At 38.4% G+C, this 144,179-nt stretch overlaps 4 protein-coding genes across 10 annotated transcripts in view; 1 reads left to right on the forward strand and 3 right to left on the reverse strand.

Annotated features, from left to right (window-relative positions):
- Positions 1 to 9,177: 9,177 nt before the first annotated feature.
- On the reverse strand, positions 9,178 to 23,970 carry DDX24 (DEAD-box helicase 24). Of its 6 annotated transcripts, none has more exons than XM_066998289.1 (9): positions 23,849 to 23,970; positions 22,861 to 23,604; positions 19,570 to 19,947; positions 17,949 to 18,102; positions 17,051 to 17,566; positions 14,820 to 14,895; positions 14,038 to 14,226; positions 12,086 to 12,215; positions 9,178 to 10,347 (listed from the first exon to the last, which is right to left on the reverse strand). In XM_066998289.1, the coding sequence occupies exons 2-9, from the start codon at positions 23,585 to 23,587 to the stop codon at positions 10,304 to 10,306; spliced, it is 2,214 nt and encodes a 737-aa protein (XP_066854390.1). In that variant the 5' UTR covers positions 23,588 to 23,604; positions 23,849 to 23,970; the 3' UTR covers positions 9,178 to 10,303. The 6 variants fall into 6 exon arrangements, with proteins under 6 accessions (XP_066854390.1, XP_047926446.1, XP_066854388.1 ...); XM_048070489.2 differs by having other exon boundaries at positions 9,178 to 10,351; XM_066998287.1 differs by having other exon boundaries at positions 12,082 to 12,215.
- A 9,488-nt stretch (positions 23,971 to 33,458) lies between these two features.
- On the forward strand, positions 33,459 to 105,644 carry PPP4R4 (protein phosphatase 4 regulatory subunit 4). The gene is given in 26 exon segments (XM_013181821.3): positions 33,459 to 33,818; positions 34,309 to 34,382; positions 57,474 to 57,576; positions 65,063 to 65,210; positions 66,486 to 66,559; positions 68,619 to 68,725; positions 72,182 to 72,289; positions 76,744 to 76,865; positions 79,448 to 79,570; positions 82,137 to 82,264; positions 82,266 to 82,307; positions 83,340 to 83,459; positions 85,355 to 85,432; positions 86,874 to 86,960; positions 88,223 to 88,405; positions 90,961 to 91,066; positions 91,842 to 91,989; positions 93,953 to 94,097; positions 94,964 to 95,005; positions 95,097 to 95,171; positions 97,662 to 97,737; positions 98,160 to 98,240; positions 98,572 to 98,665; positions 99,084 to 99,154; positions 99,761 to 99,908; positions 104,517 to 105,644. Coding segments are annotated over 26 exon segments (2,616 nt in total). The 5' UTR covers positions 33,459 to 33,710; the 3' UTR covers positions 104,542 to 105,644.
- On the reverse strand, positions 105,389 to 113,832 carry SERPINA10 (serpin family A member 10). Its single transcript, XM_048070428.2, has 5 exons — positions 112,342 to 113,832; positions 110,781 to 111,054; positions 109,851 to 109,998; positions 108,267 to 108,464; positions 105,389 to 107,164 (listed from the first exon to the last, which is right to left on the reverse strand). The coding sequence occupies exons 1-4, from the start codon at positions 113,045 to 113,047 to the stop codon at positions 108,273 to 108,275; spliced, it is 1,320 nt and encodes a 439-aa protein (XP_047926385.1). The 5' UTR covers positions 113,048 to 113,832; the 3' UTR covers positions 105,389 to 107,164; positions 108,267 to 108,272.
- Positions 113,833 to 136,184: 22,352 nt separating this feature from the next.
- Positions 136,185 to 144,179, reverse strand: part of LOC106033766 (alpha-1-antiproteinase 2-like) — a 10,637-nt gene continuing 2,642 nt past the window's right edge. For both annotated transcript variants that reach the window (XM_013177500.3, XM_066998290.1), the window contains exons 2-5: positions 140,882 to 141,538; positions 139,677 to 139,947; positions 137,612 to 137,759; positions 136,185 to 136,433 (exon numbers count right to left, since the gene is read on the reverse strand). In XM_013177500.3, coding sequence (XP_013032954.2) covers positions 136,239 to 136,433; positions 137,612 to 137,759; positions 139,677 to 139,947; positions 140,882 to 141,521 — 1,254 coding nt within the window. In that variant the 5' untranslated portion in view covers positions 141,522 to 141,538 and the 3' untranslated portion in view covers positions 136,185 to 136,238. The remainder of the gene's footprint in view (positions 136,434 to 137,611; positions 137,760 to 139,676; positions 139,948 to 140,881; positions 141,539 to 144,179) is intronic.

Here is a 144,179-nt window from a genome sequence, read left to right on the forward strand (position 1 = left end):
GGCTGATTACAAACCCCTGGTCCCTGCTGTCAAGACCCACATCCGTCCGCTCGCTTCACACCAGCACTTTGCCAAGAACCCCTCCAGTTGCCTTTGCCCTGCCTCATGAGGGAAGACATGAAGGACAGCTGTGATCATCCTTATCGCCGGGGCTGAAGGTGCACAGGGCATCAACATGAGTGCACAAGAAGGAAACGCTGAGAATTTAAGCGAGCCTAAAGTCTAACCACTTCTGTCTTTTGTCTCAGACAAACAAACAACCCCCCAAACAACAACAAAACGCCCTTTTGGTAGGTAAAAGGGGCAATGCCAATGTGCAAGGCTTTCGCCCACCACCCTCTCGAGGAGCACTGACAGGGGTACACTCGCTCTTTGTGAGTGGTGACTGTGAGGGGGACTGCGACACTCTCCAGACCCCTCAGCACCCCCTTGAACCTCCCCAGCCCCCCTAATTCCCTCAGCCCGCCAAATCCCCCCAGTCCCCTCAGCCCCCTCAGGCCCCCAGGGCCGAGCAGCCGAGCCGCTGTGCCGGGCCCTGCCTGCCATCTAGCGGCTGCTGGGCGCCATCATTTCACCAGGGCCGAGGTGAGGCCTGTGTGTTAAGCAGCCGGCAGGCCCGGTGCTGGCACCCCGAGCCGGGTAGAGACCGACTTGTGAGAGAAGTGGCACGGGCTGTGAGGCTTTCACACACACACCAACACCAGGTCATTAAGCACCAGGCAGAGATGGGCACGGGGGGGTTGTTCCTTCTGCCCGTCGCTTTTCCTGTTACCCATGAAAAATAAAGTGCTGCAATTTTGCCCTCTAGGAGCTATGCAATGAAGTTCAGCTCGGAAGGCGTTCAAATAGCATCTCAATGTCTTTTTAAGTGCCTATTTCTCTCTGGAGAGAAAACACAAAGATCCATTAAAATGGATGCCGGTTGTTATTTCGGAGTTAAATTGAGCATCAAGTGCCTTGATATTGTCTTTATGTTGTTTCCTGTTTCTCTAACTAATAAGCCCCTACATAATCACAGCTTCTGTAAGCCTCTAGTCAGACAGGTCTGCAAAAAGCAAAATGGTCTGTGCTTATCAGAGGCCACAAAACCCTTCCTCACACTTTTACAGCAAGCTTAAGATCTTCAGCACAAGATGCCAAAACGCATTGGAGTGGAGGAGAGCAAACCAGAAACGTATCGCCACTGTCAGTGGTTTCTGCTGTAGAAGAGCATTCTGTACAGATCTTCTAGATGTTTTCATCTATAAAGTCATGTCCTGCAGGACACTGGTGTAGGCAGGCTGGCTGTCTGGTCATTCAAGTTGTCCTTGGGCTCTGTGTAACAAATGCAAAGCAGAAGAGTCACTTGCTAAGTAAAATACCCGGAAATGGCACAAACATTTTGATAGTAACCTAACAAGTATATCAAAGCTCCTACCCTGTAACATCTTTAATGTCACTTTGGTGTGGCTAAACAGCCAAGCTCCTGGGTTTAGAAAGAGAGCAGCTGGATGCACCTTTGTTGCAGTGAGTAGCTACACAGATGAGATGCTGAGGCTGAACACTCCTGCTGGATTTGCCTGCAGGTATTGCTGCAGTGTGCCCCAGAGCTGCAGCTCTTGACCAAAACACTGGCAGCTCAGTCCAGCTTCATCCTGTAGAGACACAAGCCAATGAACAACAATGCTGCAGAAATTGGGACAAAATGCAGGCAAAGGTAATGCTCTGAGGAACCAGCAAGAAGCCAGAGAACTTTACTGCTTGTACTACATTTGTGGCCAGCGGGGCATGATGTTAAGCTGAGCTGAGACAAAACCAATTGCCCCAGAAAAGACTCTCCTCCTTTTTTTTTTTTTTTTTTGGTCCAATGTTTTGGTCTGTCCCAAGCCTTCGTCCAGTCCTCTCCCACAAGTGACTCAGACACGGCAGTGCTGTGGAGGAGGCTCCACTGCCATCAGAGGCAGCATTTTGCTCCTGTAAGCAGCAAGGTACCCCAGCTGTCCAGCAGATGAAGCGTGCCTTTTTCCATCAATGTAAACAGCTAATATGTTAGCTCTGGATTAACAGGGGGAAAGGCCAAGCTTATGGCCTCTGCTAGTTTACCTCCGTGTGCTCTAAGTGCTTGGGAAAAGGGTATTGAAGGGTTTGGAATGGAATGGAATGGAATGGAATGGAATGGAATGGAATGGAATGGAATGGAATGGAATGGAATGGAATGGAATGGAATGGAATGGAATGGTGACCTACAAAGATCAAGTCCAACTGCCTGACCAGTGCAGAGCTAACCAAAAGTTAAAGCAGATTATTGAGGGGATTGTCCAAATGCCTCTGGAACAAAGGCAGTCTCTTTCTATGGAGAAGTTGGCAGGCAGGTACAGAGGATTTTGCTTGGAATAGGACACTGAAAGGAAATGCATTACCTGGACTGGGAAAATCCTGGCACTAGTGGCTTAAATTCAAACAGCACTGTGCTATTTCAATTAAAAAAAGAATATCATGTTAACACAAGACATTTTAACTACTTCAATGTTGACTCCATTATGATTTCTATGAAATGGATTATCAGCAATATAATTACTGTGAGTGCTCATCATCTTTTAGAAACAGTTCTTTGCAATAACTGAAATGCAACTACAGCTGGCAAGAGTTCGTTTTGGTGCAATAGCTGAATAAATAAATATGGGGAAAGATGCAAATATAAAAGGAACAGAGGGATTGTTAGGGATTTATATTCAACCATGATGAGAACCACACAGAGACACAGTAACAACTCATGCTCTATAATTGCAATACTGCCTAGAGAAGTGGGACAGCACAGTGGGGTGCTAACTATAGCCAGAGGTGAAGGACTTTGAGATACAAGAAGCACATGTCTGAGGATAGCAAGACTCTTCCTTTCTTATTGCTGTACTTCATTTTCCTCTTGCAAGAAGAAGGCAGGACTCCACAAGAACAACCACTGCTTGTGCAGCACCACTGCTCCGGGTTAGGTTTTGAGCATGGAAGAGAAACGTGCCTCTGTGAGGCCACTGTGTGAAATGAACACCCAAGCTGATCACCATAATCAGCTTATCCCTCAGTTTATCAACTGCTGCAATGTGCTATGCACTTTGTAATCTGACAGCAAAGTGAATTTGTTTACTTAAAACTCAGTGCTGGCTAGGGAAAATGTACTGTCAGATTTGCCAGGATGGATAAAGCCAGTGGATAAAGCAGAGAGACCTGTTTACTTCTCACAGCAAGAGCAAGCTTTTGAATTTGAAGGTTTCTTTCCAGAACCTGAGGAAAGTTTTTGAACAATCATGGCATTTTCCTGCACAATGCACATAACACGATGCCTGAAATTCACCATTCACCAGATAAAGACAGGATCTTTTAAGGTTTTAATTGGGCGAGCTGACTGCCTGTCCCACGGCCACCAACCATGCAGTCAGCAGAAGTCCCAGTGATTTCGAATGACAATTGACTTGACACCCAAACGGGCCCAGGCCTGCGGGACTTGGCCCATCTTCTGCTCAATGCTTGTAAGGCAGCGAGCACGCAGGAGCTGCAGCTGGCAGCTCTAGTTGGGCTCGTGGTACAGACTGACTAACAAGAGCTGCCAGGGATTGGCAGGCTCCACTTGTCAAGCTGTCACTTGAATCCAGTCTCCCCCAGCGCTCTAAGGTATTTAATCAATTTTTTAAAACGAGTGTTTACTTTTCACATTGACTCCCGTGAAGAGTTATGCTGAGAGGGAGAACATGTAGTTCTGGCAATTACTAGGTCACAGAAAGATATTTTTTTCTTGAACTCTCTCTCTCCCTCCTACCTCCTCCACTTTGGCCATTTGCTACAGCAAAGCACATCCACCATCCCTGCTTATCTGTGCATTGGGCCTCTGCTGGGAAACGATGCTATAAATCAAGAGCCTGACTTGCTATTCAGAGCATATAGAAAGGTTATAAATATAAGTATGCTAAAGAGCAGGAATGTTTATTTACAACATTACTTGCCCCAGCAGGGAACTGGTGCATCACAGTTGGTTCTTCTTACACCTTAACCCAGCTCTAGTGTCTGGAATTCATTGCAAAATGAGTTTTGGTCTCATCCCTCGCATGCGAGGAAGTTTAGTTTAAATGCAGGAACAATAAAGACAGCTTTTGCTGACAAAATGTAGACAAACCCTTCTCAGTCAAACCGGTGCCTTGTAAGTGTCAGTTTTTCCTTTTTTTTTTTTTTTTTAAATAATAAGGCATTGCGAGAAAATGGAAAATGCAAACATTTTCTTAATTGCAAGCAGAGAGCTGCCCCTGGCTGTTGGTGACAACCAGGCTTTTGTGTACAGAAAAGTGCAGGGGTAATGATGGTACCATTTTCTAATTAAACAGCTTCTGATAAACATTACTCAATGTTTGTTTGGTGCTGTCATATTTTAAATAGAGGAAAACAATGTGAAATTTCTGCTCACTAAAGCTGTATTGGTTTTTATGCTCTAAATTTCAGGTCTTCATTTCCTTTTTTTTTTTTTTTGAGATTTAGTTGGGACTGAACATTGAGATTTTCTTGTTTCTTTTGAAATGCACGATGACATATTTTCTAGTTAGCATTTATTGTTTAGGAAATTCATACTTCGTTCCTTTAATGAAGAAGACAAAGTTCCCTGTATGTTTCCCTGCTGCTCTTTGCTGCTCGAAGGCTCCAGCAGCAGACAAACAGCAGTGGGAATAGTGCTTCAGTGCCTGCTCTGATGGGTCTAGTTCTTGGGGAGCGCCTATACGTTTGAAACATACCAAGGAAAGCCAAGAGGTGAGCTGAGCATGGACTTCACAGCACTGGGCTGGATCTCCGCACACCTCTGCGTATCAGCTCTACTGCCACCCTAGCAAGGAGCTGTGGGAAAGGCACAGTGAGCTGTTTTTCTGTTTATAAAGCAGACATAATGACACTTTCCTATGTTATTCCTTTGAGAAATGTTGAGGTTTTTACAAGTTCTTTTGAAATTCTAAATTTCTTCATATATATACATACACTTATACAATCAGTACCTATTTAGCTAATGTCAGTATTTTATCATAGAATCACAGAATGGTTTGGGCTGGAAAGGACCTTAAAGATTGTCCAGTTCCAGCCCCCTGCCATGGGCAGGGACACCTCCCACCACCAGGCTGCCCAAAGCCCCATCCAGCCTGGCCTTGAGCACCTCCAGGGACAGGGCATCCACAGCTTCTTTGGGCAGCTCGTGCCAGTGCCTCACCACCCTCTGAGTGAAGATTTTCTTCCTAATATTTAATCTAAATCTGCCCTCTTTTCGTTTAAAGCCATTCCCCCTTGTCCTATCACTACACCCCCTGACAAAGAGTCCCTCCCCAGCTTTCCTATACCCCCCTTTAGGTACTGGCAGGCCGCTGTAAGGTCTTGCTGGAGCCTTCTCTTCTCCAGGACTGAAAAACCCCAACTCTCTCAGCCTGTCTTCACAGGAGAGATGCTCCAGCCCGTTTTATTCTTGTATATAGTCATATTAGCTAAAAGCTAGGTCAAATTATTTGTGCACACACATCTATGATTGAATGATCTGCTAGAAAATGAACTTTGGAAAACTTCTATGAAGAAAGGCACATATTTTCCAGTCATGATGTAAGGATAAACTTTATTTGCATTTGGAATTCAAGAGATTTTAAGAACCTAGGTAAACAAAGAAAAAAATATCAAGAAGTATTTCAGCAAATTTAATTCTCACAATTTTTTTAACTTGCCAAGAAAACCATGCTGTGAGGTCATCTGAGAACTGAGAGGATTTGACTTCACTTGAGCTGGCTTAGAAACAACACTAACAGAAACAGTCTGAAATGGCTGGAAAATGGATCGACAGCGGCTGTCTCCTTACACCTTGCACCTTATAGCACCTTATAACCAATGCTGGTACAGAAATCTAATAGTTATATTCCAGTCAGTACTAAAATTGCTTATAGTTGCTTAGGTATTTCCACAAGGAAAGGAAAATAAACTCCACTGCTATAAGGGCATTCACACTACCAAGTAGGCCGGTACAATCACATGAGCAATAACAGGACACCATACCTCTAACCAAACTAGGGGTACCAAAGTCTATGTGTACTTTGCAGTGCTCTTTCTCCTTTTTGAACCTAGGATTTGGGGCTGTGTTCTGTAACTGCAGCCGTCACCTACAGAAATTTGGCAGTTTGTACCATCTTAAGTTGGTTGCTCTGGAAACAGGCCTCAATTTCTTCTCGCTTAACAGCAGGAGCTACTGAACTCCAAGACAAACAAGTGTAACAGCCCTGTTCGCTTGCTTTCAGAGGCCAATGAACTTGCCTCAGGAGTCATGGATTATTATTTTTCCTCTTTTGTCTCCATTCTGTGAGGCCAGCCCCATGAGGAGCTTTTGATTGACTTGAGGAAACACTGGAGCCCTTAAGTACCTTTCACAAAAGGAATCTGGAATAAGAAATCTCACGTGGGCCAGAAAAATATCAAACAATTGCCATAGCATCAGAAGGGGAGAGGGAGGAAAGATAGCTATAGAGGGTTACAAAATCAGCACCATTTCCTAAAGCAAAAAGTCCTTTTGTCTGTCATGTCCCTCCTCCTTCAATCCTATGACCTCTGACACCATCCTCTTTTTCTGCAAAGACCGCTGGCTGGATATTAAACATTGCTTGCTATGTTATCAGGCTTGCCGCTTAACTCACAGTCTTCTGAGCAACTTCCCTCACCAAGCCACTCATCAGACAACGTGGAATTACTCAGTCCCCCAAAGGCACCCTGCTAGCACAGGACAAAGCAGTGGGTATTTGAACACCCAGGAAAGCACAGTGTTTATTACCAGATTTTCCTCCTGGGATCAGACAGCGTAAAGTGAAATCACCATGAGCGCGCTTTCCTTCCTCCTTTCCTCCTTACGGATGTGAACACAGGCTTACAAGGGATGAGCAAGGACAGGAACTTGCTCTGCATCAGCTTCCTAATTGCTATTTCCTCCATGTGCACCCTTTCCCTGTGGCGAGCGTGGTGAACGTGAGGTACCTGTCCCTTTCCCGGCAAGGTGCAAATTACCTGCCATATGCCTCATGGCAAGAGGTGCGCCTGGGCTGCCGGCATATGCTAAGGCAGCTCTCCAATTTCTCCTTTGTTAACTTGCTGTTTCACTAACACACAGGGGAAGAGAGAAAGAAAAGGCTACGAATTTCGGGAAACTTTACTGTCCAAAGTATGAGAACCTGTCCAAACTATCTCCTCAGCAGATGTCTTAAACTACAGGGACTCTTCCTTCTTTTGGTAGTCAGATGACATACTGGGAGCTCTGTGGCAAGGATGAGTGGCCTCCCACACTCACAAAATAAAAACGTAGGTTCAGAAGCTAGAAGGGTTTCAATTTTCTGGCTCTGTATTGGCCGGGCCACTACCAACACTTTGCTGAACTCATGCCTTGATTAATCTACTTGGTAGTTGCTCTTACAGCCTAAACAGACCTAATTAGTCTATTAATTAATGAGTATTTTAGCAGACATAAGCTGCCACAAAACACAAGATTACTTGTTGGATGCTTTAGCATAACTGCTGTGCCAGTAGAGCATTATAGAAGTAATTCATTACTACACATTTCATTAAATACTGAAATTAAATCACCCATATGCACTCGATGTAAAACTCTTCATGTCTAATTTGCACCAGTGAAACATGCAAATAATCAGAGCTGGATAAAAACCTGCTCCTCTGCCCTCTTCTCCTCCAGCAGTAACCTAGTCCACACTGGAGAGGGACCGTTAAGCAGTAATATTTTCCAGTTACTGTTTAATAATTTGCTTAAATTAGCTAAAGCAAGCATAAGGTTCCTCCTACAGTTAGAAGACTCCATGTATTAGCAAGAGAAGGACAAGTGAAAGCAGGCAGTCAGAAGAGAGCTTGCAGAGTGCTAGACAAGTATTCTTTTTAAGACATGGATATTTTTAGGGTCCAAGCAATGGCTTGAGCTCCCATGGGGTACTTTATCAGTAGATTAAGCCCAGAGAACACGTGCTGAGTGCGTCAGGGGCTGTGGGAGAAAGCCAGCAGCATAGCATGCCATAGGCAAGCATGAAGAAGGCGAGGAGGAGGGCAGAGGTGTCGCGCTCCATCCTAGGGAGACTTAGCGAGACAGTGGGCTGAGGGCCAGACAGAGGGGTGGGTGTGTGAACTAGGCTGTTAAGCACAAGGAAACAGGAGTAGCTGAAAAACTTCACAGCAATGATGGAGAAGAAATAATACTCTCATCATCCTCCAGTTCAGTTCTTCCTGTCATCATGTGGAATTATAAATTGCCAAACTCTTCTACCTCATGCAGATTTTCAGACAAGGGAGGGGATACAGAGTGCTAGTGTCAGGAGTCGGCCTTGATTTCGTCTGATGAATCGCAGGCAAAAATCTATCACAAGATACATAGAAGGCCCACCTGTTCTTCAGTCCTTCAGGGATGCAAAAAGCAATGAAAGTTTTCTTTCCATAGCTTAAAAATATGATTAATATGGTACAGGAAAAAAAGAAGGAATGAGACAGGGCACGCTTGCCTTTGCTCAGTTTCATTTTCTCAGCTCTCCTTGCAAGAAGCATTGTTTAAATTTGTATTTTCTCAGATGTCACAGATACTGCAAAGATGTTTTGTCTTCTCACATGGATAAAGCCTTACAACTTCTCCCCCCCACCCACCCATACCACCCCAAAGGACAGGACATCAGATGAACAGTGTATTGCAAGAAAAGCTTCATAAATTTATAACCTCTGTACTGTTATGATTAAATTGTCACATCTCTTCTTCAGTAATGCAAGGCAGCAAGTGAGAGAAAAGCCCTTGTCAGAGATGGGGGAGCAGGAGAGTCAATTATTCATAAAGATGAAAGAGCAAAGAACTTGCTACTCTTCCAGAACCAGCAAGTGGTTGGTGGGGACACTTAACTCCATAGGTAAATTTCTCTTTGACTAGTTGAGTCAGTTGGTGCCTCCTAGCAGGGCAGTCACACTGATTCAATACAAGACACAAAAACTTTGCTCAGTCTAGAGCTGGAAGGTGAAGGTTTTCTGTGCTCCCACCAATATAAGTGTCGCTACTGTGCCTTACCTTTTGGGTGCTTCTCCCCTGAATTTCCTCTCCTTGACTGCTAAATGTACAGGGAAAGCTATAAGAAATTTAGAAATTCCAAGGAATTGAAAGCAGACACAGACTTTGCGTTTTATACCAAATATAATTTAACAAGAATTCAAAATACATTTTTCTGACATAGTTTAAAAAACATTTTTAACAAGTATTTGCCCAGGTCAGGCTAAAATGATTCAGAAGTACAATCATCAGGAAACACTCTTCATAAGTGACATTTCACATCATCATCTTTTCCAACAGAACAAAGGTCATGATTCAAACATGTTTTCAAACACAGACTTAATTCCAGATACTAATTAGTAACATGCTGAGTAGCAACACTCATTCCTGAAAAGTCTGCCTGGATTGCGTATCTCCCAAGGTCAGTCCTGGACTATTGCCACCTTGACTTTTTTTTTCCAACATTCTTAAACATATTAACAAAGGAGTAATGGAATTAGACACAGCAGATAACAGAACTGAGAAATAGTATCAGAGGGGAAAGGAAACTGGGAGAGATTCCCATAACTACAATTCTAGCCTGCCTGGTAACACTACCTGTATTTACTGCCTTTCTCACTGAACTAACTGCAGTAAAAGCCAAATCTGCCATTACCACCAGCTCAGATTGTCCCCTGCATAAAGCCTACTTTCCCCGTTAATAACATTAAAATTCAAATCAAGTTACATTAGAATATGTCCACAGCGAGTTTTACCCAGTACTTCCACCTGCTTTATAAAAAGAAGCAATGAACAGAACTATCTCAAAACTAATTAAATTCTATTAATATGGACAGTAAGGAAAAGGATGTCAGAAAATAAGATTGAAGACAGGATTCAAGAGTAACTAATCACATGTTAACAGTGCCCAGATTCAGATCAACATTTTGCTGTGTGCCTGCACAACCAAGACACAGAAATCATCCCTTGATACTACGTGTTTTCTAGCTGAGCTCCTGCATAAGAACTGTCAGCCTTGATAAGGTTAGTCCTTGATTCCATCACAGCAAGAGATCTTGCTTAGTTATCTAATTTTTTTTGATTTATTCTTCTTGGCGTGTTGTTTTGACACGGTACCCAGAGCAGATTCTGAATTGCCCGCTGAGGACTGAGGCAGGAGTAGTTTTCCAGACTGCGTTGGGTACTTGGTTTTCATAAAGACTTTGAACAGTGGCTGGGACAGCATATGTTTCAGTTGTTTCTTCATTCCCTTCAGCATCTTTTGCTTCTGGCTTTCTTCTTGCTCACTAGCTTTTCTTCCTTGGGAATGAAAATCAAAGATACAGAATGTTACAACAGAAGAACTTGCACTGGCCTGTTTCATCAGCCTTTAGCATCTGCCCCTACTGCTACAAATCTCCCTCCAACAAAACCGCTCAACTACAATGTAGTTTTCCGGTCATCTGTGACATTTCTAGATCACCTGAGGTTGTCCACAAGAAAAAAAAAGTAAGAATAAACATGACTGAGTAGCTCTATCCCAGGCTTCATTCTGCTAAATCGTTCACTTGACTTTCAACCCAGAGCATTCTCTCGGGAACAAAAAGAAAAGGGGTCCAGAAGACAAAATATTAACTGAGGGTTTCCAGCTCTGGCAGAACCTTCTCCTCTGTAAGTTGTTACCTTATGCAAGCCTCATTTCAGCACATGTTAAATGGGAAACTCTTTTCTTTCTTATACATAAAAAACCCAATGAGATGGCCAGATTTAATATCATAGAAGGAAGGGAACAAAAGAGACCTGAGATAGTTCACAGGATCAGAAGCCTGATCTGGAGGGAATAAATGAAATCAAGGTTATCTGTAATGTAAATTGAAAGGACATTACTACATCCATTGTAACAATATAAGAAGCATTTTATTTATGGGAGGTATGACTAAGACTTTCATTTGTTTCCAACAAGCTATGGAAGAATCGGAGACTGAATAACTGCATGAATCTGGCAAGATTCTGGGTGGCAATTACAAAGCGCTTCACTGAAGAACCGCAACTAACTTGCATTAGTTGTGCTGTTTTGAAACTTATCTCAAAGCACAGAATATTCAGATTATGTCAAAACAGACAGGCTGCTAATTATCTGAGAGCACTGCTGAACAGTTCGGACAGATCTGATTAGTCTTTGCTTGGAAAGTAGGAGAAAACGAGCTAGCCTATGGTCAAAGGAAAGGGGAAAAATATGTATCTGAACATTCAGGCATCTGTATATTAAGCAGCTACCAGGATAGAGGCAGCTTAAGCTGAAGTGACCCAGGCAGCAACTCCATTCAGTACGCCTTCTGGACTGGTAGGAAATTATACCTTCAGCTCCTAAAATTGGAGCACAGTGTGGCATTTAACAGTCCATCTAAGCAGTGCAAAGCTTCATGGCATTCAACTAATAGGCACCTGTAGCTGCACAGCCCTATACATTCCCCCAGGCACAGCCTGCAGAATATTTAATCTTAAAGTACAAGAAAATATTATAGTTTTAACACACCACCTGAAACCTCAACAACTTGCATACCACTATTCGACACTTAGCCCACACAATTCAACCCACATAAGGCTCACATAATTTTTGGTATTTGCCAGCATTTCCTGGGTGTTCCTCCACAGCGCTGCCTGGCTCCTGTCCTGCTGCTTGACTACAGGGGGATGGGAGAAATAAGCAGGAGTGGATAAATAGCTTTTTCTTTGACACAGAGGGGAAAAGATTCCCACAGGACATACTAGACTGTTAGATTACCTTAAAACGGTTGCTACAAGTTAAACTATCCTATGTTGCCTGGACTTGTCTGTGTCTTGCCACAATTGTCACAACTCACTCCCTCACTGCAGCACTAGGACACAACCATCCTGAAAACACTAGCAATGCCACGTACTAAGTAGTAACACTGCTTTACTTCCCCTTCTGCCCTGCAGGGTTTAAAAGTTCCTCTACCACAGTAGCACTCTTTTTGGACACCAGTACTGTAGGACCAACTGAGCACACCCATAACAAGCACTACTACTTGCCCATAAAGAGGTCATCATCGAGATCAACTTCAAGAGCCTCCGCAGCTTGCTGGAGCCAAGAATCGTGTTGCTTCGCTCGACTATTGAAAAATTCTGCCTTCTCAATCTGCCGTGCCAAATTCATCCGCTCCTGCAACAAAAGTGCATCTCAGACATTTCGATCAGATTTAAATGTGGGGCACTCTAGCAGAATCAGTGTTTGAAAGCATGCATTACAATGCAACCTAGGTGTCAGCCTTGCAGAGAGACAGATGCATTTGTTCCCTACTGCTGTCCCAGCAGACACCCTATGTAATACGGACACATCATTTACCAAAGCGTTTTCCTTCTTCAGATACCCATGATTGAATTTGACTCCTAAAATATCTCAACTTCTAAACATCGCTGAATGTTAGCACCTCATTCTTTAAAGGAATTGTCATAAACACTTCAGAGACATCAGGGACGCATCACCAATCATTTCCAAAGTACAGCTGGATCTTAAAAGTTACCAGTTTCAGCAATGGGGGACAGCCACTAAACTTCATGTTATTCTGAAGAACCAAAGTTCCTGCAGGCCACACACGTTTCAAAAATGCACCTGACTTTGTTTAGGCATAGGACAAAATGTTCCATCCTTCTTCCCAGCTGCTCATATGTGGAATGAAGATGTCCAGCAAACCTAACCTGACCTGCAGCTTTCCAGCTAGGCCAAGCTGTCTTAAATAGCTAATTTGTTACGGAAAGAAAATCTGCACTGACAGTAAATAATAAATCAACCTAGCAACAACTTCTGCTGTTTGGAATGTGCCTGCGGTTGCACAAAAACTGTGTGCAGGACTCCCTTACGAGCCCAAATGAATAGCTGGGTGCTGCACAGTTACAGCACCACCCGGAACTGCCAAGATAATTAAAACAGCAGAAACAAGAAATTAAACTTGTAATCAACTAATAAAACAAGTCAGTCACGTCTCCTTAGATCATTACACGGAATTTTAAATAGCTTTTCCGTCTTCGTAAAATTTGAGTCCTTTTTTAGTCTCTTCTCTACCATGGTTTGCCAATTCTATTCCTTTCAACTGTGAAATTCCTTCTGATTTTTCACAACTTGGATGAAGGCAGGCAGAACCAGGGAAGAGAGTAAAAAAGGGACAGACATAAAGAACTAGCAGCACTATGAGTCCTAACTACAAGGGCTTTGTGATTAAGTGCAGGGCAAAGTGTAAATGACACCTGACCATGTGAAGGGCCTAGGAGGCTAGAGTTCTGTAATTACAATTAGAAAGACACCTTACCTGGGGAAAGAAGTACTGTTATGGAGAGAAGAGAGTGAGATGGTAGCAGGAAAATTTAAGTGTGGGAACAATATTTACCTGCCCATTAATTGACAGAGCGTGATAACTGCCAAAAGCTACTCATGAAGAAATGTCAAAGGGACCTCTGCAGGAGCACTCTCAAAACAAGTTATTTTTTCAGAAAGCAGAAACATTTCTTTCTGAAATGTATTGTTTTGTAAATCCTAACCACTGTGAATCTTGGGAGTTACTGAATGACTGAATTGTCGGCTAAAAAAAGGAAACATAGCTGGTTCTGACCGGGTTCAGTGGCAGTCAAAGACCACTGAAGATCCTGCTCTGGTCTATTCCTAACGGATACTTTAAACATCCCAGCTTCCCAGCCACCAAGCATACACACCTCCCTGTACCATTTTTGGGAATCTAGTCATGAGAAGCTCTGTGCAATGACAGGCAAGAAAAATGTAAGTGTTGTTTACGTCTGAATACTTTTCTTGGGCCAGTTATTGAGGAGAAACCACAAATATTGGTTTAAAAAGATAAAGTGTGATTTTTCAAATCCAGGTCCTGAAGAGTAAATTTCATCCGAAACCTGGAAAGAACGTGATGGGCAATGCAGTAATGTAAGCAAGCAAGTAAGCAACTACTCAAGCTGCACAGAGATTGACGTTTCTTTACCTTGATAGAAGTCATATACTTGGTTTCAACTGGGAAAAATGGCAGCTCTTCACTCTTCTCCAAGGTTTTATAAATCTTCCTAAAATTGATCAAGTCATCAGGGCCGATCAACAATAAGCTAAGGCCTTCATTGGCAGCTCGGGCTGTTCTGCCGCTTCTGTGTACATACAACTCAGAAGTGCGAGGGACCTGCAAAAAGTCAGACAAATGATGAAACTGGCCACAGAAGCTTAGCAGCAGCTTGTCATTCTTTGGCCAAGAGATTGCCACATAGTACCAGGCCTAATGATAAATTGCTTTTTATATGCACATGGCAAATTGCATGTAACACAGCTGAAGGTAATGGTGAAAGACATTGCCTCAGGACAGTTTTTGTTCCCTGGTCTAGTATTTTTCCTGGCATAATCTGTTACAAGTCTTCTCCTAACTTCTGACCCTCTGACATTTCATTTGCAAAGCAGGAAAAAATTGTATGCATGTATGCGTTTTCAAAGAAGAATTATAAGGATGAGTCACGTGACACCTTTGGGTTTCAAAGTTAAGCAAAAAGCAAGGAGAATCATATCTGTTATGTCATTTCTTGTATATAATCACACACTTATAATGACAGTCACTGTAGCAGTGGTACAAAGCACTACAGGACAGTTTAATTAAAGATGATTAAATCCCTATACTCTTAAAACAGGACTGAGAATCAGAGCTTTATAGACTTTGGGTTGCTAGTAAAAGAAACTTACTTCAAAACCAAAATAGTAAAGGCAAAAACATCAAAGATATTTAACCTGGTAGTGGATGACATGCTGCACGTTGGGAATATCAAGACCACGAGCTGCAACATCTGTTGTCAGGAGGACACAGCTGAGAAAGTGATAATATTTAATGAACATAAAATTGAAGAGTAAACCATCTGCCAAGAAATGTAAAATACATGACCCTGAATTCTACCACAGAAATTTAAGGAACAAATTTGTACTATCATCTGCTAGAAATACGCTATTTGTTTGCCCTTACAGAAAACCATACCCAGTATTACCTCACAGGCAGTCTTGAAACAGAAACTCTTACAGTAAAAGAAATAACATAAATGTTACCTTCAGCAGGTTCATTCTGTTTCTAATAATGAAATTCCCTACCTTGCTGTATCCTGTTTTCCTAAGCTTTTATTCTCAGGAATTCACAGGAAATAGCATAAATCACTATTCAACAACCAAATCCAACCCCTTGACAGGGGGCTAAAAGGTCTCCCTCAGTACATTTTTCAGTGCTCTGCCCAGGCTGGGTTTAAAAATATCATTAGCTTGGTATGACAATAGCATCAACAACACAGTTGATCTTTTGGCAGGACAGAAAGGCTATTACACATTTCACCAGTCGAGAAAATCACATTATTATTAACATTATTGATTTAATTAACAATTCTGGGGGCTGAAGTGTCTTCTACCAAGTCGTACTCAAATAATTTCTCTACATAAATTAAAAACTAGAAATATAAGGTGGTTATTCTGTTCTGATTATTAGTATTTCCCCTCACCCCTAGAAATGAAGTACTACTCAGAAAAGTAATTCTTTTATAGAAAGACTCTGTTACAGAGACAGAAATCTGCCTAGGGTATGGAGCAATTTGTTCATAAAAAAACAAAAAACCTCCCAGCAGCTGAAAAGAGTTATTTGTAGGTAGCATGAATTTGTTAAGATTTTATGGCATCTGACTGCATACCCTATGGCTACAAGGTTCAAAGCAGAAATAAACAGAAAATTCCATGGTGTGCATTTTGCAAGAGGCTGTTGTAGATGGCCTCGTAGATTGCTTCTTGCCTTGAAAATCTGTGGAAATGCAGACTCTGAAAATGCTCGGTCTGGCCTATGGCAAGGCGACTGATACTACATTTTGCCAATGGATACTGCAGATCTATCATGACAATACAATCTGCTTCCACTGCCCGAGTCTATTACTGTGGTACACATTCCAGCACAATCAGACAGCACGCAGTACTTTGCACCAGTACTAAGTTGTGAGGCTTCTTGCTTACTGAAGTGTTGAGAACACACACCTGCCTCCCAAAGGCCGTTCCAAAGCCAGAAGGAAGCAATCATTCTTAAAATGACACAACAGGCATGCCTGGGTAAATCTGACAGCCCATTGCTGCTGAAAGGCACAACTGCCCCTTCTCTCACATTGCTCTATGATACTTTGACCCTCAGGAAGCTAATTCACCTAAGAAAACCTGCAAAAGCCTAATCCAGCAAGAAGTGATTTACTTTTTGATAGCTTGGTCAAAGGAACCAACCTACAGGAGCTGTAGAGCTAAGGTAGAGGGCCAGAGGGAATGTGCACGATGATTATAAAAGCATATAGATGAGAACAAGGTAAATGACGACTCCTTCAGCGATAAGGACCTGCTGGATCCCTGAGTAATTCAGACTCCAAGGGACCTCATGAGGTCTCCAGCCCAATCTTGTGTTCTAAGTTGGGTGAGCTACACGGCTGGGACCAGGTTGTCCAATCAAGCCCTTAAAACCCCCAAGAACGAAGTCTCCTCCAATGCCTGCCTGTTCTTACAGAGAAAGCTCTTTCTTGCAACCCAGTCTGAAGCTCTCTCATTTCAACTTGTGCCTGTTGTCTCTCATCCTCCCACCATGCACCGCTGTGAGAAGTCTGGCTGTGTCTCCTTGATTACCTTAAGACACTGGAGGGCTGCCATTAGGTCCACGCTAAGCCTCCTCTTTTCTAGGTGACACAAACCCAGTGCCCCCAGCCTCCCCTCACAGAGGAAGTGCTTCTCAGCCACCTTGGTGACCCCTCCACTGAACTGACTCCAGCTGAATGCCTCAGTCACCCTATGGACCCCATCCTTCATTGTCAGTAACTTTCGCTCAGAAACCAGGGACTTGCATCCCCAGCCAACTCTCCAAACCTTCTCCTCTTCTAACACGGTTGTTTCCTCTCTTCCCCTCCCCATTCTTTGCGTGATTTATTTTTCTTCTCTACTAGAAAGCAAAACAATCAACTTACCTCTCTCGCTCAGCAAACCTTTCCAGGTTTTTTAACCTTTGCTTCTGGTGCATATTGGCGTGCAAAGGAAGCGGATCACAATTTAAGATCGAGAGGAGAGAACTGAGGCGCTTTATACAGTCTATGCTGTTTGCAAAGACCATGGTTCTTCCTGGATACTGGAGAAGGAAGTAATAGAGATAATAGTCCTTCTCGTTTGTATCACAGTGGATTCTGGTCTCTGTCAGAGTTTCAACAGTAGCCTCTTTCCTTGTTAAGTCTATCACTTTTGGTTTGCCCTTTATTCCTACTTTTTCCATTAACATTTCTAGTTTGGTCTTCTTGTCCATCTTCTTAGCATTCTTCTTCTGTAAAACTCTTGTGGGAGTCTGATGGACTAATGTCAGGGTGGCAGAAAAAACAAAAGTCTGTCGTTTAGGGTTATACTGTGAATCATTTAAGAGTTCCAGCAACTGAGACAGCTCTAAGAAATGACCTCTTTCAACCATTCGGTCTGCTTCATCAATCACAAGGCACCTGTCAAATAGAAAACTTACCGTATAAATAGAGTTGTGTAGATAAATACAAATCTGATATACTTCAAAAGAATCTCTCTTGATAAACACATAAAAAAAAGATCTGTATGTAAAACTCTAAGGAACACTAGATATGCCAGGGTAGCTAAAACAGCCTTCCACATTTCTTTCTGAAAAAACGGGTTTCTAAAAGAAAAATAAGTTTTTTGTTACTGACTTTAACATTTCCCTCTCTCCACATAACCACTATGCACTAACCACTATACTCTGGCAATAAAGTAAGTTTATCTTACATAGCTTAAATTGCTTAATCAGTAAATGCAATCACTATATGCAGCAACACCCATTACAGCATTCAGCAGTTAGTCTAAAAGCACCTTTACCTGAGCTGCCGAAGATTGGAGAGATGTGGGTGTTTTGCTTTCACCAGTTCCCACAGACGGCCTGGGGTTGCAATTACAATTTCTGGCTTTCGATTCAGTACACGTTCTTGCTTCTGTGCGGCCATGCCTCCAACTAGAATTGCAGTCTTAATGCCTAGAAGATATAAATTATAGCCTTTGTTGAATTTATCAGTGAGTATCTTTACATACATCCACTCAGAGAAGTGAGTTTAAAATGTCTATACCACAACTAGCATCAAGCTTCTCTGCCAGGAAATTCGTGGGCTTTTATACAACACTGTCAACATTAAGGCAATGCTGTCAACTTTGCAGAGAAATTCTTGTTAAAGGAAGATGTCAAAAATAACGTAGCCCTTCTCCTAGTGCATATAATAGCCTTTCTTTTAGTGCACCTATCTTCCAAAAGTAGCAATAATCATGTATGTCCTCCACAGCCATTAGCTTTTTGTTTTACCTGTACTGCAGAAACTCCTGCTTTGTCAATTATATCTGCACGAGCAAGCAAGTTCCTGTTACGAATAACCAGCAGGTCCCTCTAAGACTAAGAAATGCCTGCCTTACCCATTTGCTATGGAACGAGGATGTTACTGCCTGATTAATGATTCTCTGGACTGCAGAGTAGCATGGAAACCCTAATTTAGTTTTAAGCAATTTGCTCAGGTACTAGAAATTTGGATCTGGAAGCAGAGACCCCACACGTGGCTTACTTCACCCTACTTCTTCAGGGGATACACCAGCACATGTGAGGAACTCAATGCTACTATGCAAGTACTGTGCACAGTTTTGTGTTGAGACAAAGCAAGCCCACATCAAAACATATTTTCTCTCCTGCTACAGCAACCGCACATCACTTGGGCAGCAGATTTGTATATACAAATAGCACCACTCCTGTCAGGGCTGTACTGACATAAATTGATTATTTTAGGCTAGGAGTTAAAATTAGCCTTGTAATCAGCTGCAGACTGATGAGCACAGCAGGATATGTAGACACCAAGGGAAGATGCTCTTAAACAGTTCACTGCACTCCATACCCTGTGGTTGATGCTGCAAATAAACAATTGCTGCTTTTGAGAAGGGGGGAGTTACTTCCCTATTCTCCCCATCTTTAGTAGTTTCACATCCTCACTCATTCCCTTAACAGATGTGCTGACCTCTGTTTGGATGAGAAAGGAGCAGGATGAAATTCCTCTCATCAACATACTACCCAGCAATATGCTGTGCTTGACTGCTGTTGCAGGTAAGTCAGACAATGTAACGAAGCCTTCTACCCTTAAATTTATTATTTTTTTTTAAATATATACACATATATATAAACTGTGTTTTTGTATCCAGTATTGATTCTGTTTCTAAAGCCCAGGTCAATAGCTATTTGTACAAAAATAAACATTTTAAAGCAAAGTATCCCACATTATTTACTTTCACGTGCATCTCTTTGAAGAATCTTGGTGCACTTCCCAAATATTAGTGACTGTGAGCCCTAACCCTTCAAAAGCCACCCAATTTTATGTTGTGAAAAACTGTGGCACACATTCTGGCTCAACACCTGTGCCAAGCCCCAAACCCAGTGTTACCTGGGACACAGCCCTTGGGGTCTACATACCTGTAAACTTTGTAACTGCATCAATGTGGTGTTTTACTTGCACAGCTAATTCTCTTGTGGGAGTAAGGACCAGTCCTAGAAGAGGTCTCTTTTTATGGAGGCCAACAGTATGTCCCTTGTCACTAGAATCAAATTCAGCATTTTCCAGCACCTTCACACAGCCTGTTGCAAACGACGCATCATCTTCATCTCCACTATCTTCAACCTGCTGATGGGTTAGTTTTTCTGCTTCATCCTCATTTTCCCATCTTGTTTCATCATGATGCTGATGGGATTCTTTAGAAACGCTGTCATTTCTGCTCATTGAGCTGTTTGATTTTTGCCATTCCAGCACAGAATGAATCATAGGAATTGCAAATGCAAGCGTTTTGCCACTTCCTAAGAAACAAACAAACAGAATTAATACAGACTGAGAAGACATGAAGGTTATTTGAAAAGATGAGAAGAGCCACAGCCAATCACACTGTTCTTAAAACACACAGTTGTAATCCACACAAACTCTTGATCTTCATAAGACCAGAAACTTGCAACAATAGCATCTTGTCTCCTGTTCCCTTCATACATCTTGAGGTCACCAATAACGTATTTCCTGGGGAATAGGTATTTTTTTTCTAGCAGGTCAGGCAGATTCATTTGTTCTGAAAGTAGTTTTAAAAAGCTGTGGTTGCAGCCAAGATCTTTTTAAAGAACTGTATGCCCGTAAGGAGAATACCATGCCCTAATTGACAGTTCTGATCAATGTTCTCCAAATAAAGGAATAACAAATGAGGCCAAGGACAAACTGGAAAGTACTTGAAGGATTCACTTCCATCTTCAATTCATAGTGTTTACCACTTTGTGAAAAACTGTATTTTGACATACTCCAGCCTCTAATTTCGTGATCCATCACAAGCTCAGATTTTTATAGTCAAAACACATACACCTGATTTAAACAGATAAGGCATCCAAGAGAGAAGGGGGTTGTCAAAGAAAAAGAGAGAGAAGGGGGTTGTCAAAGAAAAAGAAGTGCTCCCCTAGCTGTAATTTCTGGGGTTCACTGCACCAAACTGTGAGTCACATCCCTGACACACACTCCCTTCTGAACTATCTGCCACTAATAGAGATGTTAGGAGAACCCTGACGGTACAGCAACCTCAGCTAAGGTTCTCATAAACATCAGTTCATTGGTCATAAAAAAAGCACGCAGAGCACCATACACTATTACACCATTCCTGCAGCAGGCCACTGCTGGGAAGCAGTCCTCTGGAAATCTCATCTCAATTCCTTGAGCAGTATTTGTCCATATTACAAGCCCACCGTGGTTTGCCAAAGTCAGCAGCACAATATTTTGTCTACTTAGAGGAAAGTCTTAATATTAGTACCATTAGCCTGACATGATGCTGATCTTGAATCAAATACAACACGATCTGCCTGGTGCAAATGTCAGCCCTGCACCCGGCCAGATTATGGCAGTAAAACTCAGAACTAATCTGCAGACACCACATTCATTCAAATATTGAATAATTAACTCATAGGCCATGTTATCTTCACAACACACAGATCACATACCATATAGCCTGATCTGCAGCACCAGAACAGTGCATCTCGGTGGCCCCAGATCCTACAGCTCAAGCTGACAAATGCTCTTTTAAACAATTTTACATTGCAAGATTTTTTCAGACATTTCTTAGCTCAAAACCTCACTAGTGCTTCGCCGTGATTACATGGTAATGAACAGAACAGAAGTAGTTACCCTCACTGCAAAAAGCCTTGGAATTTCCTGTGTCTGATCCCCACACGAATCTACCACCATACCAAAATCTTGCTATCCTCTCCTATGGTGCTACCGAAAGGCGAAGAATAGTTCTTTCATCTGCCAGCATCCTCCCTCAGGCCCAACACTGAGGGCAGATGCATGATGTGGAAAACAGAACGGGAGAGTTTCAGATTCTCCCACCTGCAGCACTTTCTTAACAGACAATTGCTCACATCTCCTCTCAAGCTTCTGCAGGAACATCAAGACCCCTTGGGCTCTCTGGAGGGAACCAGGCATTCTCTCATAAAGGAGCAAAATAAATGAGCAAAACAGTCCTATTAGCTCAGGGTTATGCAAAATTAAGACAGCAAGAGCACAACCTGTTACTAACTGTGCTTTCTATTCTGCAACTAGGGAGGGATTTGTTTTCCAGCACTGCCAAAATGGCACCTTTCTGCAGCACAAATACAGCATTTAATTTTTCAGTTCCATTTTCAAAAATACTCCCTGAGGGGCTTTCTAATCTTATTAAAACCTAATAACACCATCCTGGCTTCTAATTAAAATAAAAATGCAAATGACTGCATATCTTATTAAATTAGTTACTATACCTTCATGCTCAAGAGCAGTAAATGGCTTTACAAGGCAAGTAGTGAGATAAGGCAACTGGAACAGATGAGAAGAATGAAAAAGAATCCTTTAAACCAACACAGCTTGCAATTGTGCTTCCTATTTTTAGCTTTTATGGGAAAAACATGTTGTAGTGCCAGAGAAGACAAAACTTCAAAGGTGTTCAGCAAAAAAGTTAGAGGGAAAGTAATGCTCGGAGACTTCATAGTATTGTTTAGGTAAGATAGAAGCTGTAACAGATTTCACTCAGGCTAGCAATGGCCAAAGATAAAAGACATGAGCCAGTCACAATCTGGACAAGAGATTGTTGCATTAACTTCAGCAGTACTATGTAATACTCACTTCAAGCACAAGCAGTTAGAATGGCTGCGGGTGGTAACAACATACAGCCCAAGTCCAGATTCAGGGCACCGTCTGGGCCTCTTTTGCTTCAATAATGCTCTGATATGCTGGGCCATACTCACAATGCTTAACACTCTCCACCTGGTCTTTCCTATTTGCTTCTCTAAGCCAGCACCAAATTATATCCAGAGGAGACTGGCTCTCTTGTCTCGACACAGGGACATTCATTAAATGTAGCCTGTTGGGTGTATGACCCTGTTTCTTTCCTTAATTCTGCTGTTTGTAATGTATCACTTCAGAGTTCTTAAAATAATAGAGAATTTGAGACAGAGCAGGAAAAGACCATTCTGTCAAAAGATAGAACCTCACTGAGACTTAAAAGTTATGCACATTCTACTTCGTAGAGCTTTAAAATTTAGTAACTGACAAACACAAAATATTCCATCTTTACCACAAATCATTACTAATACACTGGATATGCAGGATCCACATGCCCTTAACCTACATATAAAAATTGTAACAATAAGGAGAAGAGTGGAGATGGAAACTTCACTGCATGTACCACCAGTTTAACGGACTCGTACCTGTTTCTGCAGCACCAAGAACATCCATATTATCCCGGATTGCAGAAGGCAAGGCTAATGCTTGAATAGGCGTTGGAGCACTAAACCCCAGGTAACTCAAGGCCTTCAATACTGGTTTAGGTACAAACAGGTCTTTCCACGCAGACACATCAGCTTTGTGATCACTTGAGGCAGATAAAACTTCAGTTGACCAATTTTTGACTTTTTTAGAAGTGGTTACTGATGGAAGAGCTTCCTGATCTTGAGAGGTCTTATTTTTATCTACCTTCTTTTTCTTTTTCTTCACAGCACTTTTTGTGCTCGAAGTGCTCTCAGCTCTATGCCCATTGTCCTCACAATTCGCGCCTTCCGTTATTTCTTCACATTTTGTCTCTTCATCAACTGGCACATCAACTTCTGTGGCGTTAGTATCATCACTTTTATCTGTTCTGGTTTTCAAATCTTTGCTTTTCTTTTTCTTTTTGGGAGGGACAACAGGTTCTTCCTCCTCCCCACTCCCTTCTGAAAGACTCTGAGCCTTTCTCTTCTGCTCATTTACTTTTCCCACTTTATTAGAACTTACTAACTTGTACTCCGTAAGTTCCTCCAGGCATACTATATCTCGAAACTGTTCATCAGCAAAGAGATTGGGGTCGATTTCCACAGTTTTCCATTTCCCTATCACTTCGATACCCTTTCTTTTCAGTTTAACGGAAGATGTAAATCTCCTTCCTTTTTTGGCCTTCATTTTTACCTAAAAAGAAACTGCGGAGAGAAAAAAATAATCATTAGGGCGTCAGGTCAAAAGAATGAAAGTTACACTGACAATATTAAAAAAAAAAAAAAAGAGAGAAAGGGAAATGCGAGGCATAATTCGTTTACTTTTAGGGAACCGTCCCGGCAGCACGCACACGGGGCAGACGCGGCCCCGCCGCGGGGCCAGGCGCTCCCCTGGGGCCCGGGCCCTGCCCACGACGGGCGCCCGCAGGCCCGTCCCGGCCGCCGTTACCGTTAGTGCCGTTAGTGCCGTTACAGCCGTTCCCGTTAGTGCCGCTACCCGCCGCGTGCTCGCCCCGCGGGCGCCGCCATTACCCCGTGACGTCACTGCATGGCGCCCGCTGCGCCGTGCCGGGGGGGTGTGCGCATGCGCGCCGCGGGGCGGGAGCTGGCGCTGGGGCGGCCGGGCCTGGGGCCGGGGAGGCCCCGCCCTTTTCCCGTCAGGGGTTGGCTTCGTCTTTCCCCAGAGCGTTAGGGGCTGTGGTGGTGTTTGCTTAATTTCTGCTTGATGAGACGTGCTGGTGGAGTTCTGACAGAGGAGGGATAAGAAAATGTGTTTACCTTCCTGCCACTGAAAAATTTCCTTCAAAACATAATCATCATCTCCATAGATTATTTCAGCATCATTATGTGCCTAGTATGTCTCATTCATGAAATAATGCGTTGAGGCCGTCTTAAATTTCAACTCTGAAATTAGCACCTAAGGTTGAATGTCATCAGCGTTGCTCTTTCAATAAAAGCCTTGTTATTCATGCTTGGTTGTGCGTTACTGTGTTCTTTATTATTCCCTGTTCAGAATGTGGGTGAAGTAATGTGGTTGGGAGGAAAGCTGCAAACAGCTCCCGAAGCAAGCACACCGCTGAGGTCACGGCGTGATTCTTCCCTCCTCTGTCATCCAGCGCTCCTGGTGGCTTCAGCTTGGTGTAGGAAGAGGACATCATAAATTACAGACTATGATAATGGAAGATTTTTATTTCTGCTGAAAGATTGGCAGATGCTCTGAACGGCTTCTTTGCTGTGAGACATGGGGAAGAGAGAAAAAAATGGGAGATTTCAACGTAGGCAAGACTAGGGCGGTAGATTACAGTGCAATTACAGCAGCAATTACAATTATTTCTTCTCTGTGGTATCTGCAGGTGCTTCCTGGTTGTGTGACAAGATGGGAGAGTGGAAGTGTTTTTCTTTTTTCCCCTCTAATGTGTTAAGGCCAAGGACAGAAATAAGCACATTAAATGTTTTCAAGGACAGTTTCAGTTCCAAATAACCATTATTAACATATCAGCCAATGCATAACGTGAGGAGCTGTTTCCAATTCATATACTCATAAGCAATGCTAAAGAGCATATGAATTTTGCTGCTCTGTCCTCATATTCTGAAATAAAAGAGTTGAAACCAATGAGAGTCCTGAAGTGAGTTCAGGGAGCAGGATTTGATATAGTTTAACCTGCAAACCTTATTTATGTAGTACTGAACTGGAGATACTGATGACTGCTAGAGCTAGCGAGCTGGTAGAAGCTGTGACTGGATCTTCCCAGCTAAGTTTAATGGGGGTTTCAGCAGTCTTTATGCATTTCTTCGTGAAAAGTATTTTTCCATCCAAATTGTGTAGAATCAAATTTAACACTGAAAATTTCGCTAGTTTAGATTGTTTCCACTTTATCTCTTTTTATTTTACTGAATATTAGCAAAAGCAAATTCTCAGAAGCAAAAGAGACTAATTACTCTCAAATTTAGATGTGGTGGGCTTCTGAATAAACAAATGTGGACAGTAGAGTTCTTACCCATATATTGGCCTTAAATAGTTTCAGTTTGTAGATCTGTCCTGAAAGAAAGTTTTAACAGGATGATGACTTGACAAACTATGCTGAATTATGCTTTTTAATGTAGTTATGGACATATTTTTACAGAGGATAGGAGTATTCTGGTTATTCCTCAAAAATCCATTTGTGGATGCAGCTGACCTCTTAATCAGTATTTCTATGTACTATTTGTAGACAAAGAGACAGAATTACAGTCCCTAAATCTTAATTTGAAAGAAGGCATATGACAGTTTGTAATGAGGTTGGAGGTTCAGAACAGTCTGCATAAGAGGTGGCAACTCTTACTTACTACCATGGCATCAACTTGTGTAAGGCATTAATGTTCTGAGTTGCTTTGAAAAGGCATAACCAAAGGAAATAAACATTTTCTTAGTTTTCAAGTAACATTAATCTTCCTGAGTCTCTGTTACCTCAGTGACACAGCTTTGTTGTTTTGCGAGAAGCCTTTATCTACAAGAAGTGCACATTTCTGTCATAACTGGAAGTCAGATGTTAAGCAGTTGGTGAATACAATTCCATTACTGACAGTGCAAAGTGAGCTGTTGGTTAAAAGGCCATTGACAAACAAAGCTTCTCAAGGTCTGCTTTTCCTCCTAGGACTTCTTTAGATCAACAGTTATTTAAATACCAGGAAATTGTGAATTGAAGATAATAATGTGTATTAGTAATAGTTGCAAACCATACCAGCTGTATGTTTGTATAACTCATGTCGTTACGTACATATTTTATTATTTTATCAATAATTTCCAAATGATTTAGGCCAATATGTCTGAGGGTCCAAGAGAAAGTGAGAATATTGATGTCTTTATTACAAACCTTTAGCTGACAACAGATCCTTCTATCCATCCCAACTGTAAACTTGTAGATCAGTAGCCTTGAGATCATGGTTTAAGCCCTACTATGTGGTATTATATATTATACATTACATGTTTTGTGAATTAATATTTTGATGTTTTATAAAATACAGAAGACTTCTCTTAGGGTAGGTCAAGCCAGAGATCTTTTTAACCTTTAATTCTGGGATAAGTGATACGGTAACTACATTCAGTGCCAGGAACAGCTGAATCTGCATGTGAAAGACTGATGTAGGTTTTCATTTAGTAATCAAGTCTGTAATGCTTTTGCTTATTTCTTGATTTTTCCTTTTCTCTTGTGGGAACATCAGTATTGCGTAACTACGAATCTTAATAGCCCCTTCTGCTAATAAAAGAATGTCACCATGTAATGATTTATATTGGTACTGACCTTAAGGCACATTTTGCACATGAAGAATATGTGGCCACTGGCCACTGGGGTACTTGAAACCTCTTGTGCTTTGCAGGCTGTAGAATTTGGTCTTCTGTCTTTCTGTTATAGAATTTCAGATGAGGCTGTCGCCCTGGCCTTGAAGTGGGAAGGTAAACTCTTGGTTCTCTTGGGCTCAACACCTTTGTTCCCTTATTTAGTTCTTCAATATCTTTCTAGGACTGACAAGATCCATTAAGACAGAGCACCATAAAAATAATAATCTGAGAGATAGACTGTTAACTGGGAGAGAATTTTAGGATGGTTTCTTCTTTCTGTTTTCTACAGTATTCTGGAACATTTGTCCTATGTCTCTCCACTGTTGTTAAACCTCATTTGAAAACATATACTGCCTTGCCTACACTGCTTTTTTTTTTTTCTTTTTTTTTTCTTCTTTTTTTTCCTCTCTCTTTGTTCTTTCTTTTAACTTTGCAGCTGATTTGCTTACTAATCTGCGTGAAACATTTCTGCTATATAGGATGCTTTGTCAAAGACAGTGCTTCTTCTTCAGCTAATGCACTTATAAAAACAGGAGAGCAAGATAATCTCCAGGCGTGAGTTTTAAGAGTATTGGCACATTTAACAGTAGGAATAATAGCAAAGACTTTTTCAAGTACAGATATATCAAAGTGAAGATTTTTCTGTGTGGCTGAAGAATAGCAGAGAGGCCTTCATTTAAGACATGGGAAACGTTTGCAATAGTTGCAAGTATAGTCAGATGCAAGAGATACTTCAGAATGTATCTTAAAGGAAAGAATAACAAAGGAAGTGATGAAGATAGTAGGGAATAAAATAAAATCCTGTATTGGTGAGTCAAGAGGAGATGGGAAATCAGGCTATTTTACTTGACCTCTCTATTTTTATTTATTTATTTATTTTTATTTTTTTGGGAGGGAGGGTAGAAGGGAGAAAAGAGAAATGGTTTTATGGACAGAAATGTATAGTTCATCTAATCTATCTGGACACCATCAAAATGTCTGCTATATGAGAAATGGTTAATAATGAGGAATAGATGAGAATTTTGAGATGAAGGGAGTTGGCTAAAGATGGAAGGGAAATGCATATTTTATTTGTAGGAGCACATTGGTGTGTATATTGATAAATTAACCTATCAGGTATAGGGAGTTAACTCAAGGAGTTTCTTAAGGACTAATCTTATTTCATTAATAACTGTGATACAATACTAAATTTGCTGATGACACAAGGTTATTAATACAGAGCGGAATTATGATACCAGTCAGATTGAAAGGACTTTAAGGACCAGAATAATGGGATGAATTTACTCCCACGAAGTGCAGCACCATTCAGCTAAGGCTAATACTGAGAATTCAGACTTTAAGATAGGAGTTAATGAGTTTTAGAAGACTGTGGACAAGAATGACCTCATGCATTAATTGATCAAAAGATAGCTATGAGCTGCCAATGTGGTATATTTGGTAAGCTAATTCCTGTACAGAGTTCTTCATGGAAGGAATTACTTCCCTGAAATTCCTCTCTGCAATACCATTTGTCATTCTGGTCACATTTATTCAAGAGAGGTGAAGTCTAACTGCAGCAGATGCAGAGGACAGTAAGGGTAATGAGGCGAATGGAGAGCCTGTTTTAGGAGTTAAGACTAAATGCTCACCTTAGCTTGTTTTAACCCAGGATTAGAATAGATATGACTACAGTCTTTAAATAACAGGAAGGGAAGAATGATTTAAAGTACAGGACAACACTGGCACAAGAAGAAACCCGATAAACTGGCCAACAGTAATTTTAGGTAGGAAATCTGAAGTTTCTATGGCAACCAGAGAGTAAAGATTACTCAAAGACAAAAAAGTTGTTAGTTTTAATATAAAGTTTGACATGTTTATGACAGATCGTGTTCATGGTTGTCATAGCAAGGAACTGGACTCACTGGCTACCTCTGTGTTAGGAAATTAACAGTGCCAGTCTGGCTCTGAGGCTCTCTCACCATGTCCACACACACAAATCCACTTAACCTCCCGAGCTGGGGCACGGGCATCCTTACTGCCTGCAAAGAGTGTCTGGGCTGGGCTGAGCTCCAGCCCCTTTACTGCGCCCAGTATTGTTTAATCCACGTTACTAGTTCCAGGGATGTTTTCAGGTCCCTGCTCTTTGTAAAGGGTTGAGAAAACTGATACAATATCATATAGAACTCCCTAATGAAATCATAGAATCACTTAGGCTGGAAAAGACCTCTGAGATCATCAAGTCCAACCATTAACCTAGCACTGCCAAGTCCACCACTACACCCTGTCCCCAAGCACCTCATCTACACGTCTTTTAAGTAACTCCAGGGATGGCGACCCAACTACTTCCCTTGGCAGCCTGTTCCAATGCCTCTCAACCCTCTCAGTGAAGAATTTTTTTCTAATATCCAACCAACTTTATTGAGATTTTTACCATTTGTGTTCCTATTTTTTAAAATGTAAGCAAATTCTGCTTTATGTATCTATTCAAAAAAATAGTAAACCTGGGGGAAAAAAAAAGTGTTCTTTTTAAAATAGAAAATAATTCACTTAAATTTCATCAAGTAATATGCTATTAGATGCTAGTATTAGATCAGAAATCCTACAAATACCTGGAATGAGGACATACATAAATGTATTTTTTCTGTTCTTACTCTGTCTTCATGCAAGAGCAATTAACTACTTTTGGAGAGTGGATAGCGGATTCGACATTGTAGGGCATTGGTAGTTCTTCTTATGGAAAGATATGAAGAATGCAGCTTATAATCTTACAAATACATATTTATTATTATTTTATTTTATTTTTATATTATTGGAGGGCACTAAATTATAGGAGAGAGTATGGGGACCAGTGTACAGATGATGACAGCACAATGAGTACTTTCTAGTGTTTTCCTTTTTAATTATATAGCTGTTACAAAGAGTTGACCAAAGTGGCAAATGAACAATCAGAATTTTTCTGCAAATGGCAATAGGAAAATGAAGCAACAGTTTCTTAGCAACAAACTAGAAAATATGCTAAATAATATTTTTTCCTGCTGAGGTTTGTGTATGCTACGTTCCAAGCATTGTTCCAAAGTAGACACGGATTTTTGTGCGTGGTTCTTTTAGAGGAATGTTCTTACAGGTTTGCCTTGACATGGAGGTTTTCTGAAGAATAGCTGTTCATGGACACATTTTTTCTTAGAGTAAGAATGGAATAAGAAATCTTATTTTGCAAGGCAAAGGCATTAGGTTGAACATTAAAGCTGCATTTTTTAATTGTTTGTTGAACTGTAGAAATAAATATAATATAATACAATACAATACAATACAATATAATATAATATAATATAATATAATATAATATAAAATAAAATAAAATAAATAAAACCATTCCCATCAGAAGTTGTTCATTTGGACATGTTGGCAACAGTTGATACAGCTCTGGCTGTCTCTTGGTGGTAGTGAACAGATTGAATCAAATTTCTGCACACTCAGTTTAGGGGTTGAGTCCTGAACAGAACTGTGATTATGCAGTGCCTAATTTACATAGTGTACTGCATGAAAGGGCATTTATTATTACTTTTAATATTAAATTAACAGGAAAAAGGGGAAATGACAGAATGAAACATTTAATTTAATTTTGACCTTTAAGGAAAGTCTTCATTTTGAAAGGAAATATTCAGCTAAAAAATAGTCTAAATTAAAAATATGTTAAAAAAAGCCAAGAAAATGGGAAAAAGTGCTTTGTCCCATTTTTTTTTTCTTTTACAAAATAATCTAAATATATTCTACTGATTTTTTTTTCCTCCTTTATTGATTTGGCCCTTGCATATGGAAATACTAGCTTTTAATGTGGAGTACATACACTTTGTCTGAAAGCATTTCTTGGCATGTCCTTCTATATCCTCCAAACCAGTTCTTTCAAATTTCAGCAGACATGGGCATTGCAATGCATGTTGAGACCTCCTGAATTTTTGAATTTTGGGAATAATTTACTTACAGGTTAATTCTTCGGGAACATGTGACAGATAAAGTAAAGAATTGCAACTTTTTCAAGGCAGTTTCCAGAATGTCGACACCCAGCTGCTGGGCAGCAAAGGAGAACTGCACATGTATGAAACATGGTAAATCCATACACCCAAGGGTCTGTGGATTCAGCCAGCGTACTGGAGGAATAGCCACGTCCTCCCTACTATCTTGTCTTTGGTTTTAGTCATCATCCATATTGCACGTACAGTTTATTGCGGTAGAACACATAAATAACACTATTTCTCTTCCTTCAGTTAGGTATGCATGCCATTGTCCCGGGTGCTCTGCAATTTTCTCCGTCAATGAAGGATTATTTAAAATCAACCCTGTTTTGACTTCACAGGCTTACACAGCTCCTCTGTTAAAATGGAGGTCCCAATTCACTCTGGATTTCACAAAAGCAGTATGAAATAGCACTTCATACTATTACAATAGCTCTGACAAGGTTGAGAATGAAGCTGGAAGTAAAGCTTTATTTGCGAGAGCAGTGGAAAAGGGAGGAGCTGAAAGCAGCAGCAGTGGAAGTGAAATCATGCGTGACTTTCATCACAGATGAGAATGAAAGACCATTTGGGAAGAATATGCCTGCAGCTTTACTACTGGGGGGATTAACATATATATGTAATTTTGGAACAAAATATGAAAGCCTTTTTTTTTTTTTTTTTTTCCTATCTAACAAATTTGTGGGTCAAAAGGAGATAAGTATGTTGAATAGTGGCAAGTTAATTCCTTCTGTGATGTTCATTCTGGTCTGGTATTTAATTAACAGAAATCTCATCTTTATTCTGCTTTTCACATTTTCAGGATGTTACAAACATATCTACTATAAACATATTTCACATATCTATTGATTTTAAAATTGACAGGAGTTACGCATGTGTAATGTTGCCCGGACTGAGTTATAAGCACAGCTTTTTAAAGACATTAAGGGACTTGTTCGCACCTTTATAAAAAAGCCTTTTCTTTTGTGGCTTACAAAAATTATATAATGTATAATATGAAAAAACATCCTAATCATAAAGCTAAACTCAACATGCCTCAGTCTTTAAAACTGCCTTTTGAAATACCTGACTTGAAAACTGCAGTGAGCTCCTAATTCAAGGAACATGAAAGAAAATGTCTTTGCTCTCGGAAGACCTTTAAGATTCATGAGAACTATTTGCAAGGTGAAATAAATTACAAACTGGCTGTGAACAAACTTGTGAAAGGATTTTTCTGACTAAGATTAGGATTTGAAGATGTTTTCGTAATACTTTACCATTGGATGTCTTGGTTGTCGGAACTCTGAATTTGAGAACATTTTATTAAGCTCTCTTTTTTTTTTTTTTTTTTTTTTTAATTTCTGCCTAGTTAGTTAATGACTTTGAGAGGACATTGGTAGCTATCAATTTCCAGTCTGATAACTTTCCCTACTTAAAAGGATTATGCAAAAGAGATGTTCAAAATAGTGTTTTTGGTTGTACACATTGGCTCATCACAATGTCTTGAAAACACTGACTGTTTCAGTTTTCAGTTACATAACAATTAATTATTTAATTTTTGTATGTACTTTGGTTCAGATTTTTCTCTTGGCAATTTTGATGTACGTTTGAAATAATGGAGATGCTTTAATTCTTTACTGTTTTAGCGGCTTAACTGAGCACAGGTCTTGGCCTATCCAATACACAGAGAAATAACGCATAACGTTTATTTATTTATTTTTTTTGCTAAATAAAAGCTGAGATACCAATCATAAAAGTCAATCAAATTCTTGGCAATGGGCTACATAATATTGTCTAATCCTTACAATTTCTGGAGTTATCTTTACCAACAAAACTTGTTGGGTCACGGGTGCTTTTCAAAGCAGCAGTGAAATATTACGAAGTCCTCAGATAAGCTCTTGTAAAGTATCTACAGTTGTTTGTTTGTTATGAACGTGGTTGTTTGGTTGTTTCCTTTGCAGTAATTGCAAAGGCCACTGTCTCAAAGCCCGGAGAACTCCCTGGCTAGGTGAGCGCCAGGTGCGGTTGTGTTTGTTGATTCTCGCCCTGCATGCTTTCTGCTTTGGCAGCCCACCTCCAAAGACGTTGTCACATTAAGTTCTTCAGAAAGGTAGCGTTTCCATGCTTATTTGTCCATCCTTCAGGGGTGAAAGTGGCATACCTTTATTTTCAAACACTCTCCCTTGTACCCCCAATGCACCCTGTGAGGCAGTCCTAAGGCTCCCAAGTCATAACTGCGTGCCTCAGGAAGAGCTCCTGTACCAGGGCTGAGGAAAAGGACCGCAAAGATGAGGAATAAGAAGTTATGAAGAGTGGAAACGATGTCTTTGTTGCAGGTTCACAGTTCCCTGATAAGTATGTCAAAGGTTTCTTTTTATCTTCCTCCTTTAAATGAAATTAATTTGAAAGCATTCACTGGGGGAGGAATCTGCTTAGGGCATTTCACATTAAATGCTGAATTTTTACAGATTTACTCCCGTGTCATTCTCCTTCCGAGCACTGTGGAGGCGACGCACGGCCGAGCACACCTGGCCGGGGGCGGGCGGTGTGAGGGGGGCTCCCGGCCCACAGCCGCGGCGGGGGAGGCCGCGGTGGCGGCGGGGACCCCCCGGGGAGGGGACGGGGGACGGGGACAAGAACAAGCCCCCGGTGTCTGAGCGCTGAGGGGGCCGGGGCTGCCATCGAGCTACGCCCCCTCCTCGCGTTCAGATATTGCCGCGCTCGGCAGCAGTTTTGCCTCGCGGAGGCCGCTGTAGCGCCGCGTTGCCCCGGCGACCGGCTCGGCGGGGCTGTCCCGGCCCGGTGCCGGCCCGGCCGGGGAAAGTTTCCCGGCGGGGGCCGGGCCCGGCGGGGCACCGGGCGCTGCCGCAGTGTGCGCGCTGAGGCCGGGCTCCGGGCGGGCGGCGGCGGCGGGCGCGGCGCGGCCGCTCCTCGGGGGCGTTGCGCGGTGCCGGCCCTTCCTCCGCCAGCCTCCGGGGGAGCGGCGCCTCGCCAGAGGCTCTAGGTGGTGCGTGCACCCGATGGTCTTCTTCTCCAGGATGGATTTTAGCCAGGGCAGTCTGTTTGGATACATAGAAGACCTGCAGGAGCTAACTATTATAGAGAGGCCGGTCCGCAGGAGTCTGAAGGTATCTGCTCCGACGGGGAACGGTGCTTTACGAGCCGCGTGAAATTGTCTCTGCTGTGCCCGGCTACCTGACCGGGCGGGCTGCTTGCCCGGCACCCGGGTGTTAAAGCTTGCTTTCCTTCCTCCTGGAATAAACAGTCTTGAGTCCCATACAGCAGGGACTTAATATTTTCGGAATAAGCCTGTTAAGCTGCAAAAAAAAATAGACTAACTTAAGTCTTTAGATTAATTTACATGCGACTTGTTTATACTTTCCTTTCAGTGATTAATTGCGGTAGTGCCTGGCATGGAGCTGTACTTCCATTACCTCCCAGCTTTTCCCGGTGAACCATTTATTTGACTCAATTTGAAGCTGGAGATTTCAAGGATTAAATTTAAATTACTCTTGGAGCTGTCCCTGGATGTGGGGAGGAAGGGGTTGCTTTAAGAAGATTAAAATGAGGAAATAGTAAGGCATTGTAAACTCATAATCTCTATTTCACGCTTGACAGACACCAGAAGAAATAGAAAGACTGACAGTTGATGAAGAACTCAATGATATTGAAAGGGCTGTTTACCTACTCAGGTATTTCCTAAAATGTTACTGTCAAACATTACTGACCTTCATGGTTATGTATAGCTTTTATTTTTTTTCTTGTGTGTTTACTCCTCGCTCCTTTTATTTTCTGTCTTGCAGTAGTAGTTTTTACTTTCCTCTACGCTGATTGTATAAACAAGATAAAAATAGGTACTGTAGTTTTTTTCTCTCTCTCTCTTTTTTTTTTTATATTGCATAAATAGGCTGCCTGTGTAGATGTACCAACGTTTCTGAGTTTCTAATATGGCCCTCACCAACACTGACTAGTACTTCATCTTCTTTTCCCCTGCAGCTGATTTTGCAAGATACCCTGAGTGTTAACATCAATGATGCCAATCGTTCGATGCCTTCGTATTTGCTCTAAGGCATGAGCAGTTACCACACACTGGTAGCAGAGCTATTTGAGCATACTGTATAAATCTGGGCTTTCTGAGGAGAATACAAAACTGATCTCTCAAGTTGTCTTTAGGAAATACTGTGGAAGATACTATATTAATGCTTCCCTGTGTTCTGGTTTTTCATTTTACCTCCTCCTTGTTCTTTAAAGTATTTATCTGCAGTTACTGGAATAACTTAAACATTGATAGTTAAAATACAGATCTCTTTCAACTATTGTGTAAGTCATCGTTGAGAGTACAAGTATTCTGAAGGATTTTGATTTGCATATTCATTTTTAAACAATACCTAGTAATTGGAGAAACAGCTGCAGATTCCTCACAGTTTGCTTATTCTGCTATTTTAAGTGCTCTTCTAGTCTATTACTGTCCTCAGTGTTTAGAGTACGTATTCCCAGTGCCTTAATTTTCCCTTCTTGGGGTCTGTGCAATTATTTTTAGTTCAGTGTTTTTTGTCCACTAGTACTACTCTTGAAAAAAATATATATTTTTAATGCCAAACCTTATTAAATACTGGATTTAAAAACTTTTGTTTTGCAAGTAGTACTTGTAATCAAAGTAGTCTGTTGACTCTAGGGAAATTCAGAGGAAACAGTTCGCATGTGGTGCATATCGTTGGAAAGATGCACATCAATTTCATTTTTTTACCTCACAGCAGGAAGCATGGTTGACTTCCCCCTAGCCCCGTGGCAGCAAATTTCTTTGTTCTTTCTGCTCTTTTCTCAATTAAAGATCATGTTTCTAGCAATATATCATTACTGGATCATTGCCTTGTTAAAGGGTAAAAGGTTCTACTTCATGTCTTTCATCTTACTAATTGCTTTTCAACCTGGCCTTGAACTTCTCTTGACATCTTCATCTGCTTTCTCTCTACTTGAACAGCTGTTCTGGAGACATAATATTAATTTCCTTGTGTTGAAGTTTTCATTTTTACCTCTGCATAGTCTTTTATTGCTGAAAGGTAGCTTCATCTCTGCTTGGTAAGCTTTTCGTAAGGCAATCACTTGCTGTGATTGTCCAGGTATGTTAATACACTAATCCAGTGGAAGCTTTTGCTTTATATTGCCTTTCCCCCATCAAGTAGGGCATAAGCAGAGTTGAAAAGCTGCCTGTAACATGAGTAGTATCCTTTATGTAATGCACAAAGGTATATATTTTTGGCTTGTCTGGTATTTTTTTCATCTATTATAATACAATATCTCTGCCTGTTCCTGTTTGACAGTAATGACAGTCAGGTCTTTTCATGCCTCATTTTATCACACAGATGCATTATTTGCCTTCGTTCAGGTTGTCCCTTATGTGGGACTCTCCTTGATGTTATCCATAAAGCCACTGCCGTTTCTGAAAATCCCCCTGGAAAACTGCCTTTAGTGAGATTGAAATGAATTGTTAATGATTTATGTGTTGTGCTCCATTTGGAGAGGATGCCAAATCCATATACTTAACAAAACTCCAAAACAAATAAACAAAAATACCCTGCAAAAACAATAATAAAGTAAATCTATTACCTTCGGTATCTACAAGTAGTATTGAAATATTTAATGTTGTGGCACATTCATATTTATGTTGTCACTTATTTATATAACTCTGATCTGCGAGCTGGAGACGTTTAATTTACTGAGGGGGATATCTTTAAAGCAGTGTTTCTTGTACAGCACAGTGGAGCTGAATAATACTGAGTGAAGCCTTTGTATGATACAGCAAAGCTAATGCTTAGTAATTAATTTCTGTGAAAGTCCAAAAAGAGTCCTCATGTTGTAATGGCTCTCATTCTAAACAGGAAAAAAAACAGCAGCCACTTTCTGTACACTTACTAGCCTCTTTTCCCCCCAAAACCCACTCCCAGCCTTTCTTTCCCACCCTTAAACTTGGATGCTCTGGGCTGCTTGTACGCAGAGCTGTTTTATGTTTAGTAGAATCCCCACCCCCCGTTACATATCTGCTTCTGAAGCCTTACAATAGTAGTCTGAAAATAGATGTGTTGACATCCTAGTTGGAGAGAACAGCACAGCCTTTTACTCTCTGAGGTTTTTAGTACCTGAATAACGTGTGTTTGTGGTTTTTTGACTGATTCTTGCTCTACAGCGTATGTGAGGAGATGCTCGTTTCACAGCTCTCATATCAGTTTCAGCAGTTTGTTCTTTTTGTCTCTTCTGTTACTTCTCATTTGACAGTGGTACTATAGATTGCTCCTTGGTTTGGCTCATCGTGTAGCTACAGAAACAGTTGTGCAAGCAAAAGGAACGGGTTCAGTAGCTCTCTTGGTGGCCAGAGTCACTTCAATATGACCTAAGCATGGGTGAACTGCAGCTCCAGACTGTTGTTGCTGAGAGTACTCAATTTTAATTAGGTAACATTCTGCAGTGAGACTGATCAAGTTCTAACTAAGAATGTCACTCGTTGTAATCTCCATTAACCTTAATTCTGGTTGAGGAACTGGACTTCTTTAGACCAGGCTGTCAGATGTCTATGAACTTACCATTGAAATCAAATGGATTTGAGTGCCTATAGAGGGAGAGGCATCTAAATGTCTAGGAACTAGGTTTTAGCGCTTTAGCCTGAATGCTTGGTGTTCTGCTGGGTTACGCCAGAGTAGTATTCTGAATGAGTTTTCGATGTTGCTCCCCCTACAGAAGAGCCAAGAGGGCAGAACAGCCATGTTTATCTCATCCATGTCAGCATCAAGACTGATGGCTTATCATAGAAAAACATCAGCAGATTAAGACAAGCTGCTAGACTTTGCACTGAAGCCAACTGAATGCTGTGCATTGCGCTGACTCTTCAAGGCATTGTGACCTGTGCCAGGAGAGTGACAATAAGCGGCTCAGGGACATCAATTTTTATTTGTGCTATGAACCTTTGCCTGTAGCTTCCATGATTGCTGATGTTTAATGGCAGCACTTACTCTCAGTTGTCTTACTGTAACTTACGCTTTTAGGGCATAAAGCCAATAGCTAAGTATGCATTGTTTGTCTGATGTCAATTTGGTTTGGATTCAGGGATATTTACTAGCGTGCACGCTGTATAGTGGTTTGTTTTCTGAAGGCTTTTCTGATAGCTTTCCCTAGGGGGTTTTGCATTGTTGTGTGTATTGTATTATTTTGTTTTCAGCTACTTTTTGTTTATTTGTGCCTGCTTAGTGTTAAAGCTTACAGGCCTTGACATTTCTGTCATACTCAAAATAACAGGGTAATAATGAGTTATCAAGGTGGAAGACTGAATTATTCACCCTCTTGGGAACATACTGTACTTTGGTTTTGGAGGAAATCTATCTCCCAGTTCAGAAAACAATACAGTCCCCCTCCAAAACCTTTAGCACAGTTTTTGACAATACAATAGATACTCTATCTAGATTGGAAAGAATTCAATGCTTATAAACCTAGTACTTTTCTATTTAAAAAAAAAAAAAAAGTTGTACTTTATCATAGCCATCTTTGGTTAGCTAGAGTATTCTTAAATTCTAAATGTCTCTTTACACTTTATATTTTGTTAACTGTGAGCATCAAAACAACTAACTAGTACTTTAGAGTTTTTTTTAATTTTTTTTCCTTTAGTTTGTAGTCTTCATGGTATTAGTTTGAGATTTTTATTTGCTCTGTAGGGGCAAGCAACTCAGCTTTTGAATTAAATGAAAACTTTCCTTTAAATATAACTCTAGGAGTTAGTTCTCAAATATAAACATTGTTTAATATAAAAGATTATACAGCTTCTGAATTTATGGTCCTGTTGCCTAGATAGTGTACTGAAGGATCCAACTGTCACATTAAGCGTGTTGGAAAATAATTCTACCAACTATACCTGCAAGCTGTATTCTTCAGTCTTTATTGAATTATGCTCAGGGTAATAATGTCTTGTTTTTAATTACAATCTATATTATATAGAAATTTCACTCTTGATTCACTTAGTTGGATGGATAAATTAATTGCATGACCTTGACTCTGTTATGCAAATTAATTCATGCAAATTAATTCATGTATATGTAGTAGATATTTTTGCTTCCTTAAAGTGAAAAGTGTACATATATTCTTTTGAAACAATGTTAAGTCACATGCTTTTATTAAAACTTATATTTGTGCAAATACGTCTGTTGATCACACTTGCTGATTTGAAACTACAGCTAAAGAAGCAGCTGGAAATGTACACAGTATACCTTAGTAAGGTGTTCAGAGAAACCTCAAAAACAAACAAACAAAAAAAAAAACAAAAGAGGAAAATCTGTTTCATTTTTCTTGTATCTTTCAGGCCACAGTCAATGCAGGAAGATGTCATTGCCAGTTATCTCCCTGTTCTAGCCCTTGTGTTCTCCCTCACAAGACCACTGGGGAATTTTCCTGAGCTAAACCATGAAAGTAATGGTTAGGTTTAAAACAGATCACTTCAGTCATCCAGTACTTTGTGCAACAGAAAAAAAGACCCAAGAGAAGTGGATAGCAGAATGGGAGTAATGCTCTGGAGCAGATGAAATGGCTGTCAGACTTACCAGTAGATTTCATTAGTTTATGGTATTAATGAAGGTGAGGTTTCCTGGTATAGTTTCATGGTGAAGTTAAGTTGGATGAAGCTCTTGCTGTATCAGAAAGAGTGGTTCTTCTTTCCTTTCCTTGTGCAACTGCATGTTTGTGATGCTTTTTGTGTGCCAGCTCTCCTGCAACTGCAACCGTGCAGTCTCAATCCAATTAGGGAACTGACAGTAATTTTAGCATTTCCAGGTACTCCCTTCCAATAAAATGTGCAACTGCACAACTCCTAAATGCTAGTATAAGTGGGAGCACGAGTGGAGAGGGGGTCACACCTGGTAGATCATTCTTCCATCAATAGCAGAACAGATTTAGATCAGGTGACACTAATCTTGAGTCTATGCTCTGAGTCTTTGAAGCTAAGTACCAAGTGAAATGGTTGGAGAGTGTAAGGTATCAGCTATGGTGTATTTAATGAGCCCTTTGACATTAAATGGACTTCTAGAAGTCTGTGTGAGAGCTGTGATATGTCAGGGCAGTGGTAGCTCTTCCTTATTGCATTGACGACCTCTACTTTGGAGGTGTTAATTAAATTTGTTTCAGATCATCTTCAGGTGTGAGATAATAATGAGAAACTAGGTAGCTGTGTGGTTGCCCTTTTTCATAGTTGAAACAGTTGAAAGAACTGTGTTGTGTTTTTTTTTTTAATATCTAAAACCTGTTCTATTGTCTTCAGAGAACCTTGTCATGCTCTCCTAGAAAAGATCTACATAGGAATATCCAGCTAAGTATTTACAATTTTTTTTTGTCTTTTCTACATGATAAATCCTGTACGGGGATAGCATGTTGCCCAGCAGGAGACTGAGTTTGTTTTCCTTTTGTTTAGATGAACACTGTCACTTAATAAATAACTTCTTAACAGCTGCACAGCTCATTTTGAGATGGCACATAATTAATGTGCAAGTACAATAATTCTCCTTTGTATCACCTTCCTTAGAAAGCTCCAACTGTTCATAACAACATTGTGTACTTGTAAGGAGCTTTTATCCTCATGGTTGCTCAATATTACTAATTTGTTTTTGTATCCTTTGCCTGATTTGGCACCAGATAATAGCATTGTGCTAGTTTTTTCAGGACCTGAAGGTGCATCCAGTGGAAACTTCAAGAGGTGGCAAAATGTAGTGTTAGAATACACAACGTACAGACCCCTCAAAGAGTAGGTCATTTATGGTAAGTCTGAGAACACTGTCACAAGATGGTGCCCCGTAGTATAGTGACTGCAGTCTGCCAGTGACTCCTTCTGTTGTCTTGAGGGCTACTTGACTCTAGGTGTTGGGAGCCCTTCACACATCATGACGTGATGGTTTCATGGCCCTGCGCTCTGACTCAAATTCAGTTTCTGCTGACAGGTAGAAGCAGCAGAGAATAGTAGTCCAGCTACTCTTCCCCCAAAACCTGTAGTAGACGCTTGAGTTTTAAGAGAGTCAGGATAGTAGCATACACTGTTAGTGACAGGGATTTGACAGATGTTTGTCATTTGTGTGAGTACTTTAAGACTCTTCTGCATAGTGATTCTTAGTGCTGATACACCACTTCACATGTTTTTGCATTCAGAGCTCTTTGACATACTCCCAGTTTTCCACAAACCAAGGCAGGTAACACTCCATTGTGTCTTGGTTCACGTTTTCACACTCCATAAAGGTGAGGTTGTTTTAATGAGGTGAAAATCAGATTATAATTTAAGGACTTCAGGAACTAGGACTGCAAGCTTGGGTCTGTGTCTATGCCTGAGTTGATGTGCTATGACAGGAATGATTTGGAATGTGACAAGAAATCATTCTGTCAAGACTTAAAATTAATCCTTGTTGTCTGGGGTATACTTGTAGAACAGTTTTATTTACCTAATTTTAGGATAACTTTAGCAATGTTTTTGCCTTTGTTCCACCAGGTGGTGGTCTAAATGCCAACACGGTGGTAAGGTTATACACAGTGGTAAGGTTGTATTGACAGTCAAACTTCAGTCTGAAGCTTTGTGTTATACAGGAGAAACCAGCATTACTTCATCACTTAAGCAGAGACTTTTATACCGGGGTAAGCACGATGGGAATGTAGATGGTTCTTGAGATGAAGAAATTCAAGGAGATCTCATCTCCTTTGTTCATTTAGAAGTTTTAGTACTTTGGGAAGGGACATCTTATTTAATCTTCCAGAGGTAGCTTTTTGTATAAGAAAAGTTTTCTGTAGGTCTTGAAGATGAACTGAAAAGGAAAATGGAAGCAGTTTCTACAGTGAGGATGTCTAATGGCAAAGTCTGAAAAAAACCCAACATATTAAGGCTGAAGAACCAACTGTTTAGATTATACACAATTATAGGATTGTATGCCGTAAAAAGAAAGTAGCTTCAGATTCTGAAACCAAATAGCTCTGGGTTCGAAGACTGATGCTGTAAGTGGTATCTTTAGCCAAAGACAGAGGTATAGCCTCAGGGAAAGGTTTTTAAAGTTAGGCTAGCAATTCAAAAGTAGCAAGAATCTTTTCATTTGAACATGGTGGTGATACGGTTTGAAAATTAATAGCGTTGGCATCCTTAGGCTTTGATTTCCCTTCCCCTGTATAATTACTGTCCTAGATCAGTCTGTGCGGAGGTCTGACCAGTCTGAACAATAACATTAGCCTTTGCAGTCTGTGGATATAAGAGTTCCCTAAATCCTGTGCTTCAAGCTGTTAAAACTAATTTTACATGGCTATCACAGTCACTGCAGTTTTTGATGTTGCTACTCTTTCCATGAATAACCTTGCTGGACTCATGGAGGCACTTCTTGAAAAGCTAGTCTTTCCCACCGAATGCGAACTCCCTATAGCTATCAGATGAACGCCACTGTCTATGGAAAAAAATGGCTTTCTGCTTTATGAGTCATAATAAACCAGAATGGAAAAAAAAAGACAAAAGACTTGGAAACTTCTCCTAGATCACTTAGATACATCTGTCTGAGGCAAACCTTAGTGCCTCTGGCTGAGAGTTCTATACAAGCAGGGAAAGGTACCAGATATTTCATATTCACATTATTATTTTAATGGACTGTTGATGATGCAGTTTTTTTATTTAAATTCTATACTTTCAGTTTCTTTTGCATTGAACTCAATGTTTCTGCTTGTTTCTTTTTGCAAAGAATTGCCCTGGGAGGGGTTAATGTTGAGGAATAAAAGTATGAGGCTCTGGATATAATCGCCTGTATCTTGATAGCAGATGTTCCGGGAGCAGGTTTCTTTATTCCACGTTGTCGCATGGCTGTGGGTTCTGCGTATGTGTACTACTCCAATGTGCAGATTAGCTGAGTCACTCCTTGTCAGCCGTGTCAATTCACAGCAGGGCTGAGTGCAATTGCTGTGCTTTCTTGAACTTGTTAACTGCTGTTGAAAATATCTTGCCCATCTACCCTGTATGTACTAATGGATTTTTAGATACCTACCACTTTCTCTCTCCATAGAATGTGTTAGGAATATTTCTTAGTCACTGTATAATTTCAAAATCACACACTCTTTGCGTAGAGAAACATGCTGCAGTGTGATTTCAGTCCCAGTGTATCTCTGTAATGTCTGCTTTACTGTTCTTCCACTGTTCTTAAGTTTACTATAGCATAACAAATTTGGATTGAGGCTGTGTGGCAGCAGGGATAAATTAACTGATATGAATGCAGTTACATCATTCTAAGTGTGTATGAATCCAAGCTGAGGGCATTAACCAGGGGTATGGCTGTTGTTGACTGTTTACTTAGAGTAGCTAGGAAAGTATCTGTAGCACTTTAGACATGTTTTTTGTAAGTTTATATAAACAAAGGTGCCCAGCATCAATGAGTCAAAATAATGTGTAATGAAGAAAGACTGCAGCCTCAAAGAGCGTAATCTTACATTCTTGCTAATGTGGAGGAAAGTAATTTATCCATCCTTCTTGTCCTCATCCATTTTCCAGTAATTGTCTAGTTTGAGAATTCTTCTGGCTTTGCAAGTGGATCAATACAGTTTTACCTATGGCAATTTTCTGTAGATTTTTAAGGTTAAATCTTCCACTTAAACAAAATACATAGTTTTGTTTTTCAGTGGATTTTAAATCAGAATGATGCAATTTGTTTTTATTTTTTTGAACATCAATGTACTCTAACTTTGAATTAAATTGGAAAAGTTGCCACAGGGTTTTCCGTGAAAGTCCAGGGGCACAGGAAGGGTACAAGAAGAAATTCCTGGAGCATTTTTTTTTCTTTTTTTCCTCAGGACAGTTTTATGTACAGATTTGTCAGTTATGTCCCAAATAAAAAGACTTGAGTCCACACTTCTTGAAGTAAAAACAGTGAGTTAATTTGGGCAGGTATCAGTTAGCTTCTACCATCAATACCTGCTTCACCCCGCCAGCAGCCCCAGACAAGTGTTGGTGAACAATGAAGAAAACAGTTAAACACTGGAACAGTTTACGCTCAGATTAAAGAGCAGCTCTTCAAAGTTGCCTGTGTAGCTCCAGCTCGATTCTCTTTACCAGCTGGAGAAGAGCAGGAAGTTGGATTCAAGCAGGGTCGAAGCACTGGTAACTCAACTTGTATAAGCAGAGCTCTGCAGTAGGAGTGTTGTTGCACTCAGCAATACCATTATGTTCTGCTTGCGAGGTTAGGTCTGCAAAATGGGGTCTACTCTTTGCTTGTAATGCATGGAAAGTGCAGCTGACCAGCTTGTAGCATGACTTTCTGAAGCAGTATGTGCCCTTCTCCTGGAATTGCTTGGTAATGTCTATGGTTCAGTTTCCTTGCATGTCGAATGGGGATGAAACTAGCCAAAGACATTGACAACCTTAATGCTTCAGTGTTTTTAAATTAAGCTAGGCAAGGGGCCGTAAATACATACTTTAAAAATGCTAACCATGTTTTCCCTGTGAATATGAATTGATTGTATTGTCTCTGACAGAATAAGCATATGTAGAAGAGAAATGTGAAGGCTTCTGCTTTAATATGCATGTTTACATGGTAATATTACTTACATTATTGTGCAGGCCTGAAGATAAAAATGCTGGCTTTGAAGGGAGAAACAGAAAAGATGCCATTTTCACTGCTGAAATTGTAACAGAGCTTTCTGAGGAGGAGGATTTATGTCCATATTAAATAGCAAAACATGAGTCATTGCCTCATTGCTGTTTGCACCAAAATGCTTCTGTTACAAACAGTTAATCTCCCTTAAGTAATTTCATTTAAAAGCTCAGGATTAGAGTACCTATTTTTCTACCATTTTGGGAGCAAGACACGTAGAATACATTCTTCAGGTCAAGATTTATTTCTACTCTTGCCTTTTAAAATTGTAAAATACTAAATCAATGGAAATCAGAGTGATGACTACAAATTAACCTACTTCTTTAGTACAGGGTTTAGCCCAAGAGTATGTCTATTTCCTGTTCTTTTTAATCACCATGTAAGGCCAACTGCAGGTGCATTTTAAGGGTTGCTTGTATATTCTGAACCTTGTGTGCCTGTTGTATTATATGCAAATAAAATACTTGCACCATGACTTTGTTCTAAACGGTTAGGTGCATACTGGTATGGAAAAATTAGCTAGTAAGAGTAGATAAATCTACTTTCACTTTGATCACCTGAACTGTCCCACCTATTTTTAAGCAATGTTAGAGAGTACTTAGATCAATAAAATTGATAACAAAATCTTTGAATCTTATTTATTGCTAATTCTGAAGACTTTAAGTACTTACTTTTCTAGTACTTCATCCTACTTTCTGAATAAATGAGGATGTCTTTTAGTGAAGGACACAAATACTTAGTATTTTTATGTTTTGTTGCTCCCACTTTTTGAGTCCAACATGCAGAAAACTGATTATTCCCCCACAATGCTATTATTTCCCTTTCAAGTGCGTACATCTTATTATTCCTTTTCTTTGCCATCATCCCTATGATTGAAAGCTTGCCTTAAACTCATTGTCTCCGGGAGACTACGTACAGAATACCAGTTGAGATGGCCTTTGTGACACCAATAAAGACTGTGTGGGTCCTGTGGTACAGCAGTTTTGAGTTTTGAACACACTGAAATTACACTGAAATTCTAAGGCCTGTGTGCAGTTTTTAAAGTTAAATTCCACCTGTGGATATCCATCTGCAAGGATGCCATATCAGATACCTAATCAAAGTATTATTCATGGAAGAATAATACATTGCTATAACATCCCACAACGTGTTTCGACTAAGGGTTTATTGACCTATACCTTTGAGTGATCTCTTAGTACTGTTAAAAAAAAAAAAGAGGGGGGGGGAACAAGAACAAACCGAAAGAAAAAAACAGTATTGTATCAGTAGTTGCCTTTTACTGTAACTTTTTTCTTTTTCCATGTTACTTTTATTTCCATCGAAGGATATTGATACTAAGATAGTAAATAGACAATCCAAGTATTCTGGTGGTTAAAACTGATACCCTGTGAAGGAGCTATGCAACTGAGCAAATTTGAGATGCATTCAAAAGAAAGAGAGATTCTTTTCTTCCAGAAATGATTCTGAACTAATTTTAGTAAATGTGGGTGGAATTACTGGAAAATGCTTTATTTATTCTTTCCATTGCAGAATGTCAAACTCTTTTTGGGATAATTGTACCATTAGAAATAATTTAAAATATGAGTATGTGAGGGGAAAAAATAGTCTAACAAGAGGCTGTTTAAGATCATTGTAGTGATTTTGGAGGTAGGGAACATTATTAAGACAGGCCTGGGGTTATAATTACCTAAACCTAGTTGGGTAGGCAGGAGGATTCTTATGTTTTGCTCTTAATGGTTTTTATCGGGAATGTAAATACAGATGAATTATCTGTATATATAATATGTATTTACTGTTTGAAATTATTTTGCCAGAGAGGTGGAAATCTGCCAGACTTGTCATCGCTTCAATTTGTTCGTTCTGTTCACTGTGTTACCTGGTTTGATTATCGGTCCAGTCCAAACTGTACGCTGTCAATGGAAGAAATATTGTATATTTCTGAGGGAATGTGACTCTGACTCTTCATTTTAATTAAGAAGCTGATTTTCACCCTGCTTTCCAAAGTGAACATGAATCAAGTAAAGCACTTTCTTGTTTGACTGGATGTGAATCAGCAACAGCTTGAAATTGAAGTAATTTTTAGTTATTTGCATGTTTCTCTCAGAAAGCTGCCTTTGATCTGTGTCAGTTTCTGAGGGTTGAGAGAGCAACACTACAGTAAGCTGTATGACTTTGTATTGCTGATGCATGTAACTGTTTCAGCCTGATGTAGATGTCCATTACTTTTTGAAAATATCTGAATAATGAACAGAGGTAGAACAAGCAAGGCTTACTAATTCCAACCTGTCTAAAAGGTACCTTGTATGAGGGTTCATGGCTTTGTGTTTTCTAATTTTTTTTATTTCTTTTGAGTCACCAGGCCCTTTGAGTATGACAGAAGTAGTTTAATAACAATCTAGTGTTATTGGTTTGATGTCATTCTGAGTTCACTATCAGATTTCTTTGTTCGGGAAGAAAAAGAACTGCATCTATAGCAAAAGTTTTGAAAGAGTTTCTAAAATTTCAGATGCATTTTTTAATGCTCACAATTTTACTTCCATATTTTTCAAATTGAAACAGGAGCTCAGTTCATATTATTTTATCTACCTACAGTATCTCTATCTCTCTAGATATTATACAGGTAGACATATAGGTATATTTCTCTTGCATATGCATGAAAATGCTGTGAGCAATAGCTTCAAACCCTTGGGTTCAGTCTCCCCGTACCTTTTTTGTTTTTCTTGTTGCTTTTCATTCATTCACTGACTTTTCCTGTACTCAGCATTTCTTAAAATGTCTCTATTGGTCTCTTTTCTATTTCCTTTTGGTTCATTCTTCTGTGTCATTTTGGAAATGGACAGTCAAGTGAGTCAGTAACAAGTGTGTTTTATGTACAATTTGTCTAAGTGACAATGATTGATGCAGCAGCTTAGTTTGTTATTCTGGATCTTACGAATCTATTTTAAAAAGTTTAAATTTTTTTTTGGAAGATGGCTCAAAATTTGTACTTGTGTTTAAGCCTTAGAACATCATGGTTATTTTAGGCTTTTTCCATGGAATATCCTGAGTTGGAAGAGGCACCCAAGGATCATCGAGTCCGACTTCTGGCTCCACACAGGACCACCCTGAAAATCCAACCTTATGTCTGAGATCATCGTCCAAAGGCTTCTTGAACTCCGGCAGGCTCAGTGCCGTGACCACTGCCCTGGGGAGCCTGTTCCAGTGCTCAACCACCTTCTCAGACTTATCATCGTCTTTACCTTAAAACAAACTCTTACATAAAAAGCTTTTTAAATGAAGCAATGCAGATATAGACAAACAGACCAGTAACATTTGCTTTTCTAACCTGCGATGTGCATAATGGTATACCTGCATAATGGTTTCCTGATGGAATTAGTATAGCATAATTAGTTTTTAAATAAATGTTTGGAGAGACTCATTGCAAGGGATAAGGTGAAAGGGAGTGATATCTTCTGTTAGATCAGACAATATATCTTGAAAAAATAGAGAACTCTTGTTTAGAACTGCAAGTCCATTTTCTAAAGGGGAGGTTGAAATGTTCTTGATCTAGAAAAAAGTATCTTTATATTTAAATATTTATGAGAAGATTTTCATCAGCTTCCACAAGTGTTAGATTAGGGTTGCTATGAAAAAACAATGAGGAAGTGATAAAAGATGGAATATGTTATGTTCAGAAAGGATGAGTATGCATGATAAACAGACACGCAGATAAGTAATACAGCTTTTGGGTCTGTTGTGTATAATGCCCCTCAATTAAACGATTCATAAGTTGAAGACTAAGTAGACTTTAGTACTTGTTAGGTCACTTGAGGTGTTTATCCCTTTCATGCCACAAACAGCTATCTCTATGGATGAAATAGTGATACAACAAATAAGGTTGGAGAATGAAAAGACATCCTGTGCCTAAATTAGACTACAAGATAAATTTGGGTCAGCAGAAATAATTTACCCTTAGAAGGGTAAAATGCTTTGGTTAGCATGTGTAATTTTTTTCCCTACACTTCCTGTGCAGAAAAATTACAGACCTTGCACTTTTTCAGGAGAGTCTATATATCATATAGTACATAGTGTGGAATGGCAATTCTTGCTGAAAGTGAGAGTTGTAAATTATGAGTCAGTGGATGAAGACTGGGCAGAGGGAAGAATAGTATCAGCTACTACCTCGTTTTTGTTACATCATCTAGGGACTGGAAATTGCACTATCTTGATCTTGGAGTGAAGAGGCTGGTTTTATTTTTCAAATTTAGACTCAAAATAAAAACCACCAAGGTGGATGTTCTACCCAGAGACCATACAAAATGCAATATGTTATGAGTCACCTAAGAAGGAGGAAAACACCTCTTAGGAGATAGTATTATTGATATTAGGCTAATAGTTGGGACAGAAAACATGTTCTTTTGAGACACTTCTTATATTCTTGAAACTTTTCTTAAAGTTCAAGGCAGGAAAGCTTAATATATTCTCACTGTGAGTTTAGACACTGATTACTAAAAACTGGTAATATTAGGAAGAGTGAAGTTGTATCATTATACTACCTTTTTGTTGGCTTAGGAAGAGAAAAGACTGTATGAAATCCTTTCTTTCTTTGACAATTATTCAGCAAACAAATAAACTTCAGCTGACTAAACTGATCCTGGTAAACAGGGTTAGTATGAATACAAAACTACTGTGGAGCTAAATAGGGGATTTCTGTTCTTATTTTAATTGCTCTAGAAGTTTCATGTGTAGTGGTATATGTTCAGATAATGTATGAAGATCAGATTCAGATATGCTCTAAAATGACCAAAGGTACATAGTTCTGAAGTGGAAGATAATGAAAAAGTGGTTTTGAGAAATGTGATTTTTTGATAGAAAACTCTTAAGAATGCCAGCTATAAGGAGATGGTCATACTGGGATATTATCGGGACTTCCAAATTCATTTAAAATGAGTATTAATCAGGTGCTACATTTTTGGATTCATCTTGTTTTCAGCAAAGTTACAGAAGCATGAAAATACAAGTTTTTTTCTGTTTGACCTGGCAAGGCTGGTAATGAGACAGGAACAGTTGATGGGAAAAGCTGCTCGATGCTACTTTGCCCAATTCAGTCTTGGGCTTAGTTACAGCCTGGTTTATATCCCTATTCTAGAATCTTGCATAGTAGCCTAAATTTCATGTATATTGAAGGATGATGGGGTACACAAATTTTACCAGGTATAATTACACACAGAAAAAGGCCATTGGCTTCTAGGACAACTTAAATTAGTTTTGAGGTTGTTACGTGCTGTACCCAGCTAACTGTGACCCTGAAAAGTTGTTCTGACAGTGAAAAACATGCAACATATGGCTTAGGAGCCCCATTATTGTATTTTTATACATAAGATACATAATAAACATATAAAATAGTTAATGATACATAGATTTGGAATGAAGTATGTATGAGTGAGCAATGTGGTTTTTTTAATTCTTTTATGAGCATTTTTTCAAAAGGAAGCCTCTCTTTTAGCACCTGTACTGTGTCAGAAATGTAAACAATTTGATAAATCTGATAACTGTCTTTAAAAAAGGTATCCCAAATATCTTTATAGTTTCAAGTGATAAGATAAAAACTATTGATTCCGGATACTCTTATTTGTCACTTGCAACATGGTAGAGGATAATGTGCAAACAATTTTGCAGCATTTTTGTCTATAAAAATCTCCCTTGCAATATATATATATATATAAGTTCAAAACTGTTAATATTTCTACAACTCGTGCTTCTAAATCTTTATTCAGCCAAAGCTCTGAAAGAAAGTTATTTTAATAAAATGACAGATCCTTCTGTGGAACTGGGTCTGTTTATTATATACTTAACACAATATATGTCAGATAGATGTTTAGACACTCATAATTTATGCTTATAGAAGTATGCTTGAAATGTGAGTGTAGATAACGTGAATTAAAAAGAAAATTACTGCATTTCACATATGGTTTACACCAGTGTTGAGAAAGGATTACATAAAATACCAGAGTGTATGAGCATTCTTCTTGAAATAAAATCATTTGTTAATATTTGTGATTTCAGGACATTTTTCTGCTTTCTAGGATTTTTTCTTAAAAAACAAAACAAAAACGCAAACAAACCCCTGGAACTTAACAATCAAAGACAAAATTTTAAAATAAAAAACTTGTAGAAGTATTAGTTTTCAGTTAGCAAGAGTAGTCCCTAATAAATGTTAAGCCTGTCTCTCCCCTTCTGCATAGGAAAGACTGCTATATAAAAATCTTCACGTTACAAGTAGAGAAGATTCTCTAAGTAAATCTTATGCGCCAGGCACCTTTATGTTACTGACAAATATTTATCTGGATACCCAGTTTGCCTTGGCAGCCATTATATTCTGCAGGATGAAAGAAATTGTGGAGGAAGAAACGATGCTGAATGACTGTGAAAAGGGCTAGATCCTGTAAGAAATGTTGTAGTAGTAATCCATATCAAATCTAAGAAAAACTGAAATTTCTAGGTAGCTGAAGTCTGCGGGTGAATTTTAAGTTGCTAGATTTGTGCTTGCACAGTCCGCCAAAGCATATACATTTTGTGAAAACTAAGAATAAGATTTTGAAGAGTGTTTTCATATTATACTAATACCTCACTCACTGAAGTTGGCAAACTTTTATGTTTGTTTTCAACAAATGGAGATTTAGGCAAACAAAACATTCTGAAATCTTGAACTGAAAATAATGTCACTTGTGGGGTGATGGGTTAGCACTGTAATCCCATGTATCAGAACTTCTAGGTTTGTAAAAGTAAATTATACAAAACAGACTTCAGTGGTTGATTCAACGATGATTATTTAGCAAATCACTTTTGCTGAACGATACAGCTAGCTACAGCATTAAACAAAGTCAGTTCATAAAGACAGTGCTTTACTTTGAGCGTGGTTAAACCATTACTGTATCTCAGGCTTCCCTGCAATGCTGTGTTCTGCTCCTGTCATTGTGTTTTGCAGGCTAGAGCCAACAAATGAGAAAAAAAGAAAGATTTACATCTGTCTTCTCCTTTTGAAATTCCTTCGTGGTAACGTTCCTCTGGGGAACATTCAGTGGCTAATTTTTGTTCGTGCTGTAGAAGAAGCTGTAGTCTTTCATTTCCTTTCCAGATACAAATGTTCCTAATTGAGTACCTACAGACCTTTAATTTTTATATTATTTTGCAGAATATTTTTAAAATTAAACTCAAATTGGACTTTTTAAGCCTTTATTTTAAGTACCTATTTGAAAGATAAGAAATATTATCTGTCCTGAGCTTGACTAAGAGTTTGTAAATCTGGAAACACCTGTCCTGAATATAATGATAGAATCACAGGCCTGTGGTTGGAAGGGACCTGTGGAGATCATCTAGGCCACCTCCCTGCTCAAAGCAGGGTCAATTAAAACAATATATTCACTGTTTTGTCATGACCTCAGGATTTTGAGCATATCTAAGAACAGAGATTCCACTACATGTCCTGGCAACCCACTCCAATGTTTGAGCACTCTGATTTTATTTTTTTGTCCTATGTTTCAGTTTGTGCACATCGCCTCTTGTTGTGTCACTGGGCACCACCGAGAAGAACCTACCTCCGTCTCCTTTACTCCCTCACTTTAGATATTTATACGTGTTAAGTAGGATCCAAAGCTTTCTCAGCTGGAGATTAAAAATCCCTGCTCAGTTTTTCAGATATTAGATGCTGTAATCTCTTACTAATCATTTTATGGCCCCATCACTCTACTAGCTCCAGTCTGTCTCTGAGTTTTTGGTGAATAGAGAGGAATGAGCAGCTCCCTTGACCTGCAGGTGATGTTCTTCCTAACGCAGCCCAGGATGCTGTTAGCTTGCTTTGCTGGCTCCTGGTCAACTCATCATCCACTGAGACGTACACATCCTCTTCTGACAAACTGCTTTCCAGCCGATAGACCCCAGCCTGTACTGGTGCATGGGGGTTATTCCCACATGGCTGCCAGACTTGCATTTCCCATTGAAGAACTTGTAAGATCCCTGTTGGTCCATTTCTGCAGCACGTTGAGGTAGCGCAGCCATCTTGTGTGTCGTCCATTCCTCCTGGTTTTGTATCATCTTCCTACTACCTGAGGGTGCACTCAGTTGCATCCCAGTCATTATGGAAGATATTGAATGGTTTTGCCCCTAGTGTGGACTCCTGAGTTACACCACCAGTGGCTGGTGTACCCATTTAAGCTTGATAATTATCCAGTTTTCAGTCCACGTCACTTTCTGTTTATCTCACTTGTACTTCCATCAGTTTATCTGTGAACTGCTTATGGGAGTTGGTTTCAAAAACCTTGCTAAAATAAGATAGCATCCAGGCCAGTCATCTCATTGTAGAAGGCTGCCAGGCTGGTCAGGCATCATTTCCCCATCACAAATCCATGCTGACTACTCCCAGTCACCTTATTTTTTCCTTCATATGTTTGTAAATGGATTTCCAGGAGGATTTGCTCCAATCTCAAGGCAGTCTCATATAATGTAGGCCTTGTTTTATGAGGGTAGAAAAAGACAAGCAAAAGTGAAAGTAGGAGCTGGAGGGCGAGGCCTAGTGCTGCATTTGCTCTTGAGAAGTACCAGGTCTGTAACGAGCCTCGTGGTTAGAGGAGCTCTGGTACCGGCGGCTTGCAGCGAGCAGCTGGTATTGCAGAGACGGTGAGAATTAGGACAGGAGTGCTCAGGTGGCAGAGCTTTCCTCCTGGGCTGAGGATTCCCAGCATCGTAAAATCACTGGGATGTCATCTAGGATGAACTCAGAAGATGAGTCCTAAAGTTTTATCTTTAAATTATATGTATGGATGTTGCTTGCACAAAAGAGATCGAGCTAAATTGCTTCTAAGTATAGGGCTCTGTTGGAGTTCTATACTTAGCACTGTTAATAAGGGAATAGCACCTTCAGAGCATTAAGCATACTGTGACTGAAGAGAATAACTATTTAGTATTTATTTTCATGGATTTACTAGCACAAAAACATCTTAATCTGAGTGTTTAGCAATAATTCGCTTTAATCCCGAGGACTTTAATATTTAAAAGGAAGTGGAATGTATGGTGCAGCCTCTTTGGTGGAAACAAGAAAAATCTTCTGCAGTTGGAAAATTACAGGCTGTGTAGGTGTTGAAATGCCTCCTGCTTCACATCCTTAATTGGCAGCAAGCCAGATACTAAGCATTTCGGCTTTAAAGGGGAACACTGCCCTTTTCTTTACATTTCTGTCGGATGAAGTTGGTTGCATTTTTTTTAGTGGTTAGGATTTCTTTCACCTTGATACACAGTGAATAAATTGTGCAAAATAAAACAGCATAGCTTCTCCAAGTTACTATGACCTTTTGCATTATTACAACTGGATAATATGAAGGTATACATCTTTTCCTTGCAGAGATTGCAAGCTGTATTGTAAGAAGGTGTGGGCCTCATCTACCCTGGGACCCTTTTCCACTTTGGGGGCTCTAGATTTCCCAATTCTGCGTTAAAGCTTTGTTGGAATTAGTATGTAATACTCAGAGAAATTTGCCATAAGCATGAAAGGCTTTAATATTCATTGCATTAAATTAGATAATAAAATGGCTTTGAATAATGCAAAAATAGTGCAAGCTGTAAATAGATCAGTTATTAATTAAGTTAAATCCATTTTCAGTGGCTGGCACAATGTTGTTCTTTCATCGAGTTTAGATGTTACTGGGAGACATGTTTTTATGGGGAGAACTCATACATGTTTTCCAAATAAGATCGCAGGCATCCTAATATTAAAATTAGTCTAAAAATCTGTACTTTTATCCGTTATCACTGTTTTTGAATGGTGTTAAAAATGGCTTTGGTGTAGCTTTGCCCTGTCAAAACTTGTCAACAGTTTTGTGTTTACAGACAACATTTAAAAATATGTAGTGGCGTGTGTGGTAACCAGCCATTAAATTGACTCCTTCTGCTTCTCAAGAAAATCACATCAGCTTACATCAGTGGTAGTCTGAACAGAGCATTAAAAAACAGAAATGCTGAGGTTTTTTTTTTCAGTTAGAGTATGCACCATATTAAATAAAAAGTCAATATTAGAAAAAAATGCGTTATTGGAATAGTCATATTCTTTATTCCAAAAGGAAGGTAGATAGCAGGAGAAAAAGATAACCTCCTATTCAAAAATTTTTTTATTGTGCTCTGCTATGGTGAATTTCAGTGTACCTTTTAAGAATTGTAGTATAATTTTCTGAAAGTTCAGAAAGGTGAGAAACTTTGCATGACACTGAGTTGTAAAAAAAATATATTTTAAATTAACATTGTTGCTGCTTTCACAGCTACTGCTGTGAAGAAAATGGAAAACGAGGGAAGAGAAACTGAAGTCAAGATTCTTCAATTAAATGATCTGGTATTAGAACCACATGGAAAATCGGTGGTATAGACAGAACTGGAACTCAGGATCTTCTGACCCTGACTCTGTTAACCTTTCTTCGGATCGCGTTACCTCTGACAAAGAGAAGAAGTAATTTATGAAAATCTGAAATAGACATATTTATTGGAAAAGAGTATTTTTATGCTTCTGCTGATACAAACATAGTTCTCAGCGTTATGCTGTAACATACATAGTCAATTTTTCATCTGTGTTGACCTCTCTCCCCAGCTGCAATTTCTGCTTGCTTTTTATTATAAGACTACAGATACAATAAATGTGGAGTGTCTGCTCTGGGAATGATTCCCAAATTCTGCTCAGAAGGTCAGAATATTGCAACCCTGGTTACAGCATGTGTGATAACCGTAGTGCTGTGGTCGCAGCTTCCTGCTCACTTGTTACTCGTATTAGAATTCATGATAACTCTTCTATTTGGGTTTTTATCTTTGTAATATTTAAGATGTGTATGGTCCAAAAATAAAAGACAAGAATACTAATTCCAGGGATTCCTGGTGTGTAGCTCCCATTTAGAACACAGTTACTGCCATGACTGAGTTCATGAGAGATCCTTCTTGATTGCTCTTGGGCTTTTAGAGAAGTGGGAATGATCAGTCAATTAGCTGCTATAGCATCATGTTTGTTAGCTGCTATAGTCAGGCAAAGATTTCTGAAGGTGCTATATATTACTGTGTGAAAAGTCAATGGGACCTCTCACAATGGTGAAGCTCAGCACAAACATGAATACCTGTAGGACTAAGGTGTGTAATGGGTTTCTGTGCACAGGATCCATCATTTGCTCACCATGCAGGTGCACACAGGAGAGCTAGTGTTTGTGTCTGCCCTTATAGGTGGTAGAAGAAAACAGGTACACCAGGGGCATGGCCCATTTATTTAGGCTGAAATAAATTGCTCCTTATTCAGTCTTATTTCTCTTCATTGATTTTTAAGGGAAATTATCTCAGAAGTAGACATGCACAATCTAAAGTTAGATAATTCCATTGTGTATGCTTTAGACACATACTTTCAAGTTATTCTGTACAGAAAATAAGACATAAAGGCAATAGCCAGGTTTATGCTTTATGGAAGAGGAGGTTTTTGTTGGGGCAGAGGTTTTCACAGGTTAAGAACCTTACACAGTGTGATCGTTTGCAGGTGGTGAATTCAGTAATTACGCCTGTCTGCAGAATGGAAACCTAGCACAAAACTGAACTGTTGTGTGTGTGACTTTCAACCTTCCACAGACCAAATGAGGATTTGAGTTCTGGAATTCCTGCCTTCCAGCCTGTACTTAATCTTCCAAAACATACTTCCAGTCTTAGACAAAAAAACTGTCTTTGCAAGGACAGTGAAGAATACTCTTTCTTAATCTAAACACAATTAAGTTAATGTTGATGTTATCTAATTGTTAAATATTTTCAGTAGGAAATTATAGAATGCAAAGAAAAAAAATCTAGTAGGATGTGAAAATATTAATGTTAGGATATTCTAGTCTGTATTGATTTTAACCAAAGCTTCTTGCTTATTATACAAATATATTCTTGTTTGTAAAAGTACATTTATATGCATTTAACAAAATAGATTTAAATTGGCCTGCTTGACGGTACCTGTAAATAACTATAATTTCATCTGATCTTCTGAAAGACATAAATGTTGAGGATGATTTAGAGCATTAGTGGAATGTGTAAAGATCTTTTTAGCTCTAAATGCTGCACGAAGGTTTGCATCTTAACTGTGAATTGCCCAATGTACCTCAGTAGCAGAACAAAATTGGAAAGTTGTTCTGTAAATCTACTCTCTTGTGACCCATTTGTGTGCTTGTTCCCCTGTTGAGCTCATGCATTACACTAAGATACCTTGGAATGACCAGGGGATGCAGAGTGGTATATGGAAGTATTTAAATGCAGTTTTACTATGGATTTCTTTTTAAAAATGTATGTATGATCATACTGAACACTTAATTACAAACACTAAGAAAAATGCTTGCGTGTGTACAGTTGAGTGTAACATACTTATTTAAAAAAGAGCTTGGCTGTTGGAACAAACTTGATTTTGTTTAGAAAAACAGATTTTATGCATTTAAACAGGAAAAAATGTTTTGATATTTAGTTTTATTGTTAATTTTGGCACCTGGGAATACTTGATCCTTTCTCTTCTGATTCTGTTTTGGAAGTTTATCAACTTGGATAGTTTTTATTCTCATCTCATGCCTTTTCCTCGTTGTTACCTACCCATCCATCTCTCTCTTTTTTTTTCTTTTCTCTTTCAATTATGGGATACTATCAAGAGACAAAGGATAAGAAAAACAAAGGATCTATAATCTAATCAAGCTTTTGCATGCATCTTTAATCATGTTTGACAATATACAGCTGATTATTTTCCCTCAAAAAAGCAAAAATCATAGGTTCCTGTTATAACATTATATGTTGAGTAGTTTTTGTTTATTTCTTCCATCTGCTTTCTTCCTATGCTTTATCACTCGTATTTATATAATAGAAAAAGATTGCACAAAACCACTGCTTTGATTATCCAGTTTGAAATAAAAGTTTATTTTTTATATATTTTAGAACATTCCATATTAGAAATGATACATAACAGCTTTTTATGGTTGATATGCTTTTAATACTGTTTTCTACTGCTTATTATATAAAAGTTATGATGCTTCTTTTGACTTACTAACCTGTGTGTGGGGGCGAGCGAGGGGCTTTTTTTCGTTTTTTAGATGACAATTGTGATCTTGTAATCATCTTAGAGAGTAATGTGTTTGTATGTGTTTTTGTAAGTTCTGGCCAGGATATCCAAGGAACCAGTGTGGTGGCAAATCTTCCAGTTCTGATGCGACAGAACCCTGCAGAAACACTTCGTCGTGTTTTACCAAAAATACGAGTAAGTTTGTGTGTGATGAGGTTTGAATGCATCTTTTTCTGCCAGTCCATGTACTTTAAAAGGGTAAAAAAAACTTAAATATTTTTTATTGCAGACTTGCTCATTAGAAGAGGTATGTCCAACAGATCTTTGACGTTAATTGACTGAATTTATGTAGTTTTGAAAAATGTTACAACTGGAAAAGAAAGCAGAAGTAATACTGTTTACATATTCTAAAGAGTTACCAATGTTTTGACAGCTTTTTGAGAACTCTTTTTGAGGACCAGCCAGTCGTAATGGTTCATTTTGACATTCTCAATCTCCTCCCAGTCAAACATTTAAGATTTTCATGAAGCAATCCAGAAAACACACTTTGCTTTTAGCTGTCCCAAGATTCATTTACTGCCCTCCAAATTTTTAGTAAGCCACTTCTAGCTGTGATAAATGCATGCTGTCCATGCAATGTTAAAACAATATTTTTATGCATGTATTTATTTGGATAAAGGATATCTTAAACAAAAATATCTCTGTATTTATACTCCGCCCCAGGTGTGACCCATGGGTTAATATAGCCTAGAAGAAATGACAAAGTTAATTTAAGGTGTGATTTTAGGAGCAGCTTCAACCAAATAAAACTGCATGACGAAACAGATGTTAATTCCTTTTAGGTATATAAAGTCAAATGCAAAGCCTAATAAATCTAAAGGTATGTAAGGCTACGGCAGGAATTAAGATTTCAAATACGTTAGCATGCCTGATTTTCAGTGATTTTAAGACGATCAGCAAAGTGGGAAAATATATTATTTTTGGCTATCAAAATATCTGAAAATTTATTTTGATAACATTTGTGACATGGCTGAGTCACATGCTTACATTACAGTTTTCTGTCTATCGAGGAGATAATTAATAAATTGCAAAGTGGGCCCATGTGATAATGGTATTTGTTTGTTCCAGTAAATTCTCATTTATATTTCATTGTTTTCTTTGCTGAAATTTTGAAGAAATTAATTGCTTCTTCTATTGACAGGCTGTGTGGATATATATCTCTCAGGTTTTAAAAAATAAATTATTATTATTAAGCCAGCTACCTTATTATATTAATAAAATAATTTTAAAAATACTATGTAAAATAATTTGGTGTATTTCTGATTGCCTGTGGAATTAGTCTTAAGCTGTATCCTCTGTCTTGTAATAGAAATCATAGAAAAAAAATCATAGAATTGTTAAGGTTGGAAAAGACCTCCAAGATCATCTGGTCCAACCATCACCCTACCGCCAATGTCACCCACTAACCCATGTCCTGAAGTGCCACGTCCGACCTTTCCTTAAAACACCCTCAGGGATGGTGCCACCACCGCTTCCCTGGGCAACCTGTCCCAATGCCTGACTGCTCTTTCTGAGAAGAAATGTCTTCTCATTTCCAACCTAAGCCTCCCCTGGCACAACCTGAGGCCATTCCCTCTAGTCCTATCGCCAGTTATCTGCGAGAAGAGGCTGACCCCCAGCTGCCCACACCTTCCTTTCAGGTAGCTGTAGAGAGCAATGAGGTCTCCCCTGAGCCTCCTCTTCTCCGGACCAAACAACCTGAGTTCCCTCAGCTGCTCCTCATAGGACTTGTGTCTCAGGCCCTTCACCAGCTTCGTTGCCCTTCTCTGGACACGCTCCAGGACCTCAGTGTCCTTCTTGTAGTGAGGGGCCCAAAGCTGAACACAGCACTCGAGGTGTGGCCTCACCAGAGCTGAGTACAGGGGGACAATCATCTCCCTGGTCTTGCTGGCTACACTATCCCTGATACAAGCTAGGATGCTGTTGGCCTTCATGGACAAAGTGCAGGACCTGGCACTTGGCCATGTTGAATCTCATCCCACTGGCCTCTGCCCATCGACCTAACCTGTCCAGGTCCCTCTGCAGGGCCTTCCTACCCTCCGGCAGATCAACACTTCCCCCCAACTTGGTGTCATCTGCAAACTTACTGAGGGTGCCCTCAATTCCATCATCCAAATCATCAATAAAGGTATTAAAGAGGAGAGGCTGTTGGGAGACAGTTCAGTGTTTGTGAGAAATAAATGTAATGAAGTATATTTTGCTCATTTGTTAGGAATTGATAGAATGAGAGGTGATGAACAAATATGTATGTAGCCCTCAATATGATTATATAGCAAATACTTTTCCTTAGGATACTTAAATGGAAGCTCTACCACATACTTTTCAGCAGGAGGGTCTTAGCTTCTGCATGGTAGATGTACTCAGTAATATTCCATGCACCAATATATACTGGGGGCTACCCAGCTGGAAAGTAGCTTTGCAAAGGACCTGGTGGTCCTGATGGATACCATGTTGAACATGAGCCAGCAATGTGCCCCTGCTGCAAAAAAAGGCTAGTGATGTACTGGGCTGCATTAGGCAGGATATTGCCAGCAGGTTGTAGGTGATTCTGTGAATATCAGACATCACCTTTCAACTTTGTAGTATCTCCTGGGACTTCTGTGACTCCAGGAGACTTCTAATTCTTAAGAGGATCTGTTCCAACTTCAATGTGATTGCTTAAATTCAGCAAATGGCCAAGAAGAAGCTGTCCTCAGAACTGAGGACTGACAGATTGTTTAAAAACATTGAGTACTTCTATTTGACGTGTTCTGTGCTATAAAATGTAGGCCAATAGACACTATTTTAAAAAATATTTATATATATAATGCTTTGAGAAAAAGAGTGACTTGAAATTGCAAAGTAATTGAAAGCCTTTTAACTTACACCAAGTTTCTGCAGTTACTACAACATGTTATTCTGACATACCATAATGCATTCTTTCCTAAACCAACCTACTGGCTTCAAGAAAATCTTTTTTAAAATTTTCCATTTAAAATACTGAATCAGTTTTTGTCACTGGTCTTTCTACTTTGAGAGCAGAGTATTTCTGAAATGAGGGAGTAACAAGAAACAGAAGAAACTGTGGTGATTTTTTTTTTAACTTAATATGTCAGGTGTTACAGAGTTGATGTGTTTCCATCAAGGCCATTTTCAGGCTATGTTTCTTAAGTATTAGTAAACTCTGATGTTTTTATATATTAATATAAAGGAAAAAATATTTTTTGTTACAATTTAAGAGTCGAGGTAAATAAGCTGTTGGAAATGAAAATTCTGCTTTGATTCTGCAACAAAATAATTATGTATGAACAGGAAATAACTGTGGAGAAATGGTAGAATTTGCCTCTCTCTCTTTAATAAAATGTCTAACATAGGAATACAGTTTTTCCTTCTAGTCTTATTTTTTATGTAGGAACGGAGAAAAATTTTAAAAGGATGATTATTAGCATGATCGAGGCCTGGGGCCTGGAAAATATCTGGGAGTACACTGGGAGTTAGAGATTAGTTTATTCAGATCAGGAGGCACTTAATTACTTTGTAAAAATATCTTCCTGCATAATAATAAAAGCCATTTAACTGGAAACAGTATATGAAGAAACAAGTTAGGAACTGAAGACAGAAAAATTAGAATGAAGCAGACATTATTAATAATAAATATGATCAATCTTTAACAGACTAACTGAGAAAAGTGGTGGATTTTTCATCTTGCAGTGTCTTTTAAATCCAAACTGAATGCCTTTCTGGATGATAAATTAAATGAAATTTAAGTTAATGGGCTCAAGGCAGAGGTGAAAGAGTGAAATATAGTGGCTTCTGGTTTATAGACAGCCAGTCTATATCCAAATGTACATTTTAGCTTTAAACCTTGTAAATTAGAACTTTCATATGTCTATGTGATAAATTTATTTCTGCGGATATACTCTTACAAAGCTGGTCCTTCAATGGTGTTTTGTTGTCTAATATTTATTATTGGTAACAGAACAGTTATATGTACGTTTATTGTATTTTTAACATGTACTTCAGTGTCTTTGACTGCAAAATAGTATTTGGCATCCCTAGCCACTTGACTTTTTTGTTTTTTCTTATCCTAGTTTTTACTGGAGAAATAGTCCTGACCATTAAATGGAAACTGTATAGTTTACAATGGCATAGCCAACTACTCGACTGCAGTTACATTCCTGCAAATGTAGTCTGGCATTGCGAGGATCTAAGTTGACTTAAATTGCTGAAATTGGTTTCACAACTGTAGATTGGGAAAAATAATTTGTAAATTCAAATTTGCACGTGAAAAATGAGTTAAAAAGTAGTTTCAGGGTTGTATTTATCTGAAAGTATTGTCACCATGTAATTGGATAGGAAAACCAATGTACTTCTTTAGTGTATTTGCTGAAACACAAAAGCAAAAATACTGTTTTTATTAGAGCTGAGAATAAAACAGATTCAGGCAGAAATACATGCAACAAATTTTCTGGCTGTCTGGATTACAAATTTCAATTTCATTTGTGGGAAATTTATTAACCTGGTTACTTTTGTAAATAAATAAATAAAATAACATATATATGCAAATTGCTTATCTTTTTTCAATAAACAATTAAAATGATACCAAAGACTCTTTGTATATTTAACATAATTATTTTAGGTCTGAGATATGCAGAATAAAATAAGAATATATATGCAGAAGATAATATGAGATATGCAGAATAAAATAATAAAATAACACTGAATTAAACATAGAAGATCTAATGATTAAATTGAGTATCGGTAGTTTGGTTATGGCAATAAAACAAATATATCTCATTTAGATGCTAAAAAAGGAATGAGATTATGAAATATCTTTGAAATTGTATGGTTAAAATGAAGTGGCATCCTTGTATCAGTTCTTTTGCATAGAGGTCCCCACTCTGGGTTTCTCCGTGCACCTCCTCATGAATCTTGGAAGTCATTGGTTTAGCAATGAATCTTGGAAGTCACATGCAGGTTTATCATTTTCTGTTCATGGCTGCTGCCACCAGAAGCAGCGGAGGGAGATTTCAAGTGTCTGTCCGATTTTAGGTGTCTGTCTGATTTTTCCAAATTCTGTAACTGCATAAAACTGTGGCTACTCTTGTTGAAGTATATAAATCAAGCCTTATCCAAAGCTGTGTGATTAGTTCCAGACTTGTTTTCACTGTTACTGATTTTCCTGATATATCAGTCTCCCCTTGAAAGCTTTTCTTTTTTCCTCATTGATTTTATAGTTTAGGAAGAGTGGGGTGATTTTCACGCTGCCTTATACCTATTTTAAGGTCCATTCTCATTGTATCTTCTTTAATTCTCCTTTTTTGATGTGTATTTTGAGTCCTAAATGAAAACTTCTGTCACGTCACCACAGTTACTAAAATGACAGACTAAGTTTCTACTTACAGCTTTCTTTCAAGAGGATTCTGTTGCTGCAGGACATAAAACACACTAAACTAGTTAATTTTCTGTTTTCTGATTAAAGGAATAAGTCATGCTTTCCAAATTTTCCAAGTTTTGAAGCCTGAATTTAACTTCTAGACTTCAGGAAAATTCAAGAATACGTCAGTACCCTTAAATTCCTTTAAATGTGCTTGTCTGAATAGGAGAGACAGAAAAACCTTTTTTTTTTTCTCCAGAGTGGGAACCTTTGGAGATTCCATGTGTGGAAAAATACACTACTTTCTAAATATATACATTTATATTAAGTATATTTAGATCATCCAGCTTGAGTTCAGTCCTGCTGAAATAAGAAGGGGAGACCCATACATCTTTGTAGGTGGATCTGTACAGTTCTGAGTGCAAACATCAATGCAGGCAGATATGTAAGCAGTCTAGAAATTTACGATTTAATGTCTCCTGAGGTCTATGAGGAGACACATCCAAAGAATGTTTTCTTACGCATGATTATCCAGATCTGTGGAGGAGACTATTTGGAAACTTGATTTGATAGTAAGTAAGCCTGTTTGCATTGCATACAAAGCAAGTATGTCCATAACTGGAGTGCAGCTAGCTCCATTGTGGTCTGATCTGTGAAGTCTCAGCATCCACAGTGTGAGTGATAGTTCTTTTGGTTATTTTGGGGTTGTAAACCAAGTGTAAACCAAAATCCCAGAACAGTATGCACTGGTATTCGGATCCCAGCAACATTTTTTATTACAAAATTCATTGGTGGTCTTATTCTTGGCTATGGCTTTAGTAATAGCAGGAGAGGAGCAAGGACAGGCAGTCTGTGGAGATAAGAGGGTGGTTTCCATGGCTATTGAATGCAAACATTTTATCACACTTTGGTAAGCTGCACAATGCTGTTTCTATTTGTCATTTTTTGTGGTGGAAATGCTGTTATAAATATTCAGAAACATATATATATATATATATAATAATATAATATAATAATTATATATATTATATATTACATAATGAATACTATATAATAAATACATATTAAAAATAAAGAGTTAATGAGGTATAAATAAGGATTTTCTCTGAAATCAGATAAACTAAAAATTAGGCTTTGCTGCACATTTGCACACACAAACTGGTTGGCATTTCTGTAATGAAAACTTTGTTGTTCTACTCTGAAGTAAGCAAAGTCTAAATCATTTCTCAGGTGTTCTCTGTAAACTGTAAGTTCTCAGCATAATTCTATATAATGCTTAGGTGTATAATGGATATTTTCTTATTTGGTTTACATGTGTTTTTATTTACATAAGAATCAGTTTATCTTTGATTTTTAATATGTGATGTGAGAAAGCACTTTATTTCAAGCACATTAAAAAAAGCAGAAACGAAACATATAGAGTGCTGAATAGGAAATACAGGCTTTTAAGCTGATACAGAGTTTGGAATCACTTGTAAAATGATTGTAATGTTTTAGTAGAATGATACATTTAGAGAAGTAAACTGATGAAATTTTCATGTAGCTGATAGATGTGTACATACTTAAAATGAATACTATGTCCTAGATTGCATTCTGCAAGCTTTTTGGGATGTGAAAAAATCTGAAATTTAAAGTTGCTTTTTGCTTCATTCCAAAAATTCAGTAATATTTCATTTCCATATTCTGTATGTTTATTTTTTGAAGTGATGCTTTTAAAGACAATCTAATAGTTATATTTCTTATATGTTAAAACCAAGTGCTAGTAAATGCCAAGTTACCTCAGTAAATACTGTGGTACATCTTGCTCTGTTTTTAAGATGATCTCTATATTTACATTTTCATTTGTGTTTCGTGTGAGCTGGCAAGAAAGGAAATTCAAATTACCTTCCATTATTTTAGTATTGCTCACTGGATGAATGAAATATATATATATTTTAATTCATATGCACAAACAGAAGCAGAAGTGCAATTGTTATCTGGCCTGTTTTCTGCATCTCATTTTGTAAAGTAGAAACATCCACACTGATGAAATTGAAAGTCAGAGAAAATATGATTAACTTTATTTTTCTTTAAAAGTTCATTTTATAGTATCAGAGATCTGAATATCCCCAATTAATCACTGTTATGGGAAAATAATTTTACAACCAATTTTGTAGTTTACCCAGGTCCTTGCATACTCATTCTTAAAACTGAATAAAATTTTGAATGTTCTTTCAGTACAATTCTGCCTCATGTTCTAAACCGATATAATTTCTGATTATACAGGAGGTGCTGCATGTTGCAGGAGTGGAAATGCAGTTAACAGCTGCTGTTTCATTTTTGACTGTTCTGCAAGATGAGTCGGTGTCCATTCATACGTACTCCCACTCCTTCCTACACATCATTCTCCAGAACCTGGAACACAGAGATGCAGGTCAGGGCTGTACAGCTACACTGATGACTGAGTATTTCTGTTAATTTTGTTTCCTTAGTGACAGTACAGTACTGTGTAAAGCAGTTAAGTGACTTTTTATCTAGACTTGTATGAAATAAAAGATTTTTGCATGCTGATCATGTACGTACTGATTTTTAAAAGTAGTTCTTTATACTGATTGAAACAATCAAAAGCACTTACTCTGTTTGAAAGACTAAATCTAAAAGTTGTTACTGAGTCCACGCTTCTGTTGAAGCATCAGAATTCTGTGGCTGAGAAAATGAAGGGAGAAGAGTTGATATTTCTTCTTTAATGGTTAGTTTTTCTTAACTTCTGTTACACTATTTTTAGGATACAAAGGAAAAACAAAAAGGCCTCTTTTAACGCTAGAAAATTTCAGTGGGGACAAGAGAAGGTTATGCTCCTAAATGATAAAAATTGTCTTTTCAAAACAGGGTAATTATTTTCCTGTAGAAGAATTAATAAGGCAAAAGTAATGGGGACAGAATTTGGTTCTCATCTATCCTGCTTCTTAATCACAGAATCAGAATGGTTTGGGTTGGAAGGGACCTTAAAGATTGTCCAGTTCCACCCCCTGCCATGGGCAGGGACACCTCCCACCAGCCCAGGCTGCCCAAAGCCCCATCCAGCCTGGCCTTGAGCACCTCCAGGGATGGGGCATCCACAGCTTCTCTGGGCAGCCTGTGCCAGGGCCTCACCTCCCTCTGAGTGAAGAATTTCTTCCTGATATCTAATCTAAATCTACCCTCTTTCAGATAAAAACCATTACAGCTTGCCATATCACTACAAGCTCTCGTAAAAAGTCCGTCTTCAGCTTCCTTATAGGCCCCCTTTAGGTACTGGTAGGCCACTGTAAGGTTTCCCTGGAGCCTTCTCTTTTCCCCAGGACTGAACAACCCCAACTCCCTCAGTCTGTCCTCATAGGAGAGGTGCTCCAGCCCTCTGATTGTCCTCAAGACCCACCCCAACAGGGCCATACTGTGGACCCCAGAGCTGAGTACAGTACTCCAGGTGGGATCTCAAGAGAGCAGAGTAGGGGGGGGAGAATCACGTCCCTTGACCTGCCAGTCACACTTTTTTTGATGCAGCCCAGTTTTAATGAGTGTCTGAAATTTTGAATATTAATTTAATGTCTTTTAATTATATATCTCCTTGAAGAGGTAAATAGAAAAAGAGAGAAGTAATTTTGTAAAACTGATGGGTGTTTTGTTATTATATGTACAACGTAACATATAACCCATTTCTTTCTGACAGGTGTCAGCAATGCATGGCTAGAAACCCTTCTTGCTGTAATAGAAGCTTTACCCAAAGAGACTATCAGACACGAGGTAATAATATTCTCCCCACTTACGCTAGCAACAAATAAAAGATTGTAGTTTCCTGCCAGGCTCATTTCACATCAGTACGATTTGTTGCAGTTCTATGCCTGTGAAAGCAGTAATGTTTGTGGAACATACTGTAAGAGGGGAACGTGCTAAGGCGAGACAGGAAGGTCATCGTAGAAAGCTTTAGTATTCTTCAGCAAATGAATCCTCTATGTTTTCTAACACTTCCCTTACACTGAGTAACATGTTTTCACATATCCTGTTTTGAATTACAGGATAGTATCTCATTCTTTGTAGTGGACAAAAATTTTGTATTTCTGCTGAATAGGAATGAATGCTAGAGATGCATTTCATTGTGTGCTTCAGTTGTTCTTGATGTACCAAAAACCTAATGCCCTGCAAGCACTTGATTTTTTAGCATGTAGCTTTAGGAAGAGCAAGGAACTAGAAAATAATGTCTCCCTTTTTCTCAGCTAGTTTGTTTGGTTTTATTTTGAGAATTCATATTTTACTGTTAAGTTTAAAAGCTTTGAGACAGTGATATTTTGATGTCTAATGTAGAGATGCAAATATATAAACATTTCTGTGGTTTAAAAATACCGATTAAAATCAGTGGGTAACTGAAATCCAGCACTATTTAAAAAATAAACTTCTAAAAGGTGAAAATAAACTACCGTCAGCTCCAAAATCTAAATGTAATGTAATTTTACAGATGCCATTTAAACAGAATGTAGTTTTTACTCTGATCTCTCACTAGAACATAGTAACACATTTATATGCTTCCACAAAAATGTTTTGAGGAGATCACAGTTGATAGAGTGTTGATTCAGCAACTATACAGATACCGACTGAAACCAGCCTTTTATGTTACTTGAAGGATCTTTATGTCAGAAAATTAGGAATATTCTAGTAGTTAATTTTTTAGTAAATAAGTAAAAATCATAGTACAATCTTAGATTCCAAGGTTGTAAGGAAATGTGTGCTGGGTCAGACTAAAGGTCAGCCTAACCCAGTATCCTCTCTCTGGCAGTGGCCACTTCATGGGAGAGACTGTCTAGATCAGTAACTGGAGTTACTAGAAGTGGTGTGTTTGCTGTCATAGTTCAAAGACCAAGTAATATACAGTTTTATAGATAACTGATGAAATGTTTGTTTATGAAGTATTATAGTTAGAAGCATACCTTTTGTACTAATTCTAGTCTAGGTGAACTACTTGTCCTTACAATGGATAGATGCTCTCACCTCAAAATTTTGGTTAGTAAGAGGAGAGAAATGCTCTTAGAATACCATTAGGATAATATACAAGGCAGGAAAGTCTTTTTTGAGAGAGAAGTGAAGTTCTTCCTGAGTGAAAAACTGTAGCAGACTTCAGGAGAAACCTCTTTGTAATGTATTCCCTGGCCTGGGACCTGGATTTCTTTTATTATTTCTGGGCAAAAAATAGTGTATCTAAATGTGGAGTTCTGCAGGCCTTTCTCAGTTTGTTTCTGGCACCATAGAGGTGATCCAACAAATGACAGCACAGCTAAGATGCTGGTTTTCTGCATCTATATGGAAATGAATTTTTTTCCCTACAGATCCCCAAATTATGTTTAAATGAGAGGGATTGTTGCTTCAAAACTTCACATTAAAAGTGGTGTTTCCTGGGAAAACTCACAAGAAAGAACTTCTCTCTCTCTCTGTCTCTCTCTCTTTTTTTTTTTTACAAGAACATATTTAAAAACTTTTGTCAAAATTACCAGCTAATAGCTATAAATATTCATATACAACTTAGTCTCAAAATAAAGACACAAGCAGACAGATGTAAAACTGGCTGTGATGTGAATCACAAACTGCTATTTGGGCCAAGATATTGGTTCAATACACTATAATTAGCACTGAATATTAAATGCAGGTTTCCAGTAGACTATTAATGTACATATGCATTACTATTGTTAGTACTGTTTAATTCCATGAACGGGTTAGATGACATTTGGGTTATATGTTTTACTGGATTTTTTTTTTTTTAAGAAGGGGAATACATTATTTACTGCTGACATTTATTCTCTTTTCCTTCATATAGATACTGAATCCACTGGTTTCCAAGGCACAGATTTCTCAAACACTTCAGTCCCGCTTGGTTAGTTGTAAAATCATGGGAAAATTAGCTTACAAATTTGAAGCTCATATGTGAGTAGACTGTCCCTATATTTTATTTCCATGGTGTATATCAGTATTTCTTTTTCAGAGACAAAATTTAGCACAGGAATAGACTTCATTGCAAAACTTAAATGCTTTCCTCTTATAGACCCCTTTATCAGGGTAGTAAATTATAATAAAAGATGTTTGCTGTGTAACTAGCATATTCACAGTTGCTGATGTCCATCATGTTATAACTTCAGATTGTATGGTCTTCCACAGGTTCAAATGGATGCCATTTTCACATCATTCTTGCATATTGTTTTTCTTTCTAGGAATGGATGTCTCTGCAACATAGAGACAAAACACAACTCCATCATCTTAGATTTTCTTGTCATAAATACAAACCCTTAAGAACTCTTGTTCCTAATTTTTTATCTAACCAAGTTTCACATGTAGACACTATTTATTTTTTTTTTCTACATATAGCTATGTGGAGATGCATTAGAAACTATTGTTGTTCCCTGATGTTATCCAGCTATTAGATGCAGTGTCTGTGGGTTTGGACTGGTTCACAACAGGAAAAGTAAATCTGAATACCTTATTTGCCCCAAACAGTTGGTACAGTGCATTCTTTGGAGTTTATCCGGTCTTATGATAGTAGCACCTTTTCACCTAAAGCGTTTCCAGTCCAGGCAATTGGACATTTGTGGTCATATTTTTTTTTTTATTTTTTTTTTTGCTGTTACAAAAGAAATCCACTGAGGGTTACTGAATTCACAGCAGCCATGTCTAGCTCAGGAAGTCCACTCTGATAGTGACTTTTATCCACCACAAAATGCAAAAATTCAGCATAATAGAAAACATGAACAACAGGACTGTATGACAAGATGTTTAGGAATAAATTTATTTAAAATATGATTTTTTTTCTTTAATAAAAAAGAACTAGAGGCAACTAAAATGAAGCTATCTATACCTTCATTTGCTATGTCGATTACACATATCAGACATGAAAAAGTTGATGAGCATGGTAAAGTAAATTTTTTTGAGAATGTTACCAAAGACTTCAAAACTTTTTTTCTACAAAAGTTGTAGGACTCTAGCAGAATAACAATTTCTCTTATTTATTTGATGTTACTTTCTTGTGAAAAAGAAGCGGCTTTCCAGATTACAAGCAATCTTATGGGAAGTTAAAATAATGTTAGCCATAATGAGTTCAAGTAATGCTATTTTTTGGGTATGATTCCGTGCTGTTAGGAATATGAAACCCCTCATTTCAGTGAACGTAGTAGCACCATTTCTGTATAGAAGCTACATGTTAAGAAACTGGTTGAAAATTTTCTGAAAATTTTCTGGGACGTGTTGATCCTGTGGTAGAGTTCTCTGGGTGCAGTTTAGAGAGCTGAAAAGAGACCTTGATCCACGGGTTTAGAATGTGACAGGCCAAGTAAGATACAAAACACCCTATCATTCCCCTTACAGGATGGATTTTGGTATTGGCTAAGGAGATGTGTTTGGCCTCAGGAGAAGTCAATATATAAACATAACTTCATATTATTCTTCAGAATGGCACTGTTTTTCCTCATAAAATATGCACTATAATTAAAAACCTTTCTTTCATGTTTCGTATTTCACATGACTTCCAGGTTATGCTATAGATTTTGGACAAAGTCACAACTGTGGAATAGAGCATTACTTTATCTACCCTCTGTTCCAACAGCTAGCTAAAACCAAGTCTTTTTCTGGAAGTACTCCCAACAGCTAGCTAAAACCAAGTCTTTTTCTGGAAGTACTCCCTACTTTAGAGGAATCTGAAGTGCCAAGCTCCCAAGACTATGTATAATCTTTGAAACTTCTAGACAAATTTTGTTATAAGAAGTAAATTATTTTTCACTGTGATAAACGGAGGCTGTGCAAAGTGACTTAAAAATTTGCTTGGCTGTCTTCATATTCTTTCTTTTGAATTTTAAAACAATGTAAAGATTTGGATAGAGACACTTTATGAATACTCAAGACAGCATCTTGGGCAATGAAAGGAAACACAAAGGCCGAATCTGCCAAGTTGTAGTATGTGTTTTTACTTAAAGAGAATTCAAAATAGTTGTTTTGTATCTGCCATTGATTTAGTATGAATACTCGCATCTACTTGCTTAAAGGCATTGCAGTGCTGGAGCTTTTGATCTTAAATTCTTGTTCTACATTCTTCTTAAATATCTCTTTGGTTATGCGTGCATATCAAAGCTGAGGTATTAGAGACTGCCAAGTGGGCTGTCTCTCCTAATGCATTCTATTGTTTTTATTTCAGTAGGCCCCAAAGCTTCGATAAGGAGTGATATCTCATTGTATTAAATGCCACACAAATACACAAGATGGCAAAAATACACAGGCTAATTTTCATCCCACAGCATTACTAGTCACTACCTCAGTCATTGTGTTTTCTTTTTTTTCCTATGTGTGGATGTTTTTTGGTCTGTTGAATTCTGTAACATGTAGACAGTAGTATGCCAACCTCTTGACAGAAGGCCAAAGAGTGCGTTAGTTGAAATCCTTCGTTCATCTCACCCTCAAGGCTGAAAGATGTGGAAGAAATTACTGCCTTCACCTAGCTGTAGTGAAGCTTAAATTTAACTTTTCTCTGTATTTTATAATCCTACAATAGCCTAATGGCTTCTGAGATTATGGTAGTATATGGATCACAGTTTCAGTTCACAATTAGATAAATGTTCAATAGGTTCTGCAATTTGGACTGTTTAATGTGAAAATAGAGAAAAAAAGAAAAAAAAAGACACTGTTTTTCACCATGGAAGCTAAGATTCTACTTGGCATATGTACCAGGCTGGGCTTCAGGTCCTATGAAATCTTCACAAGCTGTAAGAATTAGGTTTATCTTCAGGAAAATGCTGACTAAGTTTTGTGGCAAAGTTTCAAAAGGCAACAGAAGACTGACCTACAGCAGTGTATAAGTGCTGATTTGGAGATCAGTCAAGTGCTGATTTGGAGCATCTTTGATATACACAGGAAAAGATTAATCCACATCTGAATCAGTAGAGCTGTCTTATTCCATGATGATTTCTGACTCAAAAAAAAAAAACAACAAAAAACTTTTATTAGGATTCCTATCTTTTCTGTTTTCAAAGTAAAGACAAGATTAATTGGGATTTGCACTTCCATTTATATTGTATTCTTACAGTGTTTGTTCAAAAATTGTACTGAAAATAGTTATGAAATGAGGACAGCATCTCTAAGCCTACCTGCTATTTTGTTAGTTTAAAAAACATAATAGATGAAATATGAGGAAATAATAATGACTATAAATAATCCTTTTTCTATTTCTTAATAACGTATAGTTTATAATTTCAAGTTTTCAGAAAAGTCATTTACCACGTTTGATAAGTTAGTTAAAAAAAATTGATCTTACAAGTCATATAGGGATATAATTTGAGTACTATAAAGTGGATTTTATATATTATTGTTTTATATATTAATAAAAAATGTTCATGTTTTTAGTATTAAAAGAGAGATTCTTCCATTGGTAAAATCACTGTGCCAGGATGTAGAGTATGAAGTAAGAACTTGCATGTGTCGGCAGCTGGAGCATATAGCTCAAGGAATAGGGTGAGTATAATTTGCATAACTGCTTTTAAATGCAAAATCTTCCTATGAAATGTTTAATGGTAACCTAAAAAGAGATTTTTTTTAACCCTTTTAAAATTTCTAACTTAATTTTTGCATACTTAATAATGAATTTGGAGTGTGCGGGTTTGTTCTTAGGAATTACAGTTGGCTGTTTTCCATTTTCAGTTTTTTACTTCTTTATGATAGTAGAATTGCTGAACCATAAAAACATATTTTTTTTTTTTTGTAAATAATGAGTTTATCAATAGCTTCTTGAGATCATTTCAATTTTATGTTGATGACACTAGGTGTATTTAAAAATATGAGGACTATGGCAAGTATTGTTTCTTATTATTATTATGCCATTTTTTGCAAAAGAATGTGTGTTTTGCAAGCAAATTTCAGTTCGTTGTCGACTCTAATTCTGAAGACCTTCATGATGCACATATAGTAATAGAAACAGTTCATGAAGATTTATTTTAACATAGCACAGAACATATTAACCACACATTCAGGGGTAGGCCCTAAGTGAACAGCTATTTTAAAATTCTTGGTCTGTCCACCTGTTCCAGCGCCAGGAAATAAAAACAAATAAATAAATAAATAAAGCAATACCTCGTCTTACAGACTTGAAGAAATAATCAAGTGATATTCCCTGTGCTGTTACCCAGGTGGATAGGTTAAATCTTAATAGTCCCTCTGGCCTTTAAAATTGTGAATTTATGAGCAGATTCAGGGATGAGGCTGAAACATAATTTGAAAGATACTGTAAAAATGCACTTCAGTTTGTTAGTACTGATGTTTGTGGAAGTTATGCCTGTGCCTGTGGTAGATATTTTTTTTTAATGAAGAGTTAGGTTGTTATTTAGATTCCGAGTTTTTAAAACAAACAAAAAGACCCAGAAATTCCTGCAAACAATGTTGTTAACCTGTGAGTCAGGGAATACTGAAGAAACGCATGTTCATGCTGTTTTTTAGCCTACTCAGATAGAGGGGAAATAATATTCACAGCAAGAACTAAGCATTGCTGTAACATACTTAATTTCACATTGTTTTGGTAATGTCATTCTGAACAGTAATTTCTAGATTCCCAGATAAACTTGCCCATATTGCATACAAAATAATTTTATATTTGTGCTTTAGATGGCTCTACTGCAAGGTCCTTGCAGTAGAAAATTCAAAGGATGGGAATAATGTTGAAAACATAATATTATTCATTGTTATTCATAACTAAGTAAAGTATTCACTTGTTTTTGTATTTATTTTCTGTTATAACAAAAGGGAGCTTAGCATGGTAAATCGTTTTAACATTTTTCATATTGAACAGTTTTTTATTTAAAAGAACCTGATTGCAGAAAACAAAGATAGTATTTGTTGATATTGTTGGTACTTATAGAACTGAAAAAATAATATACACTTTACTAAACTGACTGAATAATTTGAAAATGTATTTATTTTTATTGCTCTCACGTATCTCATGTATCTTTAAGTATCTTAAAATTGAATTCTGTTTAGTGGGAGATTAAAGATGAGTGAAAGAGAGGGTTCTGTTTTTCTTCAGGGACTGACCACTTAAAAACTCCTTTAAAGGGAGGGGTGGTTCTAACCCGTCATGTTAGTTTGAAGTCTTTAGATGCAACCAAAATGGAAAGCCACAAAACATGTCTGCAGAACATTTTTTTTTTAAATTTTTGCTTCCTGATTTCAGTCTTCACTTGGAATATAGTCCTTTACTTCTCTCCTCTGGCTCTTTCTACACTGTATGTTCTTGTGTTTTTCAATCATCTTCCTTCCTTCTTTCTTGTTTGTTTTTGTTCAATACTATGAGATTTTCTTGTTTTCATATGAGATACAATCTGCATTTCCATAGATTTCTCTAACCTTTTCAGTTAATCTCTTTTATAATCAAGAGCTGAGAAGCAATCATATGAATCTGTCTTTGAAAATGATTTACACGTAATACAGCAAAATAATTTTTTAGAAATAATCTATATGTTATTCTGAGTAAAATAACTCTTATCTAGTATATGGGTATAGTCACGGAATATTGGTTTCATATAAACCTGGAAACCTTTTATATATTTGAAAAAACGTACAGCTGCATAGATTCCCTTGCCCTGTAACTCAGTCTATTGAGAAGAATAAAGTGGTTTTGTGTAGCAGCTTTTAGAAAACACTTGTGTGAATCTGTGAATTTGCTTTCAGTAGTTTTGTTTCACATATAAGACAGGTATATATGGACAGGCAGGTGTTGAAATACACTTGAAATGTGTGCATTTATGTTGTTTTCTGTACTCCCCCTCCAAATGCTTTTTAATTTCAAGGTATGCTTGGTATGAAAGAAGAAACAATAAAATTATTTTCATGTGTAACAAGGGGGCAATACCTTATACTAATAAATGACCATTTTGGAAAGGAAATACCATTTTCCTCATTCTGGTGAGTGTCTATAAAATTAACTGAATTGGATGTATTATGCCTGGGAGATGAAAGTCTAAAAATGAGGTAGGTATTACTCAGTGGCAAATGGCAGTATTACAGTCAATTTACCCAGCATTAGTACGGTAGTTTAATAGAGCTAAATACATAGTTATCAATTAGTGGTCCATTTTGTATCATTTTCTTTAATTCTTTTCTCCCCAGCTTGTATTTTTAGCATTTATATACCCATACGCACTGCTTTCTGTCCGAGTTTTCTGCCTGGTCCCTCCCCAGTGATTTAGATGCTTTAGTTCATAGAAGTGGCAAACTGTCGGTATTTTCAAGGTGTAAGCTGTTGCTGTGTTCTGTGTTGGGGATGAATAGGTAATAGGAAAATAAAGACAATTAAATTAACAGAAATAAGCACATCTTCATGTAAATGATGAAAGCATAATGCTACAGTAGTTCCAAGATCTGTTGTTACTATTTAGTGATGTTATCTAATGGTATTGTGATTTTCTCATAATATTAAATAAATGATTAATCATCTGTTTGGAAGAATACTTTTAAGCTACAGCTTGATTTACTAGTAACAATAATAAACTTTGCAAGGTGCAAATCACTGATGCTGGTTATTTATAAAATTTGCAAGTGTTACTGTTCATATTGACTTACAAAAGGGATAGTTGTTACTTGTTTAGTCTAATTGTAAGGATGTTTTGGGCATTTATATTTCTGTAAAAGTCTGTCATCCTAGAGGTTGTGATTAGTTTTGCATTAAAAACTGTGAATGAAGTGTTAGAATATAAATTCTTTGTATACATTTGCATGAAGTGTCAAATGTAGTTTTGATTTTATCATCTCAGTTAATGCTCATGTAGTATAATTTTATCAGCATTTCCCTGCAGTTTTGTATTTTGCCCAGTATAAACATGGAGGGCCAGATCCCTGGCTGTTTTAAATTGCTGAGGTCCCATTCTTGAGATGTGCTGCTTACAACAGCTTTCACTAACTGATGTTCAGACCAAGAGCTTGTACATGACAGCAGAACAAAGTGAGCTTCTTCACTTGTATGCATACAAATTATCTTGACTTCTATTAAAAAGAAAAAAAAAAGAGCATGGCAGGGTCAATCAAGCAATTAAGAATTAGCTATTCACTGGGACATTGGAAAGTTATGCTGGTTGGCAGCTTTTACAGAAGCTGTGCTCTTGCTCCAGGAGATGAATCTTTTTTCATCTTACTTTGCAGTCACTTTACTGCGCAAATGATTCTGTGTCAAGAGTTTTTCATTCCTTCTTAGTCACCTCTCTGATGAAACTCTGATTTCTAATTCAGTCCCTAGTATAGCAGTTTGCTGCCAGTGTCGAGATTGAAGTTGTCAGGACCATCACACACGCAGACAATGATAGTCATTATCAAGGCAAAAACAGGCGAGCAGAACCTTTTCATTGCTACTTTAAAACAAGCCTAAAAGCTCGTGTTTGGACTAGTCAGGAAAATGTGTGTTCTCTGAGCAGTAGTTGCGTACCCTTTGTAAAGAAGGCTTGTCTTTGAAGCATAGTATTTCTGGATACTTCAATCCGACTCCAGATATTTTATGATTTCTATGACCCATATTTAATCATTTTGGCTTTGGAACATACTCTTCCATTGCATTAAGCAGTTTGTATTTTCTGAATATTTGATCAGAACAGTTTTCTTAGTGGCCTAGTGAAATAGCTGGACTCCTCTGAGCTTTTTCAGATTGCATTTTGTCTGATTTATTTTGAGTTCATTTGAATGATTTTATATAAATGAAGTTTCACATTTTAAACTTTTTTATTTCCATGGCTGATGAAGAATAAAGTCCTGAGATTGATTGCAGATTGTTATTTGATTTTCATTTTCTTACAACTTAGTCATTTTTTCCTTCTTGGCCACCCAATAAATGTCTAAATTGGTATTTCAGGAAATAATTATTATTATGATTTTTTGCTATGGCAACATTGTTTCATAGTGTTTTCTCTTTAAATGCTTGCCTCAATTTGCAGGACAGAACTAACCAAAACTGTAGTGCTTCCTGAATTGGTAGAGCTGGCAAGAGATGAGGGCAGCAGTGTACGCCTTGCAGCTTTTGAGACATTAGTGAATCTGCTTGATATGTTTGATGCAGGTAAGGACTTAATTTAGGTTTGGTAGCCCAGTTCTTAATGCATCTTATAAATGTAATTAAATCTATGTTTTCTCTGCAATCTTTTATTTTTTCATTTATCCTGTATGTATTTCATGTCCTGCAATGCTTTATGCATGAATTTATTTTAAGAAAGGTAAGCCAGTTGTTCACAAAGTAAGTTACTTTCTTATTCTAAGCATCTGTATAATGAAACTAAATTGAATGAGTAAAATTACTGTATAAGGATAGGAATATTGGGTTGTTAATATTTACTTACTACTATTAATATGCATAATACAAAAATGTTAGTTAAACATATGCAGATGCCTGTCTTTTTTTTGCTATTAACTTTTTTTGCCTCTTAATCTAAGTAAAGGTAGTCCTAGGCAGACTGGAGCCTGCTTCTGAGCTGAAGAAACCAGGCTGGGGCAATGACACGATATCTATGTGTGTATCAGTAAATGTTTCAATTTTCAACACTGAGTGTTGTATATCAAATGCACTTACATGTTTTGGAACAGAAAAAAAACTCTTCATGTCCCATAAACTGCAGTGTGCACAACTGATCTGTTTTAGAGGCACTAAGCATCAGCAATTGCCATTTTAATCCTTGTAAATTTGTGCATAAAAAGCACTGAAAGTTTTCTTCATTGCAATGAGAAAGTGTGTGTACTATATAAAGCTTTTCAATTTATTTATAATGGAAAATGTAAATTCTTGCAATTTTCCCAGAACTCTATATTGTTCCTGTAAACAGCATGAATATTTCATGCTTGTCCAGGTGTAGGGGTGAGTGTCTGCATCTTCATGGGAGGAAGAAGAAATTCTCTGTTGTATGTGGTTTATGTATGTGGTTGGCTTAGTGGTAGTGGGATGCCGACATTCATGGCGCTCAAGTTCCCATCGCAGGTTCAGTTCAACAGTGATTGGAGCAAACTTTAAGGAGAGCTACTGTAACTGCTCCCATATAGGGGAACATTCTGGATAACTGCAGTGCGCTGTCCTACAATCACCATTCCTGTCCCAAATTTTTCAGTGGTATGAAGGTAGACAATAGCAGGCAGCTTTGGCTCTATATCAGTTGTGTTCTCCACTGTTTGTGTACAACTGAGGCAGTACAAAGAAGTGAAATTCACAAAAGTTCCTTGATAATGTATGTGTAAAAAGTTTTCTATTATAAGCTCTGTTAGTGATTGTTGACTGGTGCTCATAGCTTGCCACTTTGCTCTTTATACAGTCTTTTTCCAACCTCTTCAGTTGTTTATCTTCATTAGCAACTCTGTATTTTGCACATTTCCCACTCCCGTCTTACTGACTATACTACTCCCTCCTGATACATGAGTGAGGAGCAAATATTTACTTTACAGGAACTTGGTGATGAATTACTGAAATACATGACTACGTATAAGCCATATGGAGACATACATAGAGAAATAAGATTTTTAGGGAAAATACAATCGGTGAACTTTTTAGCAATGAGTGCTTTTATTAGCAAGTATACTAGTAGGTTAATTTTCAAATTCTTGAGCCATTACATTGATGCTATCAAGTTTCTGCTTCTCTTTTTTTCCTCCCTTTCTTTTCCCCGCCTTCCCAATTGCTTTTAACTACTGCTTTTAGCTATCAAAAAGAATTATCAAAACCCAAAAAACTTAGAGAAAGCAATCAGGGATTATTAACAGTTTTGCAAGGAATGTGTTTGTAGAAGTTTGGTTTGAATAATTTTTGGTTTCATGGCTGAACTACAAAACAAACATTTTGAAGGTAGATCACCCAAAATTATATCCTAGGGTTTCTTTCCCACAATAAAAAAATATTTTTTCAGGTCAACCTAAAAATGTTGTTCATTTGTATGAATTTGCTGAATTTGAGAATTAAGTTACCATTAAAAAAAATCCTCATCCTTTTAAAATTTGAATATTTTAAAATACAATGGCTTTATTTAAAAGAAGTTGAAATGGATCAACTTCTTTGAACATTTGCTCCTTTGTTTTATGGGGAAGCAGGGTGCTTGACACTATTTGCTGGATTTTACTTCAATTTCTAAATGATTTCGTTTCTTTCCCCTTAATTATTTCGTTTCTTTGTGAATGTATTGTTTACCAAAAGCCTTGCAACGTCTTCTTCTCACTAGGTTGAAAAAATTAACTTCCAGCAGATCCAGACTTTTCTTTTTACCATCATGGTCCTGTTTGATCTAGATGTCCCTGTATTTCTACTACTGTAGGAATTTTTATTGTTGGAATACTGCTGTATTCTTTATCTCCCTGTATGCTGGTGAACAAAGAAGTTAGTAGCTGTTCATTTATTCTCTGTCCCGTAAGTTAGTGGTGAGTGCCCTTTCCCTGTAAATGCACAAAGACAGAAAACAGGTAAGGTATTAAAAATCAGGACTTGTGTTATGGTAGTGCTCATCACTCTCTTTTACCTCCTATTTTCTGCCTCAGTAAGTGACTGCCAAAAAGACCCCTAAGCATGTTAAATTACATTTTTCATAACTTCTTTTAGAAGTCCACTCTATGTGGTCTTTTTAGATGTTTGATAACAAATGGCTAACTTTAAAAATGTCTTTTGTTTTACAGATGATAGGAGTCAAACTGTGCTTCCCTTAGTGAAATCATTCTGTGAAAAGTCCTTCAAAGCAGATGAATCTATCTTAGTTTCTTTGTCTTTCCATTTAGGGAAACTGTGCAATGGATTATATGGTACGATTTAATGTTCTTTAAAAATAATCTTTTTTAAGATTAAGGGAAGGTCAGAAAATTTGAAGCACTTAGAAAATATCCAGATTTGAATACATGAAGTGAAATAATAGCAAATATGGCATGAAAAGTCTGAAATAATCTATTACATAAATATTGGGTTTTGTGAAATTTCTCTTAAGGTGTCCATTTGGTTATCGTTCTTTTATGTTTAGACAGGGACAGAAGTGGAAACATAATGGCTTTTATTTATTGATTTGACTCATTTTATTATTTTATTATTTTTTGATACTTTGTTGGATATTCTGGAACGTCTGAGTTGAGTGACTGAATGTTTGAAACTAGAAACCTTTGAGAGCACAGTATGATGCTAACTTTGTACGTTCACTTTTCTGCATAGCCCATAAGGAGCTTCAAGGGAGAAAGGAGATCTAATACGATATGGATTCCCAGCTGCAGCTGAAGCCAAATCTGTACCCATAATTCCTGTTTTCTGTACCTTAGCACTTGAGCTCAGCAGATCTTTCTTTGATCATTCTGCCCACCTTTGACTCTTCACACAGAGCTTACCTGGGAAGGGGTAGAACACAGTTTTAAATGACAGAGAATTTTCCCCTAGATTCTTAAGCCCTTTGATATTTCTTACAGATCTTTAAAATGATTCTTTATGATCAGGTTAGACACTATCAAAGTGACAGTTGCTTCACTGCAAATAACTTGAAAGGGCTGTTCCACAGGGCCTAGGTGTTGTTTACAGAAATGAAGAGCTAGAAGAGTCCATCCTGTTTTTATCATGTCTTCCCCATCTTCTTATGGTTGACTGACTTTAATTGTGATCTCTTTTCACCTCTGAATACCATCTGACTGGTTCCCATTTTTCTCGAAGTGTTATGCCCTAGTAGAGCAGAACAAAGTGGAAGGCCTATTTCATGCGTCTTGCAAGCTAAATTGCTTTTTACATTTTTAACTGTGAAAAATAGCCTGTTTTGTTTTTTTTCAATAGTTTTCAATAGTTAGACACTATTTGTTCAAGTGCAGCCTATGAGCAGAAGCAGCTCAAAATTTTGTTTTTCTCTTTTTTTTATTATTTTTATTTTTATAAAACTGTCATCTGGTTACTCTTTCTCTTTCTTAACATATCTGGCTAAGCATGATACCTTACCGCTGTCCTAATGGAATAACAGCCTAAAGTTTTAATACCGTATGTCCAGTTTCTGAAGATCATTTTAAACTCTAAGGCAATCTTCTGAAGGAATAACAGTCTCCCTTCTAGGTTGATGTTGTCAGAATATTTAATAAGCATATTCTGTAACGCAACATCCGAAAAAGTGAAAATATTGGGTAGTAACAGAACAAGGATAGGCCTTTCTTCATACATTTGTCTGTTTTGAGAGCAAACCATTTGGTAACTTTCTCTTAACTGCTTTTTCATGCAGTTTTGAAGCCACTTTATTGATCTTCATCTCTATTTCCCCATCCCTTACTTATGAAACTGTCAACACACGTGCCCTTTACTGTATTTTTTGTATTCACAGCTTTTATCCAGTATTACATGGAAATGGAATCAGTTTGATAAGCTTTCCTTTGCCCTGTTGGCTGTTGCTCATTTTCTTGATTCCTTTTCAGTGTTTACAAGTAGATTTTGTGATTTTTTTTTTTCAATTTTTCAAAAACATGAAGTTAATCTGAGTGATCTATAATTATATAGCTTGTTCTTCCCCCTCTGACTGTTAGATATCAGTACCACTTCAGCCCTTTTCCAGTCTGATGCCACTTATGTAAGATTGCAGCAGCTAGTAATTCTAATATTCTTGCATAGTGGACTGAAGGACATCTGACCTTGCAGTTTTTGAAAACTTCTGTCATGGTTTAAGTATTCACTGACCTTTTTCTTTTGTACTTGAAGCTGGCACCTTTGTCAGTCATTAATTGTACTGAGCCTGATTATACTAGTGAAGTTTGAAAAAGAAAATAAAAGCGTTAAGCATTTCAACCTCTTGGTATCAATCACTGATAGCTTTCCTGTCTCCCTTGATTAGAAAACTCAGCCCTTCCTTGATGGCTCCCTTAGAAATGTGTACTTATGAAATGACCTCTTAATTTTTGAAGTCATCTTGCTAGTTGCATTCCATCTTGTTTTGTTTTCTAATTTTGCTCTTATACCTCTTTACTATCTGTTGCAAGGTGGCCCAATTTTTCTACTTTCTGGAGGCAAGGAGTGTTCATGTTATTGATTTCCATAAAGATCTAAATATTTAATAAAAATGAAACCAATATTAATGGAACAAACAAGTATATACACAGTCCTGCTTTTAAAAACCTGACTATTTCAAAAATTATATAGACAGAAATTAAGATTCACTCTGTTATAGCTAGGTGTCATTTTTCTGTAATCACTTTATCTGTGTAATTCATAATGATGATACTGCACTAGGCTGAAGGGGGGAAGGTAGATTAAAACTTGGCATATTTGAAAGATTTGTAAATGAGTTTTGGACATTATTAATAGCATTTGTAATGAGAAAAGTAAGCTTCTTTAATTTTTATTTATTATTTATTTATTTTTGAGGCATTTTTACTCCTGAGCAGCACTTACGGTTTTTGGAATTTTATAAGAAGCTTTCCACACTGGGTTTGCAGCAGGAAAATGGACACAATGATAATCAACTACAACTTCAAACTCTGGAACAGGAAAAGAAAGTATATTTCAGTGAGGAAGAACTGTGCTTACAATTTTCCAGTAAGTAACATTAATTTGAAGTTAACTAAGTTGTGTCGTATATTGTTCACTATATAGAACCATGAGAAGGATAGAGAAGTTATTGCCAACAGTTACGCATTTTAGCTGGATTCCAGCTCTCCCCTGGAAAGTTCAAGATTACGGCTTAAAGTAGAGGTTGTTCAAAAGAGTTACCAGGAAAGATTCCTCTTTGCAGATTCTTAGTAAACCATCAGAAAATTTTGTCTGAGAGAGTGCTGTTCCAAGAGATTGCTGGTCTCATTCTTCCTGTAAGTTTTCTCCAAACTGTTAGTGCAAAGGCCTTGAAAAGATGACTGTGAAACAGAGTAGCTAATTTCAAACCATCCAAGGCTAGTTTTTTTTGTGTGTCATGACATTGCAGGGACTTGAAGATTAAGTCTGAATGTTTAGATTCATATTTTAGATATTTTCCTGCCTGAATACAAAAAGGATTTTCTAGTTTGTAAGATGTATTTAAATTTACCACTCATGATTTTCTAAACCTATTTTGTATTTTGACATTCTGCATTTATAAAGAAAATAAGATAGCACCAAGAGCCTGTAGACAGTTATTTTTATTCTACTTTTTATAGACAAGCACCAAGTATGTAGGTAGAAATCTGTTGGTTTATTTGAGCAAAAGCAAGGTATGTGCACACACAATTACGATGAAATTCAGATGCTTGTTTTTTCTCTCGTTAAAATGTTCTGAGGTCTCCAATTGCAGCTTTAACTAGATTACCAAAACATTAACATGATGTATAAAACTGAGGTTTTATACCTTGTGTTTTTAATCTCTGTCTTCAGAAAAAAGCCTCCAGCACATCTGGAAGATCTGTAAATCCAGTTAGTTCTTAAGTCTTTAACTTGTCTGTTGCCTGTGTTTTGACACAACCATCAAGAATACCACACTTTGTCTTTAAAATCAACCTGTTTTCTCCAAGTGTCTTGCTGGTTATAATTCAGTGTTTTCTTCTCTGAAAGTGTGGCCCTTTAGCAATACATTTAATTAGAGACTTTATTTTTCCGTAGGCCATGATAGTTTTTGTGGATCCAAAGAACTTTCATTTAGAACTATATTCTATATTCTTCTGCCTTTGTCATGACCCTGAAGTTCCTGTCAGATATACTATGGCCATAAGCTTCTATGAAGTAAGTCTACAAAACTTCTTTGTTAGTACTTACATGTTTTTGGTTTATATTTTGTTCTTTAAAGTTACATTTATGACTGTTCAACCCAAAGAAAAAGATTCGAAAAAACTTGTTAAAATCAGTTTGTCAAAGGTGTTCAGTCCCTTACAAAACATAATTATAGCCTGTATACATATTAGTGTATTTAAGTTGTGTGACATTAGACTACAATGGTTTATTGTGAGGTGAGCTTTTAAGAATCAAAAGCTGGAAAAAGCTGGTCTAGTACCGCAAACATAAGCAATTGCAGTAATTGGAATATTTGAAAGTTTTGAATGCTATTGTGAGAGGCACAGGAGAAAGGAGCTTGCCACTTTGGTCCTCAAAAACTTCTTTAGAACTGTACAGTGTGCTACTATGCTGCCATTCTGTGTAGAATATTTATATATATCAAGACTAGGTTGAATGCTCAAATTTCATGTGAAACTACTTGGAAACTTATGCAGATCTAAAAGCCGATGTATTCTTATTATGCCACTCAGTTTACAAAAGTTCCAGTACATTATTTTCATAAAAGTTCAAAAAATTCTTGAACTGCATAAATACTATTAGCTATATGGAGTGAATTCCAGAAACGAATGTGCACTCTCTCCTGATTGTAGTAATCCATATTGGAAATCTTCAAGGTTTTCATAGTGCTTTACATAGAATCTTTGTATTTAAATCCTCAAACTAGCCTTTTACGCCATTATGTAGCTGGGGAAAATGATAAGCTAAGCAGCTTGCTGAAAGCATTTAAATCACTAGTAGGGAAATAAATGAATCATAGAACCATAGATTCTATGAAGATAAGGTGGCTTTATTTCCACCATCTTAAGGAAGATGGATTGATTTCCACCTCTCCATGCCTGTTGATGTCTTGCCTTAATGAATTATAATCCAGTTAATTGTTGAAATTATTAGGTTAGCATACCATTCTGCATGTTTTAGGTCAGATATATAACACTTTTAAGGTTCTGTCTGAACATATGTAAAGTATTTTAGCTCATTAAGAAAAATCTGTAAAGTTATACCTTAGTCTGAATGTACATTTAGTGCTGGTTGATATATTTTTAAAACCATAGCTAAGCAACCACATGACAGGCAGATGTAAGTATTTTATGGCATTCACTGGTAGCTGGATATATGTATATATATTTCAGTAACCTCCAGTAACCACTTCCTTAAAGCTTAATCTTGATTGGAAGTAACCTCTTATCTTCACTTGGTTTATATAAACAAAGAAAGCCATTAAAAATCATTGTCTAAATATTCCGTATGGCAAAAATCTCATTCCTCAGATTTTTATCATATTTGCTATAAGACTTTTTTAACAGTTTGGAGATGGACTTTTCGTATTTTTTTAGGAATCTATATGTGGCTTATCAAAGGAATCACAGGAAAAAACAAAACAAATAATGAAGGAGTGAAAACTTCTTATGTTGGGGAACCTTGAAATGCAGAACAGCCTAAGCCAATTTTTATATTTTGTCTTTTGTAAATTATATAGCTGACTGTTTACACTTACATGGATCACGAAGTTTGATATTTGAATATTCCAGAATGATTTTTTTTTATAACCTTGCAATGCAGTCCTAAATTTTTTTGGAAAATGTGAAATAGAGTTTATTCTAAAAGCATGTTTCATGGTTAGGTAATAGATATGTTTCTTGTTTCATATTCTTTATATAAGCATATTTTTAATGTGATCAACAGGAAAGTACATAACTTTAGAAGGCTGATATTAAAAAATTGTTTTGCAACCCCTCATGGTTGTTGAAAAGTAAGCACATGCAGCGTAATTCCTGCAGTGCCATGGAATTAAAGTATGGTTTATCTTGCTATCTCACTGTTTTTTGTTTGTTCGTTTTTTTGAGGTTGCTAAGCTTTTAAATTCTGGTGTGTATACAATTCATAAAGAACTGGTTACGCTATTACAAGATGAGTCACTGGAGGTAATATACTTTTATTGGAACTTTATTTTGCTTGTTACATTGAGGCACATTATCTTGATGTTTAATAACTCTGCAGTAAGACAGTAGCTGCTTGAAATAATCTGTAGCTGTTACTTCTGTTTCACAGACACTTCATAAAGATGCAAGCCTTCTGTGAATAAAAAGGAGGAATATAGGAAGGTGTTTGAATTCAGTTAACCCACGCTGAATTCAGTACCTTTAAAAAATATTCATTCTAAATATTTTATTGATTGTTTTATTGTTTATTACCTTACAAGTTCTGTGGAAATATATGGTTTTGCTACTGTGTTAAAATATTTGTTGATAGCATTCCAGGTTTTTGCTTTCTTTTATTTACGTTTCTCCCATTGAAGAGGAGATGAAGTTGTCTATGGTTCAAAGATCAACACGTGTAGAAAAGTTTTTAGTCCAAGCTCTGGTACAGAATTTCTGGGTGTTCTTGAGATGGTTTAGTTTAGTGTGCCTTAGTTTCAACCTATGTAAAGCGTGAGTCACTTAGGTATGTATAACAGATACTGTAGCAAAACTTTTGGATTGAAAAAGGTCTTTGTTTGAGACAAAACTGCTGTTTCCTCTTGTACCGGTTATTCCAATACTTGATCCATTTTTTTCTGTATAGGATCTTTGGATATGGCATAGAAAAAATAATTTTGCTTTGAGGTGCTCCTTGTGATATCCTTTGTTAGGCATTTTCAAGGGAATTAAAAGTGTTCCTAGAACTCCTTTTAGCTTATGAAATTCTGACCAATCTTAAAAGATTTCTCAAGTCGAATGCCTGAAGGTTGAGACTCAGAAGCAGCTGGTGACTTTGAAAAATTATCCTAATTATAACTAACTAATAAAAATATCCAGTATTATAAACTATAACAGTCAGAACTGGTACCAAGTAATACTTAATGATATAATTTTCTAGTCTAGTTTCAAATCTAGCAACCTTTGAATGTAAGGTTATTCTATTAATAAAGGCTAAATATTCTGTTCTAATTTATCAATGGCAGTTAAATGAGGAAAAGTTGCTTTTAAGATTCAGATGGAAAATATCCAAAATACATTTCTTCATGTTTGTCTAGGCTGTTACTTAACTGTCTATGAAATGCAGATCTTTCTTAAAATGAATGTTCCTTTTTAAATATTGTATGCTGTGAACATTTTAGAAAGCACTGACTGTGGTATTGATGTAAATCAAAGCTATAATTCTGTTTTCCTAAAATGAATCCTATAATACTTATATTACTATATTAAAACATCAGTTTTAAATCCCAGACCAGGCTTCGTCAGTACAAATAAGTTGGACCTCATTTTTTTTTCTCTACATTGGTGTGACAGAACAGCAGTAACACAGAAGGGATATAGTGGTGAGAGATAAAAATTGACTGGAGTTAATTTACAAACCTCATTCATGCAACCTTTCTTTAAATAGGTGTTAGATGCACTAGTAGGTCACCTTCCTGAAATCCTTGAACTAATGACGACTAATGGAGGAGAAAACAGTGGATCAGAAAGCAAGGTGGGTAATCCTATGATTTCCAATCTACTTTCTAAATTTAAATGAAGCTGGTAGCAAAGTTATTTCAGTAATTGTATAATAAGGTTTTCATGATTAGCTTCTTCTCTGGAGAAACACAGAGCTTCTGGCTTTTTATTTTTATTTTTAAACTTTAATAAAGAAGAAAAGATTTTAAAGATTAGACTTACTGTACAAATGATTTTTTTTCCAATGGTCTTTATCTAATTAACCACAGATTTGCTGAAATAGATCAGATTTTGAAACAGTCATTAAGTCGAATCAAAACTGACAATGCTTTTTAATAATTGGATTCACACTGAAAGTGATTGTTAATACCTAATTTTTTGGTATATTGATGTTGCAACTGCCAACAGTTGCCATTTTCAGACATGGCTGCTGGTAGGAGGAAGTCTGTTTCCTAAGGTAAAGGCACTGAATTAGGACTTGGGAAATCTGAATTTACTTCTCAACTTTGCTTATTTAATTTAATTTTATATGGCTCTGGGTGATGGTTTATTCAGTGACTCCTCACCTGAAAAATGGAACATAAAAGGTATCTTCTGCTTCAAGGTGCTGTTTTGAGCTAAATGAATAGAGAATGTATTTTTTTTATTTTATGGACAAAAGTTGAAACTATTATTTAAAAGTTATCAGAAGTTTATAACTGTAAATGCATACAACACGTAACAAGTGCCATGTCAAGTGTGGCAGTGTATTTCACTTTGCTTAGTGAAAGAGAATTTAGCTTGACTACTAGAAAGTCCTTGCCTCCTACTGAGATAAGGTGTACAATTTCTTCCAAAATGAAGTAGGAAGCTGAGAAAAGTAACTGCAAAGTTTACGAGTCTAGGAGGAAAAGGGGATTTATTTGGTTTAAAGAAGAAAAGACCAAGAGGACTGTCATAATTGTCTTCATACCTGTAAAAGGATATTACAAAGAGAACAGTAAATTGTTTTTCATTGTCAGGAGAAGTGGTTGGAACTGAAGGTGTATTTAGTTAGTTACTGGAATAGCTTTCTGAGTAGTTAACCATGGAATTTACTGTGTAAGAGAGGTAGTGTAATCCTGATCAGATTTTTTTAAGAAAAACTTAGACTAACACCTCCTGGCAATGGTCAGCTGATCCTGTTTGCCTAGAACAATTAATTGACTGCTTAAAATCTTTTTTCTCCTTACATTGTTGTGCTTTGTTTTTAAGCCTACTAACATGTCATACAGGTAGAAGATATGAATGAAATTATGTTTATATTTTTATTTCTAGTTACTCTCTATTCCTGACTTGATTCCTGCATTAACAACAGCAGAACAGAGAGCTGCAACTTCATTAAAGTGGAGAACTCATGAGAAGTTACTACAAAAATATGCATGTCTCCCTCATATCATATCAAGTGATCAGATTTATTACCGTTTTCTTCACAGAATGTTGACAATCATTTTGACAAATGTGAGCCCGTCTCTTTCCTGTTGTTTTTCATTTGTTTACGGTATTTAAAACAATTAGCACTAGATATTTGCTATATGTAGCACTATTTAAACATTTAGCTTAAAGTAGTATTTCTCATTGCATATAGTATATCAGGCTATGTTTTATTTCCTGTAAGACTGAAAAAAAATGCTCCATGAACTCTTTTCCCCCAGTTGGAGGAGCAAAATTTGTATTGACAGATTATCAAGTTCCACTCCCTCAGCTCTTCTTTCCTTTCTTTGTGCTTGTTACCAGTTTGTTTCTAGGTAAATCAAAACACTTTCCTCTGAGATACACCTTAAAATCATTAAACAAAGCTGCTATCTCTTTGTTTTTGCCTGTCATATTTGAATCAAAAAGTGTATGATTAATATTCTACATAGTCATAACCTCCGCCAGTCTGATTTTGCATAACAGACATAACTAAAATTGCAAATAGACACCAAATAATCTACATTTTTCCATGACAGCTCTGTCATGAAAAGCACAGACTGTTGCCAGGCTTCACAGGAATTGTATTTGAGTTGACTAATATTCCTATTCTTCCTCCATTCTCCTTGGTAGGCTGGTATTTTCTGTAATGAATTATGGTCTTTCTTCTCAATGTAGGGAGACAGTGCTTTATGGGAAATGAAATTAAGACAAAATGGTACATGATAAATTGTGCTTGATGGAAACATATAGATGTTTAAACATTTCAGGACCAAATTTCTAGGCAAAAAAAAAGCATTTTGCAAGTAGTTGCACCTAAAAATGAGGCAGTTATGCCAACCATATATCTATTCAACTTGAGAAAAGTTTGGGTTATAAAAAGTAATAAAAATATTAAAGGACTATCATAGAATCATTTAGGCTGGAAAAGATCTCTCAGATCATTCTAGACCAGCATCTAACCTAGCACTGCCAAGGCCACCAATAAGCTGTATCACTAAGCTCCACATCTACACGTCTTTTGAAGACCTCCAGGTATGGTGGTTCAACTACTTACCTGGGCAGCCTGTTCCAATAGTTTCAGTGAAGAAATTTTTCCTTATATCTAACCTTAACCTCTTCTGGTGCAACTTAAGGCCATTTCCTCTTGCCTTACCACTTGGTCCTCGGGAGAAGAGCCCAATCCCCACCTTGCTATTTCCTCCTTTAAGTTAGTTGTAGAGTGTGATAAGGTCTCCCCTGAGCCTCCTTTTCTCCAGGCTAAACAACCCCAGCACCCTCAGCTGTTCCTCGTAAGACTTGTTCTCTAGACCCTTCATCTGCTTTGTTGCCCTTCTTTGGACATGCTCCAGCACCTCGATGTCCTTCTTGTAGTGAGGGGCCAAAACTGAACACAGTACTCAAGGTGCAGCCACACCAGAGCTGAGTACAGGGGGATGATCACCTCCCTGCTCCTGCTGGCCATGATATTCCTGGTACAAGCCAGGATGCTGTTGGCCGTCTTGGCCACCTGAATGCTCTGGCTCATTTTCAGCTGGCTGTCAACCAACATCCCCAGGTCCCTTTCTGCCAGGCATGTTTCCAGCCACTCTTTCCCCAGCCTGTAGCATTGCATGGGGTTGTTGTGCCCCAAGTGCAGGACCCGGCCCTTGGCCATGCAGAACCTCATACAGTCTGTCTCAGCCCATCGGTCCAGCCTACCCAGATCCCTCTGCAGAGCCTCCTACCTGTGAGCAGATCAACACTGCTGTTCAACTTGTTGTTGTCTGTGAACTTACTGAGGGTGCACTTGATCTCCTTGTCCAGATAATTGATAAAAATATCGAAGAGAACTGGGCCCAGTACTGAGCCCTGGGGAACACTATATTTCTAATTAAACTGAACAATCATGAAATGGTTTTGAATGTCAGTCTTGAACTGAAAGAAGTATGATGGGGTTATATTGCAAGAAAAGAAAGGTTTGATAACATTTCACATTTCAAACATTCAAACATTTCAAAAAGAAGAGCCCAGTCCTTAGTAATGCCAATTATGTGGTATTAAAGGATAAGTGTGTGGAAGTATTGAATACAAGTATTGATTTTGAAAAGTCAAGATTTTGGAATACCCTCAATTTAACCTCATAAACATCAGATATCATTGGGTTTGAGAACATTTAATATCTTTCAGAGCTTTTGGTCTACTTTATTTTTTGGCTTGGATTCATAAGCAATTTCAACACATTCTAAAATTTTAATCGTACCTCTTCAGGTTTGATTTACCAAGTAAAAATGTGTACGGCTATATCAGTTTTTCATTCTACAAGTCTGATATATACATTCTTAATTGATCATAGAATCATAGAACCGTTTGGGTTGGAAGGGACCTTAAAGGTCATGTAGTTCCACCACCCCTGCCACGCGCAGGGATGCCACCCACTAGATCAGTTTGCTCAAAGCCCCATCCTGCCTGGCCTTGAACACTTACAGGGACGGGGCTATTATATCAGAATTTGTAAAGTTAGGCTAACTTTTAGCTATTTATTCTACTTCTTGATTTTTATACATTTTTGGTTATATACTCCTTCAGGTATGTTTAACTGTATTTCTTTTCTTTCTTTCAAGAATGTCCTGCCAGTCCAAAAAGCAGCTGCTCGAACTCTCTGTGTTTATTTACGTTATAATCGCAAACAAGAACAGAGGCATGAGGTTATTCAGAAACTGATTGAACGTAAGATAATTTTTCCTTGATTACTTAAAGATGCGAGTTAGTATTGGCTGAAGATCTATTTATGGTTATATATGTATTCAGTGTAATTTCCATCGTTGGTGGGATTATACTTAGACAGTTGCTCACATTATCACCAGTCAAAACATACTTTGGATATATACTTCAGGAATATCTCTGAAGCTTATGCAAAAGAACTGGGGAGAGGCAATGGGGGAAACTGATATGCCAAGACCCCTCCAACCCTACTTCTTGAATCCAAAATTATTTAGTTGTAGGTGCTGCAGAAGTATAGAGAAGTATAATTCTCTGAAGGCTTCAACATAAGAAATGTTGAATAAATCTCAGAAATTAATTTTTGAATGAGTTAGTCACGTGAGTAAGTTGACGTTCTGGCCTAAGTTGTGTGTTCTAAAGATAAGTTAGAAGGTTGAATTGTTCTCATTAACATATTTAACATTTACACAGTAATTTTAATACACCTCTGACATCATCTAAATGGCAAGCCAGGTTTTGTTCTATCTAGTAACAAGTTCACCTGATATTTTTCATTTTTTTTTGAATGATTAAAGGCAGGGGTTGGATATCTGACAAAAGTGCTCACTGACAGAAATGGTCACTGATTTCAGAGGGTTAGTCTTTCACTGATGGGAAGAATTAAGGCTGAAAAGGTGTGCCTCATGACAAGCGTGATTATCATCTTTGAGTCAAAGGCTAACCTTTAAAAGGCTGACAATGAAAACTTTACAGCTAATATTTGTGGATTATTATTTTTCAGAACTGGGCCAAGGAAAAAGTTATTGGAACAGACTTCGTTTTTTAGATACTTGTGAATTCATTATGGAACTCTTTTCAAAGTCATTCTTCTGTAAATACTTCTTTCTGCCTGTGCTTGAACTTACACATGACCCAGTGGCAAATGTGAGGTACTGTGCAAACAGTATGTAGCAGTGTACAGGGAAAAAAAATAATATATTAACAAATACTGTTTTTTTTTAATGTCTTGTTTAAATAATGGGGCTTGAATAAGAGGGTACAGTGCCTTCAGCACGACCAGTTCTAAAGGTATAGAGGACTTACGGGCATGATGTCAAAAAACCACAGAAGCAGGTCAGTCTGAGTGTTTGGGGACTGATCAAAACTGTCAGGTATTGGGAGTGAAAAAGAACATGAAGCTAAAGGAAACGCTGGTAGGAGAGAAGAAAGTAATCTGTTTCTTGGGTTTAGGGACACAAGCTGAACCTTAGCAGTCTCCATTAATTTCCATCAATTTCAGCATAATATGTAAAGCTAAACACAAACAATTCTTTCAGTGGTTGAAGTTTAGCAGTTAGCGTAGGTTTTTCCTTATGAGTAAATTTTCTTCTTAATTGTTGAAGTTAATTGAAAAAGAAAAAAATATAGGGGGATTTAGTATGTTACTCATTTTCATACAGTACTTTTTACTTTATTTTTATAGAGACTTTATCTTTTCTTCCCTGAACAGATCAGCCCAGGCAGTTCAGTAGTTATTACCAATAAAAAAGTTGTTACTTTGGTAGTTTGTTTGTTTTTGTCATGTATTTTGTGGGATTTTGAACTTTGTTTGCTGATTTGTATAAATCATGTTGTCATCCTTAATATGTCTAAGCATCTAATACTAATGCTTCATAGAGGCTTATGTAAGCACAATTTGCACATACATGTATCTATTCAGTAAAGTTCACTAAATACAGTTTATTGCCAAGCAAAACAGTGTTTAAATAGACCTTGTGTTTAGTGTAACTACCACATCTTAGGTCAACAAGTTCCTAAACCTAAAAACAAAGTCATTTTGTGCACGTAGATTGATATTCATGTTTCATGTTCTTGTGTTAAGGTGATTACGCTAAAAAAAACCAACAAAACGCACCTTAATTTGTGTATAATCTTATGTAATTTATTGCTTTTTAAACACATTTCATTTGAAAGATCTACTGATACAATATTAAAATTTAATGGAAACCTTAATTGACTTGTAATCCGTTTACTATGTTTTTGGCATAATTCTTTGCTGGACTGTTCCCTAACATTTTTTTAAAAGGAATGCACAGACTGTTGTGGAGTGAAGTTTAAAAGTCAGAACTAGACCTTACCTCTTGATGTTAAAAAAGGGGGAAAAAAAAAAGAGAGAAAAAAAATTAGGGAGATGAAATTCCAGCTTTCTGCTGAGTGATGTAGTTCTTTATAATGGGAAGTTGTGAAGGTTAAAATATTTTGAAAGTATAAAAACATGAGAGAAATTCATATAAGAAAAATCTTTAGAATGTTGTTCATCACAATGCTGTCATCTCTGACGTAGGATTGTCTCTGATCAAGCGAGTGGAATCTGAGAACAACAGAGAATATCACCATATTCTTGATTTTTTAAAATTCTATTAGATTAAAAGTATTCACTATTATGCTGTTACAGTCTGATCAAATGCAGAGTTTTCTTTTCTTAAATGTATTAAATACTTTTAATTAATATGTGGAGCATTTTGATTTTAAAGTTAGAAAAAGGAATGCATACCTTTTTTATATAACCACTTTAGCTCACAGCTTCTGCTAGGCATGTAGGTCATTTTGAAAATCTAGAGGTCTGCTTATCTTTTGAGGTTTAAAAAAAAATTAAAAAAAAAATCTTTTGAGCTTCAAATATGTGTCTGTGGTCCCAGTCTCTGGAGATTTTTTTTGAAAATGTCACAGTATGTCTGGAGATAACCCATAAGCAGAAATAACTTCCAAATAATTACACCTACTAATTTCATGCTTTATCTTCAAATAATTTATTTTTTTAAAGTCAAATAGCAGCATGCAAGTCAAAAATCAATAATGTTTATTACATTCTGCATCAAAAGATGAATTATCATTCTTATTATTTTTTGATAGAATGAAGCTGTGCTATTTGTTGCCAAAAGTTAAATCTACTCTGAAGATTCCCAGTGATAAACATTTGCTTCAACAGTTGGAGTTATGTATACGGAAACTTTTGTGTCAAGAGAAAGACAAAGATGTCCTGACTATTGTGAAAAGAGTAAGCAGTATTTCCTGTTGGGGTTATTAAAAGTTAAGATGATCAAAGTGAGGCTTTCTGTTAAGTCTCTTAATACAGGAATAGGAGAGTAAAGACCTATAGATATTTTAGAATATTGGACAATTAAAAGATGATGTAATATATTTCATTCTGTCAAATTTAAGAGTTGTTTTTTCCTTGGTTTCTTATATTGAAGTTATTTTCTAGATAGAGGATTTTGGCTCAATGTCTGTTGTGGAGAAAATAGCATATGTCTCCAGATAGGACTAGTGTGACCGTAGTAAAAATGATCAAGAGTCTTTGAGGTAGAGGTATCTGGCTAGTTTATTTATTTTACAATGTAAAGAGAAAGCCTTTTCAGTAGTTTCAGATGTTACAATACTTTTGGAATGTGAACATTCACAAAAGGTTAATTTCTTGAGGCATGTTCATGCTCAGTCTCAAAGAAGCTGTGAAGTAGCTAAGGAAGGTGTCTACACATTACAGGGCCAGTCTGCAGAAGGGATTGGATGAGCACCTGCCTAGAGTTCCCTGGCTTGTTCATTTTTTCATTCTTGGTTCCTAGGTCTATGTTCCAGGCAATCATGCTTCCAAGCTCTCCTCAAGTGTATTTTGAGTTGCATATAGGTGGTCTATTAGTCCTTCACTATGAGACTTAGCAGTGCTTTGAGAATACTCTCTGACAGTTTCTGACTTTAAGCATTTGTAGCACAAAAATACAAGCCTAGACTTCAAGTATTTAAGGAGAAAAGGCATGTTTCATTTTGAATACTGCTATTCTAAGCTTTCTTATCTCCACAGTTTTTGAGTTAAAACTGTGGCTTGCCATTGAGTAAAGATAAATAATATTTTGATTTTCTTTATAGACAGTGTTAGAATTGGACAGAATGGATATCTCTTTAGATGCTGTAAGTACTTACTAGTTTTCATTTTTACCAAGTACTTCTAATTCCCATTTTCATGTAGTGATTTTTTATTTTTATTGATTTTATTTTGAAGTTTCAGAAAAGATTTTACGAAAATGATTTATTGGACCAAGAAAAAGAGAGACAAGAGCATCTCCTTTTGGAAATGGTATATTTTATCAGTACAACCTGTCTTTTCTTATTTCTAATAGTTTGTAGCTAAATATGATTGAGGCAATAGTTTTATGGTAAGGGAAGTGCATATTACAGAAGAGCGTGGTAGGTTTATAATCTGTGTGTGATCTCATTTTACACTTTACACTAGGATTAAATCCTTCAAAATAGCATAAACTATGTAAAATATAACAAGATCTTCCTTTTCTTTGCTACCTAAACTTTACTGTGTCAATTAGAAAGGCAAACTGGAATTGCTTAATAAATATTCACACACAACCCCTCTGTAGTTCTAAAGTCCCAAGCACTTTGATACACATTTGAAATCTTTTGAGGGAGCTTAGCAGTTTTTCAGCAATGAATGAAACACCTCAGAATTCATGTACAGCCTCCACAAGCAAAGAAGTTAATGTTACAACTTCTTTTGTGCTAAGGACACTGAAGGAAGAGTCAGTGCGTGTGTGTTACAGGCTTTCCTGTTAGCCAGAAAGAAAGCAAGAAAGGTCATTGACATCTGTAGCCTTGCCGGAGGGAGCCTTAGTGTAGGTTATATGGAACAAAATCAGCTACAAGATACTTAGGATTTGGAAGAGAAGTCTGCAGAGTGCTTTTCCAACTTAGGTAACCATTTCTGATCTGTCATGGCTGTAAGCAAAAGCTGCAGCAGGCACTTCACCACATAGCCTACTACATCTTCACAGAGCCTCAGTTAAATGACTTTCAAGGACTGTAGTCCTCCATTCTGTTGCCTCCTCTGCAGCCCAGTGTGTGCAATGCTAGGAAGCTGACAGGCTTTAGAAGAGGCCAGGTTTTGTTAGCACAGTTCCTCTGACTTCTTGCAATAGAACTCCTCTGTAGTGAACGAGTACAGGTTCAAGACTGTCCAAAAATTTTCCCTGATTCCTCTGCAGGATAGTTACAGAGCCTGTGTTTGTGGCCCACTTTGATATCAATAGGTACTACAGGCTTTCTCTTGGGCAGTTAATTTTCTCAATTATATGGTATCTGTCTCATGTGCATCCTGCCACCTCCCATTATCTTGTGCCCATGGTTCAACCATTTGTTCTTAGGATGCATATTTATTATGTACACTTGATCTTAGTGCAAAACTTGATCTTAGCTTTAGCAGGTTTTAGGTAGATACAATTACTGTTTTTTATAGTGAAAGCATTTGGGGTTATGGCAAAATAGCCTTTAGTGAGCCCTGTGTTGTAGTGTTTCAGAAGATTTATTTTTACCATGTTTCTACAGCTAGACATCAGACGAGTGCCTGTATTTTTATGATGTATGACATGGATATGGACATTCCTTCTGTATCACAGAGGTCTTTTTGAGCATATTCTGAGTGGCATACTTTTGAAGAATCAGAGGTGTACACAGAAAACTGTAGCATGTCACAGTCCTGAATAGATGAGAAGTTATTGGACCCAGTTAGATATATCTGACTGCTACAGTTTTTAATATCATTTAATAAGTTTATTAAGAAGATTGCTTAATTTTAGAAAATGACTTAGTAGAAACTATATTCCAGCAACCTTGACCTGAATTAATTACCTCTTTTTTTTTTTTTTTTTTTAACTTGGGTAGTAATTAGAGTGAAATGGAAGAAAAGTTTAGAATAGTTTGGGTTCACTTAGCACTTTTCATTATGAATATAGCACAGAAAATAAACTAATATATTAGATAGGTTTTTGAAGATGGAGTGATACCTATTCACCAAGAATCATGAGACAAGTGTTGGCTTCAAATTGTTGATATATCTGGGTTAACTCTTTTGTCTGTGGATGTGCTCTCAGAAGATATTCTAAGGCTAGCTAATATTACAGAAAGGCAAAAAACAAAATCCCTAAAATTGAAGAACTGTAATACTTGGTTTTAATAAAGGCTATCAACTTTAGATGTTAATTTTTGGTCTTTTAAAAGTTTAAGCCTATATGACACACCTTACTGTTTGAGAAAAACATTTTAATTGATGTTTGAATTAATAATATTCTCAATTGCAGACAGTCCTGTATCTTTGCGTCCTTTAGACACATCTAGTATTTCGTGCATGTTCTATTATCAGACCATGTATGTAGCACCACAGTTTTCCATTGGCAACAGTCAATTTCTATATCCTTTGTACCTTTTCAAAAAAAAAGGGGGAGAAAAAAAAAGCCAGGCGTAATGTTTGTAATATGTTAGAAACAAGAACTTTAACTCCGAGTTTTTTTCATAATTAAAATCAACATTTTTGGCATGATTTTTATATAGGATATAGCATATGTACTCTCATTTCACTCTGTACTGTTTAATTGGTTCTCTGGATATTCATTAGGCTCTGCAGTGATAGTAGGAAAGTGTAGAAATTCACTGTTATTTTGGTGAGTTGGAAGCATGCCCTTTTTTGTAAACGTCCAGCCTAATTGTAAAACAAATGTTTTTTTGTTATTATTACTATTTATTTTTAGCTGAGTAACATCTCAGTAAATTATTCATTTTTTAGGAACAACTTGAAAAAGAGAAGCAGCAAAGTGAAGGAAGATCTACAAATGTTAATGATAAAATATTTGAAAAGAAGCGTAAGTTTATTTGTGTGCATATTGTTTGTACATTTATTGCTCTTACTTTTACATAGGTAGGAGAGAAAGAAGCAGAAAGGAGACGCTGCTTGTACAGTTAATACCAGAACTTTAGAAAGTGACAAGAAAACTATTTTTTTGTTGTTGTTATTTTCTGTATGCTTCTAAAGATACTTAGGAAAATTGACTTGATATTAGAAGGAAGACTTTTGGCTTTATTAATAAAATACATGACTCTAGTATGTTTCATTTTAGGATGTAATGTAAGAACTTGTCTGTGGTATTTCCAAAGTATTAGTAGCACTGGATTAGATATTATTACCACAGGACTTGCAATATGTTATGCTTTCTTTCTTTAGATAAGGTAAGGCTATTAAACAGAGACAAGTAATTTATAGTAGGCTTTTTTTTTTTTTTTTCAGGTAGAGACAATAAAACGTCATCAGTGTTGGCAAAAAGTATGACTCTTTCTGTTTCTGGGAGCTCTTCTGGTACATCAGCAGGTGAAGATTGTTAAAAAAATTATTCTAGAATGCTTTGGTTTCATATAAGCAGGTTAAAAACCAGCAAAGCTGCTGTTGGTTTTTGTGGGCCAGAGTTTCACTTAGGTGAATAGGAAAATAATCCATTTCTAGAAGTGAGTGTAATTTCTGTGCTTTTTGGTTTTATTTTATGCTTTGGTATATAATAGGTGACTTCAATTAATTATTGAGGTATTTATATCGGTTTTTCAGTTACCATAGGTTGACAGAATATAGTATTAAAAGGTGTTCTTAATTACTGAGTAAATGCATGGGTTTCTGTATTAAAAATTGTTGCTACTTATAATTTTAGGCAAAGAAGACAAGAAATCCAAGTTGGTTCGAAGCCAGTCTTTCAGTACTCAAGCACTACATCCAAAATACAGCAACATAGACAAGTGTCCTAAGTATCTTTTTGCATATTAATTGCTACCTAATAGATAGCTCTAATGAAATTATAGGCATGTTAATCTATAGAAGTGGTGATGTGCTCACTGAGTTGTGACCTAAGTTTTCAGCTTTCTGTTTACTTGGGTAAGGTATGTAGTTTTGAACTGAGGGAAGAAATATTATTTTAAGGCACACTGAGGTTTACAAATTCTTAAGAATTCCTTTTAAGTTCATATATGCCACCTTTTATCACATAAAAATTTCTTTTCAATATGAACTGCTTTATCTAAATTCTTTTTAAAAATTTAGCATATCTTTCCCATTTAATTTTTTCAGATAAACTCAGAAATTACTTCAAATATTATCAAAGAGTAGGATGGGAAATTATACAATTGAGAAGAATAATAAGCAATTTTGTTTTGTTTGTTATTTAAGTAAAAGCTCTGCTACAGGATATACATCTTCAGTATCAGGAATGGGAAAGAGTTGTATGTTATCCTTTACTGGTAAGTAGGTTATTACTTTATATTTACATTTGGTTTTGTGAGGGTGATGAGTTTTGGACCCTGTCAAACAGGCATGCTGTAAGATACTGTCTTCCCAAAGAACTTAAAACAATAGATATCCATTATGTCTGAGCACTTAATAAGTGTTAGTCTATTTTTCTGATTTTTATTTATTTATATTTTTCTTCATGTTCATTTAATGTTACAGTTAAAAATAGTAAAAATAAACATGAATTTGGCATTTCCATCTTATGTGAGCAGTCATATCGTGTAGAACTTCTACTGAACTGGGTGAGAGAAATCACTGTCTGGAAATGCTTCTCTCTCCATTTGCAGTTGAAGAGTTTGGATTATTAGTTTAGAATGATTTCAGGAGGAACCTGTCTTTTTCCATTCGCTACCAGTAGACACTAGATAATTAGCTGTTTTTTTTTGTACTTGAAATTGAAAGAATTGTTAAGTTGAAACCATTCACATACAGAAAGTTAATCTTTTGAAATAGAAGATATCCTATTATTGCTGTAGGAAAAACATCCCATTCTGATCATTCTCTTTGTATTTTTTTCAGACAAAATTATTTGTCTAACCCACAACTCTTTATTTCAGATGATACATTCCGGACTCGTTCCACTGGTAATAGTGGGAATGCTACCTTCCCTTCCAGTTCCTCCCTCACAACTTCTCGCAACTCCTTTAATTCAGCTGACCAAAAGAACAATGGAAATAAAGAGAGTCAGTCCCGAAAGATGAGCATGTAAGTGGCTGACAAGAGGTTAGGCCAAGTTTATTGGTAACATCTTCAAAGGGAACGCAAAAGAGTCCTGGAAAATTAAACCTATATTTATGATACTTTTTTTTCCCAGATTTTGAAATACAAAACCAGCAGGATAGAAATGTGGTGTGTGCAATTACAAATGCTTTCAAGATTGCTGTACGTTCCCTTTTAATTAGTCTTTCTCATTGTTTGCTCTGCACATGTTCGCATTCAGCTGGTGTGATATGGGGAGGGTGGAATGGGACAAAGTGAAGGTTAATGCATTTGATATATAATAACTATAGTCACTGTGATTTAGCTGCCTGTAGTTGGAGAAATAGAATGTATGTGTTTAATTTTTCCTCTTCTTTCTTTTTATGTTTTTGTATACGTTTATGTGTTACTATCCAAAGATTTTTAGAGAGTTTTGATGAATTGGTAATGCTAGTTGTTATTAAGGCTGCCTTCTTTGCCTTATGTTAATCATTTAGATGAAAAAAAAAAAAAAAAAAAAAAAAAAAAAAAAACGTTTTGCCTCAATCCTAGGCATCTTCTTCAGGCTGGTTTTCTGTAAATGGTAGCCTGAACTGTTCAACGTTTTGAAGGAACAAAATGAAAGATGAATTTCTTTGGTCCTTTGATAAAATTGTAACAATTTTCTTAGAAAATCTCTGTGATGTGTACTTACTTGGTCAAACCTCTGTAGATTTTAGTAGCTAATTCCCTGCAGATTCCTTTTACAGAATAGTTTATAGTTCTGAATTACTGTCATTTGACTAGCTGTAATTTTAGGTGCTCAAACAGATCTTTGTTTTCCATCAGAGATTTGCTTGCTGAGCCAAAGCAGGATGGAGAAAGGATAGAAAGGATAGGAGCCAGACACAGCACAAAAGTGAGGTTATTTGGGAAAAATAGACTTGAGTGTAATAGAAATTAAAACTATTTTTAGAAAAGGATGGGGAAATGCAGGCTGGTACTTGGAAGTCTGAAAGGTAGGAGAGACCAAGGAGAGTGCAGAATCTGATGATATGACTTGCTGCACAAAAATAATGGAGCTGAAATATGGATGCTTGGCCAGATAAGGAAGATGAGAGACCTGACACTAGTTTGCTAGATACAAAGAGGAAACAACAGTGGTATCACTCTTTCTGGTGACTTAAATAAGCATCTGTATGAACTCATATTTTTCCACTTCAATATTTTCAGGTTCCTTAAAAAATATCAAGACATTCCCTCCACACTTTACTCAGAGATGAGTTTAAACAATTATTTAATTGTAAAATAAATCACTCAAAAGTTTAACAGATGTCAGAAATGTTCTCTGAACAGCTTGCATTCGTCTTCTTGTATACATTACATTATGATACAGTCTCTTGCTCTTTCTCAACTAGAATTTTACCACCTTCTTTGTACAAGATAAATTTATTCTGGAACAAAATCAAGCTTTCATAGTGACCTATTGTTTCTTAAGCTGCATTTTCTTTGTAGAAAAAGTTGGACAGTGAGAACTGAATGAAAGTGGACACTATATGTTGAGTCAGTGCTTTCACAGCAGAAGTACTTTAAGGTGCCAAGTCAAATTGCACTCTGTTCCTGTCCTTGCCAGAGCCTAATGCATTCTCTTAAATACTCCACACAGTGCTTACGTTTGATAGGTAGTCATTAAGTGCTCGCTTATTTCAAAGTGCATGATTGCATACTAAACCCTTAGATTAGTAAATGTGCTGATCATTTTCAGCTATCTGTGTAAGTAAATGGGACATATGCCTTGAACGCATAAAATGACATACAGTGCTACATACTTAGAAAAATTAGGTCTTAAAAAATTTGTGTTCTTTTACACTAATCAATGTATACCTTTGCTCCCTCTCCTTAAAACTAGAATAATAGTTCACACATTGTGACTTTCTAGCAGCCATTGTAGAAATTCCAATTACTCATTCATCTTGTACAGATTTTTGAAAATTGATTAGTATTAACAAAACAGTTTGATACTAAGATTAATTAGACATTTTTTTGCACCTTATAAAAAAATTTCAAATTTCAAAGTTTTTTGCTATTTTGCAACTTAAAATAAAACTAATATATTTTGTTTGAATACAAAGGGGCAGAAAAAGACCCACACAGAGCAGCCTATACCTTTGACTTCAGGCAGGAAAATGGAATTTAGGAGGCCCAATTTCAAGTGTCAGTGTGCCATACCCAAATGAATATCTTGACAGACTATTTGAAAGTAGATACCTGATTATACAAAATGATCTGGATGCTTTCTCTGGTTTAGAAAGTCCCTAAACTGCATAGTCTCAGAAGCCAAGAGGATATACTAGGGGAAGAAAAATATTTTTCGAAAAAGAAGAGTAGGCTTTGGATGGCCTACATTTAGCTCTAAATGTGAGTTTTAATATTCTGTGTTCTTATGGGAGAACATATCTCTCGAGTTAGTATTATATTTATTGTACGGTACCTTCAACTTCTCTTTTGTAAGCTGGCCCAGTACTTAATTGTTTTCATTAAAAAATGGAGCAGCCCCACAAAGAGATAGTAAGAGCTACAAATTCAGGAACAGTTGGTGGTAGATGCATTCCCTCATGACCTTGTTAACCACAGATTTACTACCTTTTAGTTTATTCACTCTTTGGAATGCATAAGGTGACTTTTAATATGCTCTCTTTTTCTAAGTAATTACGTGTGTCTTTAAAGAATGGAAGATTAGAGCAATAATGTGTTGTTTAATAATTAAATACCAACAGATATAATTAGTGATTCTTACTCAAAAGTGATGTCTGTTTGGACATACTATTACTTAATTGACTAAATGTATTTTTTTCCATAAAACGTCTCTAATGCATATCTGCAAAGATTCACTTTTGACGAGACCTTTTGCAATTTGTAGGGATGAAGAATTTCTGTTTCCATATATTTCATGTATTCATGCTGTTCTAGGAACTTTCCAAAATCCAAAGTTTGATGCAGAACTGAGGTGTTTAATTACCATCCTCAAGAGCTCAAATATTTTGTTTGTCCCACTTCAGAGAAGTTTGCACTGATTAAAATATTCCCCTTTTTTTGAAAATAATATAGATGCAAGAAAAACAATCTCTGTAAAGCCTGATCTAGTGCTTACAAGCAGGTAGTTGGAAAATGACTGCTGGATTTAGCGTCATTTGCAAACCTTAGGTAATACTCAGGCAATACTCAGGAAAATGCAAGAATTATGCTGAAGATGCACCTGTATACATTAACGGTGGAGCCACAGAAGAGATGAGCACCTTATGGAGTAGGAAAGAATCACAAAGAACACTGGTTGAGTATTTCAACCCACAGGAGACCATACTTAAGTCAATTTGCAGAGCAAATGTGCTGATCAGAGTTTCTGTTGAAGAGATGCTAGTTAGATCATGAATCATCCTAGGGCAGAAACTGACACCATTTGTAAACAATGAGTTCCATAAAGTAGTCCAATCTTGTATTATCATACTGCATAGATTTATTATTTTCTTGAAAATGTTTTCATTTAGGGATAAGAAATGCTCTTTTGCTTGAGTTTATTTAATTTGCAATTTAAAAAGTGTAAGTTAACTTCAAGAATGAGGAGTACAGGTTTTCCATTCTGTAAAAGGTGGGAGTAGATTTACTGTTGCGTTGAAATCAATTTGTGATTGATAAATTGATATCAGTATCTTTTAAGATATCCACAGCTGACCTTTAAGACATCCATAGTGATATGTTGTAACAATTATATGCATAAGTATCTTGAAGTAGTGTCTTTCATCCAGTCATATAATTGCTTTAGGAGGTTGAGCACAAGATGAAATAGTTCTGCCACTGATATACTACCCATTGAGTTGATTACCTAAGGCTTATATGTTTTCTTCCTGCCATGTAAGATGGTACGAGTTCAGAGGTTTGGGTTCCACCACTACGGTGAAGCTAATAGATACCCTAAAGGTGGTGTATTGTCATGATAGGTTCCACCAACAATTTTAAAGAGTGAAGAAGAACAATATCTTGCTTTGTAAATGATATTATAAAACATTGATGCAAATTATTATTTCCACAGACTTCTGCAAGTTAAGTCCTGATCTTCCAAAGATCTGTGACAGTTACAGAAAGTTGTTAGTTGACATAGCTGCAACTTCGTGAAGCTAAATACCAGTATTTTTAAAGATTAAAAAATTTAGGCTATGAAAAGTGCGGAAATTGTCCAAATCATATTATGGTCTATAAAAGACCTAGAAATAACACTGTAGAGATCTCTAAGCTTCTCTCTCTTTGCTTTCTCCATTTCCACCGATTTTATCATGGGTAAGGCTGGAAACAATGCATTATTTATAGACATGAGTAGACTGCATGTACTACCTTAGCCATCTCACTTAAAGGGATCTCTACATTACTGTAGTAATCTTAATGGGGAAATACTCACTTCCTGTGAAGAATGCCCTCAAAATGTGTCTGTAGGATTTTTCAGTGAGTGCAGTAGAGCAGCTAGTAATTTTTGAAGCACGGCAGCTAACAGTTATTTTAGAATGTTGCACACAGTAGCAGTTTATTATGTTCTTTAATAATATAGCAACAACATATTGTATGTGTTTCTTCTTTTGTATGAAGAAAAAACAGAAAATCAAACTCCTAGATCTTCTGACAGAAAAAGAAGAGAACCGGAGACTGTTGGAAGCAACATTCTTGTGCGATAAATCTGGAGCAGCAGATGGGACTCTATAATGCCTGGAGTGACAAAATGTATCTTGCATTGTTAAAATCTTTTATCTTTTAAATAAAATCCCAAGTTGTAAAATATGTTCCAATAAGTAACGTAATGGTTGCAGAATTCTAATGTTGTAGTGAAATGTTATGAAATATAACTTCAGCTATGTGCTCTTAACTGCTGCAGCTAAAGAGAGGATTTTGGTTTCTTCAGTTATGCCTCTGTAGTTCGAGTTCTTGGATCTAGAATGCGTATATCCATTACTTAATTGGGCCTATTTACAATTTTAGCAGTTCTTAGCATCCATATTTTATGCAAGAAATAGAAGGAATTGTTATGAATATGAAAAAGTAATCCCAAATTTTAAGGAACTTTCAAACTTTGAAATTTAAGACCAAAATCCAGAACCATTGATCAGTTTTATATAGATAAAACATAAACTTCAGTAGCATTGTGCGTGAATTTGGAGGTAATGTTTTTACAAGTACTAAGTAAAGTTAATAAAAATACTGTGTAACTTTCAAAGCAGTCTAAAAGCAGATGTCTCCAGATAATATTTAAAAAAAAAAGTTTTATTTCATAATTTTTGTTGTATAAATACTTGTTTTAATTTTTAGTATTTCAGATTGTATTTTCACTTGAATAATTTATAATGATGAATCTAGTTTTTAATTAGCTCTTATTGCAAGCAATCATGCTTCAGTGATGTCATCTGCATTTGTTTGTATTAATGTTAATGTTTCTATCAAAATATGTCTGTGGAAAAAACATGCAATTCTATTTTAAAAGAAAAGTTCTATTTATGCCAATACTTGACAGAGATTGTATGTATGAAGCTATTGTCAGCTTCTCTATTTCAAAATGGAAGCAGCATAACTATATTGATAGCAGAAATAACTGTTTTTTAAAATCTGTTGGTATATGATAAAGATGATCTGATTTGTGAATGCATATGCGTGTGTGGTTACTTTTTATAATGTAAAAATATGAATGATGAATTTACTCAAAATAAAACCTAGGACAATGCTGTACATGCATGTTCTTGAAATAAATATTTTTTTTCTCAGGGCATCTTTTATAATTAAATAAAAGCATTTACCTACAGAACGTATTTATTTTAAATGACAATAATGCTAGATTTATGCTGTCTTGTGTGGAGTACAAAAAGTGTCTTTGAATTTAGCAGTGTTTTACTGTCTGAATACTTAAGCTTCTTACACTGCTGCTGGATTTAGGTGTATTCTCTGTCCCAGTCATAAACATTGTTTGGATTCTGTGGAAACTTCCAAGTTTTCAGTTTGTTCTGCAGCCTGGCATAGGATCTTGTAAATCACAGATTTCTTTAAAAGCTACTTAAGTATCGTGATGTTTCTGACACGCAGTATTGATGCAGATATACAGACTTCCCATGCCGGCTCCTCCCGGTTTGGCTTTTGTTCCACTCTCATTTCCCCAGGGACAACAGACTCAACATACCAGGTACAGCTGCTCACCCACGGGCCAGAAGAGACTGCTCAATCTGTTCTCAGTCCGACTTCTGCCAGGGACCAAATCAAGTCAGCAGTGCCCAGCTGCAGAACAGGACACATAACTATGTTTGACCCTCAAATGCCTTTATTAGAATGATGCACAACAGCTAGTGAGTTCAGAAACTTGAACCCAAGCTATTTCTCCCCTTTATAAGCATGTAATGCATTCTGTATACAGTCTGTCATTTGTTTGTTATTGGCTGTCATTTGTCCATCACTTTTTAACTGGTTAATTTATTTGATGGTGGTAACACATGTTCCACTCAATAACCCTACCATGTATTAAATTCCTGCTATGTAATCTTTAAGTGCTTTATTTAAACATCCTTGTACATCTTTTGTCTGTACATCTTCTTGTACACCAGGTGCACAGTACACACGGTGTTTTGTGTTTTTGATCAGTCCTGGGCTGCTTACTTCTGGGTTACTTCTGTTGGACAGCACCAATACTTCTGAATCTTCTGTAGTGTTTTGTTGTTGTTGTTGGGTTTTGTTTGTTTGTTTTTTTACCTGCAATTTTTTTACCTCCAATTTTTTACCTGCAGGTTTTTTTTTGTTTGTTTTTTGTTTTTTGTTTTTTTTTAACCTGCAATTCAGAACATCAGCTGGAGGTCAACTGTACAACGATAATTGTGTGGTTCTCTCTAGTAGCATCCCTCCTATTAATCATTCTGAGGCAGGAAGGAGTGATTCCTCTTCTTTCTGGGTGCATTCATAGTGCAATGTGAAGTCAGTTAGATGTACTTTATTAGTCTAGTCAGGTACCAGTCTACCTGATAAATCCTTTTCTGAGTGGCTTATACCAGTGTCTGGGTTGCTGTAAATAGGCAACTGATAGTAACTGAGGTTTTTATTTTTAGAGCTGTTTACCAGCTTTACCCTGAAGTCTGTCTTTCATTCCTTCCCTGGGTCTTGTGAAAATACTTCTCGTGTGGATACATCTGGGGACCAATAGATACCTTTGAAGTTTCTCTGCCAAATAATTCTGAAAACTCTTCTGCCCCCTTTTGGGCAGCTGTTTTCTGAAAGATATAAGAAAGCAGAGGAATGCTTAGGTCTTTTGGTTACATATAGCGAGAAGTAGCTTCTTGCATTATTTCAAACCTCTGTATGGACTCTGTTAATTAAAATTTACTAAATGTTATAAAGATCTTCCTATTCTGTCTTTAAATGTTCTGTTGGAATCACTACTCTATTTGAATGGAAATAGTCTTGGAAATAGTCTTCAGGAACATTTTGGAAACACCTTTTGCATTTTAGGATTATCCCTGTGAAATTTATTCCAATTTGGGGAAGGTATTTTTTTTCCTACCAAAATCTGTCTTAGTTTAAGCATAAAGTCCTGTGACCTCATTCTCTCTGAAACCTAGATGATAATACACACAAAAATTCTGTTTTTAGGAGAGGTCCAGTTTGGTGTTATGAGGTAGTACAGATTCAGATTTTCCAGGTACAGAATACCTGAGTTATTTTTCAGAATTATTTTATCTTTAGTAGATAGAAGGTTTTAACAGCAGGCACATCATGTACCCTGAGGAAATGAGGTGATTTGATACTCCGAATAAACACTTTGAAAGAGGTCACCCTCCTGGATGCTGCAGGCTTGATGATAGACAATTTCTACAGATCTAAAGATCTCTAGACAGAGGCTGTAAATTCTCTTTTTGGACTTGATCCTGCTTCTGTTGTTGTAAGTGGCAGAAGTCTGTTAACACTGATGTCAGTAGGCTCTTAAGTCTCTTTGCAACAGAAAATAGCATTGAGGACTATCAAGCTGTAGTGTTTGAGAGTGAGCTTCCTGAGTACGCTGGTGTGTGAATTTCTGGTTTTCATTCAGAACTATCACCAAAATGTTGAATTTTGAAAGTTCAGTTCTGTGATTTAGTTTTTTGAATTTGCATGGTAGGTTTTACAATAAAACGATTTTTGTCATTTCGTGCCCTATTGAAGTAAACTTATCACTTTGGGATTAATGAAATATTGATATGATGACCTACTGCTAGCTGGAGAGACAAAACAGGCTTTCACATTTTCAAACTGTGCTTCTTTTTATTCTAATGTACATTAATAGTTTAAAGAAAATAAAAAATAAAGCCTCTTACATACCACAATAAAAACTGTTACCTTTATTCACATTTCAGTTGGATCAACCACCCTGCCAATGAACAGTAAAGTTTTAAAAGTTTCTTCAAAAATCATGAACAGAAATGGTCGGTCTACTTTAATGACAGGAGGTGCCGAGAATGCAATTATTTCTGACCCCGTAGCTGCTGTGGCCTCAGTTCCTTTTTCATCCACTTCAATTACAGCCTTTTGGACAACCTGAAATGCAACGTAGAGATAAAATCAGTGACAGAAATATATGTGAACAAGAAGAATGAAATTCAACCTGCCAGAAATTCAGTTGAAGTAGGCCTATATTAAGGACTGCAATGAGTAGGTCTGTGCAATCTAGCACTGTCTGTTACTGGTAGACCATATGTTGTCTTCTGCAGAAGCGGAGGAGTTGGCACAGGCACCGTGACCACAATAGCTAAGGTGCAGATGTGCTAGCTCAGGTATCATTATGCTTTCCTATGTTCCTGAGTGTCAGCCTCACTTAGAGATTTTGTTCTTGCAGCTGGCGGCGTGCAGCAACCAGTGCATTTGTACAGTGTTCCTCTTTGACACTGAACTGTACAGGAGACATTTTCTCATAAGTGGGAGGTGTGATTTCACCGGTCACAAACACTTAATGGCTGGCTGTCATTCACAGTAGATTTTGTGAGAACTTAGGAAAATGCACCAATCTTATTTTTTTTTTCCCTGTATATTTCTACTTCTTACATTTGGTAGCACAGAGTAAATACGGACAGCAATGGGCTACAGTCCTTCACTGGTTGAGGGTCTTCCTTTCACACTGAAACCACAGCCTGACAGGCTCTGTGTCTCTTTCCTTTTTTGTTCTTTCAGCCTTCAGCACTTCTGAGTACTTCTGTTTTTGGGTCTGTATTGGTGAGCTGCCTGGTCAGCTGGTGCATTCCTAACTCCCAGACTCCTAGTTCTAGGAATGGCTTATGTCAGGACAGTTGAAAGACTTCCCAAGTGCCAAGCTCTCTGCTAAATATCCTTAAGTAACAAAGTTGGCCATCACAACTTGCAGGGGTGGGATGCTCCTTTTTACAGTGTCTGCAGTGGTCTATTTCATATGGTTTGGAATACAACTAACTGTTGTTGTGATGCTTTACTATGAGATTCTGTTTCTTCCCTGCCAAAGTGTGCAGAATTGAAGGCAGGATTGCTTTGACTTCTCTTTCTAGCTGTTAGATTTTATTATTTGGGGTTTCTGAAGTCCTTGTTAAGAAGAATACTTATTCCTGGACTGTGTATGAGGGTTTCCCTCTTAAGGTTTCCTTCCTTACTCTGGCATTTGCTATTTAACTGTTGCTTACAATGTCTTGTTTACAGTTTGTGTTTAATTGTACCCCCCGCCCTCCCCAAGCTATATACTTCCTGAGACAGGGCTCTTCTCCGGTGACGGGCAAGCTTAAGAAGGTGTTGAGCACACGTGAAAAGTGACCGCCACTTACTTCTACACACCTCAGACTCGCAGTGGGATCCGTGCTGTTTAAGGCATGCAGATTCCATATACTTGGCAGATGAGGTCCTATCCTACTAGTGTGCCTAGAAGTCTGTATGACCCTTAGCAAATAAATTTAGAAGGCTTACCTGTGAAACTGTTACATATTCTTGGTCTGTGAGATGACTAAGATCTGCTGTACGTGAAAAGATATTTTTAATTCCAAGAGCATAAAGCAATTTCTTCATTTTGTATTTTTGTTCTAGTTTGAACTTTGGAAATGAAATATCCATTTTCCTTTAAAATAAATAAATAAATACATCAATACAAACTTGAGATATGTAGGTCACTGGAATGCTGAAATGCTCACTACTTGGGAATTAAGATTCACACAAACAGTACAACAAGAGGCAAAGGCTACAGAGTCTCTGCTTGAGTTTAGGCTGCCAGGACATCATCTGCTTTGTTGCATGCTAAAGATGCTAGAAATAATTTCCTACTCAGAATAAAAGACTTCCATGAATACTTCCAGAGCCCTGCTACCAAGGCGACACACTCACTTATAGACCAGTGGAAGTGACTGTGACTCCAGGAATCACATTTCACAGGAATAATTTGTTTTTACATTTTCATATTCAAATGTATCCATTACTTTGGGTTCCACTGGTAGGAGAGGTTTCCTAACTATACATATATATTTTTTCGTATATATACATGTTTATACATACATTTCATAAATACAAATATATGGATTTATTACATCTGGCTAAATTTAAAGAGAGAGAAGTCCTAATGAGGAATTTGGACAGACTAGGTTGACTATGCCCTCAGAGAGAGGCATCTCTAACTGAGATGAGGCATAGACTCATCACCTTGGAAGAGAAGCTTTCTCATGTTACTTGCCCATAGATGCCGCTGCACTCTGGGATGTGGGTAGGCTATCAAAGGGTGTCTACTCTGTAGATACAGAGACACCAGCATGTTAGAGGGGTCAGGAAGACCAGCTACTTTGTTTTGCTTTATTGCTTTGCTGTAATAGCCAAAAAAGACATTAGGGCCAAGAGATGTCGCAGCAGTACCTGCTCTTCATGTTTGCAAGCCAGGATTCCACAAGGTCTGTTGTCAAATGGTCTTCAAGTGAAATGTAATCTCCCTCCTTTTCTGGGATGACAACCAGCATGTAGGCTTTGCCTTTGTAGGGGAGTTTTATCACATTGCATCTTAAATTCTCATCAAAGGTTGAATTAACTTTATCTGACTTGAACATCATGGGTACCTGTACACTTCTGTATTTGTTTATGTGGAAAGTTTCCATTTCTGTGAATTTGGAATTAAATGGATAGAGCCACTTGCCTGAGGAAAGAAACAAAATAGTTAAGTGTATTTTTTATATATATATATATATATATATATAAAATCATGTTTGTAGCTAGTTGAAGTGGATGTCAATTGTGTCTGGGATAAGTAGATGACAACTGCAGTATACTTAGTGCATGTGCTTTAAATACTTTTTTACAGCAGGAGAAGGAAATAATGCACAAAATAAACTGCTTCATTCGCAGAGAAAGGAGGGAAATATTTTTCTAAGGTGGATTAGTTGTCAGTCAAGTTCAGAACTGATATCCCTTTTGTTTATTGCATGCCATATGAGCATCTGTCTTTTATTAACATCCCACCTTCTCTGAAAATTTCTACCAGCTGTTCAACATCCTGTTTTTAAAGTAATTATACAATTTCTTGGATGGGGATTCAGCAGTGCATTGTCTGGTAAGGTGCACTGGAATGTGACCTCTCCTAGGCTATTGATTCCAATTTCTACACTTGCTTTCAATCTTAGCCACAGCCATTTATCTCTTTTCTCTGGTTTTCTGCAAGGGAAAGTAACCTTGGCATTGGACGAACTGCATTTTTGTAAACCTAAAAGAATAAACTTAGTCTGTGGAGAGACTGTATGGCTGCAGCATAATTTTCTTTGTTCTCATGGGTGCGTTTATTTTAGTGGGGTTTCTGTGGATGGCACCTGCTGAGTGCCTTGGGCTGCAGTGGCTGTGAGTATGGGGTCTCTGCAGAGCATTCCCCTCTTCCCCTTTCCCGTCCTAACTCTTCAGCTTGGCTTTTACCTAACTGGGTTTCTCCGACTTCTGTATGGCTGTGTCAGAGTGAAGTGTGGGCTGTGCTCACTGTCAGGTTCCCCTTTGCCTTATCACTTTGCTTCCTCTCAGGGAAAACGGTACTTGGATGAAACAGAAAAACATGTTTTATTGCTTTGATTTTGTGTACTTCAGACAATCAGCCAATAATTTCATGCCCAGTGAAAACTATTGTGATTAAGGTTTTTTCATTTCAAGAGCTGAGAGAAAAACTAAACATCTTTAGTCACAAAGAGGGATTGTTCAAAGAAAGATTGAAATAGGGCTTTTTGTTCTCTTTGACTCCTTGTTGCATGGAAGAAAGAATTAAAAAATGTGGTTCCCTATCATGAAAAATAATTTTGTTTTGAATAAGCCTATTAGAATAAAGTAAATCTATGTAGAGAAAACAGGACAAGAGAATTCATTTAACCTTCCCCTGATGTAGATGAAGTCAAAGTCCTGTTTCTTCAAATAAATAAAAATTTTGTAAAATAAAAACAACAGTTACCTTTAAACAAAATGTAGTCCACAAGTAACAGCTTATTATGGTGGTCGAGCTCTTCAAAAATCTCTGGGATTTTTCCTTTGGTCCTTTGGTTAATATTTTGGTTTATAACAGATTTTGCCTGTGTATTGTTCTGAAAGTCCACATGTAGGAATTCCATATCAAAGTACTGCTTCGATAAATTGAGGAAATCTTCCCTGACTATGAAGTCCTTTTGGATAAAGGAAAGAATACCTTGCTCAAAGAGAAGCTCTTCATTCATTGTGATGTTATCTTTCAGTTGTTTGAACAAAGATGGTAAATAATGGCGATCTCTGTCCTTCAAAGCGTGAAGGTTCAGACCTTTTACTATTTGTCTGTGTGTTTCCCCTTTGGCTGCCAGCATATATGTAGCCATGAGAGTTGATACAGAAAGGGGAGAAATTATGACATTGTTATCATGTGTCATTGCAATTTTTCTGTAGAGATTGAATCCAAAATTTGCTGTCTTTTCAGTGAAGTTGTAAAGAGTGAACTCTTCAAGATCTTGCTCTTCAAAAGGTTTAGAGAAATTTTTATGCTGATGCCATTCTTCAGAAATATTGTCATTTTTATTTCTTCCTAAGAAATTATGCTTTTTTTCCTTCTTTGGAGTTTTAGGTTTGATGTCAGCCTTGCTGATTTCAAGACATATTTCACATAAAAGGAGTAGATAAATTCCTGTTTTCATGTTGGCATCCAGTAATGAGCTTTTTTTTATTTTATTTTATTTTTCCTAGTAAAGAAAAAGTGAAAAAAAGAAAGCAACACAATGACTTTTTGGTTTGTTATGTGATTCACAACACGAAAAGTCATGGATGTAGCAAGGATCTTTCTGCATCTTCAGTGTATACACTCTAAATTCAAGGCCTGGTTCCTATCTGAAGGGTCAAATTTCAACCAGTGAAAGAGAGAAGTTTCCAAATTTAGTAACAGAATCCAGAAGAAATGCTATGATCTGCTATTGACAGTTCATTTCAGAAATATTTCTCTGGTTTTCCCTTGCTAATTTGTAATTCCTTTACAAAATCAAACCCAGATTTCAAGTGAGACATCCAGCTAAAAGAGGAAAACCTGCTGGAACAATGTGGCAGCTTTCGCTCCCGTGAAACTGATGCCAACCATAACCACAAGCTCTCTAGGCAGCACACATTGGAAATGATATTTTCTCTGGACAGCTCCGACACAGACTAATCCCGGATGGCAATCTGCTGAGGAGATGAGACACCTGTAACTTTCTGCTGTTCATGGGCACGGACAGGTGGGTTGCAGTCTCCATGTTATGGGGCTTAATCATGGTTGCCATTCTTATGGGATCCATCTGTCAGTGGTGGCCTGACAGTCACGATCCCTTCTGTAGGGATGTTGACACTTTGTATTTGTTACCTTACCTGTTTTATGTCAGAGCCGTGTTGTGTCAACAAGATACAACTCCTTAGGAAAAAATAAACATTAGAGGAGCACAAAAACTGTCTGCTTTGATAAATGCCAGAAAACGACCTGGTTTGGGGAGTTAGAGAACATTCCATTAAAAATTCTTTTTAAAACAGACACTCGAATACCTACCTGTATGTTAGACCCAAAAGTCAAATTACAGCCACTAGGTTTTGTTCCAGAAATGATGAATTCCAAGAACCAAGCAGAAAAATATTTAAGTATATAAATACTGTTTCAGAAATGTCTCGGAGAATGCTGGAGTTCTGCACTACAAATAACTTTTGCAAACTTGAAAAACCGAGTTTTGCCATGTAACGTATGCCTAGTTTTCCCAAGAGAAACTTTTGGAAGGATACGTTTACTTAGTTATGTAGAAAGTGAAAATCAGACAAAACCAGTCTGTCTTTAAAGGAAAGGGTATTAAGCCAAGCTCATCATAATCAATCAGGATTAACTCCACTGACATACAGATTGCACAAAGCTGGTCCAATACAAGATAGAATCTGTGCCTATGGGACTTTTACGCATTCATTCATCTAACCATGTTTAAAAAACAAACAACAGTCTTGAAATATGTAGCCGTGGTTTAATAGGGAACTAGACAGCAATGACACTTAGTCAAGATGAGATATCTTTCACATATGTGAAGGAAAACAAAGAGCCTAATGATAAGATGGCACCAGCAGCTCTTAGTCAAGTAATAACATTCTTTTGGGGATATTATCTATTACTGAAAGATGGTTGTGCTCAAAAAAAAAAAAGCAAAAAACAAAACACCAACAACTTGAATGCTTTTTACTTTCTCATGCTCTTTGATTCACTTGCAGAAGAGTTCATTTGTTGAAAAACTGAGACATTGCAGGTTTTAATTGTATCTGTAATCATACCTCTTGCCTGGTCAACTCTTGTTGGAGAGCTGGGCTTCAGCTACTCTCATGACAAGAATAAAAGAGTTTCTATCTATTTCACTTTTAGTATCCCTAAAACATCTGGAGCTCAGTGCACAATCAATAGGTGAAGTATTTCTGTAAATGTGAAGGAGAGTACTAATGTGGCCCTGGAGAAACAGGGAAGATTTAGACATAGGAAATTTTTGTCAGTGAACCTGATCAGCACTCCACTGCCAAAAGCAACATCAGAAAGTTCTGTGAAAGCCCAGATAAATATTGTTAAGACATACAAGGTTTTCTATGCCACATACAGGGCAGCACTCAAGGAAACATTGTGGCTGCTGTGTTTGAATCCGTAGGGATAACATCCTGGTATGTGGCTCTATCAAGAGGGCCAGCCTCTAACTCAACAGGAAAACAGGATGAAGTTCTAACCTCAGTATCATGTGTTGAAGTGCTGAAGCTGCTAATGTACTCCTGTTGGCAGCCTGCTGTGCAGTGTTTTCTAGTTTATTCTAGTAAGTCAACATGAAATTTCATGTTACTGCCTATACTTACCAAGGCCCCAAAAGATTATGAGGCTCAGGACTGAAAATACAATGTCATTACGAGGAATACTTGCACTTCATAACTTCCTTTCACTTTTCTTTCTTCTGATACAGGTTGATCTGATGTCCATTCAGATCACTCCTAATCACTTGTCATAAGATTCCCTGTTCTTTTACACTTCATCGTCCAGCAAATGCTGGAGCAGGTTTGACAATGCCATCTCCTGCCTGAAAATACCATGTTTCAATGCCAAATAGCATGAGGATGAAACAGTTGCCCTGTGATTACAAATAAAGTGTTTTACACAAGTTGTGATTTCTAAGCAAAATTAGTACAGGGTCTCTGATTTGTCAAACAATATATTTGGAGAGAACTGGACATATTTTCCAGAAAGACTCAAGGCAAACTTTGTCATCAAACTTTAGCATCATTTACACATTGCTTGTGTAAAGTGGTTCATGCAAATGCAATTTTCAAGCATAAAATGCAAATATGCTCATCATTCATCTTTCCATCAAAGCAATATACAAACTCTTCTCCCATAAAGCAGTGTTGAATTGCACCTTATGGAAAAATTTTGAATGGCTAAAATCTTTGGAGCTTCATTTTCCCATTGCAAATTAAACAAGATGTTCAAGACCACTATGAAGCCTGCACAGAATCCTTTTGTGTTGCAGTGGCATGTTAATAGATAAAAGAGATGAAAAGATGGATTGTATGGCCCATCATTAAACTAGTAAGTGATTCAACAATCTAGAAAACACATGGCAACTATTAACTACTCCTTTTTAGTTAAGGATCTATAACAGCAAATTACAGTCATTGTACAATTTGTGATTTGGCATATGGGAAAGCTGGTTTTATTTGATTGCCATTTATTTAGAGTTCAACTGAATTTCACAGTTGCCTGATTCAGGCTGTGGGAGTTAGTCTTGAAAAGGTATGTTGATGTGAGTACTGAGACATTTGGGTGCCAAGTCACAGGGTGCTTTTGGCAGTCAGGTGGTGTGCTATTTTCTTTTGAGATAATAGGTCACGTTCTGTACTTGGTGAAACACAGATGGGCTGTAATGACTTAATCGGGAGGCAGTGAGATCCCTGAATGTTGTGCCTCCTCTTGAGTGCACGACAGCCAGGGAACATAGTAAAATATGCAGCTTACTGCATTTGTGAATATATTTTTTCTTTCTTTTTCTTTCTTGTTAACTCTTGCTTTATCTGCAGTGATATTCCTACTGCCTTTACTGGCTAAAGAGGCAGATCGTGCAAATCTTCATGTTTGTTTAGTCTGCATTTGATGTAATCCCCAAATCTCACGTGAAAACCCAGCTCTCAGCTCTTTGTGCTGGCTCTCTGCTAAGATGATGTGCAGCCCTTCCTGGCACCCAGGAGGTCTGGATTCTGCACAACCCCAGTAGGGAAGAGACTGCCTTGAATTCAGCTCCTGCCTTACCAAGTGGAGCACCAGCTGCTTCTGCGGGGCTGGGACACTTGTTCTCCCTGATGGGCCATAAATAAATCTGTTAAGAGCTCTTAACAGCAACTGCAAAGCACCTCTACCCCTTATGTAGTGACCCCCTTCTGTGGGAAGGAAGATAGGCACAGGATATGTTCCTGCCCCAGAGCTATGCCTGCACTTCCAGCAGAGAAGGACCTCTTCTGGATCTGATCATGTTTGGGGCTGGTTTTCCCCAGGAAATCATCCCTTCTTCAAAGAGGTAACTGGACACTGCAGAGTCAGGCTTAGCACAGAGGCAGGGACTGGAAAGCATCACTTCTGATAACCCATCACAGAGAAAGGGCTTTCTGCAACAGCAGCAGTTCCCCTGAAAGAGCGCCAGGCCTAACTGCTCACTAGAGGTTGCAGAGAACCATCTCTTTCCATCTTCTCTGGGGACAGCAGTGTCGCTGTGTAACAGTGCTGTGCTTGGCAGTTGTCGTTGCTGTCTCATTCAGAACAGGCTGGTTGGTGCTTGGCTTGGGAAGGCCACCAAACCCCCCCCCCCCCAGGACCGAAAGGGGAGTGCCATGATCTGCCTTCCAGGTGGCTCTGCCACCCTAGCACAAGTTTCAGATTGAAAGGATGGGGCAAACTCAGAAGCCCTTGTTTCCCGACACGTCCCAGACCAATTCAGCACTCAAGAAAAGAGTCCTGCTTTCTCAGACATATACAAATGCTACTGGTTCAGGTGTCACGAACATCACAGGAGTAAGAAACTCACAATTTCAGTAAACAGTAACTAAAAGACTGAGATTGCAGCACTTTAAAACACACATTACATCAGCTTTGTCATTCACCTTTGACAACAGAGTTAGAAACACATCATGTCCTCTAGGACTGGGAAAAACATTTTTGGCAACAATAAGGTGATATTTTTGCAGATTATAGGCTAGCAGTTTTTGACTTCTAGAGTGAAGCTCATTACTAATTTTGAGAACATTTACAAAAAGAATAGGCACTTCCTTAATAAACATCTGTTTATAAACATCTTATAAGACCTTATAAACATCTGTAAACAGAGAAAAGTTGGTATTTTTTTTCCCGTTTTAAGAAATAATGTTTTTAGTAGTCTCAAATATAAAAGAAGTTTCTTGTTCAAGTGTATTTTTCTTCTGAAGGCATTACAGAAAGAGAAAAATTGAATATATTAGAATATTGATTAAGATCTACAACCCTTTAAAACATCGCATCTTAGAGAATAGCTGACAAATATAATATATGAATGACATTAATATACGTAATAATGTAATCCTCCTCCTTACAATACAAATGCTTCATATAAAGATTGACTTACCTATTAGGTAGCTCCTCTGTTACTTAATCAACTACGTTTAAAAACCAGATGAAGGTGGCTGTCCCATATAGAAGTTTTTCAACAAATATTTGCTCTTCCGAAGAGTGATAACCTGGTTTTGTCTGTTATAAATTAACTGCTTGATAAACACTGAGTGTTGTGTTTCCCATAAATGGCATAATGAGGGAGGGTTATATTCCAGTAAATACATTATATATTTCATGAGAAACAAGAGAACTGTAAACTCTCTGCATCCAACCCTTTGGTCCCATACATCCAATAGCCCATGAGAATTATTTTACTAAACTAGTTAGTGGCAGGAGCAGTATCCAATCCTGTTTAACATGTGCCATTTTGTAAAAGAATAGGTCAATATTCACTGAGGCAGGGGAAACAAAAGGGAGGGAGGGAGAAGATGCAGAGCATTTGTAGGGGTGTTGCCAGCTCCCCAGCCCTGCAATGAGGCTGTTCCTTTCAGAGGAGAAATCAGGGCCTTTTCATCTCCCTCTTCAAGAGCATACCATCTATTCAGCAAAGTAGCAGTATGCCAAAATTAACCAACTGATAGGCACCAAGTGACGTTTCTCCTAAAAATGACCGAATGTGGGAAGCGGGTACTCCTGCAGAAGTTGTGCAGAGCTATAAGGGTAAGCTGCTTGAACTTTCAGTTGATCTTGCTTGGACAGATTTGACAGGTTGTTCTTGGGTCTTGAGCACAGTAAGTTGGGCAAGGCACATACTTTAAGACAGAGTGTTTACTCAGGAATTGCTGTAGTGTGGGCACGATCTAAACTCTTCACTATTTTGATCATTGGCTTAATTCCAAATAAAATGTAAACATGGAACTCCTTCTCTCCCCCTCATGCTCCTAAATTACATTTAAAATACTCCCAAATGAAATAGAACATTTCATTCTGGTTTGGATTTTAAAGAAAAAAAAATTGGCCTTAAAACTGGAGATGACAGAACTGGTCTCTATTTGTCAACTGAACTGAAAAAAAAAAGAAAAAAAAAAGACCATTTGCAGTCTAAGTGGGAGCTTAGTCAGAGGAAAGCCCATAAAGGGGCTGGGCATCCAGGACTCAATGCAAAAAGGCTGATGTGTGTTGCTGACGAGCATTACTTCTCTAAAAGTGACAACAGCATTTGTGTACAAAGTGCAAGACTGACTGAGGAAGTGCTTAAGACCTGAACATGGCCCTCCCTGGTGTGGCCATTTTGTGTCCACATCGCAAGGATGCACTGCTGGGGGGCACTTGTAGGTTTTATGTGCTTAATATGTTCAACAGAGCCATGAATGGTCACTGGCTCTAGGTGCCCAAACTATTCCTTAGTTTAAGTTCTTCTAAAATATTCTTCCTTTTTACAATATCCTTCCTCTCTACTAATAAGCCCCAAGTATAGGCATTTTATTAAAGAATACACAAATGTAAGACTGGGCTACAGAGTTAACATCACACGGCCTGTTCCCTGACAGGGATCAGGGAACACCAAAATGTCCACAGTAAATGCCCCAGTGACTCCACAACTTCAGTTCTCTGATGACTGGATTTATTTTTTTTTTCTACTTTCTGGTCTATATTTACTTATGGTTAATTCAGTTGGACTTGAAATTCAAATTTCTTCTTGCTGCACAGAGGAAATTTGCATCAAATATGGTCGAAGAAAACTACATTTCTGTAATGTGGGTCTGAATCTGTGTGTGTTCCATTGTACTGTGGTCTTGGCCCAATAACACAATACAAGGAAAACCTGATCTGTACAAAGCAATACCGAGCTTTTCTACTCAGCAAAATTAACATTGTTATTAGCAGTGATGATAGAAACAGAGCCTCTTCCTAGTCCTTGCTCCAGGCCCCTGGCATGCACAGTCACCGCTGGAAGCCTTGCTTGAGTTAAGACATAGCACTAGTGATATCAGATATTCAACAGCTGAAGTCTTGTGTATACAAGGTGATGAAAAGAAGGGTTTGAAGAGATCTTAAAGTCTTCAAATCTCTCAGTTAAATCTTTCCTGGAGCACATAAAACACATATATGTTATTTAGGCTGTTATGAGATGTACTGGCTGTGCACAGAGCTCAGAGGGAGCTGTCTTCCTCTCTAGTTACTCATGAAGCCCCTGCTAGTTTTCATGCTGGGTAACACCTTGCTGAGAGTATCCTCCACACACGACCAGGAGTAGCACATTCCTCCCACCAAATACTATTTATATTGTCAGTCACCCCTTGAATTCAGCAGAATTTTTTGAGCAGTAAACCAGCACACAGCATACGGGTAGCACCCAAACTATACATACTTAAAGAGTCATTTTCTGCGAGAGGATTGCCAGTGTCACACTGGCAAAATTGCACTTTTCTGCAGCTAATGGCAAAACCACCCCTGGGACCAAAACCAGCAATAGCAGTACATATGTGTTGCCACCCAGTTGCATCTCTGGTAGGAACTTCGGGCAGCACAGCATTGCCACAGTGCTGAGGATGGGCAATATGCAACTGCAAAGTCATCAGTGGAGCTGAAGACTGTCTCTCCTCTGATAGACAAATTATTTTGGAGGCATATAAAACTCTGCCAAATCTGGCAGTGATATGTAGACCAGGTTCTCATCAAGTTGTTTGTCAAATACCCTGCGGGTCTTGGCTACCTGCAGGTAAATACAGCACAGACAAGCTCACATGCTTGTTCCAAATACTGTTTCAAGCCCATTTCATCCTTTTGCAGTTCTTCTTGAGGGGCTGACAACTCCTCTGCTTCAGTGGCTGCTTTTCCTTGACCCCAAATTATGTTACTTTTCTCAGTCTGGTTTAGGAGACACAGACACAGTGGAGCAATCAGTCATCTTAGTTATCAATTAGTGCTGTCTTAGTATTAGTTTTGCTTTGGTCTTATGTTCCCTGTGCTAACTATGGTTCCAATTACAAGCTCCTTGGTACAGCATTCGTATTTCCTTTGATAGTGCCACTGTTTCACGTGCCATGCCCCCTTTCAGCAATGGTCTGTAACTTGACCACAGCTAAGCCTCCAATGCCTATATGATGGGCATAATCCCAGTACCAAAAGATCAGGTTCCAGAGAGGAAGCTGGTGGTTTAATTAAGTTTATCACTGCCAGGGTCACAGTAAGAGATTTTTGAACTTGTGTTTCTTGCCTTTTTTTAATAACGTTGTTTCCTGCTAGTAACCAGATAGATACATTTCACTGTGGAATTTCCAGCTAGTTGTTACCCATTTGGTTTCTTAAGGGTAGACACAGGATAATTCCCTGTCTTGATGGAGCTAGTTGAGGTCAGTCAGAAATTCTGTCCAGGCTGGAGGTTGATGAGAATAATTAAGGTAAAAACTGTTAATTTAGGAAAATGTTTGGGACTGCATATTAGTTAAATGTGATCTAACCTCTTCCATTCTTCCTAGACTAAACAAATACCATTGCACCAAGAGTAGTGCAGGAGAGACATAGTGATGATTTTCAAGGATCTGTATTATCTCTTCTGAAGTGTCACAGTGAGATTACTCATAACACATAAACTAACATGCTCTAACAGTTATAAAACAGTTCTTTATAAAGTCTCCTGAGCACAGTTTGTCAACTAGATGATTCATCAAGGTGGCTGATGCTTCTCCCACTCAGAGTGTGCATTATAATTGAAATCAGCTGGATGTAAACACCCTGATGGCTCCATACCTCTGCTGCTTATAAGCCTGACCATAGAGAACTAGGCTCATGCAATTGTTCATATGGGGTGACAGTGAAAGCATCTCTGAGAGGCACATATTCCTATACCACACTTGGGGTGGGTTGTCTGTGTTACAGTGCTTAGTAGTACTGGATGGACAAAGTAGTAAAACTGTAGGATTTTTAGTATAGAGCTAAAGCATCACCATTCTGTTTTCAAATTCACAGTCAAATGTAGTCTAATTGTCCTTGAGCACAGAAACACAAATGTAATTTCTTGTTAGTAGGATGTCTTACTGTGAAAGTTTTCATAAGGAATATGAAAATGGTTAAGTAAGGGAATAGTGTGTCCAGAGAAGTACTATCAGTTTTCAATAGCAGGTAAAACAAACAACTACCAGCTGTGATGGAAGTAGCCTGAATCTTGCTTTGCTCCAGGGAATGGAGTAAATTACCTTTAAAACCACACCCAGCTTTATTTCTTGTGATTGTCTGACTCACAACAAAGGAACATTTTTATTCTGAATAACTTATTTGAGATGTGCCTTTACATATAAGAATCAAGGCCTACAGCAGAGTGGTTGGTGTTTGTCTAGTCCCTATGGAGCCAGCAGGTGTCATCAGAACCTTTATTTCTCCGATGGGAAGAAGGATAATTTTGTGTGCTGGGACATCTGCCCTTTCCTGTGCCTTACTAAGTCTGTGTCATGAGGCAGGACTTAAGCAGGCAGGAGAGACAGACTGAAACAAAAATCCCTAGAAAGTATTTCTGTCCTCTTGGGAGGTCATCCCAAAGCTTCTCCAGTAGATGTGAAATGCAAGTGCATTTCTATCTTAAATTCCTGAAAGAATCAACTTTAAAGGCATGAATTACAAAGGGTCTAAGTGATTTGTATGTCTAGGGAAATAAAAAGGAAGGCATTATTGCATTTGCAAAGTCACAGAAAATATTGCATCAACTGCTTGTGATCTTCTGAACTTGGAATATGATGTATTTTCCTGCTATTGCTTATCCATATTCCATGTTTACATACATTGTGCACGCATCTCCTTACTGCTGCAATAATCTAGTTAAATTCCTGTGTCTTATACTATTTGACTGTCTGGCCTGAAGCAATTACCTGGCGTAATGAAGAAATCTCTGTCCTTTGGCCTCTGTAAAAGTCAAGCAAAAAGATGCTCCCTTGCTCTTGTGAAATGTGCTGAGGTTTACTAAGTACCAAAAAAGCATAGCTAGTGTTAGCCACAGTGTCCAGAGTGGCTGGCAAATAGTTGAGCATTGTGTTTGGTTTGTTGTTTGTTTTCCTTTTAAACATGGACATCAAATACAATAACCTGCTACAAGTCTGGTGCTAGTTCTCATGGCTTCAGTGTGGACTTCAAGTAGGCTGCACTGAGTGGGTATATAAAAAGAAGTTTTCTTCCTAGAAAAAGTATGCACCAGCCTGGCAGTGCTTCCACAAAATATTTAAGCAGGGGTTAGTTTTCATACAGGAATTAGTGTCTTTCTTTAAAGTTAAATGGCTTATGCACTGTACTAAACCTGACATCCCATGAAAGAGGTCAGGAGCCATGCATTCCTCTCCATTCTGTTTGCTGATCCTGGGGCAGTGTCTGAGTTTATCTGAAATGATAAAAATAAAGCAGAAAAGAAAGAGCAAATAAACAAATGTTTAAGAATATGTGAGCATTTTTTTCAAATACTTTGTGAAGTTGTCATATGGCAAGAACATAGTTTTTGTGAGTATGAGTTAAAAAGATAAATTGCGCACTGCTACAGACAAAAATCCAATATCAGTTGAAAAAAAATATTAACTGATATGTCCATTGTTTTCTTCCCATAAGGAAAAATATTTAGACAATGAAACAGTTAAATGGACAACAATCCCTGTCTATGAGCTGTGTAGGGACTGCAATATGATTTTCTTTATGCTTCATAAGAATATTGCATTTAATATGTGGGCAGTGCCAGATGTGACGTGTTAATTATTCATTTCCTTGATTTAAGTGCTAATGTCACTTAGCAACCTTACTCATCTTTGAAATGGAACTTTTTATGGATGCGCATAGACTGCTTGTGAGAATAACATTTATATTAGAAAAAAATACTTGGGAAATGGAGTCGATGCATGAACCTCTTTCACTTCTTATGGGATCCAGGTGAAAATTTTATATTCGAGAGATTTCCTTCAGAGTGCTACAGCACTTCAGTGGTCTTCCCAGCTCCTGACATTTTCTAGCTAAAGTGTCATCCAGCTTTGTAACTGTGACTCAGTGATATTTCAAAATTTTTTTCTTGTTTAAAATGGAGATTGAGGTTATAGTTTTTTTTTTCTCTCTCTCTCCTTCACTTCATTCCTTTTTTATATATTTTGGAAATATCCTCTGCTTACATCCACTATGACAAAATGATAAAGGTCTGCAAAATATCAAATTCAGACAAATTTCATGAAGCTGAATGACCTGACCTAGGGCAGGCTTTTAGTGCCTGCAGTGTAAAAGGCTGGAGCTGATGTGCTTGCCTTTGCGCGACATCAGAGAATCCACTACAGAGAGACTATGGAAACCAGGTTTTACTGATTCTGTAGACCAGATACTTTATATTCACAAATAATATTGCATGTTTCAGGATTTGGATATTTATTTTTGTGCTGGTAAGTTAGGCTTTCAGTGTGTTTATTGGAGGTAAATGCAATCTTAATATTCACTTACTGGATAACAAACAGTAGTATGATATTTTCATACTGAGCATTTTTTTATTTTTATTTTTTTGAATATGTATCTACATCCAGAGGGTGAAAGGACAGCTGCAAGGAGGGGAGAAGTAGAGGGAGACAATCGAGGTAGCAGGAAGCTGAGACTTCACCGAACTGAGCTCAGAACTAGTAACCATCCTGGCTCAAAACCTGGCCATTGAAGGCTGTTCCTTGGCTAGTGATGGCACTTCTCCATGTTGTTGGCTTGGCAGTGCAGTGTCTTTGAATGCTGATTCACTTGGTGTAGAAGGCTGTGTTCCCAGAGGACATGGACCACAGGCCAGCTTAAAGTGCCTTCACCATCAGGGCCTCTGTGTTCAGGAATAGGTTACTCTTGCCATTCTGTGCTCCAGCCACAAGAATAATATCCAACACTACTCAATATGCCTTTTCTTGGAAAGATTCCCAGTCTCCTACAGTCAAGGTTTTGTGCAAACTGAAGAGTTTAAAAGCCTGCAATACTCTATGTTATATATTCCTTTAAAGAGAGTGGAGTCTCTAGTACGTGAATAACCTTCAGACACTTCTTGGGTCTGCGGCCAGATCAGAATAAGTCACTGAATACGTCCAAGGCATCCTTCTTTCCTCTCAGAAGGTCTCAACCAGCATCTTCAAATTACTCCTTCTTAGCCATTTTTGATTGAAAGCACCTACTTTGCTCCCTATATAATGAAAGAATTTTTGGAACCCACTGAAGTCATTCCATACTGAATGACAGTAACCTTGGTCAGCAGCTGATTATAGAATGAATGTGAGATATCTGCATCATATAATTTGCATTTGATGGGGGTATTCATTTTTCATTTTAGCATTGCAATGAACATGGAAGCATTTGCATTGACAGGAGGCTTAAATTACAATTCACCATCCATTCTTCTTCAGTGAGCAGTAGTGTCCTCAAGTACCAGTCATTGTCCTTTTAAAGAAATGCAGTCTTGTGGCCAGACTTCTTGTCAGCCAACATTTCTATTTGCTAGAAGATAAACATAGGGTAAGTATGATATTTCAACTATATTTTATTGACTGGGTGACTATATTTAACAAGACTTTACTCTCTGTGACCAACAGGAAAACAAGAGCTGTTCACAGATTCACAGATTTCTCTAGGTTGGAAGAGACCTCAAGATCATCGAGTCCAACCTCCGACCTAACACTAAGTACTCCACTAAACCATATCCCTAAGCTCTACATCTAAACGTCTTTTAAAGACCTCCAGGGATGGTGACTCCACCACCTCCCTGGGCAGCCCGTTCCAATGCTTAATAACCCTTTCGGTAAAGAAGTACTTCCTAACATCCAACCTAAAACTCCCCTGTCGCAACTTTAGCCCATTCCCCCTCGTCCTGTCACTAGGCACGTGGGAGAATAGACCAACCCCCACCTCTCTACAGCCTCCTTTCAGGTAACTGTAGAGAGCGATGAGGTCGCCCCTGAGCCTCCTCTTCTCCAGGCTGAACAAGCCCAGCTCCCTCAGCCGCTCCTCGTAAGACTTGTTCTCCAGACCCCTCACAAGCTTGGTCGCCCTTCTCTGGACTCTCTCGAGCACGTCCATGTCCTTCCTGTAGCGAGGGGCCCAAAACTGAACACAGTACTCGAGGTGCGGCCTCACCAGAGCCGAGTACAGGGGCACAATCACTTCCCTCGACCTGCTGGCCACACTGCTTCTTATACAGGCCAGGATGCCGTTGGCCCTCTTGGCCACCTGAGCACACTGCTGGCTCATATTCAGCCGACTATCCACCAATACTCCCAGGTCCTTCTCGGCCAGGCAGCTTTCCAGCCACTCATCTCCCAGCCTGTAGCTCTGCTTGGGGTTGTTGCAGCCCAGGTGCAGGACCCGGCACTTGGCCTTGTTGAACTTCATGCAGTTGACCTCAGCCCATCGCTCCAGCCTATCCAGATCCTCCTGCAGAGCCTTCCTGCCCTCGAGCAGATCGACACACGCACTTAGCTTGGTGTCATCTGCAAACTTACTGAGGGTGCACTCGATCCCCTCATCCAGATCATCAATAAAGATATTAAAGAGGACCGGCCCCAGTACCGAGCCCTGGGGGACTCCACTAGTGACCGGCCTCCAACCAGATTTGACTCCATTCACCACAACTCTCTGGGCCCGGCCATCCAGCCAGTTTCTAACCCAGCGAAGCGTACGCCAGTCCAAGCCCCGAGCAGCCAGTTTCTTGAGGAGAATGTTGTGGGGAACGGTGTCAAAAGCCTTACTGAGGTCAAGGTAGACCACGTCCACAGCCTTTCCCTCATCCACCAAGCGCGTCACTTGGTCATAGAAGGAGTTGTTGCTGTTGTGAATGCCAGCATGGTAATAACATGAAATTGAGGATTCTGTATCAAGAGAAGGAAGAACTTGAGAACAGATTTTGGTATAATGAGCATCATAGTTCATACACTTTCCACCCAAACTTATATATATCTTCAGCTTGACCATACCTAACCTACAGCTTAGGTGCATCATATTTGTAATACACATTGGAGGATCTAAGCTTGGACACAAAGATGTACTGCAGTCCTTCTCTACAGTACGAATGTAGTTACTGGACCTACTTTGATATTTGTGGTAGGTCAGACCCAGTGATACTCCAACTTGTCTGTACTGTGTTGTACACCTTGTCTGTACTGTACAGGTTAGACTGTATAGGCAAATGTTCTTTGTTCCAATATGTTCCAGATGTTCCAATATCTTCTTATGCTTGTATATGAGTAGTATGGACTGTATGTGATAATGTGTTCAGATGCTCAGACTCCTGTTATTGTGTATCAGATCAAAGTTCTCTTTGCAGGTAATGTATAACATGATGGGCTACAGAAGATGGAAGTCTGCTAGCAAACACAGCAGATGCACTAAAGAGAACATTAAAAAAACAGAGAACTGATTTTTCATCTGAAGAAAGAAATCTATAAGGTACAGACCATCACAATAATAATGAGAAGAAAATTAATAGTCTTTTCAGTGTGGATATGCTTTATTACTGCATCAGTAATATTTAGCTGACATAGGGCGGTGTACATGAGGAGATAATGCAGTACAGCTATAATGGAAAAATGTTACTAACCTAAATTATTGTGTGGACTTTCATTCTATCATAAAAGTGACTTTTGTCGAGCTTAATTTGTCAGGTGACATATGAAAAAGGTTGTCTTATACCAGAGGAAAAGGTTCTGTAGAGAAAATTTCCATTCTGGAACTATATTGCCTTAAACTAATCCTTTAGTTCATATCGGAACCTTAATCTTGTGTGCATACATTTGTAATGTGAATGTGAATTGATTTTCAAAGATAATATTTTGCAGAAATTAATGCAGCTGTTTCTGGCTTTTTGACTAAACTTCAACATGTGAAGCCATCCAAAACTGACAGCTTCCACTGCTAGCTAGCACCACAGGCATAGATATATTGCCCCTTTGTCTGTGTGACTCCTGTACTTAGCGGCCTTACAGAGCAGCTCCTACCCTAGGCGTGCAGAGCAGCCACAGTGTGAAGTGTTTTGAGTTTTCTCTGAGAGAGCTGAGACACTGACAGACCCCCTGTAGGAGCGGTTATAGCGGTACAGCTGTGCTGATAGCAGTACAGCTCATGCTGCACCGTCAAAGTGGCATGAACAGTCTCCCTGTGAAACAGTTTTCTAATGACATAGCTGTGTTACTTCCCTGGGCAGGCCATGGGTTTAACTGTTCTTTCTCAGGCAAGGACCAATTTGTAATTTTGCACATGCTGCAGCTTATGTTGGAAGTAGCACATCTAAATCAAGTGGATGTGATAGATGCAGGTGTCGAGGCCAGTCTGCAGCATGGTACAGAAAGCCTGCAGGCAAACAAGCTCAAATAGATGAGGTTGCAAAAACAGAAGTTGAAGCCAGCCTGGAAATTTGGTCCTAAGCACTCATGAAATGTAAATGCCTCTTCTCCTTTTCAGTTCTGCTGAAAAGAAAAATAAGCTGTGTAATGGAGTCTTTGCCCAGGGTTTTATCTCCTAGTTTAAAATAAAGCAAGAGGGCATGGGGGTGGGAGAAGTATGCAAAGTCAGCATGATAGTTGCAAAACAAACATCAGGGTTATCTCAAATTTACTCTGAGATTGGAAAACAAAGGTATAAGCTAGCAAAGCATTTTCTCGTAGAATAATCTCCACTGTGCATTGCAAGCATCTAAACCACAATCTTCTATAGAGTTATTTGATTTAGTTCTAGAAGAACATTTAATACACTTGTGATTTCAAAACATGCAACAAAGATGTGTGTGTCTGCACGCATGCATGCGTGTGCAGGCACATCTGTGCATGAATGCATCTGTAGAAAAGAAATACAATGACACTGACCAAAATGAAATGCGGGGACATCAAGCCAATAGGTGCAGAGCCAGCACGATGTGGATTGTGTCCCTTTGTTTGCCAGGGTTTGCTCAGAAAAGATGTGAAATTGCAGACACCTGAGAGCGGATCTGAGGAAGGAAGCTGAGAAGAAAGCATGCCTTGGTGGCAAGCCAACCAGTGCCAGCACTAGGGAGAGTAGGCAGCGGGAGCAGAGTGCTAAAACCCCCCATTCTTTCTGTGAACTAATCAGGGATGCATTTGGGTTGGGGAAACAGAAACCTGTTCTGAAGTGCTGTCATCACAATTTTCCAGGAATCTTAACAATGCAGAGATTTTGTGCTACCTTGCTGCATGGCCTTGGCCCTGCCACTTCCCTGTCTGCAGGGGGGCTGCGACTGACCTCCTCCCAGAGAGTGACTGAGACATGCCCTGTGTAGCCTGCATTGGTTATAATACATAGATGATAGGCAGAACAACTAAGATGAAACGAAATGGTCTGGCTGTCTTGAAGCACACGTTTTTGATTCTGCAATGATTTGGTGAACCCCATTGTCACAGCCTAAAAATGTATTTTAGAATTTTTTATTTTTGGACATTTGAAAGTTGGCATTTCTCCTGTGGGGAAATTGAGCTACCCAGGGAAGGACAGGGTGGGCAGCAGCACAGCAGGACAGAGCTGCTGGCCAGTGGATACTGGGGCTTTTGCGTCACAGTCAGTGGCAGCCCACTTGGCAGTGGTAGCAGGGAGCCCTGACCCCATGGCTCCTTCTCTCCTCAGCCCTCACCGTAGGGATACCACCCCTGGTTTCCTGACCCAGGTGGGCTCACTTGTGACCAGGTCCCTGTGGCCATGGGCAGAAGCAGACCCAGCACCCCCTCCCTCACACCCTCCCCTGCTAACCCGGGAGGCTGTTTTCCTGCCACTGCCAGTATAAACATACCTTTTGTGTCTTGAACCTTTGTGTTTCACTAAAATCTGGAATTGTTAGAAAGTTTTTATTCTGTGAATAGAGAAAGTCTACTTCATGAAGAAAAACACATGCAAGATCCGGCTGTTTGGGAAGGCTGTTGAGTTGGCCAAGCTTTCCTGACCAATGCCCGTGGGCTACATGGGACAGCATCACCCTTGCTGCCCAGTGCAACAGGCTGAGCTCATTTCTGCTGCTGAGCTATGCCACAAGTGTGTCTTTTCCTGTATGGGGAGTCCAGAATATTTCTGGAGAATATACATAAAATAAATCCTTCTAATGTATATTGCTAAAGCTTTTGTTAAAGTTTTGGATGTTACACAAATATTAAGTCACGCTAGGCTTTTATCTGTGGCCAAACATGTTACATTATTTAAACAGTTATCTCCCTCATTTTGAAGCCAGCTATTTCGACACACCAGGTAGTCTGATTATCTCTCAGCTGTATCATTTAGCAGGCAAATAGCTTCTCTGTGTAAAAAAACATAGCAAACCCATGGATATGAAATAATGGATAGAATTGGATCAAGCTGTAAAACAATTACTTCAAATTCATATTTTCAAATTGCCTAAAGAGCAATCACAAGCACAACTAGCTTCTCATGCTGATCTGCTGGAAGTAATGACTTGCACAACCACTCTCACCCAGCCTACAGAAGGTTGTCCCTAAAAATGCTGGCTGTTGTCTGTGCCTGAGCAAGGCCCGTCAGCCCCAGAGTGTCAAATGGATTACAGGTTTTGACTTCGGTTCTGGTTAGAGGCCGGGCCCTCTGAGAGAGGTGACTTTGGCACATGTGGATGAGCACACAGAGGCTTGGCCATGGCTCCTTCTGTGTAGCTGTTGCCATTTGCAGGTGGAAAGATTTTTTTATTTTTATTTTATTTTTTTCTTGTTTTCATGTAACCATGAAGAAAATGATCAGCTGAATTTTTTAACTGGTTTCGTCTGCTCAGTGAGATACCATTTCAGTGAGTAGAGACAGGTTGATGCCTTCCACTAATTTGTAGCTGACTGCCTGACCACCTCAGTTACTGAAGATAAGACAGAATAAATAATGATGAAATCTTATTCTTATGGCTACCCCCCAGAAAAAAAAAAAAAAAGAAAAAAAAAAGAGCTTTTGGTCAAGTTGCTAAATATCTAGTGACTGAGTAACTGAGTGTTGGTATATCAGATAAGATAAGGAGGCAAAGGAAGAGGAGTTGTAACGATGCCTTTTGCACTGCCTCCCTCAGTTTGCAGACTACAGAAGCAGTTTGAAGCACTGTCGATGGGACAGGTTTCCTCTGACCCCCTCAGAAGAGCGGAGGGGAGCCTGTTAGCTCTGGGGTGGTCACCCAGAAGGTCCCTGGGCCACAGCTCCTTGCCTGCTGGGCCGCAGCTCCCTGCCTGCTGGCTGCCGCTGTGCCCCTGCGCCCGGAGGGAGCGGTGGCAGGGAGGGCCTGCTCCCCACAGGCTGGGCAGCAAGCGCTGTGTGGGGTCAGCCACGTGGCGGTGGGGTGAGGGACGGGAGGCCTGCAGCCTGGCACAGGGTACGGGGTGTGACAGGAAGCCATGCCGGGCAGAGGTCCTTGGAGGCGGAGAGGGACCTGGCTGCCACGCGGGGGTGTCGCCTCGCCTCACATCCCTCTTTCTCTTGCATCAACGATTTCCTTTTGTCCCATACTGGTCCACAAAGTTTTAGGTGCTGGGCAGCTGGCAGAGGTCACTGATCGGTGGCAATGAGGTTTTTCCATTGGTATGCTTTCCCTCAGTTCTTTGTGTGCCGACACCTACGCACTGGAAAAGGGACCTCTGGGACACTGGTATCACTGTGAAGCAGATCTTGTGCTAAAACAGTACCTTTTGGGTGAACCCATGATGTACTCCTGCTCCTGCTCTAAATACTACACAAGCTGGCATCCAGGGCAGCTTTGCAGATAGGAGAGCCCTTTCCTGTCAGGACCCTGCATGTAACCACATGTGAGCGTCTTGCATATATCGTGGGCTTCTGCCCTCCTTCCCTTTTCAGTTACCTCTGGGGCCATTCTTACATGACCAGCGTGTTGCTTGCTGCCTTGCAGGCCAAGACGAGAATTTCCAGTAGTCTATTTAAAATCTTAACAGTCTTTCCCAAGAATTGTTACTAGGCTGGTTACAAAACTAAGATTTATAGTCCAGATTATATATAGTTAAAATTACAGAAAGTTTTTAGCATCTTCCCCCCTCTCTGGTGTTATGCTCACCTTTTCTCTGTTCCTCTGGGTCCTCAGATCGACGGCTTCAGCCCCAAGTGAAGGTGACTGTGGGATGGCCACATCCTGTGTTCTTGCTGAGAGGAGAATGATGGCAGTGGGTGCAAACTCTATGCTCCGGGATCCAGCTGGGATCATTTTTATACATCTCCTAACACGCTCTACACCTTGCTCTTCCTTCATTGGTTCACAGACCCACATACACCTGAGCTTACTACCTGTGGTGTGCCTTACACTTGTCACTCAGTCTCTGTTCCCCTGGTTATCCTCCTGACTGGTTTTACCCAGCTTCCAAGGTTGCAATCCTTTGAATACCAGTAGCTGAGCACTGGTGAGCTGTTTATAGCCCTGGGGCCTCCAATATCATCCTGTGCCTGAACTCTCAAATCTCCTGCTATCATCCCACCATACCTGTATTCCTTTATTTTTCATTCTAGGGCCATAGACACTTCACACATAATAACTGCTCATTCTTCATATCTACTAATTATAGAAATATCTATATTTGTAACAATACATAGAAATATTTGCCCGTCAGAAAGGGAGCTGGGGGTGTTGTTTGATAGCTGGCTGAATATGATCCAGCAATGTGTTCAGGTGGCCAAGAAGGCCAACAGCATCCTTCTTGTATCAGAAATATCATGGCCAGCAGGACCAGGGAAGAGGTTGTCCCTCTGTACTCGGCTCTGGTGAGGCCGCACCTTGAATATTGTCTTCAGTTTTGGGCCCCTCACTACAAGAAGGACATCGAGGTGCTGCAGTGTGTCCAGAGAAGGGCAACGAAGCTGTGGGGGGTCTAGAGAACAAGTCTTATGAGGAGTGCCTGAGGGAACAGGTGTGGTTTAGCCTGGAGAAAAGGAGGCTCAGGGGAGAACTTATTGTACTTTACAATTACCTTAAAGGAGGCTATAGCAAGGTGGGGAATAGTCTCTTCTTCCTAGCGCCGAGCGGTAAGACAAGAAGAAATGGCCTCAAGTTGTGCCAGGGGAGGTTGGAGTTGGATATTAAGAAAAATTTCTTTACTGAAAGAGTTGTGAGATGTTGGAACATGCTGCTCAGGGAAGTGGTTGAGTCACCATCCCTGGAGATTGTCAAGAAACGTATAGATGTAGAACTTAGTAGCATAGTTTAGTGGTGGACTTTAGTAGTAGGTTAAAGTTTGTACTAGATGATCTTAGAGGTATTTTCCAACCTGAATGATTCTGTGATTCTATGAAAATTCTGATTCACCAGAGGCCAGCCAGGTCACCAAAAGACAGGATCACCACAAGTGCAACTGTGAGCCCCATCCCCAGCTGTGACAGCAGCTAATGAACCTGGTCCCTAACCACCCCTGAGATGAATCCCTATTTTATGAAAAACAATCATTGCTCATCGCACCATAGGGAGCACGTTGGTGAAGGAGGTGGCCTCAAGCCCTGCCTTTTTGTCCAGCCTTCTCTGCTCTGATGAGAGTGCCCAAGGGATGGTCTGCAGGAGGCAAGGGGCCCCGTTGCCTCCCTCCCCCTGTTTTGGGAAGAGGAGGAAAGCAAGAGCTGCCCAGCTGAGCTGGCAGCGTCCACCTCCCACAGGAACTGTGCCAGTGGTGGGAGGGAAACGTGTCTGCAGGAGGGGGAGTGGGAGGCTGTGAAAAAGAGCTGGTGCAGAGAGGAAATGCAAAGAGCAAATGTAAGAGGGAAAATCTGTTTGGTGATGCTTGCTGAGCTGAAAGCAGGATTTGGAGAGTAGGACTTGCTGGATGGGGGGGGAGATGAGGACAGGCCACGTAACAAACAGCGCAGCATGGATGTAGGCAGGGAGCAAGCTGTCTGCTGCTCTTTTGTGCTGAGTGTGGTGCCTGCCTCTTCTTCAACACTGTCTCTGGCAAATCCTGCAGTGGAAAATCACAGCAAGATGTCAATAAACCAGGAGCTGTTGCCTGATGAAGCAAGTCTGGCAGACGGCTCCCCAGCGCCGATCCTGACATTAGCAGGAAATCCCCTGTGGGGATGGCAGACACCCGTTGTTTCCACCACTCTGTTTTCCCACGGCCAGCACCCAGACATTGCATTGCCTGCTGTGCCTGCAACCTCCCCAGCACTTTCTACAAACACAGAGAGATCAGGCAGGAGATGCGCTGCAGAGCACTGGTGCTGTGTGGCATTACATTTGCCCTGCACCTCCATCCTACATCCTTGTGATCAATTTTTCCCAGAATATGGGAGAAGAACAGAATTCCCACATCCTGCTTCTGAATGGGTGCATGTCTGTGAGAGCATCAAGGTACTGAGGGTAGGAAGAAAGATTTACAGCATGCAAAAGCTGATTTAGCTGATATGAGGGATTGTCTTGATCTTCTGATCTCTCCCAGAACCACATGGGGACAACCTTCCTCCTACTATGCTTTATTTATATACATATATCTGTCTCCAAAATGGTTTATAAGGGAGGGAGCAATATTTAGTCTTGTGGCTGTCACAGATAATTGTGCATCTGGGACATCTGTTTCTTCCACACCTCTTGATGTAAACCATGAACCACTCTACTAAAATCAAATACATCAGTTTTTCAACTGGTGCAAATTGGCACAACACCAGGGCGTTAAAGAGACACATACCTGAGGACCTGACCTCATTGAGCCTCTCTTATCCCTAAAGGTTTTACTGTTGCTTTTCTGTACATCAATTCTTTAATTGCGGTTATCTGTAAGAGTAATAATGGCTAAGACTGGCCTTATTGATGCTGCACTGTGCAGTTGTATTTCAGGAAGATGAGAAACCTGTACAGTCAAATTGGTTGCCTTAGGAATTATTGCTGTGGGCATGTTGGGCCACAAAGCCACCCAAACAGACGGATGTGAGTGCAGGAAGGAGCCAGGAAGATGATGTATTGTGCACGCATCTCACTGTGATTCCTGCCATCAATGCCTGTGAGTTGTTCGAGTTGTTCATATACTTATCAATGCAGAGATTATGTGCAGTTAGTCAAGAAAGACTGTCAAACATGAAGTGTAACAGTTAACAGGATATTTTTAGTAGGAACAAAGAGCAGAAAGGGGTCTTTCCTTTCAGCTGTGAAGGGGAGATCATGCTTTGCTGTTTCTTACACGTGCACCAGACTGATAAAATCACCCTTGCTCTAATTTCACAGAGGCCACACAAGACGTTACTGAGGCTGTTAGCTTTCCAAGCCATTCGGCCTCTCCTGCTGTGATTCCTGATGCCGTGACACCATTTCATCTCCTTCCAAAAAACCACGGCTGTAGGAAAAAAAGGGGCAACTGTGCTCTTGTACCTGCTGCCAAGACAAGTCTACTGAAAGAGGTTACCAGCCTCCCTCAAGCTGCCTTCTGTCCCACCTGGGTGGCTGCCACCACCCTGTGAGTCAGGCAACCTGCTTATGGGGTGATATCTACCGATCTACCTCGGTAGCTATAAAAGGGCGGCACTTCAAACACCTACAATTTGCTAGACCCTTATTATGTGTTTTTTACAAATCTCAGCTGACAATGTGTTGTGTAATTGCTGTCCAAATACCTTGCCAGCTCATCCAGCTACATCCTCCTTTTGGTCACTGACGGATACATGTGTGAGAAGTCAACCACCCATGCGGGCTGTTGAATTGGCAATACTTGGTTCAAAGTCTTCAGGCTGAAGAGCAGATTTGATCCTCTAGCTCTGTTCTGAGATGCAAGAAGCTCTTTCAGGAAGATTTGCTGCTAGATTAATGCTAATAATGATAAAAGGTTTATGGTGGAGAAAAGAGATTTCTCTCCCCGTGTTTAAGCCAATTTTTCACGTTTCCAGTGCTGATTCCATTCAAAGCTTCAGTTTCCCATTACCTTGTATTGTTGATCCAACTCTTCCCATCTCTTATTTACTTTCTTATGTACTTATGGCAAATTACAACCACCTCTGCTTTGTTTGCAGAAGTGTTAATCATTTTATCTGCTATTCTGGCTGACAACGACTTGCTAAGCAGGAATCTTCCATTGTAATACAAATGTCTCTCCCTGAATACTAGCAAATCTTAGCAGGTCTTTCCTCGGCTTTCAGTTAAGTAAAAAAGTCATTCTTTGTTAAATGAAATCAAAACATTTTTCTTGCTTCCTCCTAAGCAAGTGTCATGGTCAATACCATCAGTTTTCAACAGTAGCATAGAACGAAAATTCTTCCTACAAAAGAACTGTATATTTAGCTCATACAAATGGAAATAGATGGTGTCATGCAGTTTCAAAACTTCTTTAATCAGTAATAACAAAAAGAATTCATATGTCACTTCAGCTAGTGATAGTTGGGTTAACTATTTTTCCTATGAAGAGAGTACTGTTTGTATCTCTATCGAAAATCAGCATGAGGAAGGGACGGTTGAATTCAATGGCAGGAGGAAGGGACACGGTCATTATTTCAGCAGCAGTTGCTGCTGCTGCCTCAGCACCTCTCTCATCAACATCCAGAGCAGCCTTATGGACAACCTAGGAAAAAAAAACAAACAACACGAAGTCATTCTGGGCAGAAAACAGCAACCTGAGAGGTGAACCAGACCCTGTTTAAAGCAGCCCCGCTTTGGAGAGTCAACTGCAGAGGATCTGTAGGGGCAGTAGAGATGTGAGCTGTGTTGTTGTAGTCATAGCTGCTTTAAATGAGGACCAGCATAGAGCTACATAAATTTTAACAAATAAATAATAATAATAATAATAGTCCCAAGCTATTTGTCTTCTGTTGCAAAGACTGGATGAAGAATGGACATTCCACTTGTAAGCTCCACAGTGAAATCCACCCTGTACTGAAGGGTGACAAGAAATGTGTGAGGGATTCTTGTGCTGTTTGAGACAAATAAAAAGAGGATAACAGACTTTGTTCTTGCATTGAGTTAAATGCTTTTATTTGCCCTATTGCATACAAGGAAAGAAGGCACCTAAAAAGCAGGAAAAGAGATTATTTGGGCAAATGCAAATAAACTGCCACTAGAAATAATGCTCTATTGAATTCCCAAGTTAAAATAAAATAAAAATAATAATAAAAAAGAGGTCCTTTTATCTAAATTGCATCCCCTAATATTGAGATTTTCTCTGACCTTTCTCCCCCATGTGCCTTCTACTGTTTCTCACCAGTCTCTCCTCTTCATCCTGGGGTAGGGGAGGCCCTGCAGGTGGCCATGCCCAGCTGGCCCCCAGCCCTGGCAGGGCTCTGTGCTTGCCTCTAACCAGGCTGGAGGGGTGACCAGGCTGCTGTCCTGTTCTCTTGGCCAACTTTCAGGCATATGTGGGGGACGCCAGCTCTGCACCTCCAAAACAGTCTGCAGGGTGTTAGGGCCTTGGTGTTCCCAGGAGCACCAGCGGCTCCTCCTGAGGAGCTGAGGGTTGATGTTTTTTACTCATGTTCTAGATACACCTCAGGAGATCTTGTCTGATCTTGGTCTTGGAAAAAAGAGTTGTGCAGCAAACTAATCTGATCTCCAATGTCACTGAGGGCCCAAATCCTCTCAGATGTAAACTCACAGATTGAAGCCAGGGTGATCCTGGCTGTGGTAAACTGGGAAGCTGGGAGCTGTGTTTAGCTGGTGTTTTTGGATGCTACCACAAAGTGTAGCTTTCTCTGTGGTAGAACGTGTTTGTGAAAGGAAGGAGAGGGCTGGTGGTCTCAGACTTACTTTAGAAACCTTCAGCTCCGGTGCGCCAGTGATGCCAGAGAGATCTGCCCGGTCAGTGAACACATCCACAATTCCCATCTTGCTAAGGACGTGTGTTATTTCATAGCTCCCAGAGATGGAAAATTTGGGGAAGTAGAGTCTCACTGTGCTGTCAGGCAGAAGAGAAACACAGAGGGTGGTAAGACAGACCTTACACTGAGGTAAATGATGGTGGGAATGCTCTGTAACTCTCATGGGTGTCAAATGCCAGGGCGCTGTACCAGCCATGAATGTACAAGGAGTGCTAATCTGATTGCTGGTCCTTCTCATGGTGATACAGATGCTGTCATTGATACTACTACTACTACTACTGATATCTGTCAGGCATTTTGCTTTAGCAAATATGAGAGTATTCTGTAAAGGAGGGCAGTATTGAGAGGCCCTCTTTACAGCCAGGGAAAATGAGGCACAGAGATGGATGCCCAGGTTGCTCAAGCAAGGAGGGACCTGAAGTAGGCACAGACAGGTCTGCTTGGGCAAAAGTGCGACAAAGCCCAGCATTTCAAAGCAAAGCAGTGCTTTTGGCATAGCTGTGGCCTTTGACATGGTTCACGGGAGGGTCTGTGCCCTACCACCTCTACCCTCGGGCACCCCATCTTCTAATTGTCTCCCTTCCATTGGCTGGCCATGGAATTACAATAAAGGCAGATTGAGTCTGCCTTTAACAGTGAGGAGCAGATAGAGTAGATATGCAGAACATGCTTGGTCCAGCTCTAGAGATCAAACTGTAGTCTACAAGTTACTCCTGATGGGATTTACATCACCTCCAGGCTAGCTGTGGGCAGTTCCTGCTTAGTATACTTTCTGCTGAATTTCTCTTCATGTGCTATCTAGGGACCCTCAGAGCCTCTTAGTCACCTACTGCAGGAATTATCCTTTTGGTAGCTCACATCTTCTGATGTCTCTCCCTGGGATAACTTGGGATGAAAAAAATCCAAACCCCACTGTTGTTGCTTTTCTATGATACTGCCCCGTGCATTAGAAGATGATGGGACCGTGCTTATTAATACAGCCATCAATGTAATAGTAGAACTGAAATTGCCACTTTGTTCTCACAGCCTCTCACATGAAGAATTTATTCATATGTTGGTCTTGAAGGAACTTGCACCAAGAATCTATTTAGGTAAGGATTTTTCTGATTTTTCACTTGAGAATACATTTTTATTTTTTGTAGTTGAGGCATCACATTATTAACTCATATCCAATGTGCTGCCCACTATGTCTTTATTAACTGTGGCGGCGTTTCTATAATGATGCACCAAGAATCATGGGTGTGAACTCCAAAGCCTTGTTAGTTGTGAATCAGGGCAGAGCTTTGTAAATTAGGCACGTATTAACTTGATATTACTCATCTACTGGTGCTTAGATCTCTTCCCTCCCAGACAAACAAGGTTGTAAAACGTGTTAGCTGATGTTAGTTTCAGTGGTAGGAGCTAACAGAACCTCATTAGATTTTTATAGTTTCAAAAACAAAATGCCAGAAAATCAGGGCACCAGTAATTAATCACCAGCCTGTTATAACAACCGCTGTGTGCTGCAATGGCCCTTGTAAGGAAGATATTTGTGTAGGACATATTACGTACGTACGCATTAATACAAACTGCCTAAGTTATGGTTTATTTAGGGTTTAGACATACGTCTGAGTCACAGTGTGTCAGTGACATATGTGAGGTAAAACACGTTAGCTGAAACCTCAGTATAGGGGATTTGCCTTGGAATTGCCACCTTCTCACTCTGTCAGTAGACTGTTTTAGAAACCCCAAGATAGGATTGCTATTTGGTACTCCTGAGACCTGATCAGGATGGTCTCCACCCTAGTGGGGGGAGCAGAAAGTCACTCAAGCATCAACAAGAGAATAGTTAAATACCAACCAGCTGCAAGATTTTTACAGCTAGGATGCACAAGCCAAAAATAACCCACTCAGTTCCCAGAATCAGCAATAGCGTTTGTGTTCTGTAGTGTTTGCATTCCTAAAAAAGAAAATAGACTTCATCTAGGTGCCACTGCAGCTGACTGGCAGATTACCTCTGGAGTAGACGGTCTGACCATTCCCGGATGGTTTCCTTGACCAGCTCTTGCTCTAACCGCTTCATTTTCCCTTTTGCTGGTAGAACTAGAAATGCTGTAGCGCTTCCGTTGTAATGAAGACGTACCACGGTGCAAGACAGCTCCTCATCGAAATACAAGTCAAATCTGCCTGTCTGGTACATCATAGGGACTTTCACAATAGTTTCAGCATCCACAAAGAACTCCCTTTCTTCAGTGTTCTCTGGTTTAAAAGGATTTTCCCAGTTGCCTGATACAGAGAGATAAAATGTGACTGAATATACCATGTCTCATCCCATCATAAATGGAATATTATATAACTAATTATACTCACCTATTCCCCCAATTGCTAAATTCACAATTTTCAAACTTACCATTTTAACATGCATGTCACAGTAAGGAAAGAATCTTTTACCTGGTCAAGAGCGCGTATTAGGTTCCATTACTTTTTTCTCTTGGTGATTTAAGTGGCCTTTCCATGAGTTGTCATTTAAAGGCTTACATGACATCATCTGTGCATTCATATAGTATATGCATTTAATTTTTATTGACTTTAATAATAAGCCTCAATCTATAGATAAGATTAATGTAGGATCTCATATCTAAGTGTTGTTGTGTCAGGCTTAATAGCACATCATCAAACCCACATCAGAAATGCACTGTTTCCACTTTGTTCCTTAAAATGCCCTCTTCTGCTCATCACTAGCTTCTTCTGTATATAAATATGTTAATGTGTATACATTTCAAGGACTCCAATAGGAAAAAATAGGATTATGTAGTGTATAGTAAATTAGGCCATTGAATCATGCACACTTTTAAAGAGATGCTTTTAAAGGAATAGATCATGCGTTCATCTCAGTTCCTTCAGTGAAAACTAAAAGAATGTGGGGCAGTTGGAGCTATGGCTAAACCCATGAAAGTGAGCTGAGGCTGTGTGGAGGCTGTGTCTTGGAGCAGAGCTTCCTGGCTGCTATGGGCAGAGCTGAGCCTGCAGGCTCTCCTGCCACCTCTGGTGCTGAGCAGGGCCCTGCTGCTCTACCTGGCTGCAGCATGCTATGAGGGGCTTCTGTCCCAGCAAAGAGCATTTCAAATTTCCCCTGGAACAATTTCCAAAGGTGGCAGCTGAGCCGAAGAGATCATTTGATTATAATGAATGACATGAACCTGAATACTAGAGGACTTACCTCTAAAGAAAACAAAGGTAGCCAGGAGCATTACAGTCTGTGGATCCATTTCCTTGACCAAATTAGTAATTTTCCCATATGTTTTCCTCTCTATATAATCATTGATCTGCTTCTCAGCCTCTGTGGGATTGTTAAAGTTGGTGGTTAAAGTCTCCAGTTGATACAAAGCTTTGGCATCATCCAAAAACTTTTTTAGTGGTTTCAGCTTTTCCGTTAGAAAGATAGCGCTCCCCATGTTGAGCTGGACCCCACTCTCGGGATGGCTCAGCATGTGGATGAGGTTGTGGAAGCCTTCATGTATCTCTTTCTCCTGAATCTCTGTAAGGTTGAAGGCGAGTCCTTCCAGGATCTGAGTCTGTGTGGTTGACCTAGCCCCTAGGGCCAGCACTGCAAAGGCAGTGGAGATGCTTACAGGAGAGAAGAAAATGTTCTTATTAGGCTCCTCTAGTGTAACCTTGTTAAAAAAATGAAATGCAAAGTCAGCATTGCTTGGAACTAGTTTGAGGCAAGCGATCGCTTCACCTGCGTAATGCACATGGTCTTTAGGTTCATTTGGATCATGGTGGCTGGTAACAAGCTGAGCATGGGCAACAGCGTGAAGCCCAGCCAGTAGCAAATATACGTAAAAATTGGTCTTCATCTTCTTGCATTAAAATCCTATGGAGGAAAAAGAGAATCTATTACTAGGGTAAATAAATAAATCATGTAGATATAGTTATTCTGTCGTTCTCACAGAACAAAAGTTCTTATGTCTTTCTCTTGTCCTCAGTTTCCTCTAAAAAAACACCTCTTGCCAGGTGTTTTTATTATTTATTTATTTATTTATTTGTCTATTTATCTATTTATTTATTTATTTATTTTTATTTCTACAGGCCTCCTGGCAAATCTCCCACAAATTTTTCTTCTGGCCTTACCCTATACATCCACAAAGGCAATATTTGGTGTAGATTAGCTGAATACACAGCACCCTCAGCAGGCCAGAGAGCAGAGCATGTCCCACCAGAAAACATACCATGGCAACCACTGGAGGGCTGCAATACCACTGTGCTTTTGACATTAATGGTCTAAGATAATTCCTGTAAAGAGCATCATAGAGCAACTCTGGATGTTTTGTGAGTAAGGGAAGAAAGAGGAAATTCATGCGAGTGGGCAGCAATCAGTAGCTACATACAAACAGAATTTGAGCAAACAGACATGGAGGAGATTTTTAAATAAATTTTTGTTCAGATTGATAAGGCCCTCTATTTCAAGAGAAGACAAATGATGGTGACTGTTCTTCAGTAGCAAACCAAATAAAAAGTTCTATGTCTCTAAGGAATACGTTCCCTTTCTTTCTGAATAAAAATGATGTGACACTTTAAATAAGAACCTGAAGTAACGTTTTGTCTCTTAGTAGACAAACCAAACCATTGGAGTAGATTCATTTTCAGCCCAGCTAAAGGAGTCAATGACACTAACAAAAACAAGGCCTTATTTTTATCAGCTGCTCTACTGGTCAAAGGGCAATACATTTATCTTAACCTATTTCTCTTGGCTGTGGTATCTACATTCCTTTGCAGAGCTGACACTATATCAGCTCTTATAATTGGATATTGGAAACGTGGAGTCACAGCAGGCCTCATTTCTGAGCAACCTAGCGCAAAGAAGTGGTGAGAGACTTGCAACGAGTTTGTGGAGATAATGAACTAGATTTGTTAAAACTTGTGCAAGGAGAGACGTATTAAACTAATTGCACTTTTCTGTTCTGGCATGATTCAACTTGAAAGACTGTGGTCAGAAAGGGCTATGATCATGGTCCTAATTTCTCCATAACATCAGAGGGAGCAATTTTTATTAGTATTTGAATATCCAGTTACAATTAGACTTGCATAAGAATGACAAAACATTTTTGAGCTATAATCAAGCATTCAAACAATTACATGTCTGATAGAAGTATTTCTAAAAACAGGCCTGCTTGCAATAACACCTACTCTGTTATTGACAAATGGAAGAACCATAAGGGCTCTCGATAACTACATTTTCAATTACTGTGCACAGTAACTTTAAATTATATTTTGGCCTTCTCTGATTTTGACATTGAAATGATATTGCTCAATATATCTATCCCCTTCTAACTCAACATAAGAACTGTTCTGAATATTTAAAATCGTCTATCAGAGATCCAACGTATTAGTCAGACTTTGAAAAGAAATCAACTCCCAGGCAAAAGCATTAAATCTGAACCTGATCTGTTTTCACGTATCCAGCAGTCTGATTCAGAATCTGCCTCTGGATAAATTATTCTCTGTGAATTATTTACTCAGCTGCAGTCATAATTTATTAAGAATAACATGAATACAAAAGAATGAAACATAAGTCACCACCTGTTCCCTATCTCATCACATTTCATAACTATAACAAAACACAGCATATAGATGGAATTTTCTATATACACATTGCAATGCAAGTTTATATTTATTTGGAATGCAAAGTAGATGTAGAATTTAACTGACCTGGCCTCAAAATTATAGCTAACGGATGTAGCATGGTTTTGCAGTAGCTTTGTAAAATACTGATTACAATTTTCTGAGGATTTTTTTCCTATATTTTTTCCTCTATACATTTATGACATATTTGCTCTTTGTGTTTGATTTATGAACATTCATGGAATTAATTTCATTTTATTACAGCTCTGAATTCACAGATAATTAAATACAATCTGAATCTGAATCATCCATCTGTTACTCAGTACTGGCCAATCACAAACATTTGAGACTTATGAGTCAGCCCTCACAAAAATCTTGGTAATGGTTGATTTTAAAATCATGAGATTATGAAAGACTCAGCAGCTGCAGTTTGTAGAGGTCTCTTTTGTGTGTGTGTTTTGTTTAAGCCTTGAAGATGGATGTGTCCGACTCTATTAGGCTATTCTTCAAAGAATAAAGGTACTTTTACAATAGAATTTGCATCCTGTAAGCCTTTAGAATATGACTGGGAGCTATTACTTCATACCTGATATTTACTATTCTAGTTTATATTACTGTGGCTGCTAGGTTAGCAGGTGATCAACCTGGTGATAAATTGAAGGTGATAAATTGAAAACAGGGACTGTTTCCATATGAAACAGAAGGTGCAGATTCTCAGGCAACCTCTATGACTGAGGTGTTTTCTTACCAAGCATATTTGCTAACAATTAAAAAAACAAAACAAAACAAAACAAAAACAAACAAACAAAAGAGATAGATAGAATCCTGTGCGAAAAAGCCCTTAGAGAATTCCCTATCTGAAGAAGCTAATTTTGAAGAGAGCTTCCTATCTT

The sequence above is a fragment of the Anser cygnoides genome, chromosome 5 (genome assembly GCF_040182565.1).
Source record: "Anser cygnoides isolate HZ-2024a breed goose chromosome 5, Taihu_goose_T2T_genome, whole genome shotgun sequence".
NCBI lineage: Eukaryota > Metazoa > Chordata > Aves > Anseriformes > Anatidae > Anser > Anser cygnoides.

Coding starts and splice junctions, on each gene's coding strand:
- SERPINA10 (XM_048070428.2), bottom strand. CDS start 113,047: ATGAAAACAGGAATTTATCTACTCCTTTTATGTGAAATATGTCTTGAA. Junction 109,999..110,780: donor CTTGCAAACATGAAGAGCAG/GTACTGCTGCGA, acceptor TTTATTTTAAAG/GAAAATGGATATTTCATTTC. Junction 108,465..109,850: donor AATATGTAACAGTTTCACAG/GTAAGCCTTCTA, acceptor GTTGCATTTCAG/GTTGTCCAAAAGGCTGTAAT.
- DDX24 (XM_048070489.2), bottom strand. CDS start 23,587: ATGAAGGCCAAAAAAGGAAGGAGATTTACATCTTCCGTTAAACTGAAA. Junction 14,896..17,050: donor AGGTTTGCTGAGCGAGAGAG/GTAAGTTGATTG, acceptor TCACTTTCTCAG/CTGTGTCCTCCTGACAACAG. Junction 14,227..14,819: donor AGCATGTCATCCACTACCAG/GTTAAATATCTT, acceptor GACTTTTTGCAG/GTCCCTCGCACTTCTGAGTT.